The sequence below is a fragment of the Chamaea fasciata genome, unplaced genomic scaffold (assembly GCF_029207755.1).
Source record: "Chamaea fasciata isolate MVZ Bird 193981 ecotype frontalis unplaced genomic scaffold, bChaFas1.0.hap1 SCAF_4, whole genome shotgun sequence".
Taxonomy (NCBI): Eukaryota; Metazoa; Chordata; class Aves; order Passeriformes; family Sylviidae; genus Chamaea; species Chamaea fasciata.
In genome coordinates, this window is record NW_027094089.1 from 2,349,950 (window position 1) to 2,494,128 (window position 144,179).

General features: G+C 40.1%; 3 protein-coding genes across 5 annotated transcripts; 2 read left to right on the forward strand and 1 right to left on the reverse strand.

Annotated features, from left to right (window-relative positions):
* The first annotated feature begins 779 nt into the window (after positions 1-779).
* Positions 780-22,092, forward strand: LOC136288020 (zinc-regulated GTPase metalloprotein activator 1A-like). 3 transcript variants are annotated; one of them, XM_066180715.1, is made up of 15 exons: positions 780-933; positions 1,962-2,048; positions 2,907-3,003; positions 4,184-4,275; positions 5,352-5,411; positions 6,482-6,519; positions 9,838-9,884; positions 10,613-10,699; positions 11,492-11,536; positions 14,035-14,091; positions 16,768-16,819; positions 18,740-18,808; positions 18,910-18,975; positions 20,814-20,943; positions 21,568-22,092. In XM_066180715.1, the coding sequence occupies exons 1-15, from the start codon at positions 831-833 to the stop codon at positions 21,639-21,641; spliced, it is 1,104 nt and encodes a 367-aa protein (XP_066036812.1). In that variant the 5' UTR covers positions 780-830; the 3' UTR covers positions 21,642-22,092. The 3 variants fall into 3 exon arrangements, with proteins under 3 accessions (XP_066036812.1, XP_066036813.1, XP_066036814.1); XM_066180716.1 differs by lacking the exon at positions 21,568-22,092 and having other exon boundaries at positions 20,833-20,935; XM_066180717.1 differs by lacking the exon at positions 21,568-22,092 and having other exon boundaries at positions 20,798-20,899.
* A 12,723-nt stretch (positions 22,093-34,815) lies between these two features.
* PGM5 (phosphoglucomutase 5) lies at positions 34,816-102,248 on the forward strand. The gene is made up of 11 exons (XM_066180718.1): positions 34,816-35,117; positions 41,532-41,694; positions 44,267-44,413; positions 48,572-48,697; positions 50,833-51,023; positions 51,914-52,068; positions 76,843-76,958; positions 84,770-84,905; positions 85,873-86,056; positions 89,418-89,552; positions 100,777-102,248. Exons 1-11 carry the CDS (start codon positions 34,857-34,859, stop codon positions 100,864-100,866), a joined length of 1,704 nt encoding a protein of 567 aa, XP_066036815.1. The 5' UTR covers positions 34,816-34,856; the 3' UTR covers positions 100,867-102,248.
* A 6,165-nt stretch (positions 102,249-108,413) lies between these two features.
* TMEM252 (transmembrane protein 252) lies at positions 108,414-111,390 on the reverse strand. The gene is made up of 2 exons (XM_066182262.1): positions 111,035-111,390; positions 108,414-109,217 (listed from the first exon to the last, which is right to left on the reverse strand). The coding sequence occupies exons 1-2, from the start codon at positions 111,316-111,318 to the stop codon at positions 108,887-108,889; spliced, it is 615 nt and encodes a 204-aa protein (XP_066038359.1). The 5' UTR covers positions 111,319-111,390; the 3' UTR covers positions 108,414-108,886.
* Positions 111,391-144,179: the final 32,789 nt, after the last annotated feature.

Here is a 144,179-nt window from a genome sequence, read left to right on the forward strand (position 1 = left end):
TTAGGAGGAGCAGTGCCAGCAGATGATGGAAGGTGATCTGTCCCGACACTCAGCCCTGATGAGGCCACATCTGGAGTGCTTGTCCACTTCCGTGCTCCTCAGCACAAGAGACACATGGAGCTCCTGGAGAAGGCCAACAGAGAGCAAGAGGTGGTTAAAGGTGAGCATTTCTCTTACAAGGAAAGGCTGAGGGAGCTGGGCCTGTTCAGACTGACGAAACAACCCCTGGAGAAGAGGGGACCACATCGGTGCCCACCGGTGTCTGAAAGAGCGTCAAGAGGTAGAGCCAGGCTCTCTCAGCAGTGCCAGGCAACAGTACAAGAGGCAACAGGCAGAAACTGCCGAAGTTCCACCTGAACATGAGGAGCAACTTTTATTGAGTGGGTGTCTGTGCACTGGAACAGACTGACCCGAGAGGGTGTGGAGTCCCCCTCACTGCGGATACTCAAGAACCGTCTGACCCACTCCTGCGCCACGCCATCAGCGATGTCGCTGCTGGAGCAAGGACACAGGCGCAGACAATCACTGATATTCCTGCTAGAGCAAGGACACAGGCACAGACAACAATCACAGATACCCCTGCTGGAGCAAGAAGCCTGCCGCACACACATCCCCTCACATACCGCAACCCCTTCTAGCACTCAGCCCGCCAAACTCTCCTTTATTCCGATCGCCCCGCCTCCCCGGCCGCGCCTGCGCAGAACAGCACGCAGGGGGAGGAGCCCTTGGGGCCGACGTGCGGCTGTGCGTGACGTCATCTGTGACGTCACAGCGGTCACACCACCCCCGAGTGACGTCAACAGCGTGGCCGCGGGGGCCGGTCCGGGCTGATGGAGGACGAAGACTGCCCCGATCTGGTGCCCATCGGCGCGGAGCAGAGCGATGGCGGCCCCGGCAGGAAGATCCCCGTGACCATCATCACGGGGTACCTGGGTGAGGAACGGGAGCGGCGCCAGAGGGGGAAGGCCCGGGCCGGCGGGGGCCGGGGCTGCGGGGCGGGCGCCGCCTCCACACGGGCCCGGGGAGCAGCGCCGGCCGCTCCAGGGGATATACAGGCCGCTCCGAGCAGCAGTGTAAGCACCCCGTGCTGGTTTTTCCACCCTGCTTTCAGCCTTCAGGTCACGATTGACAAACGATAGCTCTTTGCCGCTTAACGTCGGGAGGGCGCAGCGTGTTCGGCTCGGTTGAATGCAGGCTGCATTGCCGTCTGGAAAACTTGAGGTTCCAGGTTTTTTCCCCTCGGCCAGTAGAGTTAGCGTGTGCTACTCGCAGTTACGGACAGTAAGGGTCTGGTTAAATTTAGGATCGCCGTCGCTGTTCTGAAAGTTGTAACTTTGTTCTGCATTGCACTGCTGCAGAAAAAAACCTCTTAAGGATAAGTAATGAAGGTTCCTTCGTTGTAGTGGTCACCTGGTTTGAGGTAGGTGATCCTGCCCACCCTTAACAATTCTGTTATCATGTGCATGGGATGAAAGTGCTCCTGAGGTAGTGTCGCCGAGGGTGTGAACACGTTTTTTAATAATGGCCCTTTTAAAGTCATTTAGCAGTATATCCGTGGTTGCTGCTGGCAGAACTGGTCAGAAAAGGCAGTAAGAGGGAGAAGATTGAGTGTGCCTTTTGTTAAGAGAACCATAAAAGTTAGTTTTGTAGGAAAAGGCTTCCCAGCCACTAGGGTACTTGTAAGATCGTGAAGTGCTGACACTTAATGAGTGGAGAAACTGTGAGTCATTTAAGACTGAGATTTAATATCCTGATAGTTCTGTGGGGTTAAATATGTCTACGAGTCAGTTTCTACATCATTAAAATAGAATGTGGGATACTAGAATGAAAACTCTAGTTTAGAAGAGATTTGTTTGAAGTGTGCATATGCATGCATAGTAGTATTTAGTTTTTATTTAAACTTTTATGTGTTTGTTTTGGTTTTTTTTTACATTTTAATAGAAATATGGTCTGTGTTCTAGGAGCTGGAAAAACAACTCTTCTAAATTACATACTGACAGAGCAACACAATAAAAGAATAGCAGTTATTCTGAATGAATTCGGAGAAGGTATGTAAAATGCAGAAACCTTTCTTTTTTCCACAAAATGACAAGTACCTAAAACTGCTGGGAACCAAGACCGTTATAATTTTAAACCCATTAATCAAATTATTAACATACCTTATATTCTTCTGAAGGGCAGAAAGTCTTTTTGCTGGTTTTCATAAAATAGTGACATGGATTAATCTGTTTTGGACATAAATGTAGGCCCTCAGAGTAAAGTAAATAATAATCCTGTTGGAAGTGCTATACTTCCATTTGTCCCACTCAGTTTCAAGTAAATGGAAATGAAAATAGTACGTTGGTAGATAATATTGTCTTTTATTTCCTTTCCCCTCAGCCCTTTGCAGATCACAAATTATCCTTGACCAAGAAAATGGGGAGATGGGTGCTTGTTGACTATGGTTCTTTGAACTCTTTGCTTTCAGGATTTCTAATTGCTCTAGCTATAATTTCATATCTGTACCATTGTCAGAAGCTTAAATTGTGTTGGTGGGGAGCTTTTTGTTTGTTTGTTTTCACAGACGAAAGATCATCTGTGTTCACTTTTCTGGTCACAGAGCCTAAAATAAAATGTACAGACAGAGCCTTTATTTGTTGTGGAGACACAGGCTGGGGTCCCTTTCTTTTAGCAAAGTTTGTGGCGCATGTGATGTGCTATCATCCCGTAGGGTTTGATCTTTGTGGAATCAGCTTTGTCTTGGCTTTTAAAGTTCTGATAAAATGGAAAATAAAAATTTCTTGAGAACATGTCAGAAGCACGGTTTCAGGAGAAAAGAGTGTAATCCACATATCTCTCTCTTACAGGCATTGATTGTCATGCAAGATTGTAGATTAAAAACATTAAAAATATACTTGTATTTTCAGGGAGTGCCTTGGAGAAATCTCTGGCAATCAGTCAAGGGGGAGAACTCTATGAGGAATGGCTGGAGCTCAGAAATGGCTGCTTGTGCTGTTCAGTAAAGTAAGTAAGGGCTATCGTTCATGTTCTTACAGCGGATATTGTGGGGAATTGAGGAAGGGAGAAGACATCCAGGATTTGATTCCTGAAACTGATGGTAGAATTGATTGAGACTTCTTCTGTCAGATGAAACAACAGTTGGAATTTGGGAGGTAGGAATTTATTTTCTGTTGCTGCCTTACTGGATATGGACTTGGTGTCTTTCAGAAAGTAATCTAAATACCAACTTAAACATCACTGTGGTGTTGTCAAGCAGGGATGTGTCCGTCTAGTGTCAGTATTATATGCTTTCATGCAGAGAGCTGAAGATTCAGGTGGGCTGGAACTAGGACTTGGGTTTCCCAACTTCCTCACAAAATACTCGTTTTGCTTCTTTTTTTGTACCTTGGTTACTGCCTCAATATTGTATTCATCAAAAAGGGTGGAAAGCCTTTTGTGACCAAACAAAACACAATATCCAAATCTGATGGTCTTGTTAAAAAGCAAGAGAATATTTTTTTCTTTGATAGGTTTTTTACCCTGTTTGTTTCAATGCTGAATTGTTTGTGCTAAGTTTGTAAATAAGGGTCCATGGCCTGTTTGTTCTGAAAATTTGGGAGAACTGGTCTTATGCCTTATATAGTAATAGGTAGTAAGTAGAAAACAGCTGTTAATAAACACCTGTTGAGTAAGATCTTACTGGATTGTATTGTTCTGCTGTGTTTTATACACATTGGTTACTTATATAAGTGCTATACATTTCTGCTTCAGGCTGCCTTCATCAGCTCTAATTTAAGTAAATGGCACATGTTAATCTTGCTGTGGGTTAGGTAGAAAGGCAGGGCAGCATGCTTCACTTCTCACCTCTCGTTTCTGTAATATCAGCTGCCAAACCAAATAGTTACATATCTACAAAGCCCTGCTGTCCTTTATAGGTTTAGTGCTTGAAAACAAACCTTTAAGTCACCTGGTGGGATTAGGCAAATACTATTTTCAAACTAAAATGAAACAGAAAACTAAAATTTGCCTAATACTATACCTGCAGATAACTAAATTTTCATTGTAGACTGTAAGTCTGCAAATGTCCTGACTTAGAACTTTTGCTTTGATGATCCTGACACTGTGTTCTGCATCAGAAAATCCATTTAAATACGTGCTTTAGCTTGTTTTCTCTGTTCTCAGGTTTAATTGTTTCTTCTTACAGGGACAATGGTGTGAAAGCAATTGAGAACCTGATGCAAAGGAGAGGAAAATTTGACTATATATTGTTAGAAACAACTGGTTTGGCAGATCCAGGTAGTTCACCTTACAGTTTTCATAACCATGATAATTATTCTGTTTTTATGAAGTGCTTATTTGCTCACTGGTTAGTTCACTTCAACAGTTGTTATATAAAGTGGTGAGTTGTCAGGCACCCACGCTTTGATGGTTGTATTGACTCCAGTGAATTGGTTAAGGTGCAAATATGAGGTTGTGTGTTTGGTTGGGTTCTGTTTGTTGAACTTGTTCTAAATTTAATCAAAAGTTTAGTAGAAATCCAGCCAAAATGTATTTCCATTTAGAGGAGACACTGGGCCTAGCAAAGAGAATCATACTCTGAAACTAGTAGTTTTCAGTAAACTTTTGATGTTCTACATTCCTTCTTTTAAAGTCTAAATAGTTAGCATCTGTCGTATTGTTACACTGGTTGTGATAGGCCTTATATTTTGTGAAGTTGTAAAATATATTGTGAAACAGACTAGTACATTCTTCTTAAAGGGCAATAAGAGATTTTACAAAATCCTTCTATGCTCTTCAGTAATATTTATTATAAAAAGGTGTTCAAATTTGAGCTCATGTTAGGCATAGCTATCCAAAACAGTTTTCTCTAAACCATCCACATTAAAAATCTGTTTAGATGGAGAGGGAAGGAAATTCTTATCAGAAATTCAGTTGTTTCCCCTTTAGGAGACTGGTGCTTTCCAGCTCAAAGCTAAATAGTTGTCATTATAAAGTAATTTTCTTCAGAAGACAGGACATTGATTTGGCCTCTGTTACACACAAATTCTGTTTGAGTCAAATTGGAAAACTATTAAGCTTTTTGGAAAAAAAAAATCAATAGATACCCGAAAACAATTTCAAGTTGTGGTCCCTGCTGTATCTTGCATGAGTAAGCACTGGAACAACTGACGGGTATTTGGGTTTGATACAGAGTGGTGTTTGAAGGACTGCATCTTACCACTTCAGGTGGACAGTTTTAGGTGTTGTCATGACTTTAGTTACTGATCTTATTGTTAGCACTGCAAATACAGTTTTTCCGTGAAATACCTCAATGTATATAGTTTACTGAAAATATCTCAGTTTTGCAACTGAATATATACTGCACTTCTTAGGAGCTGTGGCCTCCATGTTCTGGGTTGATTCTGAGCTGGGAAGTGACATCTATCTTGATGGTAAGAAGTGCAAGCTTATTTTCCTGTGTATTGACATTTCATATCTGAAATACATTAGAGTAATGTCTTCTTGGTGTTTTAAGGCAAGGTTTCAGAAAATGTTAGGTATGTATGAACTTGGTTTTCACACTGTGAGATTTGGTCAGAGAGGTATCCCTGCTTATTTTCATGCTTGTTTAAGTACTTGGTGAGATGTTTCATCTTGCTAAATCCAACAGAAATTGTGTAATGCTTTTCTAAGGGATCAGATATGGAGGGCTCTTGATTGTGATTTAAGGGTGGGGGGGAATTTCATTAGGTAGATGTTATAAAACCTCATTTAGGACTAATATTACAGCATGCTTTTTTTCTCTTTCTTCCTTCCCCCATTTCTCCTGCAATGCTGTGTTTCCTAAAGGGTTTCCTATTCTTCTGAATTTGTAACTTGTCAACACATGGATGTTTCTGCCTTTTGTTTTCTGCTTGCTTCACCTATGGTACTTGTTGGCTCTAATATTTGCTGTGTTCCTATAAAAACCTGAGATTACTGAAAGATAAATCATCACTATATGTAGTTAAAGAGCTATTTTTTAAATGTAGGAAAGAAACTACTTTTTGGCTTAAAAAAATGCTCTATTAACATTTTGGCCAGTCTGTGAAATACCCATCTAGCCAAGGAAGGAAACATTGAGTTCAGTCAGAAAGAACTTCCTGGATTTCTGCCAGAGACTTGCAAATTCCTGATCATTTACCATTAGAATGGCTGCATATGTCAGTCAGGCCCTTAATTTGTTTCAATATTTTGTAAAAGCCTACCTCAGCCAATTTTCTGTCATGGAAGATGAGGCATCTACTTTGTGAGAATTTATCTCACCTGGTTCTGTTGACATTTTACTACCACAGATATGACAAGGAATAAAAAAAAATATTTAGGTAACAAGTTTAATCTTCGGATACTTTCATTGCTTCCAGTTTATTATAACCAGTTGTAAATGTGCTGATATTGTTACCTTTGTTCAGCAGGTTTGCAAGTTGTTAAACTGTCAGCTGATTTCAGCACATTTCTTTTCCATTTTAATCTTTTCTTTTAGGTATTGTGTCTGTTGTTGATGCAAAGCATGGATTGCAGGTAAGTTACTAGATTTGTTACGTGATTTAAAATGGCAGCATTAGAACAGCTGTTGTAGTAATGTTCATGTTGATTAATTAATTTTTACAATAACTGTAATTCTTACGTTGAATGTGGATGTATTTATTTCATTATTACTGATTTTTGAATGGGCACAGGGAAGTACTGATATTCCCAGGAGTTCAGAATCTTACAGACACCGCAACATTCTGTCAAGAGTTGCCAGGTTGCCTCTATAAAATTACATTGCTGCACTATAGAACTCTTCCCCATTTTACCTAATACAGTTTCCTACTTACCTAAGGCATACTCTTTTTTTCAATTATAGGAACATAAGTATATAATTTCTTTACTTAATGTCTGTGTACCTCTACTATCACTTCAATCCACGTCTCTCCCAAGGTTGCAAATCAAACCCTTCAGTATCTCTGGAAGTTTCTTTCTGTCTCCTGCAGCCAAGTACTTGGTTCCTTCTAGTTCTGTCTCTTCACTCAGGAATCTTGCTTTTAATCCAAGTAGGCCTTTGGATTACTGTAAAAACAATGGAGAAATTGGTCACTGGTCTGTGTTACTTGAAAGGAGAGTATAAGAACAGGTATCTTATACCAATTGTGGTAACAATTGAGTTAGGGCAGGGTACTAATGTAATGGCGGCCGTGGTGTGGAAAAATGACAGCACAGGTGTCCTGGTACTGCTTCATATTAAAATTCTATATGGAAGCAGACAAAAAGAGCAAGTATTAGAGTAATCTGTATATAAAGTATAGTGTAAGAACAACCATATATAGCAGTGAGCTTAAGAGGTCAGCAACTCTTGTGATTAAATCAAATAGTTCAGCTTTTTTTTTTTTTTTTTTGTAATAGGTGGGTGTAAATATAACTATTTGCAACTTAATAGCTTAGGAGGTTACTGCTTTGGTTGAGTACTGATTTTTGCAGGATTCAAAAAAAAAGTGACCATAAGAAAAAATTCCTTGATCATATAAAAATTCCATGCTGTGGAAGTGTTTTTAATACTTCTGCATTTATAATGGCTGCAGATGGTTCAGAGAACTGAAGAATAATGGTTTAAAAATAAGAGAGTGATTCTTTCTGTTGAAGATTTTTTTTGTTTGGATTACTTGGGTTTCTCCTTTCATTTGTGCTTATCCAATAGCTGATTTGGCAAGTTACATTCATTGTGTTCTGCAAGAACTTTTGTGGAGAAGTTGGTAGAAGAGTAGGGGGGAGGGGGTAATTTGCCCTTCCGAGCAGGAACCGTCTTCTAAATCAGCTCAGCTATCCCTAGAATTCATATCATGTTTTAGGTCAGCCCCTTGTCAGCTGGGTTCTCTCATACTAATTCAGATGTGTTTTACTGCTTGCAGAAACGGTGTTCTGTTTATCTTTTTCTTTGTGCAGTTCTGAATTGTCCTAGATCAAATATAATTGTGTTGCACACAGCAGCACTAAATTACTACTATTAAAAAATTATTTTTTTAAATATTAGACTTTCAAGTAATACAACAGAAACAACACCAAAATGTTTGGAAACACTCAAATTTTCCATTTACTATTACCTTTGGCAACTCAGTGAAAACATACATTATCTAATCAGTAAACTTGAAGAACACTGACATCTACTCAGAGTAGTAGGAACTTCAGACTTTCTCAGTTGTGTACTAAGTAAACAACTTTCGCTTTATGTAAGAGGATTTGCTAACTTGTTTAGTTTCTCTGATTGCAAAGCCTGACCTCTACAGCTGCTTATTATTTAAAGAACTCTGAAAGCCATACAACTAATGACATTGAGATAATGGGCAGCAATTTAAGTCTGTCACGCTTCAAAGAACCAACCCTTCACAAGAAAAGCTGACAAACATCCCTGTGACCAGTGAACCAAATTGAAACTGAAGTGGTAATTGATACCACAGGTTATCACTCTAATGGGTTTGTCACACAGCAATCTGAAATACTAAATTCTTTAATCAGAAAGATTAAACTGAGGGCAAACAGTGGAACAGTTGGAAGTTACAGTTGTCAACTTCCAGGACCTGACATCTGGACTACTGACATTTGTTCTTTCCAGGGCAACAAACCTAAAGATTAATTGAGTAAAGTCAATACACAGAGGATTACAGAGAAAAGGTCAGGAGAGGTTCCTGAGAGTTCCTGAGAGTCATCTTGTTGATATGCCCTGCTTAGGTTGAGCACAATCAGGAAACAGTATTGTTTCCTTTTAGGTGATAGACTCACGGTATGCAATAACCTGTTTTTGTTTTCCAAGTAAAATACTGTTAGATGCCTGATAATTCCAATAAAGAAAAGAAAATTTGCTAGGTTTTTAAAAACGTATATATTTCCCATGACAATCGATTTCACTTCTAATTTGGTATTTCTGTAACTTGAAATCGAGATTTTAAAGTAATATTCCTGATACATTTAGAGCTGATGAAGGAATGCACAGAACTGTAACCTTCCCAGAGATGCAAGCAAGTTCTTACTAATATTACAGCATCAGTCTGAAGTTTTACTTCCTCCAGATGTCTGTGACGTTTCTCTCCTAGAGATTGCTGCCTCCATGGCAGAGTGGGCAGAAAATAACTTGTAGCTAGACCTTTGCTGCTTCAGTGTTGGTGTGCCTCAGTTAAGTAAGGCTTTATGTTCCGAAATGTTATGCTGCTGCTTGAGATGCAGGTATTTTTTTCCCTTTCACCAGTTCTTCTGTGAAGACACCAGACAAGTGGAAATGATACTGAAACTCCTGTAGCTTCTGATCTTGGACAAACTTGCCAAAGAGTAGTGGTTTATTCATGCAAACCTGGAAAAAGTCACCAGTTTTTACTATCAAAGTACAGTTTGTCTTGTATAGTCTTCCAGAGAAAAGAGTGTGAAGTTACGTATATGAAATGCTGTATTGCAAGTCTAGTCTGTGTTTTGTTAGTTAGTTGAATTCACACTCACTTGTAAAATTACTGAGCCTTCATTTTCTTCCAGATATATTTTTTAATTGTTATTGTATGTCATGGTGACTTTTCTATTTCACTGTAAAGCTGAAAAATAATTAAAATAATTATTATAAAGTTTTCCAGTTGTTTAGCATTATAAATAATAAAATTATTCCAAAGAGTTTCCTTCAAGGCAATTATAAATCTCTGTAATAGTGAATGTATAAAGGTACTTTTTTACCATCATTTAACAGAAAGATTCTAGATGCCATCTTCCTCAATACCTGTTCAAAACAGACCTCAACTGAATTTGGTTTGGCTTTCTTTAATTGCAAATGAATTTAAATGTAATTTGAATATGATTAATCCAATTCTTTTCATTTTTGTTTAGCACTTGACAGAGGAGAAACCAGAAGGCCTTATCAATGAAGCATCTCGGTATGGATGTAGAATCAAGTTAGGAATTGCACTGTATTAAAGTTCATGGGAAATGGGTTCTTTTATAGGGCTTTTTTCTCCTGCTTTTCTTATCTGAGGTAGATTGATGTAGTGAGGTAAAATATGGAAAGGTAACTTCATGTTTCGTTTGATCTTTCTGCCAAGAACTGACTCTTCTATTTTAATAGTGATGGGATTTTTTAAATTGAATGAGAAGCAGCTGTATTGGGGGATTTAAAAGTTTCCTGTTAGGGTCTATCATGCTTGAAGCAGAACTGGAGATAAAGGAATACTATGAAATAAATGTGGAGCCACAATAATTCAGGGTAATTGTAACAATTGAAGTCTTCCTAAAGCAAAGGAACGTCAAGTATCACATTAAAGGACCACAGGCAAGGCAAACTGGGATTTGTAAAGTTGTTAAATCACTAAGCATTTTGGATTAGGTTACATAAAAATGCCAACAAAGAAACAAACAAAACAACTTGAAAAAAAAGAATCTAACAAGCCTTGATGTGATATGTTAGGGCAAAGAACATATTGAGGAAAAGTCAGTAGCACTTCAATCATTCTCCATGATGTTCTAGTTTGATTAAGGGTTGCCCTTCTGTACTAACAATGTTCATATTATCTTTTGGGGCCGTGGTAGAGATAATGTTTCTGCCTTACAGATAAAATATTTGTTTGTTAGTGATGTTTTTTTCTCTCTTTTTTTTCTTAATACACAGGCAGGTTGCATTAGCTGATCTTGTAATCATCAATAAAACAGATTTGGTTTCAGAGGAGGAATTGAATAAAGTCAGAACATCTGTGAGGTATGAAACTTTTGGCGTAACTGTAACACTGTACTGCCTCAAAAATTAATTTAATCATAGGTACTTCTTTACTGCTGTTAAAATAGAAATTAGATCTCATTATTAGATTGACACAAATTGATAAACTTAAAGGGAAAAGAGGCTGGCTCTTGCTAAAGGTATTCCAGTACTTCTGTGTGCTTACACAATCTTAGCATTTTGCCTGTCTAAGTAATACGTGGTGTTGTTTACTAGGGACAGGCCTTTGTCTTAAGTATTTATGGTTTTATGTTTCTGAGCAGTTGTTGCTATTTTTGAGAATTAGCAGAAGTGGAAAAAAAAATCTCCTGGTAAATATGAGCTCACTAGCAAATGCAAAGATATGTGGAGGAAGTTCCACACAATTAACATGGGAGCAGAAGAGCCAGTGGTCTGAATCAAATTAGTGATTGAAGACATTGCCTTTGTCTATCAATGCCATGATAAGCCAAATAAAACATTAAAATTTTTAAATACTTTATAACTGTGTTTTGTTTGAAATATGAAAATAAAAATGCTTAGACTGAGCAGAGTGTTTCCTGAATAGCTTTGGATTAGGCAAATGCTGTTCTCACTGGTGGTATCTTGTCAGAACTTGTGAAGTTCCTTGGCTGTTAGTGGAAACCAAATATCTCAATCTGATATCTGGTAGTTAAGAAGCTGATAACAGAGCTGGGGTGCTATTTCATGTGATGTTGTCCATGGTTAACATATTCAAACAATATATCACATCTGTATTTTCATCTAACTTATGATTTTTCTGTTTTATTTTAGGTCAATAAATGGACTTGTTAAAATTCTAGAGACGCAAAGATCAAGGTACTAAATGGCCACTATTACTAGGTACTAGATCCTGCTTCTTTTGTGACAGTTTAAAGTGTTCTATTAAATCAGCTTTATTCAATGTGAACATTATTGAATTAGAAACATTTAATGCAATATTTATTTTCTGAATAAGCATTGAGAAAAAATATTTTGGGGAAGTAAAAATGTATTTTTAATTTGTATTTTTCTCTGCTGGTATTCATGTCACAGAATTGCAGAATGAGTGAGGTTGGAAGAGAGCACAGTAGGTCATCTTGTCCAACCCTCTTGCCAAGCAGGGTCATCCCAGAGCACATGGCACAGCATTGTATCCAGATGATTCTGGAATATCCCCCATGAGGGAGACTCCACAGTCCCTCTGGGCAATCTGTTCCAGTGCTTGGTCACCCACACTGTAAAGCAGTTCTTGCTCATGTTCCGGTGGAGCTTCCTTTGTGTTAGTTTCTGCCTGTCCCTCTTATCCTGTTGCCTGGCAGCACTGGGAGCCTGGTCCATCCTCTGACATTCTCCCCTCAGGTACTTCTGCACACTGAGGAGGTCCCCTCTCAGTCATCTTCTTGAGTCTGAACCGCTCCCTCAACCTTTCCTCATTAGTGAGGTGCTCCAGTCATTTAAACATCTTTGTTGCCCTCCCCTGGACTTCCTCCAGGAGCTCCATGTCTCCCCTGTGCTGAGGAGCCCAGAACTGGGCACAGCACTGCAGGCACAGCTTCTCTAGAGCTGACAGGATGGGCAGGATCATGAGCTGCTAGGGTCACAGGGTCTCTCCCATGAACTGCTAGCAGTGCTCTTCCTAATGCACCTCAGGACACCCTTGGCATTCTTGGCCACAAAGATACACTGCTAACCAACCTTGTGGCTGAAAAGCAGCTTGCAAGGTCACCTTGGTATTGAGCTAATAATTGGTCATGTGCACTACAGTGTTTTCCATCTGTTGTGTCACCTTAAATATTATTCTCATTGCTGCTGCAAATAAGTTGTTCCTACAAAATGACGTTGAAAACAGTGGGAGGAGCTTACAAGAACAAGAAAAATGATTGCAGTGTTTTTGCTATTTTTAATTGAAATTCTGACTCAGATTTCTTCTTTAATAAGGACTTAAATGGATATTGTACTTGTATTAGGAGAGGAGTGTATCATCCAGACTGCTGATTTGTGCACTTTTACATCAATTATTGGATTTTTGTGGTCAATGTTCATAAAATGCAGGTTTTCAATTTAAGCAAATTTAAAGGGAAGATAATAGTCATAACCTTAATAAAAGATACTTGGGTTTTTAAAGTTATTGGCAAATGTAGTCGGAAATCATAGAGAAAAATACTTGCTGTTGTTGGGTGATCAGATAGGACCAAATTTGAAGAAGAAACTAAACTACATGATTTGTGTTTTAAATGTCCATTGGGAGACCCAACATGTGATCTCTTTGCATATTGCATGGTGTCTGATGCCAGCTAGTACTATGTTATGGATATGAGATAAAGTGGGCCTCAGATTCAGTCCTCAGTGACAGCTCTTTTTTACTTGCAAATGTTCTTCCATAATCAACACATAGGGTCTCTTCCATTATTAAACATTCCAAATGTGAAATAAGCACAAAAGTAATTTATTGGCGTGTTATTTTATGACATACCCTTTTTAAGGAGGGGTTGTTCCTCAAAAGCCTGTATTTAAAATGAGGGTTACCATGTGGTTTCTTTGAACACTGCTGAGAAAAACTGACACTGAGCTGGTCGTGAATTTTACACAGGAATTGTTTGTAAACTCCATTATAAATCTTTCATCTTAGAAACTGCTTGGTGCAGCTACTGTCGAATGTAAAAGTTTAATGGTTCTGGTCATATTCCAGAGATGAGGTTTTTCTACCTCTCCTGTTCTTTTTATTTAGCCACATGTCATTAACTGCATCTGAAATGCTATCAGTTGCTATTAGCAGTGAAATACATTGCTTTGTGAAGGAAAGTTTCTTCTGCAAGTTTATAGATAGCCATTCTTGTAAGCAGATATGATGAGTACTGCTTATTCTGTATTACATTTTTCATTTGTCTTTTTCAAATTGTAGAGTTGAAGTTCCTAGTACTAGCGCTTGCCTCATAAAGTTGTTTCAGTTTTGTTTGCTAACAGTGTGTCAGTATAAGCTACATATATTCCAGGGGTTTGTGTCTGCCTTGAGACGCTCAAGGTTCCATTTCCCATTTAGGGAAAACAATTTATTATTCAGGCATCCAGTATAAGGGATTTTATAATATTTTTTGAAATACCTTGTATTTTACTGTATTTTTAAAAATTTTGTTTCTGTGCTTACATGTTATTGCGTAAAAAAATACAGCATTTCCTTGTAGCAGTACCAACCACTGATATGCATAAATAAGGCTAAGTATTAATGGCATTAGTCTGAGAGACAAGAAAGAAACATAAGCTTCAGTGATCACCTTTAAAACCTGACATTTAAATACATCAAAAATACAAAGCTTTCTTTTTTCCCCTCTCTTTAGAGTTGATCTCTCTAATGTCTTGGACCTACATGCTTTTGACAGTTTGTCTGGAGTAAGGTATGGTGATAATTTTGTTGTCTTCTATTAGAAAAAATATCTGTGTATGAAACAATCACACTGAGATCCTGGCTTAAATTTGCATATGAGTTTCTGTAGAAATTCTAGTTTGGTCTGTCCTGTCTAAACCATGACAGTCAACATTTTAAAAATTACTGCTTTATAAGTGGTAATATCAGATGGAGTTCTTTTCTTCTTCAAATGCCTGCAAAAACCTTTTTGACCTTATAAAGTTAAATGAGCCAGAGTGTGTGTGGTTGGTTGGCTTTTTTCCCTAAAATGCAAGTTTTGGTTTAATATCAGAGTAGATTTCTACACTTCTCTGGTTCTTTTAAAGCATTTCAAAAATTTTCTCCTTCGTATCATGATGAAATGGAGGCCTTCTCAGATTTCACAGAAAACAATGAGGGACCAAGGTTCCACAGCAAAGGCTCTACAAATTCTCATCACTGTGTTTCTGATTCCTGGGGTTTTTTAGTGCCAAATGCATGCTTCAGCATCCTGGATGGGTGCAGAAGTAAAATAGGAAGGAAGGGGAAAAGGTCTTTCTGTTCGTTGTGTGCGCTGAAGCACAGCAAAGAGAGTGAGGAGTACTGGAGCAACATAAAGGAGAGGGAAAAGGAGGGCAGTATCAGCTTCAGTTTTCTTCCTGGATAAACACTTCAGATAATGAAATGGAGCAAATTCCTTATTCACAGAAGGGAGAAATTGCAGGACATGCAAATTAGTAGCCTCTCTTAGATAATATGTGCTTGTGAGATTTCCCTCTGAACTGGTATGATACTATCAAAATGATAGGTTTGGTATTTTTTTTGCTGGCACTGTTTTTTGTCTGATCAGTGAAATATTGTAGTGTTTATTTCAAGATTTCTACCAGTGGCAGCATCAGGGAAATACCAAACTAGGCATTCAAAACAAAGGGATGGAGGGAGACTGAAATATCCTTTAGAGTTAATAGATAACTATTAGTTTGTAAGCCAGGTCATAAACTCACGTTCCAAGTTCTTATAATGGATCAGCTAACTTAATTGACTCATGCTGGAGCCACACAAAAGAGATAAAAGAGTAAAAAGATGTGAACCAGAAAAGGATTGTTCTTGATAACAGCAGATCAGTTAGATCTGATTATTTGTAATATTAGGTGGTGTTCTGCAAAGTTTACTGGTTTGCTGCACTCCACAGATCTGAGAAAGTTCTTAAGGAACTGACAAAAAAAATCTATTGCTTTCCTCAGTCTTCTCTCTTATCTCACTCAGAGGGAAGTTACTTCAGAGCTTCTCAATATTTGGTATTAAAAAGAGGAAACACTCTAAAATGTCAGCATTTGAAAACAAATTCTAAAAGCACCAAGAAGATTGTAGACTACTTAAGCAAAGTCTGGTTTATTTTGTTTATGTTTGAACTCGGCACAGCAAAATTGCTTCCCCTCTTCTTAGTTCCTAAATACAGAATTGCGTACATAAAATAGTAGTGGTGGTTTCAGTGCCATCACCTGAGCAGAAAAACTCTTTGCATCCAGCACTGCTTGAACACAAATACACAATAGTACATTAATAAACTTGTTCTTTTAACAGCATACTGCAGGACGGATTTCTGTCAGCAGACAGATTACAGCATGTTTGGCGTGACTGTGTGGTGGAACCTTGTAGTCTGTATATACCCTGAAGTCACAGGAAGCATGATGAATTCTGGATTCTGTGAAGGGCACTATGAGAATAAGACAGCAAAGCAAAGGAAATAGGAGAAGTAGGAATGTGAAATGTTACTTCTGTAGCAGACACTGTGTTTTCTTCCCCACCATAAAGGCTTCTTAAAATTTTAGTCATCAAATTAGGAGGAGGGATTTTTATGGACAGTCTTCTCTGAAGCGGCAGAGAGCATCACAGTAACTAGTGCTACAGTTTTTCTTCTCTGCATGTTATTCACAATACAGAGAGAAAACAGAAACAGTACAGAAGACAGTATTTGAAGAAATTTTGTGCTATCTTGATTAATCAAGACAGATGTGGGTGTGAAATCTAAAGCTGCAGTACAATTTTGTGCTGTCACACAAACAGATGCAGTAAGACCATAAATATTAGTTTACAAAAGAAGTCCCCACATTCCTTTATTGAGTAGAGAGTATCTGTTTTAAGTTAATAGGCACCCTGCATAGTAGAAGTGAGCTGTGCAGCTGAGAAGTGGAAGCTTGTATATCGTATTTCAGTTTGTATTACAGATTTCATTCTCTCAAGCAACAACTTTGTACATTTTTTTCTTCTTGATTTTCAAATAATTTAAAAAATTTTTTAGAAAAACAAGAGCTATTAACTTGTTAAATTCTAGTTATTTTTTCATGCTTGCTTTAATGATGTAGTTTGCCTTTTTTTTACAAAGGACTATCAAGGCTGTTCATTGAAGTATAAATGCTGAAGATACTGCAAATCAGGACTATAATTCTCTTTATATTTTAAAAGCCCTTATTTTCTAACACAAACAATTAACTATATCAACCAAATATAATTAAACATTTGTATTTTGAGATTAAAACTGAATTAACTGTTGAAGCTTATTCTGAATATATAGTCTCTCCTTGATATTTGTTTTGCTCTGCAATGCTGGAATTTTTTAAATTTTGAAATAATGATATTTTGCCCACCCTACTCAAATGTGACATTTAACCTGGCTTATTTTCAGTTTGCAGAAAAAGCTTGAGCATGTAAAGACAACACATGAGCATTTAGATAAGGTAATTACAACAAATACTGCTTTGATGTTTGTGCAGCACCAGGGCTGTTCAATGTTGCATACTAATTTTGTTGCCATTTCAGAAGGTTTCAGTTAGGGAGTAATATGTTCTAAGGTATTTACAAGATTACCTAGATTGCACAAAAGTAAAAAAGGAATGTGCTTTGTTGTAGATTGATTCTAAATGGGTATATTAAGTCTCACTTTCAAAAACAACTTACAAGCTTCCAGTGCTCCAGTCTTATAATTTGTTGATTCAAACGGAGACTATTTGTGAACCAAATAGAACTACTTTTTTTTTTTTTTTTTTTAGGTATTTGCAGAAACAGATCCTAAATTTGTAGCCAGTCTGTCCTGTATGTTTTCTGTCCAAAACAAAATCTCTCTGTTTGTATCGTGGGTCACAGTCCTTCCTGGGGTGTCCCTACATGGGTGGGGTTCACCCACAGGCCACAAGCCCTCTCAGTGGCTTCAAAAAAGTAAAAGCTTCTATTTTTTTAAGGTATCTTAGAAACTAAGCTTTCTTCAGGAAGTTTCTATGATTAAATTTAATTTTCAGGTTAAAACATGATGCATATAGCGCCTGTGTTTTTCTTTTTGAATTGCATATTTTAACTGTGAAGTTGCTAGACTTGAAAACAGGAAAAGGCAATTATAATTTAATTTTGGAACTAATGATTAAATATAAAATCAGTTCATGCTTGATTATAATTACAATGACAATGGTTAATGTTTTAATTTAATCAAAAATTTAAATATGCTCAGTTGTAGAATCTAACAATGTAGATCCCTAAAGTAGGTAGAAATGTTAAGTAGAAACCCTCCTGAATGTTGTGAGTTATAGTATCCTTGTATTATTAAGGAGATTATTGTTAGTTTTGTAGCGTGGAGCCATTCGACAGAATTCATTGTTAGTATCTCTGTTTAGTTTAACACCCAGATATTTAAGATGATTATTGAAACATCTGAGACATAAATGAGGGCAGAACACTTCTCACAGTAGGCTGCAGGTCCTTGTTGTATGACAGAGTGTGCTTTTTATCTTCCTGTTGAAGGTCAACAGAAACAAACTGCACTGTGCCTGGAGCACAGTGAACTTCGGTCTGCTGTGTTTAGAAGCTGCTCAGAGTGTTAGCTCTTGGTTGTTTATATACGTTTATTTGGTCTTTAGACAAACATTTGCTGCTTGTTGCTTTAATTTTTTTTCCTTAAGGTAGGCTAGTCATCTGAAGGTAGTTGTTTGAAATCTTCATAGGAAATAATTCTCTCTCTGTTCTTTGTAACCATTGAGCAGTTATAGTGACAAAAATAAGACTGATTATTTCTTCTTTAAATAAATTGTTAATTTTAAACTACATGCTTCATTTTCATATTTTCTTTTGATAATTGATCTTGAGCAGTTAGCTGGTGGTTGCTTTGGCACAAAACTTACCTTCAGACATCTTTATTTTCTGAATCTGTTCCCTCATAGTTTGTTTATAAACAGCTTTCTTACGAGGCAAGTACAGGTTGCCTTTTATGAAAACTATATTGAGTATTTTTTGTCTGATAGAATTGTCATGAAGATTGGTATGCCAAAAAATAGCATTCTTAACCATATTTGAAAGCTTGATCATAATAGTCTCTACAGCAAAGAATTACAGGGTAGTAGCTAATGGCATTAAACTCTTCAAAGCATTGTATATGCTCTCTAAGTGCACACCCAAACAGAAACAAAGTGTAGAGCTTAATTTAGCAAATTAGAGCAGAACAGAAATAGAGAAATTTTTTTTAAGTTTGATGTTGTCATATACTTGCCTTTTTATGAGGCTGAGTTATAAAGATCACTTTTTGAAATAAGTTATAAAGATCACTTTTTGAAATAACTGTATCGAGATGTTTATTCAGTGTGCTAATAATAAGTGTACCTTCCTGTTTCCAGGCTATAATTACAGTAACATTTGAAGTTCCAGGAAATATAAAAGAAGAAAACTTAAATCTCTTTATTCAGGTAAGTAATTCATCACTATCAACTCAAAAAATCATTGTGGCTTTTTATAGAAACTCGTCCCATGCCACTTTGTTGACAGAAGCAACTTTTTCTTTTCATAGAATCTTCTATGGGAGAAGAGTGTGAAAGATAAGACTGGGTGCACCATGGATGTCATAAGACTGAAGGTTAGCCAGAAATTACCACCTTCTTTGTTTTGTGTTTTTTGTCTTTGCACCTAAAAACTTGCAGTGTGCAGTCAGTTACAGACCTGTCAAAGGTGCTGCTGGTTCACTGTAGCAGAGCAGATGAAATGGAGAGTAGCAAGTTGTTGTTCCATGAATGACTCAGAAAGAGACAGCTGGCAGAGGAGAAGACATTGATCCATTGATGCTTGTCTTGAATGGAGAGGGCAGATGTACAGTCCCCAAACATCAGTGGCAGGGTTAAAAATCAAGGGATAGTTAAATCACTTTCCATTTTTCACCTCCATTGCTTTGAAAGATACGATCCATCTCACATATCTAGGGTTTGGATGCTATAGATTGGATCCTACAGATTGATAGATGTACTAAAAATTGTTGCCATAGTATGCAGAAATTCAATTTGGCATAACATAGGAATGCCATCGTGGTTGTGGTCCACAATTAACAACTTTTTACAGTATTGTCAGGCTGTAGTTTTAAAGATACAGCTTATAGGTATTCATCTTCATGGGCACTTCCTGTGTTTCTCTATTGCCTGGTTTTGAGAGTAGAGGCGACAATTCTATTTTCATTTACCTTATACCAAGCAGCCAAGTAAATAATGAAAAAATGAGAATCCAGTCAGTCATTTGGCAGGCTATAAGAAATATAAGAAGGTAAAGCTCTGGTTTGTTTTCTGAGAACAGTTGACCATCATACGTAGCAACATGATTATTCTAGTTTTATTGGAAGGAAAGTTGTTTTCTTGCTTTTTCAGCATCAAAATTAGAGTATCTTCATCTTCCGCTTCCTGACAAATAGAAGAGAGCAGCCACAGATGTATCTGAAGCTGCCTGAAAAGCAGTAATGGCATGCACAAACACATTTTTGGTGTATTGAGCCTTGGAATCAAACTAATCCTTCATGAGATGCGAGGCCTGTGATAGGATGTGTGCTGTCCCTCAGTCACAGACAAATACACCAAAGCAAATGAACCCCAGGCAGCTAATGACGGAACAGGTTCCAAAGTTTGTTGCTTTTATATTTATGTTTTATCTGCAGTCATATTAACCCTTTCAGCAGTAATAGTCATAGAATTCCAACTAATAGGTCAAATGGAAACCTATTTAATGAAATACTTTTAACTGTTTCTTTCATTGGGGAGAAAGGTGTCCTGGTTTAGGGCAAATTCTGGGAGGAACTTCCAGGAAGTATAAGACATGTTTTACAGAATGTGTTCCACTAAGATATTTTAGAACACTGTAGTATGAAGGGATGAAAACTGCTTTAATAGAGCTTTTGATATGTGGGTTAATGGACTCACACTGGCTGTAATCCTTTCGAAGTGTGTTGCTAGTTGTTTTATTTCACAAATGTTTATTCTTTTTCCAATATTCAGAGTTTCTGTTTCCAAAAATGTAAATATACTGAGCATAAGAGCTTAATTGCACTAATCTGAAATCATACTTTTTTGTTCATTTTACATCAGTTTGTTGGCAGGCTTTCATGGACTCCATGTCAAACACCATATATGTATTCAAAGAAGCATAGTAGATGATGATATTTAATTTTTGCTTGAGCAGGCTAGGTACTGACAAATGAGGAACAGAAGGCAGAGTATGGTAAAGTCTAATTCTTAGCCCTTAACAAAATCAAGAGATGTGAAAATGGATGGGAGTAGATGTGTTGATTGATAATGTATGTTTATTTTGACTAACAAGTGCATAGTTTCCAGAAATACTATTCCCTGCTTGAACTAGATTGAAAGTTTTGTTTCCCCTCTTACATATTTTATTTTTAAAGTTTTGTTTATATACCCTAACAGTTATTTTTCTGATAAGGGACTGGTATCTATTCAAGGCAAATCTCATCAAGTGATAGTCCAAGGTGTCCATGAGCTCTATGACCTGGAAGAGACTTCAGTGGCCTGGAAAGAAGATGAAAAGAGAACAAACAGGCTGGTTCTAATTGGTAAGAGGGAATTTACACATTGAGTTTAAGAAGCTGTTTATTTCACACAGTCCTCTGATTTGGCCAGTGAAAAGCAATCAGGCTAAACTGGCCAGAGTAAGTGCAGAGAGTATGTTCAGCATAACCCTTTCTCAAAGTTTATCCATCAAAACCTCCTGAGGGTCAGATTAGCGGCTGAGAGGAGTCTACGCTATTCCTGTTAGTGTCACCAAAATCAAGCCAAATCAAATCAATACTAAGGTTTCATAAATTTTGTTGGAATATTTAATGTTATTTTTAAAATCTGCAGTTATAAATTGGGTGATGGGAATAGTTTGAATGTTTCAACAAATACTTAGTAATGTTTAAAGTCAGTTTTGTTTCTGAAAAGCTTGCAGTGCTGAGATTCTATGTTTCTATTTTGTTTATTTCTGTTTCCTATGCAAAGTGTTTTATTACCAAAAATAATCTACTTCTTCCCCTTTTCCCTTATTTGTGCAGCTTGAAGTCTGTTGTTGCCTTAATTTTAATACTGCTGTTTTCATTGACTGATAAAATAAACATTTTCTTAGGTTAGGTGAAGCTGCTTGTATGTGGTTTTTTGTAATGCATTGTAAAACACAGATATTTTATTTCTCTTTGCAGGCAGGAACTTGGACAAGGACACCATCAAAGAAGTATTCATAGCCACTGTGAGAGAAGAACAAGGAAACAGTTGACATAAAACTATAAAAAAGATTAAATGTCTGTTTTAATCCTGCAAGAATTTTGTGACAGAAAAGACTGAGTGGCATGGACTATGTTAGTTTTCTCTATCCTCTTGCAGTTTATGCAACAGTTAAACCGTGAAGTCTTCCTAAGAATTCCAGATGACCTACTGCTTAAAGATTATCTCTTATGGTCTAGAATCAAACACAATTCTCCTATTTTGGATTTGGCTGAAGCTGTGTCAGGAACATCATGAAACTGTGCAGAAATTCAGATAGGCAAAAGGCTGTTATGTCCCCCATGAAGCATTACTGTAGGGATGTGGGAAACATGTTTGAAGCCTAGTGCTCTCTCTTGCTAACCCTTCTCTTCCACTGGGAATAAAGCAATAGTGATTATTGCCAGTGATGTAATCACAGTACATAATGTTTAGTGTTTACTATTAAACTGTCTTCCATCTCTTTTCACTTGCCTTGTGGTTTTTGAATGTATGCACCCCTCCCAAATACTGCTAAGCCTGTTGTATAGTGAAAGTGAAAATACACAGTAGCAGAGGCCCAAGATCACATGGATAAATGCTGTCTACACAGCAGCTGTGAATGCAGTGTTTGGTCACAGTCAGCAGTTTGAAAGATGTACCTGAACTCTGATCTTCTAGGCCACGACCCTGCCAGTTCAGAGTTTGGGGAACTGGGGACTGCACATTTCCACTGTGTTCAGGCTGCTCTGCATGATTTGTTATGGGGCTCTATGACACTACTTTGAAAACCTACTCTGAAGCTTTTATCTCTACTCATTACCATTTAGAGTTTAACTTCCTGCCCTGTGCATTCTCTAGTACTCTTTGGTCACCTCTTAGCTTTAGAGGGATATTTTGACTACAGCTATGTGAAAGCAAAATGAGTCAATGCAAGAAGATAATGTATAATTAAAACTGTTTACAAACAAAATTCTAGAACATGCAATTCTGAAGGATGGACTTTTAGCTACAGTGGGATTCTTGGTGATGTGTCTGAACAAGCAGAAACTTGTTTTCAGTATTAGGAGTGTGTTACTTGTCTCACACCTAACATTAAAAAGAAAGAGGGCCATTCCCTTGTTCTTCCCTTCAACCAGTATCAGCAGTCTTAAATTTTTTCACTTTGCATCTACTGGAAATAGGAGTTTGGAATTTGTTTTCAAAAGAGCAAAGGATGGAGACATTTATTAATCCTTCACTGCCCGGAGCTGATGTCTCAAATTGAACAAAATATTTAAGTTATGTATCTTAGCTAAAAGAGCTCTTTAGTCTCCCAGTAGATACGTCAGCAGGCATTACTTCAAACCTCACATTAGAAGTAGTTTTAGATAGCTTGAAGCAGTTTTCAGGACTTAATTTTTTTACTAAAGCAAGGTATAAGGAGAGAACTATCTGCTTGGTGGTTCTTTATGTTTAGCAGACCTTGGTGGCATTTGAGCTAACTGGTATTGTTGAGTGATACTGTGACTGTTTCCTTTAGCAATTAGAACTCTTCATTTTTAAAACTAGTATTAATGTTCTCACACTGTTTTGGACTGTATAAATGACACACAGTGCTGCATGGAAATTTGTCAAGTGCCATCACTGTTATTCATTGAGTCATAAGATCATGTAGATTTAAAGTTGTGGATAATACATTTCCAATATTTTGCTGCTTTTCCTTCTATTTGTCGCAGGAAAAGTGACCAAAATGCCTCTTACCTTAAAAAAATGCCTCATATAAGGAAGAACTCTGTTCTCTTTAGAGTGATTAATCTCTGAAGTGGTGTTAACTTTCAATTTGAAAAAAAGTTCAGAGACCTAGTGTGAGGAGCTTCAACACGAGTCATAACGGAAAAAAACCATGGATGCCTTACATAGTCATACTTTAGATACTTATTTTTAATATTTGCTCACCCACCACACACTCCACCACACTAAAATTTCCATGATGACTGTCAATATACTGGGGGCTTTTGTTGCAGTAGAAGGGCATCTCTGCAGCTGGAAGTGTATGCTCTGCACTTTGTACAGCGCATTTTTATACTTCGCACCCTTTCTTGCTAGGACGTCCCTTGCACTGCTTGCAATGCTAATGCTAGAGAATCCAGTCAGTATGCACATCTTAGTCTCTGCTTGTCTTCTGTGAATTGCCTGCATATTTCACTGCCTCCCCTGGGATGGAGAGCAAGCAGCTCCTGAGCAGGGTGGGAGTTTGTACTCCTCTTGCTGCTGGCTGTCACGATGCCCTAGTGCTTTGTCCTCTGTTCTCTTCACACATACTGGCAGTGGAAACATGCCAAGGACCTAATCTTTATCCTGGTCTCCCAAGAAGACCACTGGTTACATTTCTTGGGTATTTATTTAACCAACTTTTTCTGGTCTGTTCTTACATGCCTAACCTGGGGTGCTGTGTCTTGTCTTTGTATCATGCCAGAACAAAAAGAGGAGGAAAAATAATGGCAGCTCTGTAAAGGCTGTGAAATTACTGTAATATTTGTGTTACTGGGAGCTATAAGGATGGCCTTCTCCAAAGAACTAGAATTGGTTTCAAGTGAGGTCGTGGAGGAGGGTGAAAGGGACAGGCAGACAACACTCAGTCCTGTCCTGAGGTTGTGGTGTGGATAGTGGGGCAGACAGGGATGCTCAGGTTGGTGTGAGGAGGAATCTGGTGCACACAAGCATTAGCAGTTCTTCCTGTGTAGGTCCCAACAGGGGCACAGCCACATCTTCTCTGAAGAAATGATGACCATCTAGATCTGGGCTTATTTCCCAGCCAGACACCTCCCACTACTGGTGCTTCAATCCAAGAGACACAATGCTCTAGGTAGGAAGTGGTCTTGTCAACAAACCCCACACACTTTGTTCCCTAGCAGAGGAAGAGGAGTTTCTGTCCTAGAGGCAAATTGCAATCACTCCAGTGATGGAATGATTTGATCACTCCAGTGCCTTCATGAATATCAAGCATCAACAGAAACAGACTTTACAAAGCAGCATTTTCCCCCACAGTATTCTATTTTCCACATGTTTTTATGTGCTTCGTTGAACTTGAAACTAACAAAAATTGTATCCTCGCACTCTTATGCCATTTGTTTGTATCACCTGTTGGGTTTAATCTTCAGGACTTACCCAGGAAGATGAACGGATGATCATGGTTTAATTTTTTATGCCCTTTAAAATGTAGGCAGTTCTGAATTCAATAGTATTTTACTAGATTGTCACTTTTTAATCCTTACTGTATAAACTCCCACCTGCTGGAGCAGGTTGTTGTCCATGTTCCAACCCAACTCCTGTAGGCAGGGTACGACCAGAGGGGAGAGGATGGACAGGGTTGGGGTCCCAGCCACCTGCTGTCCTCACGAGCAACCCTGTTTCTCTGCTGCTGTGCAGAGCTCACAGCAACACCGTCTGCCTCTCCTTGTGGGGCATTTCCTCTGCTACCAGGAACATTGGCCCCAACAGTGTCCATTGTTTCTTATTCCTCCCTCAGTCCACATGAGCTTTTCTTGTGTTTGCAGCTATGCTTTGCTCATCCTGCACTGCTCTACAGTTTCACATTGCACCCGAATTTGTTATAGAAATTATTTATACATTATATACACTACGTACAGGTCCAGGTCTGCATGGTTTTAACTGACTGTAGGTGAATTCTTTACAGCAGGGGGATTCCAGTGCTAGGCCTGTGTTGCCTTTCTTATCACCCCTTGTGCCTGTACTCCTCTACAACACATCCTTGTCTCCACTTCTCAAGGCCACTGATACTGTATCAGTCATGTTTCCCTATGCTGCATCATTACATTAAAGCCATAAATACCTCATCCTACACAGAATGGCAGCTTGTTACTACTAGCTGTAATGAAAATATGGCTGTAACATCCAAGGATAAAAAAAGTAAAACAAATTAACAATTTACACCTGGCCAGTTAGGGAAACTGCTGTCACAAATAAATTGAAGAAATCAGAGCTTCGGGCAGGGCAGGAAAAGATTGGCCAGACCGGGTGTGGCAAAACTCAGCCCTGAGGTGCTGCACACTCAGTGCAAAGCTTGTGGCCTGCTCGTGGCAGTGGCAGCGTCATCCTGCAGGGCGACAAGGCTATGTTCCCATCCCAGTGCCCCACGCACTGTCCTTTGCTCTTCCAGCAGTGTACATGCAGGCAAAGGGAACAAAGAGGAAATCCAAGTCTGGCTGTGGCCAGCAGCTTCACACAGACACCTGCTCAAGGCATCCTTGGCCTCAGTCCCACACACACCAACATCCACAGAGGTTTTCAGAAAAGGATGCAGCTGTAACAGATCAAGCATCAAGCAGTCTAGGATGTGTATTGCCCATTAATAAATGAGTAAAAACATTTGTAACTTGCATTTACTTTAAAATATTGGTTAAACATTTATTTATTAATTGGTGCTTCCAATCTTTGAGTATAATGGAGAAGTCTCAGTGTATTGTCCTCACTCAGTTAGTTTGAAATACCTTCTAACTTCACATTGCTCTCTTAATAGGATTCAAATCTGTTGCATGTCTTTCAGTTAGATAATTTCAATCTACAAGCACAGCTAATTTGCTATTTTGTTTCTTTATTGGCTTCTCTGTAGTGTTCTTGAAATGTTCAAGCTTCTTTTTAATTGGAATGAGCAGTTAGTAATGATCTTATACTGTTAAAATTGGTACTTTTTATAATTTCACTTAAATGCAACACACAAAGCTACATTTCTCTGTCTTCACCAGTGCAGAATTTTGTTATAATTCATAAGAGGTCGTTCAGAATCACAGCATTGAAACACATCTTATGGAGAACTTCTATTAAAAACCTCTACATATATATGACAATTGTCAGCTCACAATATACAAGACCATAAAGGCATTCTAATGTTATAACAAGATGAAAGGGCCTGGTTGTTGTAAACTGATATGGCTGCTATCAATGTACTGGGGACTACCTCAGCAAAGGCTTGACATTCCTATGACATTTAAACTGTACTTTCCAGGAGGTTTCAATCATAACCATAGAATCACAGAATCATAAAATAGTTTGATTCGGCTGGGACCTTTAAAGGTCATCTAGTCCAACCCCTGCACTGTGCAGGGACATCTTCAACTAGATCAGTTTGCTTGTAAATCACAGCCTGAATAAAGAAAACTTCTTAAACCATAATGGTTTTACTTGCTTCTTTGCAAGTGTTCTGCTGCTTGTTTCTGAAACCATGCCTGTGGGATCAGCATCTGCCCTAGAGGAACTGGAAGAAGGTGAATAAAAACGAAAACTGACACGGCTGCTGGAGTTCTGGTTTGCAAACGGGAATATCAGAAAGTCATATCTCAGAGGACAACTCAAAGACTGTAAAGCAGCATAATACTTGAGCTGCTTTAAATATAAAATGTTATAAATATAAAAATATTTATAAATATAAAAGTATTTACTGTCCAATAAGTAAGAAAATTTTACTCGGTGTAGAACTCTGCTGTTGTTTCCAGCGGAAACCGGATTTGTTCTAGAAGAGGACTTATCCCAGCTGCTCCATTTCTTCGTTTTTGCCTTCTAGCAGCCGATCTACTCCCAAGCAGGAAAATGTCACATTAGATGAGTATTTGGTGTCACCTAGCGGTAACATTTGTTTCAGCAACTTTGTCAGCTGTTCAACGACGCAGACGTAGTCTTCTAGGAAATTCTTTCTGATTTTTGTCGTACGCTTTTTTCTAGGTAATAAAGGAGCGAGTTTATGGAAAACAAAAATCTGTATCTCTTTAGACTTATGGTTCAGTCTAAAATCAGAGTGAGATTTTTTTTGCTCCCGTCTGCAAATTCTTTCCTCTTTCTGCGAAAAGTAGAAGAATACTGACATCGTGGTTTTCACGGAGGACCTTCCTGACATAGTTGCAAGACTGAATTACGATATGAAAAGTGCCTGAGAAGGTAAGTTTTAGCTTTTCTGCCCCATCACCATAGGAAGAGGGATAACTTTAATCATATTCCTCAAAAGGAGTGGTCAGAGTGCAAAGTGTTGTCTTTGTGACATACTTTTAGTTTGGTAGGGATTTTTTTTTTTTTTTTTTTTTTTTTTTTACCTCCCTCACCCCCCAGGCATCCCTGATGCCACAGGATGGACAGTGTTGCTGATTAATTATATAGCCATGAAAGTGACTGGATGGGAATTGGCATCTTTGACACAATCTGAGCCAAAGTAAAACCTGACAGGCAAAAGTCAACAAGAGCAAGTCAAACCAGCAGCCTTGGCTAAACAGGTAGGTAGAAATAGCCCTTCACTTCGGTGCAGGAGGAGCATCCTGGGAAAAAGAGCTGGTAATTCTGGAGTAACTAAGTCACCATATCACTTTTCTAAAAGCATTGTGGTCTAAATAAGACAGATCTGTTCAAGCGAGTTCAATGAAAGAATCATTTCTGCAGTGGTAGGCTGCAGAACCAGATGAAAGGTTGGGAAAAAACTAAGAATGGAAGACACACCAAAACAGAAAGGCTAGTTTGTCTGACCAAAATTTTCCAAAGGTGTACATACTAATGGATACTCCCAACTAGGCACCCTTCCTGGCTTGCTGGTCGTGCGAAGTGAGAGCAAACTCTTCAGAGATGAGCCAGAAGGTTTGGTAGGTTGCAAAAGAGGAAAATAAATGAGACTTTGGCCGCGGAGAGAGCTCCGCAGAGGCTGACGGAGCAGATACACCCACAGAAGGAGGCGCTGCTCCACCACGTTCCACACCTCACGGCGGCACTGCAGTCACCCAGGGTCATCAACTGCTAGCCAGGACCTGGAACCAAATCTCTTGAGGTATCCTGAAATTACACCTTTTTCTACTAATTTTCTATGAATTTCCCCTAGACCTTAGTTAAAGATTTCTTTTGGACTATTTTTATAGTTTTAAAGAATTGTTCTAATGTCTGTCTAATCTTCTGGAAGAATCAATCAGAGTCACTCGAACATGGAAAGGTTGATTGGCAGACAAGGTATGTTGCAGTGAGAAATTTTCTTCCTTTCATCAGCTCTTGTCAGAAGACAAAACAAGTTCCCAGGCAAAATCAATTTCTCAGGTAGAATTTAGACTATGTATTCTGAAAAATTACTTGACCCTTTGATACGAGAGAAAGAAGAATTCTTAAAAAGAGAAAAATATCAAGTGCTTTGTCCAATAGTATTCCCTTAAATGGCAATGAGACACAGCTAGCATGGTGGAGTTAACTACTTTTCAGTGGGTGCAAAAAAACCCCAAAGCAAACCATTAAGCAACTACGCAAAGTGATCAATACCATAATGTTCACACTAATTAAAGAATCACTGGAATTCTGTCTGGGACTCTTCCTTAAAATGAGGAGTTTTAATCCTTAGGTCTCAAAGTGTTTTCTAAAAGGCCAATCAATTTATTTGTTGAACTGAGACTTAAACATATTCTGTCTTTCCCAAAACCTCAGAAATAAAGCTGCTAATAAAATCCTCTTCCATTTGAAGGAGCTGTTCTTCTACGCTGCTTTATTCTTCCTTTTTTGTTTGTTTGTGTTTCTGTGTTTGTGTTCCTGAGTAGTTTTAGCTTTGAGTTCTTGTCAGAGATGCTGCAACTGAGAGCAGAGATGGCGTTTTGCTTTTATTACCTTGTTTTGTTGTTGCTGAAGGCCAACATATATAAGGCAAGGAATCCCTGTATCAATCATTATGTTGACTATATATCTTCCTTCAAATATGTTGGTGAACAGGTTTTGTGGGAACATTTCTTCCTCTGTGTTTTTAAACTTTTCATATGCTTTGACTTCATGTTAAAAATCACGGGCTTTTAAAATGGATGAAAAATAGATCTCTACTATAAATTCAGTCTCTCTTTCATGTACTAATCTGTTAGTACAGCAAGAAAAACAGCAGTATTTCTGCAACCTTTACTACCCAGCAACTCCAGGCTAGGAGATAGATAGGCAGGATAAATTTGAGAATGCATTTCTGTGTTATTACTGCCCAGCTCCCAGCATCAAACCACTGTGCCTCAGCTTGAGGTTTTCCTTTTGCTCAGTAATTTCCACCACTGAGAAGGATGGAGATACACAGAGAACACGCTTGCTTGTAAGGAGGGGACTTCAGACCCTGAAGTAATTTTTTTTTGCCAGGAACCCAGAGTGCACACAAGTAGGTGATGATGTGAAAGAGGCCATTCGGTTGGCAGTATCTGTAGGATGTGGAACATTGTAGAACATGATGTCATCTGAGCATTACAGCCTGGAGGGCCTTGTTGTATGTCACTCTCACTGGATGAAGTTGCAGTAGCTATTTCTTGCACCTCTGGAAATCAAACTGGGAATCTGCAGGTCTGCAGCAGTAGGAACAGTTTGGAAGTTGTGTTTTATTCTTTGCATATCATGTGCTGGAATGACAATCATATGGATAAATTTTCCACTCTTAACTGGTGACATAATTGGTAAATAACCATAAATGGAAGGGTAAGGCTTCCAAAGTGTGTATGAAATAAGTTCCTGCTAAATCAGGCCTTGACAACATGGTGCTTACTTGGCAGTACAAACAGCTTGTTAAACAGAACATATCTGCCTCCGTCACACAGCCTAGCGAGATTGTGGTGACTGCACACTTAATTTCATACAAAGTAAGATTAAATAACCTATTTTCAGCTGGAAATAGAGTATCACTCACTTGAGAGTGGGCAAAACTATTTGAATAAGCTTTCTGGATCCTTTGGACATTTTGGAGGATGCTCCTTTTATAAGAGTTGCTTTCTCTGTTAGGTTAATGATTTATGATTGTCCTCGTTGCTTTCTTCAATCCTTTTCTTCCTTCCTGTTTCTCCTGATTAGATGGATAGTAACAGGCAACTTTATAAGTCAGACCTGACTTACACATCATGAGTTGCTGGCATAGCACTAAATCAGTTATCAATCATGAGAAGTATGATTTCAGGGAATTTTTCCTGCTTGGGCTTTGTAGATCAACTTGCATGTAAGTTTGTGTGAAAATGTTCCTTAAAACAATCACCCTGTTTGACAGTAATTGCAGACTTGCAGTTGTAGTGAAATATAGCCTTCCTGGAGATTAAGTAAAATTTCCAGAAAAAGAATTTGATGGGTATCCATGAGATCATAAATACTACCTCACAATAAAACCCTGCAACAAGGGAACTGACTTTCCTGTAAGAATATAAAATACATTTTCTCTGCCTTTTCTAACATAATAGTACTGCTTCCATAGAAAAACTTTAATTTGTGAACTGAAAGACAAGACAGATAAAATCAGCCCAAATATCAAGAAATTTTTCAATTTTATTTTCAATTGAACTCCTAAGTAATTTACATTTTGAAACAAAAACAATGCAAGTTTAAGGGAAAAAAAAAAAAAAGTAGAAAATGCCTCATTTGGAAGCACTGGGGTTTAAAAGTGATTTTGTTCTTATTAGCAAAACAATATAATAATTTAATTGCAATTTTTGGAGTGGTTTAAATAAATTCACATTTTCTTTTTAGAACTTTTTTGTTTCAATAGCTCAGGTTAACAACTTACAGTAAGTGCATGCCATTCTTCATATCATAATTGCACTATAAGAGGAACTGGAGTATCCAGCTCAATTGTCAGGATGAGAATTTAAACTTCAAAACATGGCACCATGGGGAATGGCTGAATTAATTTTGAGTACTCACATTTCTATCTGGAACACATACTGCATGGAACAACTGCAAGAATATGTTTCCACCTAAAACTCAGGTGATGAATCCTGAGCTTAAAGGCAAAATCTGCTTAGTTAAAGGCACTGGTTCAATTCCCCTGTAACATTTGCAGTCTGATACAAAGTATTTGTCCTTAACAGAAAGGAAGTGTCATGTCCATGGTAATTTCCTGTGTGTTGGCATCAAATAAGAGCTGGGCTGGGCTTCCATAATTTACCTTCAGGAAAATCCATTAGTATTTTCTGCCATCTTGCAGAGGGGACACTTCAGATCACCAGGTCTACTGAATTAGAAGAAACTGTGTGGCTGTAAAGGGCTTCTGTTGGAATGGGACAGACTTCTTCCATTCAAGTCCACACAGGCAACAACGCAATTCCCAGCTCAGTGCATGAAAAAACTGGACCTAAAGGGACAAAGGCACCAGTGCAATGCTGGTAAACCCCCCCCCCCCCCCCCCCCCAAAACCCCTCAAAAACCAACCAACCAACCAAAAAAAACCCCAAACCAAAAAACTCAAAAGATAGGCAAACACAAAAATATGGCTCTTAAAGTAATTAACACTGCCATGTTGACACAAGACAAATGAGTTATGGTAAACATTTTAGGGCTCAGGAATTAAAAAGCTTTAAGAATCAAATAAGAACCCAAGTAGGGGGTGAACATGTTCCTGAACTAGACTGAATATGTCAAACCAAGTTTCTAAAATTGGCATTCGGAAAGCTAATTGTTTTAGTTGGAAACAGAACAAATTTAACATGTATCCTGTCACTCCATTAAGATGGTTTTTATTTTAACAACCTTTAAAAAACTCATAACACAGTTTGGTAATGCTAAGAATATATTTAGCTGTTGTTTCCCAAGAAGACATTCCAGACTTTTAAAATCATCCCAAACTGATAATTATTCATTTGTTGAAAATTTCCAGCAGTAATCAGTTAATGCACTGCAGTATTGGCCATTTACAGACACCTCCACTCCTCAATGATATCTGCTGAGAACAGGACTGCTTATGGGACTTGTGTTGCTACAAAACAGAAATTGAAGCACTTACCCATGGATAAGTGTATCAACATAATGCTAATCTGGGTGCTGAAAAACTGCAGAACTGAACTAAGAAAAATAAAAAATGGATCCTTTTCTTCAGCTTTTGTACCAAAATGTTCAGGCTCTCTACATTAACTTCCTCATCCTCTGCACTGCTGCTGTGAAGGCAGGTATTTTATTTTTTTTAAACAAAACCTGAGGTCCCCCTGAAATAGCATGACTTTATGACAAAGTTTTTCAAAGTATTACAAGCACCATAATGAAAGAGGGGTTACATAAACTTTTGGATGGACATGCCAGAAGCAGAGCTTAATTTGAACTAAAAAATTACAGTGCTCAGTATAACCCATTACACTTCTGGTAGTGCCTTGGTCAAGGCAATGCTTGAAAACACTGTAAAACACACTTATGCAATACTGTGCATAAATTACAAGCAGTCCTGGAAAATTGTCATTGGTTGTCCCTCTCAAAATATACATTCCAAGAATGTCAGCATTTGCAGAGTTTTCAAAACTGATTCAAACTGATATATTCTCTTCCAAATGCTCAACACATTTCCTTTATCCATACGAAAAATGCTGTGAATTCTTTATTTCAAAGGCTATAATTTTTTTTTCTACTTTGGTCATGTGTTTTCCTTTACTTGGATCTTATTTGTTCTTTCAACACTTTCCATCTTTGTTGCTATTTCCTTGTGGGGTACTTGGTCTGATTTTATTTCAGCTCTCACTAATGCACATTAATGCAATGTCATGGTTTCGATGCTGGCAGTACCCAAATTATTTAAGATACAGCTACCTCATTTAAATTGTGCTTTGTTTATACTAGGGATATGAGAACTGGTGTTTCCAACAGTGCAGATTTTTCCCTTTTGTGGTTTAAAATGCATTCTGATTCAGTTTAGGAATTCAGTTTAGGAAGCCACAATCATGACACTAATGACTAATGACATTAGGCTAGGAGGTCTAACAAAAGAAATTACTGTTTTCCTGTATGTGCTCTGGCCCTCTGCTGCAGTATATGGCCCAACATAAAGGTATCCTGCCAACAGAAGAGCTGTAATTCTTGTATCTGCTTAAGTGGATTACTTTGTTTAAACTAAACTCCTGGGCCTCGACTCGCATGTAGAGTGTTTTACTGTGATGGCAGCCATCCCTGCCAAAGAAATGTATGTGCAGAAAATTTTATCTTAAACTGTCACTCTCGATCTGCTATAAACCACTAAAAAGGCTTCAGAAACAGGGCTCAAAATCATGACTGAGCTCCTCTGGTTACCATTCAGCAGGTGACTCTCACTGATTCTTAATGAACTACTGAATGAACTCTTAGCCTCTGTAGAAGACAAAAACATTTTACCCCATGTTTGCCTTGCCACCTCCTATCACTGCAGTCAACATGTTGCTTTGTTGAACCGTAACATTCCACTGGGCTTCTGAGTGGTGTGTGAGCAGACTCCTTAGCAGAAACGAGAAAAACTCCCTATAAAACTATTTTTGCCTGTTCAGATGCAGGTCTGCACCAGGGATTTCCTAAGCACAAAAATGACATCGAGGTTACATAACTATTTTTCCCCACTCTCCTACCAAGAGAGCTGTCCTGGGAAAAAAAAAAAAAAAAAGCTGTGTGGGCCCAGTGTGAAAAGAGCATTTGGATGGAAAATTTCAGCTGATGTTTGACAGTCACAGGCATCTATAAACACAGCCTTTATGCTGGGAAATGTTAGGCATCTTCACAGTCGCTAGTGCCAACACCTCTGCATTTCTAAGCAGAATGAACCCATGTCAATGAAATAAGCTTTACCATACATCTGTATGAAATGCCTTAGTTTATCACGGGGAAAGACACCTTCACGGTCGGCTTTACAGAGAGCGAGCCTGGAAACAAACCAGCACGGTGAGTAAGTAAGCCCCTCTTTAAGTTTACTTACCCCACCAAAACCTTGCTTTTGAGCAATACAGTAAGGAAAAAAAAAACAAAAAAAAACAAAAAAAAAAACACCAAATGGATTCTCTTTTTTCGTTCTTTAATTGCCAGCTCCCCCGACTCCTCGCGGCTGCCCGGCCTCACCGCAGCCGGGATTCTCCGCTCCGTGCGGGCGCTCCCCGGGGCCGGAGGGCGCTGCCCGGGGTCCCCGGGGGTCGGCGGGGGCCCGGCGCTGACAGACCGTGATCTCCCCGCGCAAGTGTGCGGCGCTGGCTCGCCCGCTCCTCGCTGCCGCCAGTTACACCCCTGGCAGGAGCCCGCGACTCTCGGCTTCGCTTTCCAGGGTTATTTTTGGCCGCGGCCGCCGCACGCTGACGGCAGCGAGGCGGCAAGGCGCCGGCGGGGCCCCCGGCGGGGCGGGCGGGGAAGGGGCGGCACGCACCCCGAGCCCGCCCCGGCTCCCCCGCGACGGCCGGGGGCCGAGCAGCGCCGCCCCGCCCGGGGAACGCCTCTGGGCTCCCCACCGCCGGCAGGGCAGTCTGCGCCGGGGCCGCCGCTGCCCAGCGGAGCCGGAGGCGGGCGGGCGGCAGCCGCCATGGAGCGGAGCCCCATCCCCGTGCTCACCGTGCAGACGGCGCCCTACGAGGACCAGCGCCCGACGGGCGGCGGGGGCCTGCGGCGGCCCACGGCGCTCTTCGAGAGCCAGCGCAACTACCTGCCCAACTTCGTGCAGAGCCTCCTCTCCTCCGTCGACCTGCGCGACCGGCAGGGCTGCACCATGGTGGTGGGCAGCGACGGCAGGTACTTCAGCAAGACGGCCATCGAGATCGTCGTGCAGATGGCCGCGGCCAACGGGGTAAGCTGCTCCGCTCACGCTTCCACCCATGCTGTGCCCCCGCCGGGGCTCACCGGGAAAGAACCTTCCAGTGTCATCCCCCGGGACGGCTCTCGGGACACAGGTGAAGAAGCCCGGAGCGGCCCGCTGCTGTATTCCAGCGCTGTCCGCCTCAGGTGCCCCGGGCTGTGCCGCTGCGCCGTGGCGAGCTGGTGGCTCCGTCGAGGTGTGTGTGACACGGGATGGTGGCAGCCCCTGGGGTTCGCCTGCGCTGTGCCGTGCTGTTTCACACCTTATTTTAGAAGGAGGGAGGCATGGGAGCTGAAACGTCGGAGGAAAATGTAGCAGAGTTAAAAATAAGTACGCGGGAAGCAAAGGTGTCAGACAAGCATCTCCCGCTCAGGATATTTTAGAAATAGTTCAAGGTAATGTTGAAGGAAGAGGAAATCAGCATTTTACCCACACCTTAGGGAGAATAATAGTTATTTTCTATCGGTCACTTGCTAACAAATCATAAAATGCAGGAAGACAGCGGTGGCAGAAACCTCTGGTCAGACGGGATACAAGGTTTTCTCGTGCAGTTTTGAAAGTAGGAAAAAACTCGGGAAGAAAACTTAGGTCTTCTGCTAGACACGAGTGGATGTGCATGTACAGAAAGCTGGAAACACAAGATAATGCAGGTTTGAAGTTCCTACTTCAAAGCAGAGTTAAAACTACCATCTCTTGTTATGATGCCTAGACTGATCCTCTAGACTTGGAAAAAGGAGTGATAGAATTTTATAGGGAGTTTTTTCGTGGGTTTTTTTGTTGTTGTTGTTGTTTTTTGGTTGGTTGGTTGGTTTTTTTGTTTGTTTGTAGGGAATTGTTTTCAAAAGCTCAGTTCTTTAAAGGCAGTCCTTTCAAAAGATCATTCACTTTTGAAATTAATTTCTATCTGTGTTTGAATTTTCCATGCTGGTTTGTTGTCACATACAAGGCCAACCAGTCTTGTATGAGTAATGAGTATTTTAAATTTACTCCTAAAGCACGTTCTCAGCGTGCTGATAATATCAAGCAGATGCTGAGTGATGCCTCACATTTCAGAGGCTGTGTTACATACTGTCTACCTAGTGCAAAAATCACTGTTCCTACAGGGACTTGGTAGAGGCCAGAGTTTATGTGGCCCAGGGTGTAGGAGGACTCTGTGGGGGACCCTGGTGAATGTGGGGACAGTGGCAGGACTGTGACAGTGATCCCACCTGCAGTGGTAGGGAAAGGGAGCAGCAGGCAGTGAGTGCCGGGCAGAGGAATTGGACTGGTGTGTGGGGAGTTGCAAGGAAGGTGGGACAGGACACAGAATGCTGCTCTCTATCCCCATTGCCCTTGTAGCTCAGTGGAGATAGTCTCCCTGGTGAAATTGTGCCTGTTGAGCAGGTGGGATAAAGTGCAGCAACAGCTAAAGCAAGAGTGCAACAGCAAGAACTGCCCTGCAGAGGCTGAGGTCCTTGTGTGCTGGTAGGAGCCACAAGAATGGGTTATGGTGCAGAGTGACCACGAAAACGGAGGTGCTGAAGAAATTTAGGGTTTAGAGGAGCAGGGGCTTCTCAGCCAAGTTAGGCTGACTAATTTTTCCTGTCAGCCTGCCTGCTTCCTACTGATTCTGTCACATTCCCTGTCTTGCTGGAATATCTTTCTGATCTCAGGAGGTTTCCAGTTTGAGATGATTCTGACACCTTGCTGTAATAATGCTTTCTCCTTTCTTAAGTTGCTGCAAGTTTCCTAGAAACACATTTTCTCCCTAGTGCTTTCTGAAGCCAAAATCCAAACTTTTCTGCTTGTAGTTCTCACAAATATCTGAATTCATGTATAATTGTCTTGCTAATGACACAGTCCTCAGAAATTCAGCAGTCCAGCTGGTAGGGGTTCCTGTTTCCATGTTGTAATGCTCTGCTCCCTCTCTAACATCTTCACCCTGCACACCGTGACTTCTGTTTCTCTCAAGCACAACAAGTTTCATATTTACTTAGTTAACACTCTTTGTATGTTTTATTTTTTGGCTGTTAAAGTACATGTGCTGGGAAAATCTCTGAATCTCCTTGATAGCACTGATTAGTGCTCTGCTATATAAATAGAAGGAGAGGAAGAGAAGACCCATGAGAACAAATATCTGTCCCTTTGGATGAGGAAGAAAGCTGGTAGCTGGTATCATAGGGAAAGAAGTGAGCTGGTGTAGTCTGGAGCAGAAGAAACGTGGGGAAGGCTTGGAAGGTGCATTAAAAATGTTCAGCTGCCCTGACTGCCAGCAGTGCTGATAAACTGAACTTTAATCTCCTTCCTGGAAGACACATACCGAGAGCCACGGCTAGTTGTGCTGGCTGAGTACAGAAATAAAAGTGATTTTCTATTATCATCTGTAAATGGATTGCCCTTTAGAGTTGCTAGGTTCCTCTTGTTCTAACTTGGTGACTCATCCCACATTCCCCCTGTGCTAACAGCCTAGCAGGGTTGGCATGGGCTCCAGTACAAGGAATGGGATGAGGTCCCCTGCTCAGTCAGCTGCCCATGCTTGGCCTGGCGTCTACTCATCCTCGGTGCTGCTGGCACAGGGATGCAGGTACATGCACCACAGCTGCAGCCTGCACAGCTCTGCAGCTGCAAGCAGCATGTGCTCCACCAACTCCTGCTCAGAGCCCAGGGTGGCCAGCCAGGGTTGCCCTGCAGTGGGGCACACAGCTGGGATGGTGGCAAACACGTTTGGGTGAGGGACTGCATGTCGTGGGAGGGTGGAAGGCCAGACAGAGGTCCTGTACCACCCTGGGTTGCAACGAGCAGTTTGATGAAGTGGAGTGGTAGGAGGAGAGTATTTGAGTGTCTGTTTCCCTTTTCATCTGTGTGGTGCCAGTAGTAGTGTTGTCTGTCAGCCTTAATGTCTGGAAGAACTGAGGTAGAAGGCTCCAGCAGTTGCAGTACAATTCCTCTGTGGATTAGATGGAAATACTCCATTAGACCCACCAGCTGGATGGGGTGTCTCGTTTTTGATGGAAAGTTTAGGATATGTTTAGATGAGAAGCTGTTATTTGTGAGTCTCAGTGGCAGATCAGAAGGCAGTGGTCTTACACTGAGTATGGAAGGTCATGACAGCATCCTAGAGAGACTGCAGAGTATTGCTAGTAATGCTGTAGAAGTTTGGGATGGCAGAGAGTTGAGTTTTCTGGTCATCTCCTGTGTAATACCATATTGGTTGAATTTTTCATGACGTTTTATGCAAATCTTCCCTCCCTCCCTGGGTCTGTGTGATATTTTTTTGCTTCTACACAGAGTGTGGTGTATAGTTCTCTTTACGATACTGTAGTAAAACACGTGAAGGCACAGCCCCAAGTTATTCAGGATGTAATCTGCTTGCTCCATGTTCTTTCAACTGTAATTGGCTGAGGCATATGAGAGATTGCTGGGAAAAATAATTTAAAGAAGCATTAAGTGACTCCATGGTAATCAGCTGAATCAGGCACAGCTGCAAGCAGTAATATTGCATAAAAGTGTTCTTGTAAAGTATTTGTTAGGGTGCTTTATTCTTTCAGCTGTAACTGTTGAGGATCTTTGTTTCTGCTGTTGTTTCTACAAATGCAGTGATAAAATAGAATGTGGGCTAGGGACACAGTCTTAGAAGAGACGTTACATGCCTCTGATCTTGTAGCCATGCAAGTTTTTGAATTCCAGAGATAATCTTTCCATGCTACAAAATTGTCCAAGATTTTCAGAGGGATATTACTGGAACTTTTAATTGTGAGTCAGTATGTGGGTACAGTTCGTTTAGTGTTTAAGCTCAGATTGTGAGAAGCCTGTAAAAACCAGATATAAATTAAACTAATTAAGGAAATAATTAAATGCTAATTTAGCATTTTATTCAAAATGAAGAGATTCTGAGCCAAGAGAAGATGACCTTGTGCATTCTTGCCACCAAAATGGTAAAAACAAAGGAAGATGGATAGCACATTTATACCTCTAAGGTCTGCACTGTCCTCAGGGAGTTTTGTAGAAGCACTGATGACCTTAATATAAGGTGAAACTTTATAGTAATCCCTGCAATTAAAATTCCAATGTATCAATTATGTAATTTGATTTGTAGGATCCTTAATTTAGAATACTAAATATTGCAATGTTTCTGTAGTACAGAAATTAGCATAATGAATAGTATTTCAAAGTAGTGTAGAAATAGCAGCCTCATGACCAGTGCTTTAAGGGAAATCCAATTACTCATGTTTATATTAATATTTGATGTCCAGAAAAATGGGAAAACTGGTTTGTGCAGCATCTGCTGAATGGGAAGAAATGAAATATGGTGAAGAGATAGTCCTAGGAATTTGCGCATTCTGAATAATTTCTTTTACTAACTTTCAAAAGTACAGTGTTCTGGATGAAGACAAAAACTTAAAACTCGGTACTTTAGATTTAGAAATACTGAAAACATGCTTGTGATAAGCCTGCATGGAAGTGTAAATACATTTATACTTGAGTACCTCTGGAAAGATTCAGAGTTGTTGTTTTCAAGTGTTTTGTAAAATGTTATCGCTGTCACATTAATTTTGTTTACGCATACACAATACTGTTTGAAGAGCTGGCAGCCATTTCTGACAGCTGTATTTGGAAGATTGAGTCATTGTTCTAGCTTTCTACATGCTTCATAGTTTAAAAAAGGGAGTGACAATATTCAAAACAAACAATTTCAAGGGGTTTTTTAATCCTATTTTTCTTTCCATGATAATTTTTTGTTTATTTCTTAACTTATTAGCTCTCCTGTTTTCTAGTGACTTCCATAGACTTCAGAATTATCTGTAAAAGCTCTGAAAAGAGAAGCAGGTAGACAAGCATTCTTTCATCAGAGCTAGATAGAAGAGTGCATTTTCTGCACATTTTTTAAAATTCAAAAGCAGATCCTGTGATTCTTAGTGAAAGAGAAATGGCTGGACATAGTTTGGTGAGAATTGGTGAGAATTATCAAAAATTCTGGTAGAAATTGATATTTACTTTGTAATCTTAATTTTTAAAATTAAAATAGTTCACAAACCCAGGTTAAGTATCTCCTAATCCTTCGCTCTTCTGAAATCATTTGGACCCACACTTTTAAGTAACCATTAAGGTCCTCTTGTCAGAGCCCAGAGGAAAGTCATCTATATATGAAGGAACAGCTCTTTGTGGACAGGAGGCAGGTAGTGACACCTCCTGTGCTGTTGCTTTGCCACACAGACTGTGGAGCCATCAAATCCCCTTCAAACTAGAGGATGAAACCCCAGGTTCAGTTCCTGGTCTGTTTTCAGGTGGGGAGTGGGAGGGATTCAGTGTTCTGCCTTTCCCTCTGCCTCCCCTAACTGCCCTGCCCCTTCCCAAACTACTGCTCAGTAGCGGTGGTGGTGATGAGGGTTTGATTTTTTTTTTTCAATATTGATGTTATTAAGAAATCCCAGACTTTGACAATATCCTTTTAAGCTCTGTATGCAGCTGCCTTAATTCTAACTTGTTAACACTTAACTTCCCCTTCTCTCCGTTTTTTTTTGCATTTTCCTTTTGTGCTCCCCAGAAATTGGAGAGCTCCTGTATTTCTTTGTAAATACATTTCTTGTTGGCTCCTAGATTATTTATGCTAAGCTGTAACTGTAGTATCTGCGTAGGGGATGAAGGCATGGTTTTGAAATTGGAACCTTGCAGTGGAGCTGCACGTAATACCAAGCACACTGAGTCAGTGTTTAATAACACCGCCTGAAAGGTTGGGTTTTTTTTTTTTTAAAAGAATGGTGGGAACTTCCCCTGCTCAGCTGTGCCCTGGGAAATACACCCTGCTCGTTTGGAATAGCCAAGGAGTCACTGATAGCTGAAGAAGGAGCAGTGCTTTCTATGGGGCAGGACATCCAAGGCAGTCTTGGCGCTAGAGCTGTGACTTCAAGAGACTGCAGGTCCTAATGTGGAGTGATACTTGTGGTTACACTGAAAGGCTGCTCTATGAAAGGCAATTCCCTTTCTGTTCTCTCTCTGTTAAAGCCCCAGCCCTGCAAATGCATCCATGGAGTCAACCCTAAACTCTACTAATGTCTGAGAGGATTTGCTGATTGGTGGTGCTACCTGGCAAGTTTTGGTAGTAGCAGGATGGTAACCTAGTGTTATACTTGGGGGCTTTGCAAATCCTCATCATTGCTGTGCTTTTGCTTTACTGTCGTATCCAGGCCACTGGGGTTAAATGTGCCAGGTTACAGTGGTTTTTGTAAGTGCTCCAGGTTAGCATCCAACCAACTCATGTATGTGTATTTCTCTGCAAGACAGTATGTTCTTTAGACTTTACCATTTCTATCCTTTGCCATTTCTATCCGTATATCTACCATATGTGCCTGTTGTGTCTGTGTTTGTATACTAGTTATCAGAAATTTAGTGCTATTTAGAGTACTCTGGCTTGTTTTTACCATGTAGATTGGCAGATTGGTTATTGGACAGAACGGGATCCTATCCACACCTGCTGTTTCGTGTATCATCCGAAAGATCAAAGCTGCTGGTGGAATTATTCTAACAGCTAGCCACAGTCCTGGGGGACCTGGAGGAGAATTTGGAGTCAAGTTTGAAGTTGCCAATGGAGGTATGTTTTTTTTTTTTTTTTTTTTTTTAAAGACACTACAACACTGCGTCTCAGTATGCTGGAAATGGCTTATGAGGATAACTAGCTATCTGTGTTTTTGCTTTGGTCTGTTGAAATTGTTAAGAACATAGGCATCTCTTTTCCTTGAAATAATGTAAGTGTATTTGTGTACATGGATCTGAAAAATAAGCATTAAATGTTCATTGAAGCCCTTGGGGTAGCTGTAAAATTTCTATAAACAACAGTCCTTTATGTAGCCATCCAGATCACTGTAACAATTCTGATCCTTTTATAAAGATACTTATGAGGGAGCTCTGTTTTCTTCGTATTTCTTTGTTACTTGTCTTGGCATTTCCTTTAAAGCATGTAATTCCAGGAGTACTGTAAGCAGTATAACTCATTATCTTGTGTGGAAGAAAGCACTTCATATGTTTACCCAGGAAGTAACTGGTCTTACCCAGGTAGAGAGTTGTACCATTTTACCACTGCGATTCCATCACTGAATAAGGGAATTTTTTGTATATAGCTGAAGTCTTGTTTTCCAAAAATTGACAGCTAATACATGTAGTTATGTTGATTGATCTGTGTTATAGGTTCTGTATGTTTTACATTATAGATGAGTGTGCACTCATGTAATGTTATGTGGTAGTTTCTGACATCTTGTATACTTCACACGTGTAGAGTGCTTTCCATCTGAAAAAAAATGGAGTGAAGGTGCTTATAAAATGTTTCCTTCCCCATTTTGAAGGTGGAAGAACTCGAGATGGGGGTGCTTTCTCCCTTCTCTCTTGTGTAATTGAAAAATGTGCATGGTTAAATGAGTGTGGTTTTATAAACAGAATAGGCTTGAATCCCAGAGGGATTAAAGGGACTGTGGCAGGTCAGCCAGTAAGAAAACCAGGGTCACAGCACACATATACCAGAGCCAAACCATTAGATGCATTAGCACTCTATAAACTTTAAAATACCATGTGCATCTAAAATCGGCTTGTTAAATGGGTAACAGTTGGTGGTGCAGTCTTTCTAGTGTGCTTTGCCTTTCTAAGGGGAATTCAAAAAGGCTATTAAACTTTATGTATGAAACACTTCTTAAACACAGGTCACAGAGTTTAATTATTTATGTTAATCAGCATCCATAATGAAAAGTAGCTGGTTTCAGTTCTAGCTGAGAACACGTGGGTTAAGTGCTAGGCAGGGTGTTTGAACTAAGAGTGTTTAGGCACAGCAACAAGCTCCTAGGGAAGGTTATTGTTGCTATGTATTGTTGCTCAGTCTATTTTGCAGGTCCAGGTCAAGCAGAAGGGGCTTGTTTCTGTAGCTGTAGAAGGGAATGTACAGTGACTCTGGAGTCTCTGAAGCTGGAAATATCAGTAGACAATACATCCATCTATCAAGGAAGATCTGTAGCTAATGGCGTCTTCACCCTTTGGATGGGTTTGGATTAGATGAGTAAGACATCACTTTGTAAGCTAAAGGAGGAGTTAAGTGGGTGGTTTATATTGTGTTGGTTTGGACCACCTGGTACACTTCATCTGAGATGGAAGGCACTAATTTATGTGGCAAATGCACTGCTTATAGCAGCATTGCTAGAGGAATGATGGAAAAAGCACTGAAAAAGCCTTCAAAGGCATTTTGGATGAGGATGGAGAACACAACAAAGGGAATAAAAGAAGTGATTTTTAGAGTGGAAGTGTAGCTTTAATATAAGCTGTGCAGTCAGACAAGCCAGAAAGCACTTGCTGCAATTCACACTCAGTTACAACTCGGACTCAACCTTTGCACTGCTTATGGCATAGTTTATCTAGCAATTTTTGCACCAAGACTGCAACTTGAATTTAGCTGGCAGTAAATCCTTGAAAATAATGCCATTTTTTAGGCTTTAGCAATGAAAGTAACTCACAAGTGAGATGTGTTTTCTGTTTCTGAATGATGTAACCAATCCAGGTAATAATTGCTAATTGTTGAGCAATTAAGGTACTTTGAATTCCAACAAAGATGAATTTCATTCATGCTGTGGACGGAAACTGCAATACAGCACCACTGTCAAACTGATATGATTTCTAAAAGTTTCAGTATTTCTAATTTCATTAGTTTCATTATTTCTAATGAAATAATGTGTGAAACACCAAGCTATCTGGTCTTCACAGGCATGCATTTGCAGGAAGTCCTATGGAGCACTAGAACCTGCTGCTGAAGAGCAGGCTTTCCTTTAATAGCTATGCTGAGATTCCATACAGAGTGAAAAAAGGAAGTCCTTGACCAATAACCCCAAACATATATGACTGTGGTTGCCTCATCTTTCCTGCCCCTGGATAATATTTGATTTAAATGCTTTATGTGAATCAAAATGTTGTGAGTAATGCAGTGCATTTCCATGTTTTATTTTTTTAAAGAATGTTTTAAAACTCTGTTGTAGTGAAAGAACAGACCTTATTTACCACAGTACTTTGTCTTTATTTATTCCATAGTAAGCCAAATATATTCAGAAAAATGTTTGCTATAGCACTCGTTTTTAAAATAGGAAATCTTTATTTAGAAGAAATGATCCACCTGTCATTATTTTCTGTTATAGGACCTGCTCCAGACATGGTTTCAGAAAAAATCTATCAAATCAGCAAAACCTTGGAGGAATATGCAATTTGTCCTGATCTCAGAGTTGATTTATCACGCCTAGGAAGACAAGAATTTGATCTGGAGAACAAATTCAAACCTTTCCGAGGTATCAGTGTGTATTTTTACTCATGCTAAATCCATTGAGTATAAATATTAGTATCACAGCAGAATTGTAATGGGTAATCATACAAGCAGAACTTCAGTTCTTCTTCGTGCCTTTCTAAAAGTTATCAAAATACAAGGCAGTATAGAATCACAGAATGGTTTGTGGTGGAAAGTACCTTCAGGATCATCTTGTTCCCACCCTGCTGTTGTGGACAGGGAGACTTTCATTAGACCACAGTTGCTCAGAGTTCCATCCATCCTGGCTTTGAACACTTCTGGGGATGGGGCATCCACAGCTTCTCTGGGCAACCTGTTCCAGTACCTCACCATCCTCACAGTGAGGAATTTTTTCCTAAAATCTAATCTAAATCTCTTCTCCTTCAGTTTAAAACCCTTCCCCCTTGGCATAACACTCTTTGCCTATTTTAGAATTCTTTGCATAAGCTCCCTGTTAGGTACTGGCAGGCAGCTATAAGGTGTCTTCTCCATGCTGAACAATCCCAGATCTCTCAGCCTGTCCTCATAGCAGAGATTTTTCATCCCTCTGATCATCTTTGTGGCACTACCTTGGGCCTGCTCCAAAGGTCCATCTCTTTCTGGTACTGAGAATCCCAGAGCTGATGCAGCACTGCAGGTGGGGTCTCACCAGAGTGGAGCAGAGGAGCAGAATCCCCTCCCTTACCCTGCTGCCCACACTGCTCTGGATGCAGCCCAGGACACAACTAGTTTTCCAGTCTGTGGATCACGTCCAGCCTTCCATTCCCAAGAACCCCCAAGTCCTTCTCTGCAGGGCTGCCCTCAGTGAGTTCTTCTCCCAGTTTGTACCTGTGTCTGGAACTGCCCCAACCCAGGGGCAGCACTTTGTGCTTGGACTTGTTGAACCTCATGAGATTCTCACAGATCCACTTTCTCAAGCTTGTCCAGGTCCCTCTAGGTGGCATCCCTTCCTTCTGTTGTTTCAGTTGCACTGCTCAGCTTTGTGTCATCTGCAAACCTGCTGAGGGAGCACTCAGTGTCACTGTTGGTGTCATTGGTGAAGATATTAAAGGGCACTGACTGGTCCCAAGACAGAGCCCTGAGGGAACTCACTCCTTACTGGACTCTGCCTGGACGCAGAGCCATTGACCACAACTCTCTGGCTGTGTCCATCCAGCAAACTCCTTTTTCATTGAATAGTCCATCCGCCTGATCCACGTCTCTCCAATTTGGAGATAAGATGCCATGTGCTACAGTGTCAAAGACCTTAAAGAAGGCTAGGTAGATGACACTGGTCTGTTGTATGTCGTCTGAAAGATGAAAGCAGCTGCTGGAATTGTTGTAACTGCTAGCCACAGTCCCAGGAAACCTGGAGGAGAGATTGCAGTGAAGTTTAAGGTTGTCAGTGGAGGTAGGGCTTGGGGTTTTTTGTAATAAAAGGTCTCACCAAGAGACTTCCCATGTCAAGTGTCCTGTGTTAGACCCCCAGCTACAGAGTCCTGTGTTGATCTCCTCCTTGATTTTCACCCACACGGTCTCAGTCTGATCATTTCTGTTTATCAGAGGCAGCTCTTCACAATCTGAACTTTCCTTAACACTGAGCACAACACCTCCACCCCTCCTGTGTGTCTGAAAAGACCCAGCCTGTCTCTTCTGAAAATCTTGTAGCCCTCAACTGCAGTGCTCCGGTCATGTAACTCATGTCCCATCTTCCTGTGGTAGCAATTAGGTCATAGTTTTCTAATTCCACCATGGTTTCCAACTCCTTTTTCTTGTGTCCAATGCTGTGTGCATTTATAGGTGAGTGTTATGTTTGTTTTGCGCGTTAAGAATCTGGATTACAGACTTTTAAGTGCATCAGGCCTCATGTTTCAGCCAAGTATCTTTGCCAAATTTATGCTTGCTATGAGGTAAACACCAAATACAAACCTTTTTGGTCTAGGAATGGTTTGCTTATTGAGGTCTAATTGACAAAAGAGTAAGCAAGACTCTCAGTTTATTCATTCTTGCTCACAAAAAGTTGTGGGATTTGCACATCCAGAGACTCCAAATGTAAAGTGATTGCTTAAGCACATTTTTAGTTTTAGGTATAGTCAATATTTTTATGCTTACAATTGATTTAAAATTATCTAACAAGCTGTTTTCTTGAAGGAGTCAGAATCAAATTAGGGGTCCTGACATGTATTTCAAACTTCATGTATATTTCATATATTTCAAATACTCCAAAACTGTGTGGCCTCAAGAAGTTTTCTGCATTTCTAATGCCCTAGAATTAAAACCATTTTGTTTCCCCTAACTTCGCATTTCGAGACAATTTACATTTTAAGAAATAAAATTTTTCATTTAAAAAGGTCCTTAAATTTTGATTTTGCTGGGGTATTTAATTTTATTGCAAAGAACATGTCTGGCTTTTTTAGGCAAACTAAAAGCAAAGAGAATTCAATTCCAGCACCACTCTGGAATCATAGAATTGCTAGAGTATGAAATTTTGGTCTTTAAACTGTTTAATCCCTCCAAATAGTACTTTTTAAATGAAAATGAGATACTCCTCCCCCCAAATATGTATAAAAAGTACAACAAATAGTTGCAGTTTTTCTGTGTGTGTATGTTTTTTTTTTTTTTAAATCATTTTCCAATCATGTCTTCCAAGAATACCTCAACCTCCACAGTAGAGCTATCAGGGAACCCTACTGAAGCAATGTTATTGAGTATAAGTGCACGAATAAATACAATTCACACAGATTTGAATGCAGATTGAAGATGCAGATTTAGATTTTTAGATTTAGATTATTATGAAAATAATCTAAAATAATTTAGAATACTATCTGATACATTTGAAACTTCTGCTTTCTCTTCAGTTGTATGAGCTCACTTCTGTGGATCAAGGCTACAGTGGTGTTGGAGCAACTGAGGTTGGGTTTAGCAGGAGTTAAAATAATTTTTCGACTTTAATCCTTCATATGCTTTATCTTCACACGTGTGAGCAGCTCCACCAGAGTTGCCACATTTATTCATATGTGTAAAGCTTAGGGCCTAGTAAAATGCTGTTAGGAGCAGGGCATAGAAGAGATGAAATAAAATAATCTTAGTGAGTGTTTAAAACTTTCAGCATATATAATAGAATTCACTCTTTTTCAAGTAGGTTTTGTGGATCATTTTTCACCCTTGAGAACCTTTTTTTTGTTTCTTCAAGCATATTGTCACAATCTATTCTAAGTGGTTTTCTCAGGCTCAAAAAATGTCTGTGTCATTTTCAAGTTACTCTAAAGAAGAGCATTACTGTGAGGTCAGTGTTTCTGAGCAAAATTGGATGAGATTCTAAGTAATAATTTAACCTACAAGTAAGATATTCCAAGATACTCATTTAACCAGATGAAGAGACATTTGTATAACATCTGCTTTCTAATTTAATCAGGAAAAGTAATTCATTCCAAGATGGCTGAGAAGCATGGCTTTTGACAGTTGTTTGGTTACTGCATTCATTATGACAGACTTATTTTCATTAACTTGTTTTTGTTTAATGTTTTACATCCAAGAGAACTAGAAAAATTGTATGAATTTTATGAATTTTAATTTCAAGTTATCAAGACCTTAGCAAAAAAACAGATGTTGTGTCTGAGCCTTACTCTACTAAATCAATGAGATCTACAATGCAGAAGTATAGTTTGTTGTCCGTCTATAGCAAACTGAGCACAGCTATTCCTGGTGCCAGAATTCAGCAGAATAGGTTGCATGTCTCTCTTGAAGGAATGATGCAGATAGATACTGCTGTCAGATAGAATAGAACCTCTGGTGTCAACTTGTCGTGAACATTTTTTTCCTCTGAGAACAAACCTATTTAGCTTGCAGAATTTTTTAGTGGTTTAGTGAACGATCTGTAAAGAGTTTACTTTGATGTGACTTAGACTCATTAATGTCTTCAGTGAAATAGGAGCTGTCACCTTACATTATCTCTGCAGTCTTTTGGCAGGCAAAACTGTTGATCTTTTCAAGGCTTAAAGCTTGGTAGTAGCCACACTGAATGCAGTGGGAGCCTGAAACTTTTCCTCTGTGGACTTCAACGCAAAGCTGTGTCATATAGGGGGTTGTGTGCTCTGACTTATTTCAGTTGGGTGGAAGAGGGCTGGAAGAAATAAGTTCACTTGGGTGAATGTAGTCACTTCTTTTTGTGTGATTTTTCTAGTGGAAATTGTGGATTCTGTGGAAATCTACCTCAATCTCCTTCGAAGTATTTTTGACTTCAGTGCCATCAGAAATTTGCTGACTGGACCCAATCAGATTAAGATAAGGATTGATGCCATGAATGGAGGTATGAACTTAAGTGCCCTTGGGACAGAATTGTATGTACACTGAAATAACTTCCCAATAAAAGTAGTACACTGCAATGGTTTCCCAATAACAATACATCATACAAATGTTGGGCTTTTATGTAATAGAAGTTAAGGGTAATAAGAAAGGATTTGAACCTTATACTACCAGCATAGGCAATCTTAGCAACGGGTTAGATTTCTTACTAGGCAAAGACGTTTATCTTGTTTGATAAATAAGTAAAGACATATGTGTCCAATAAAAGTTTTCTTTCTGCACTTGGAAGCAAGCAGGATGAGGTAATCTTGCCACGAGGGTGATGAAATGTATTGCCATGTCCAGTGATCAAGGAGGTTACAAGGCAGTCACTGCTAAGAGGAAATTATAAATGATGAGAAAATCTTGTTAAGTCTGAATAAATAAATAAATTAAAGAGTTATCTGAGACCTCTGTCTCGCTAATGTTAAAAGCGAACAAATTTCAGAGTACTGTAGGCAAATTAAAAGTGTCACAGAAGACAGCAAAGGGATCCATGATGTGCTGATACTAAAAAAAATTCAAGCTGTATCACTTGGGGAAACACAGACCAGGATAAGGTCAATTTTAGGCTACATAATTAATATAAAAAAAGGATTTCTGCAGATAATGAGTTGAAGGATAGGAGTGTAAGTAAGACTGTTCAACTTTATCTTATGGAAAACAGATTACATCAAGCAAACCGGGTTTCATTCTTTAATGGGATTATGAAAACAGACCCATAAAAGGAGCTAGATAGACTTAGAAAATATCTGTAAAGTATTTTACCCAGTACAGCATGATAATTGCTGTTTGAAATACCATAGTGAGTTCACAGTCAGTATGAGCACGCAGTTCACTGTGGCCAAGGATTATAGTCTCCATCCAGGCTGTGTCAAAAGGGCAGGTGGTGTCCTTGAGCAACGCAGAGGGAGCAGTGAGGAAGGCACTGCCTCTTGTCATGTACTGGAGATAATGTTACTAAAATACCTAGGAGCTTTCATGTTCAGGTCTCTTACGGACTGTTAAGAATTTTTACCTGTTGTCGAGAAGATGCACAGTCTGTCTTAGGGTTAGAAAAACTAATGCATCACAAAGATTTTAAAGGACTTTGTTTACTTTATTTGCAAGGTGACATAGAATTGGCTTTATGACCATGCATTTTGGTGGAGAGTTGGATATCTATAATTTAAAGTACATGTAAATAAAGTGTATACAAGTGGAATATATTCTTATGCTTGTACACACTGGTAGTTCAACACTGGCAGAAAAAAAGAGTAGTTTGACAGGAGTCCACTTCAGGTAAGGACCTGAATCAGGGTATATTTTACAGAATTAACATTTACATTTTCATGAAAAGAAGTTTTTCTCACAGTTTTACCTCAGGTAGCAGCTGCTCCAGTTAGCAAGATTTGGGAGTTGGGTGGGAGAAAGAGAGGGCAGTCACTCATGCATTTTTTTACCTCTGAGTGACCTGTTCACACTTGCATCAGGGATGCACAGTGGCCAGGTAGTGACCTTTTAGTCACCAAATGCATGTAATAATTATGGTATGTAACAGCATGGGGTTTTAGTTGGTCAAACCTTTAACAAAATAAAGAAGTATTTTGGAGTTAGTTTTGAGAAAATTTTAATTTATTCTCTGCATGGTAGCAACTAAAATGTAGTAAAATTGTCTGGTGAACAAATCCATTGCAATTTTCACATGAATCTGAATCTTAAGACAGGTGTATTTTCCTCATGTATTCATCTTCTGTTTACTTTCCTTGCTACTATGTGTTATTTAGACACATAGAGTAGTGGTTTTTTTATTATTATTATTGTGAGAAAAACTCCTTTATGTGTATGATAATTTCTTTACTTAATAATGGGTTAAAAACCCTCTGCATCTTTCACCATTGTGATTTTCATGTTGAATTGATTATTTTTATACTGAATAATTATTTACTTTTGAGGACAATCACATACTCATCTGTGAAATAATAGTTTAGGGGTTGTTGCAAGGGCAGATGTATAGAAGTGCTGAAAGTATGTTTTGTATGCAGTGTCCACAGTGCGGTGAAAAATTTGAATGTCAAGCATATGCTTTTGTGATTGCATGGCAGATTTCTGTTTTCACAGTTATGGGACCCTATGTGAGAAGAATCTTGTGTGATGAACTGGGAGCTCCTGCAAATTCTGCCATCAACTGTATTCCTCTGGAGGATTTTGGTGGACAGCCTCCTGATCCAAATTTAACATATGCAACTGCCTTGCTGGAGGCTATGAAAGGTGGCGAGTATGGATTTGGAGCTGCTTTTGATGCTGATGGAGTAAGTATTTAGGTCTCTCCTGATGTTCCACCGTAGTTGTTGTTTTGTCTGGGGTCAGATATGGGACGTGTAAGTATAATTTATCTGCCTTTCAGTAACCCATTGAAGCTGAAAGTGGTATTATTTTTCAGGTACAGATGGTAACATTTGCAACCCATAAATCAGACACATATGTTGTAATTTTTCTCTGCAGATGACTGCAAATCAAGCACAATTTGAAGGCAGGATGAGATTTATTTAAATATCAGGCTGGTTTTGTCTTGTGCTGGTGCAGCACTTCTTTCCCTGGTTAGGAACAGACAGCATATATGTAATACAGACTTGCCACAGTTACCAGCAACAACATTAAATCCTTTTTGGTTAACATCATGAATTAAGGGCTTTTTAGCTAAATAAAGCACTGAATCAGAATTTCTGTTTATTTTATTTTTTTAATGTCATATTAGCATAACAAAAAGCAATGTGTTACAAAAGAACTTTCTGTCCTGACAAGGTTGGAGAAATACTAAAAGGTTCTGAAGAACAAAAGCTGTTTTCTATTCTCAGTAAACACAAAACACGCTCCTGACCCCAAAATGATGTGTGTCATTGACAAAAGGGTTCTCCTACACAAGCATTCTCTTGGCAGAAACAGAGCTACTGAAGTGACATGTAGGAGGCAGGAGCTGGAAACTGATCTGGAGGTTCAAAGGCAAGAGGGAGTGGTGGTGTGATAGTGAGATTTTAAACCTGACAGTTCAATGCCAGCAAATTTTTCTGCCCACAGAGGGATGTGAGTAACCCAAAGCCTGTCCTTTTTCTCTCTACCTCCAGTGGATCTAGGAAAAGAAATTAGGTGTCCTCAATGCATAGAATTTAGGATGCTATTTTAAATTTCTTTTCTTCCCCAGGACCGCTACATGATCCTTGGCCAAAATGGTTTTTTTGTTAATGCATCAGATTCACTGGCTATAATTGCTGCCAACCTGTCTTGCATTCCATACTTCTGTCAGATGGGTGTCCGAGGATTTGGCAGAAGCATGCCTACCAGCACAGCTCTAGACAAGTAAGATGGAATATTTATTTGGTCATAACATGAGTTATCTCTACCTTTTATTACATGGCAATTCCAAAATTGTGAATTCATTTGATAAGGGCTTCTAATTTTCCCAATCTTTATGGCTCTATTTTTTAAACTGGTTTTGATTGAGATACTGGTTTTGACTAGACTAGTTTTTCCCCGTCTTTACTTGCATTAAAAGGGTTTAATTCTGTCTGGAGAAGAAGTAAATTGGTAAATCTCATGTGCAGATATTTGACTGTATTTTTTCAAAAAAACTTTATTCTTTTTATTAGTAAATAATGGTTTACAGCCTAATCTGGCAGCCTTTTTTATGAAACTCATGGACATTTAAGAAAGATAAAATAATAATTCAGTGCTAAACAAGTATTAAAAAATCAAAACCCTCTTCAAACTGATGAAGTATGAGCATCTTGTGTTAGCAGCTGAATTTTGAACAAGTTTCATCCAGGCCTAAATTTTCTGTAAATATCAAGAGAAGACAATTACATGTTATTGCATTAATATATTCTCTTTGGAAAAGCATTGACTAAATCAATTATGTCTCAATGTTCATCTGGCTGCATAGCTTTAGTATGACAAGACTGATCTGCTGCTCCCCTTAAATGTGTCTTAATCAGGAAATAGTAATTTTAAAGTGAAATGTAGGTTGCCTGGAAAGGTTGATCTACAGTTTGCCTATTCAGGAAGTTCTGAAATGTTATGAAATTCAAAGCTTACAGTTCCCTCTAATGATTGACACGGTGTTTGGGAATATATTCCTTACTTGTGGGAAGGTAGTCTAGTTTAAGGAAATACTGTTAGGTCAGTGTTTGATGTGTTTTGTTTATTCTGTTCAGCAGCCCAAAAATCTCATTATTGTTATACTGAAATAAGATTTAAAATAAGAGTTCATTTTGTATATAAACATATCTACATTTCTGTAAGAACTGAAGAAACAGTGACATTTAAGTATGTTTGTCTGTCTTCATAAAGTTTGATAAGTATGTCAGAAAGCATGAACTCAAGTCCCCTTCAATAACACTGTGACTGTTTGAATTATATTCTTTGAGATGTTTACTTGACTCTCTGGCACAAAGATCGTCTCATGGTGATTACTGCCTTATTTAGTTTTGTGGACCTAAGCCTGATTATTAAATGAAACTGAGCAACTGATAATGATGGAAGGATGTAAGTATTTTCCCTTCCTTTCTTACAAATATTTATTGTTACAAAGTTTTCAGTCTGTATCCAGGACACTTGATTTATTTATTTTTTCTTTGTGGTTCTCCTTGTTTTCTTGAAGACTCAGGAGTTAGATGTTGTCACGTAGTTCAGTGCAGATCGTGCAGTTTTCACATAGATCCTGTGGTTCCAAACCCCCTGCCATGGGCAGGGATACTACTTCCACTAGTTGTGCAGCTCAGGTAGTGTGGCTGGTAGGGACTGAGGCAGAACTGCCACTGAGTTCCTCAGCCTTCTTCATGTCCTCAGTAACCAGGTCTCCTCGTCCTGGAGAGAGTCCACATTTTTCCTGGTCTTCCTTTTATCACCAGTGTACCTGTAGAAACTGTTCTTGTTGCTTTTGACATTCCTGGCCAGATTTAATACTGTTAGGGCTTTAGCTTTCCTAGCCTTATTTCCAGCTACTTGGACAATTCATCTTATTCCTCACAGGCTACCTGTCCCTGGTTCTACCCTCTCTGGGCTTCCTTCTTGTGCCTAAATACGTCCAGGAACAACTCGTTCATTCACTCTGGCTTCCTGGTGTTTTTGCAGTACTTCCTCCTTGTTGGGATGCATCTCTGTGGAGCTTGTAGAAGGTGATCCTTGAATGTTACCCAGCTTTCTTGAACTCTTCTTTCCTCCTGGGCTTTGTCCCATGGCGCTCTATCAAGCAGATCCTTAAAGGGACCAAAGGCTGCTCTCCTGAAGTCCAGGGTAGTGAGCTTGCTGTGTGCTCTCCTCTCAGCCCTGAGGATCTTGCATTCCACCATTTCATGGTCACTGCACCTCACATCCCACACCAACCCCTCGTTGTGGTGAGATCAAGGTTCAGCTTAGGATGTCTCCTTGTTAGCTCCTCTGTCACTTGGAGGAACAAAAATTCATCCTTGCACTCCAGGAACTTCCTGGGTTGCAAGTGCCCTGCTGTGTTGTTCCCTTCAACAGATACCAGGGTGATTGAAAGTCCTCATGAGCACCAGGCTCGTGAATGTGAGGCTGCTCCTATCTGTTTGCAGAGGGGTTTATCCATTTGGCCTTCCTGGTTGGGTGGCCTCACTGTAATGTCTCCTGTCACTGCTCTCCCTTTAATCCTGACCCGAAAGCTTTCTGTAGCTCCTTATCTGTCCCTGGGTGGGTGTGTGTGGGCCAACTACATGGATTAGAACACTGTCGGAAGTATCATAGTCACTTTCCTTGGAGGTTCACTGAGCTTTGGCCTGCTTCTGAACGTTGGTAATGAGAGTGGCTCTCCTGTGGGGGAGCTGGATCAGTTCCTGTCCACTTGGCTACTGTCTTCTGGGGTCATGGAGGTCATTCCTGAATGAAAACCACCTCTTTTTATGGTGTTTCCATATTGTGTGGCCACAGCTTAGCCTAATTAATTAAACTGGAGCTTTTCCTTAGCTCTATTAAAACAAAATATGCAGAATAACTTAAGGATTTAGAAAATATGTTCCTTTTCCACTTGTGTGCATGTGATGTGTTGCTTAAGACTTTTTCAAAGGGCATTATTAAACTTAAGAAGAAGGAAGCAATAATCCGAAGGACTCTAAATGTTGCTTAGGAATATGGCATTAACAAATGCAGCAGTGAATTACCAAGAGAATTCACTCAAAATACTTAACCAGTGTTGCATGTGTTTGCTTGAAGTGACTGCTGAAATATACAAGTATATACTGTAGGGAGAGGATAACACATTACAGGAAACATCTGCTTAGATATGCTCCAACATCAACAGGACTGTGGCAGTATGTCTCCAGACTTCAATTCCCTGGCAATATGTACCCTTAGGCTGGTGTTCTTTTTGTTTTGGGGAACGTGAACCTGTGTTCCCTGTTCAAAAAACTATTCTTGTTTCATATCCTTGTATTCTGATTTATCTGATGCCTGCATAACAGGAAAGGAAATGAAATACTGAGATGTTAGCTAACAGTGTACAAAATGAGAATCACAAGGGTGAATAAAAATTGTTTCTGTAGGAAATATGAAGTCGGGTGTGTGTATAAAATAGGCGGTCAAGATGGTACTGGAGAAAAGGCTTTCTGAGAGAATACTCCTGTGGCTGGCAAGGTTATTTCAATAGATGTAGGTGCTTTCATTACACTCAGCCTGGGCAAAGCTAAGCACTTTGCTATGCTGTACCCTGCCATTTTACAGCTGGGAGCCTATCTCTTAATGCAACTTTGACACATTAGTGTTCTGTCTCCTGATTTTCTGTTTATTGTCTGGTCATCTAGAGGCAGCTTTTAAGGGGGGCTGCAGTGTCAGTGAGTGTTCAGGCTGTTTAAAGAAATGTCCTGTTTTAGTGAAGGGCAGAGATGCTATGAGCTGTAACCAATGTGCCTTGGATGCAGGAAGGAGGCTGCCCCTGGCAGCAAGAAGCATTGTGGTTTAGGGTGTGATCCATTTTGTCTGAAGCACACCAGGAAGCTTTGCTTATGTTTCAGAAACGTTTAGGTTGGAAAAGACCAATAAAGTCATGAACTCCCCTCCCCATCCTCTTTCCCCTTCTCCTCCCACTTTTTCTTACACCTTTGGTTTCTTCTCTTCATTTCCTGAACACTTCCTTTTATTTTTATCTTTGTTCTCTTTCTTACCTTCCACATTCCCATGTTCTTACCCTGTTCCTCTTATCCCACTTCCTTCCCATTCAGTGTCTCCTCTTTTTCATCGAATATATACCTCAGGCCATGGAGAACAACACACCACATTACGCTTGTGCCTTTGTCATTATTTACTTGAATTCTTAGGATGCAAATCCCACATTTTTTTGTCTGTCTTTTCTTGTGCAGTTCTTCTGTTGTTGGTCATCTGGAGAGGTTTGTGCCAGAAGCAGAATAGGCACTGTCTGTTTCTTTATCTCTACATAGATGCCCTCTACTACTGAGTTACAGGATTTTTTTCAACATAAAGGCTTCTCCAAGCCATAAATACGTCTTTCTATGTAGCTCATACTGCATTCACTTTGTGACTGTGCTCTGTTCAAGTTATACCAGCCATGACCTTACTCTTGTTATCTTTCTTCAGCAGGATAATTCAGTCTCACTCCCTCTTATCTGAAATAGGCTCACTGTGAATTTTTTAAGACACCTCTGTCAAACTGAGTCCCTGTCCCATATAAGCAGTTTTTAAATTAGAAAGAGCAGAAGGAAAATCTGTGTTCTGGAATTCTGCAGAAGGACAACTGCATATAACCTTCATGAATGTAATTTAACATGTTTGAAACGTAATATAAAGTTGGGGAGCACTGTGATGGGAAAGGTGTTTAGGATTTGTAACTTCTAAAGTAGCATTGCAATATTAAAAGTGTCCATATAAATCCTCTGTATACTTGTATCTAGTAAAAAAATGTTTTTTTTTTTTTCTCTATCAGCATGTTCTACAGCTAAATATTATATTTACACAGATATGGCATGTTTAAGAAGACTTGTGGAGGAAAAACCAAGAATCATTACAAGGCATTAATGTTCTTTCTTTAGCTGTGCCTCACTTTTATTTCTACAATGTGCTGGCAATGTAGCTGATGTCCTTTCTGAATGTTTTTTAAGCATTGGAGGTGATTTATCATTGCAAGCATTTTCAAAGATATCCTTAGGGAGTTGTCTTGGTCTTTATGTTTTCTTTGATGCTGGATTTGTTACGCTTTGCTATAGTGTGGCATATTTGACTGTTGCAAACCCACCATATGCTTGACTATCCAGTGTTTCTTTACCCTAGCCTGCACTGGTGAAAACATGCTATAGTCACGACAGGCTACATTTTAAATGTAAATGGTGTAAATGTTTATTCTCAACACTTTACAGGACAACAGTAGTTGGCTACTCAAATGCTTTTTCAGTGAAAGGTAAGAGTGAGCATACATCAGTCTATTGCATACTGTTGTCATTTTCAGGAGAGAATTAATCTTGTGCTCATGAAGAAAAAGACAGAAAACATGTTGGTGCCCTGTCCTGTGAAATATCAGTAGAACATTGATATTTCCATCATATCTGAGTATCTGTGTTGTTCCTAATGGATTAATGGCAAGAGAGGCTAAGCAATCCCATGGCTTTCCTTCTTCTACTTGGCACACAACTTAGCTTCAGGGTCTCACAGGGATTCCCTGGCCAGCTCTGGGCCTGAAGGCAGCTGCTCCTTGTTGAGAATGGCAGGCTGCGGAGCAGCCTTACACAACACACAGCTCTTACTCTTACACAAAGGTAGTTGGATTCTGGCCTGTGCATGGAGTGGACTGCTGTAGCTGCTTAGCTTAAAATGAACAGGTTTATTGGTTGTGCAATGTGAGGCTTGCAGGAATGAGTACATAAAGCTGTATTGAAAGCTTTCTTCATGTAAGAAGAAAAGATGAGTTGAAAACTGTGCAGTGCTCTGTTTCCAGCTTAATCTTTGGCTGAGAATAAGGTCAGGTTGTCAACCAGAGTTGGAGAGATGAAGATTTGGTGCTTGCTGTGAAATAGATATGTTTTGTAACCTTGATAGACTCCTGTTTAGAAGTATGTGTATATGCAGTTCTCACAAACAAACAGACTTTTGTCTAGGTTTAATGTGCCGTATCTGAAAAACTACCTGAGAAAAAGAAACATTTTTCAAAATGCCTGGAGCAGGCTTTGCAGTGTGCAACAGATTGGTGGGTAACAGAAAGTCACAGATTTCTTAGTGCAGTAGTCTTATATCTCAAAAAATATACTGCTACAAAAAAAAACAGCAGTAATTCCTACAGATGTGCTAGTGAAAAGCCCAAAAATGTTTTAATTAAAACAGTCTGAGGAATTTTGCATCAAGTCAGTTACAGAAGACTTTGTCACTACTTAAAGGTTAAAGGCCTCTTTTCTTTCAAGGTCTTGTGCAGTCTTATTATCTGCTTCAACTTAGAAAGGCTCCCTGGTATATCAACATGTCTGAACATGTTTTGCTCAGGCTGGAAAGCACAGCTGGTAGCAACCTCTCCCATCAAAGGATTTTTGTCAATGGGTGACCTTTGTGGAGAATGCTTCCTGCTGATTTAAAAGAAAACTTTTCTGGCACAGAATTTCAAAACTGCGTGTTTAAAATTCTACTTCTATGGTGTATTGAAGTATTATCTTAGGTTGTTTAGAAATTAAGGGGATGGTAAATTGTTCTTTACATTCAGTGTGTTTTGAAGAAGATCACTATAAGACTGGCAGAGCCAGGGTACTTAAAATTATTTGAAGACATTTGAGAGTCCTGTTAGACTAGACTTACTTTAAGTAATAATCACTTGAATTGTTATATTAATTTTGAAGTTGAAGAAACATCGTCTCATGTTTCCTTTTGTAGGGAAAAGAAAGAGGCCTAAAATCCTTCCAACATCAACAATTATTTCTTTGATTCTGCAGTGTTATTAATGACTTGTTTCTCAAATGTAATAACAGTCTATACCTATGGCATATTGTAATTTCTTCTTCTTTCTGTATTTTTTCTATGAACACTGTCATATATATACACTTGTGAAACTGCTTTCTTCCATTGGCTTCCCAGACAAGTCCTGCAACCAAAAAGAGCAATTATTAATTTTAAGGCTCTAAAATCTACAGAACAGTTTTCAAGAGAGAGAAAGGAAAACTAGTGTAAGCCAGGCAATCCAAATCTAAATGGCATTGTTAGGGAGCTACTAGAATAAACCAACCTCATTGCGTGGCTGATAAAGTGATGGAATCTCTTGATGCGGTTAAGATAGTAGATGTAATTTACTGCCATTTTAGCAAGGCTTTTGAAACTGTCCTACGTTATTCTTGTAGCCAACCCACGACTTTATAGTTTGAACAGGTAGAGAGCTAGGTAGGTAAAAGTCTGGTTTGATGCTCAGTCTCACAGGGAATTGGTTAATGAACTGGTAAAAAGTGGGGACTGCAGGGGTCTGTTCAGTGACCTGTCCTGTTTAACATCTTTGTGAGTGGTCTGAAGGGGAGGATGGAGGGCACTCAAACCCTGTTTGTAGATGACACTAAATTGTGTGTGTGTGTGTTGATGTGCTGGAGAGCAGAGCCAGCAGTCATAGAATAGTCAAGGTTGGAAGAGACCTACAAGATCATCCAGTCCAACCACTTACCTGGCACTGCTACTGTCAACCCTAAACCACATCAGGCACCTATTGAACATATCCAGGGAGAGTGACTCCACCACATCCATGGGCAACCTATTTCAGTGCCTGACCACTGTAACAGTGAAAAAATATTTTTTCTAGTATCTAATCTGAATATCCCCTATGTTAGCTTAAGGCCATTTCCTTTTTCCTCTCACTGTAAGCACAGCAGGAGAGACCACCCCCTACCAAGTAATAACCTCCTTGCAGAGAAATTGTAGAGAGTGATTAGGTCTCCCTTGAGCCTTCTCTTTTATAGACTAAACAAACCCAGATGCCTCAGACATTCCTTATTTGACATGTTTACTAGATCCTTGATGAGCCTTGTTGCCCTTCTCTGGACATGTTCCAGAACCTCAAAGTCCATTTTGAAGTGAGTGGCCCAAAAATTGACCTGGTACTCGAGGTGCAGCCTCACCAATGAGGAATGCAGGAGGAGGATCTCTGCCCTGGTCTTGCTGGCCACACTGCTCTTGATACAGTCAGGGGAGGCTGGGCAACTGGCAGGAATGGATGGCAAAGACCTAATGAAATTCAGCAACAGCAGACAATTAATCCTTCCCTCAGAAAGGCAGAGCCCTACAGTGATGCAGACCACAGCAGAGGAGCTGAGGAGCAGCTCTGCAGAGACAGGCCAGCATCCTGGGGGGCAGTTGTGGGAGAAGCTGTGTGCTCTGGAATCAGAAGAGGCAAGTGACACCCTGGGCTGTATGAATAACCTCAGAGAGTCATGCAGAGAGTGGAGGAAGTGATTATTTTCTGCTTATCTTGTGTGAAACCACTCCCAGACACTTGCGTTTTGTTTGGGATCCCCACTACAGGAAAAACATCAGTAAACTGGAGTGAGTTCAGCACAAGATTACCAACACAGATGGGGGCCCTAAGAGGACAGGCTGAGGAGCTGGGTTTGTTGAGCCTGGAGAAGGATGGCTTCTCTGGTGGGACCTGACAGCAGCTGCCCATACCTAAGGAGTGGCTGTTGAGAACTGGAGCCAGGCACTTCCCAGCTGTGCATGTAAGTGGAAGGACAAGAGGCAAGGAAATTTGAAAGAAGCAAGTTCTGTGACCTGGATGTTGGACTAGAGACTTTCCATGGTCACTTCCAATCTAAATTACAGTACTGTTCCTTTGAAGAGACCTTTGCTGGAAAGCCCTTACACTACCAAGATTGTTGAGCCTGCCTGCACTTTTGCACTCTTACAGTTACTATGTAGCAGCAAGGCATTTCATAGAAAAAAAAAAGTTGCCTTATGTTATCTATTTCTTTATTTTCTTCAAGACCAAGGAATTGCCCATCTGGAGAAACTGCATTGTTTCTATCCTGATAATTTTCTGAGCTATCCTGCTGACTCTGCGTGAGGGGGTGAAAGTATTATAGTACTCAGGAGGTGAAGAAGCAGCTAGGGAGGCAATCAGTAACTGTGGACATGTACCTAAAACCATTCTTTCTCTGTTATTCAGATAATTCAGAGTACTGGTAACCCAATTTGAATCGGAGTCAATACAGAGTTTTGTAACACGTGTGGTGGATATATTCACATCTGGTTTGCATTTTTGTCAATGAGCATAGGCACCGTGAGGCTGACTTCACTGTATTAAGCCAGAAAAGGCTAATAAATACGAGATGTGTACTCCTGAGTTAATGGAGGGTATTTTCCCTGTGCTTAGTTCATGGGATTATTGCATTTCCTGAAAGAGACCATGGGTCTTGCCAGTCTTTAGCTATGACATTATTGAGGTTTACTCCACTAAATATCTGCAGAAAAACATAAGGAGAATACCTCTTTATTACACTTTATCATTCATCATGCCATTTTTCTTCCTGAGAGTTTCTGTAGAATTAGAAAACTTACAAAGCATTTTCTCCTCACCATAACAGACCTTTGTATTTCTGAAAAACCCATGGGTTCTGTATGCAGCAGTGACTGCGCAGGACTTGAGACTAGAACAGGAAGGATCCCTGTTTAAGGGTGGGGAGGTGAGAAGTCTTTAAGTGTTGTTCTTCCTCGTTCATGCTGCGGGATTTTTTTGTTTTTCTCTTGTTTGCATTCATTACAGACCTTTGATACTTTATTGTTGCACTGAATGTGAAGTTTTTTTCCTTAATGAGATGAGGTCCACTACTAAATTAGTAGTGGACAAGGTCCACTGCTAAAATTCATTTCTGTCATTTTATGCTCAGGCGTGTCTTATATTCTTGGGTAAGTTTAATTTTCCAGGGACCAGCTTGCTTTAATCAGCCTTTTTGTTTGTTTCTCTTATTTCTGTACATTAAGAAGATTGGTCTCATGTCTTTCTCAGGAAACCATCAACAAGTCAGGCTATTAACACAGCATACTACAGCATAGCAATGACAGCTGTTTTTCTGTATGTATATTTGAAAATCCCCACTTTTGCTCGCAGAATTTAATTTATCACAGACCATGCTGTTGGGAATGGGGCAGAGACAGGCTGTCTAATACTAAGTCAGTTGTTGTCATAAAAGAAGTGGACAGTGTCTTTTCTAGAACAAGGCATAATCTTCCTGCTGCTGAGCCATGGCAGAATTTGGAAGCTAAAATAAATTTGGCATTTTTAAAGGAATTACATTTGTGTAAAAGTTCCCAGAATGCTAGAAGTCATCTGATCACTGTGCATTCTCTTCATCCTACTGATGAGGAGTTAACTTACTCTATAGGCGCATGAATGCTGAAATAATAATGAGAAGTGGTTCTTGTATCTCAGCCAGGAAGGGCATGAATAACCCTAGGGATTACTGCAGTACATCTGGAGAGCGTGGCCACATTCCTTCCAGCTGGTTGGACTTTTCCTCATTACTACTGTGAACTCTGCAATCAAACCTCATTCTCTGTGGATATGCAGTACATGTGTGTGCAATTTGTCACTGGAACAGGCTTTCCAGGGAAGTGGTTGCAGCACCAAGTCTGTCAGAGTTCAAGGAGCATCTGCACAATGATCTCAATCATATGGTTAATTGCTAGGTCATGGTGTGAGGAGCAGGGAGTTGGACTTGGTGATTCTTGTGAGTCCTTTCCAACTTGAGATGTTTTATGATTCTAATTTCACCTCACAGGGACTCAGAGCACTATGCCAGCTGGTTTTATTATGCGAAAGACAAAACTCTGTGGGGGTGTGTTGCTGCCAAAACACAACTCTCATTATACTCACAGAAATGGGTGTGTTTGCTAGTTGCCTGTAGCAAAGCAGCTTTTGTCTCTTGTTTTATCCTTACTTCTAGCCCAGCCATAGCTGAATACTGTATATGTTACCAGCTGTTTCTAATCATTCTATTAGAGCTTGTGTGAAAAGGACAGTGAGGTTTTCATGAGGCATGGAGTCACAGGCATGGTGTCGTGAAGGTTATGCTTCCTTTGGGAGTTGACTCTTGAAACATTTGCAAAAGAGGGTGCAAAGTTATGCATTTGGATCTGAATCTCAAACTGATGACTAAAGCAACACGAGACAGCATTTGGTGTGGAGCATCATGATGAGTACACCTGTTAACATCCCACACACTGAGGAAAACAAACCCCTAATAAGAGTTACACACACTGCATCTTGTCCAAAGCTTTCCAGTGCATTTGTAACCAAGAGAAACAGTTGGAAACAATATTAGTTGCTGCAATACATTTTGGTGGCAGTTATCAGAGTTGTAAGTCTGGGTTTGTGGAAAAGTACATTTCAAAGGCAATTATGGCATTTTCACAAACTTGCATGTTATACATGGAAGTGTTACTCATGTTAAAGAGAAGATATGTTGCCCATATATATTGTGTGTGACTATAATGCATAAATAGTTCTTTTTCCTAACTGGTTTGACTGGGAAACCAGTGAGAATTTTTGTGTTTTCATCACTTACCAATTATACAATTCTTTTGAGTTTATGAGAAGAAGCATGGGCTTTGTTGTTGATGAAAATTACTATAGCTTTGCTGTCCAAGTAGCATTTATTACCACTAAAGCAACATCATGAGGTTGCCAGAATATTACAGAGTGAGCTAAGCCATAGTCTGTAAATTTCGTTAAAATATTGCTCTTTTTTGTTTATTTCATTTGGTAGTATGGATCTCAGGTGTGGTATGTGTAGTTGTAGGTGGTTTGACTGGCTTGGAGAACCTTTCTGTGATTCCAGAGAGAAGTAATATAGATACAACAAATGTCTCCTTATACTTACTGCTGAGTTGTATTAGGAAATTAGCTTAGTCATAGCTGTATTTGTAAATTGCAGAATTTAGTTCTTTAGGATCTGCTCCTGGCTGGCTGATCACTCTGTGCTGGAGTAGTCTGCTGGGTTGTTTTGTGTCTGCAATCATCCAGTGTCGTATTTTTCTCAGTATCTTTCCTCTCAAGGGCAGATTTATTTCTTAGAGAAGATGGAACATGATGGGACCGTTAGGATAGCTGCTTTGTGGGCCAGTCAGCATTGGTTGTCAGCCCCTGGGCAGTGGTCCACACCAGCTCTGAAGTCTTGAGGCTTCCAGAATCCAGAGCTATTTCTACACCCCTCCTAGTTAACAGGATATCGAGAAGGTTGTGTTTCAGAAACACAAGAAATTGCTGTCTAAAATTAAGTTAACGTGGTCTCAGGAACACTGCTGTTAGCTTATAGATCTCTAAGAGTACTTTCTTCTGTTCAAATGAATCAACTCCCTGTCAGGTACAACTAAAGGTCTATTTGCTTTCTTTTGTCAAATCTTTGCACATGTAAGGTTTGTTTTTCTCCTCCATCATTTAAAAATGCTTGAGATGATTGATTCATTCTTGCTTTTGCCAATTAGAGGATTTTACTGACATTGTTACCAGGCTGTGAGCTGTAGGCTTCTTGTCCAATTTCAATCTGACTTTGCTCCTTTGCAAAAATTGTCTTTGTGGTGGGTATCACTCAACCAGCATAATCAGAGAGCTAATTAAAGTTTTTGTAACTCACTGAAATGATGTATTAGTAGACTGAGTTTACTGTAATGGTACTGAACTGCAGCCTGATCTAACCTATCAGATCCTTCCATTTCTATCCTTACAGCCACCATTAAAAGTAGGATGTATCAAGGCACACATGTTATATTTTTCAGAGAGCTTTCCTATTTTTATCAGATCAGTCAATTCTTTTGTTTCATTGGGAAGAGTTGTGAAAAGCCTGGCAGTAACTTTTCTATTTGAAATTATTGAAATGAATCATTCAGAACATTAATATTTGTTACTAATGAGTGGATGAGAGTCTTGGCAATGCTTTAGCATGTCTAAGAGTATTTCCATACCTGAGGCAGAATGGGCAAGCAGTCTACTGTGTATCTCCTGTGCCTGTTACTCATGCCCCAGAGCCGTTTTACATGATCCTTATTTAATTACTTGTCTTTAAATCTTTTTAATGTTACCCTGTGGTTTGGGAAAGTCCTGGAAGGTCACCCCAAATCAGTGGAATCTATATGGTCAGAGTCTCAGTGAAGGAAGTTAATTTCTTAACATTCAGTAACTGTTTGTTCTAGAAGATTTTCTTTCCTCATGTGGATCTGACAAATTGTTCTTCCTGTAAGCTTTGAAGTCCATCTCAGCTACAATTAGCTTAGCAGTGATGACTGATACTTGGTCAAGGTAATTGGTTTGATGGATTTAAGTGCTATATTAGAATTTTTCCTCTAGAAAATGGAATTTTTCCTATTGGTACTTCTGTTTAAAGACAAAGGAGAGTCTGCAGGGGGTAGGCAGGAGGAGCCCATGCAATCTGTAGTCTCAGCACAGATGCACCTCTCAGCTAGATGTAGTTATACTATAGAATACAGTATAGTGGCTTTACACACTGCTGACAGCATCCTGTTTTTCTGTATAGATTAAAAACGATCATGAGAAATCAGAAGCAAAGGATGAACACATCCATTTTGTACTTGGAAATTGCTTCTTTCCTCCTTTTTTAAACAATAAACCTTCCAACTTATTTTTATTTACTCAGACCTATTCACCTTGGCATAATTTTTTCCCCCTCTTCACAGGGAGTGGTATTTCTGTCAGTCAGGTACTGAATTTGTTAGCAGATTTCTTGGAAACAGCTCTTACAGTCCACTTAACTAATCTTGCTTTATAATGGGTGTTTAATACTCGGTAAAGCAAAATAGTTGACATTCTCCTCTTGGTACCAGTTCAGCAATGTAATTAAACACATTTCACTTTTGGGCTCATGGGAGCTCCTAGAGATTTGAAGGGAAATAAGAAAGCCTTTTGTAAACATTTATTAAAAAATAAATGGATAGACAATGTTTTTTTAAAAAAATCTGCATGGAAGTACTGGTTCTTCTGTTATTTCTTTTTTTAAAAAATTTTCATCCATTTTATTATGTACTCGTTTCTTTCTGGCACTGAACCCTTGTATAAAACACTTGTTGTCCTGTAAGGGAGAAACTGAAGCTGAGCTATGGCTGAGTCAGCATCCCCCAGCACAAACCTCCTAGGTTGTGTCTCTTCATAAATCTCAGTGTGGGTGGCATGCTGAAGCTGGGCCAGAAGGATGTAAGACATGGAATGGGGAGAGTGCTGAAGAGTGAAGAGCACAACTCAGAAGATGGGGTTACATGTCCGCAGACAGTAGTGTAGTGTGAAATCATGTGAAGCTTGATTTTAGCTATGAATCTCAGGCCTGCCCCTGAGAAATGCTGCATGCTTTTTCCTAGTCTCCTTTCTTGTTTATTCTCATCTAGTCATATCTGTGTTTTCCTGTACACACAGCAGAAACTAACACTTTTGTAAATACTGTACTTAAAACCTTGCTCTTAGCAAATTCAGTCCAGATACAGGCATTCAGGTTGACATTCTGGGTTAGTTTTAAACACAGTGGACTCATTCTGAATTTTATGATACAACAGAAGAGAAAGAAGAGGTAAGTGTTGGTAGTGTGATAAGTTCAAAAGGGTAAACTTATTAATAGTTTTGAAAAAGAATTTTACAATCAACTTATTCCTAGTAAAAGGTAACTAAGAGTAATTTCTAGCAGTTAAAAGTGAATTCACTTGAGATCTGATTTCTTTGTTTGTAATGACAGCACAAATATTTCAACTAAAATTAAGGTTTTGCACTATGATTAAATCAACTTTTCTTTAAAAAAAAGGTAGGAATATGGGATTTTTGCCTGACCTAACAATGTGTTTAATACAGTTGAACAAGACAGTGGTCCTTAGTAACTCTACTCATAGCAAACACCACCTGAGTCAGTATTTATTCAATTAAATTTTATTATTATTTTACCAAAGGCTATTGTCTAGGAGTTGCATCCATTTCTGATTCTCATTGGAAGATCTGCTCCATGCTAAAATCTGTGCTCTGATTTTTTTTTTTTTTTTTTTTAAAGCTGACAGAGAAATTTAGGTTGTGATGTTTTTTATTTTCTGGAGACTGCAAGGAATTGTGTGTTTTATAGTCTGACCTACCATGCAGTATCCATACCATAATAGTCTGACTGAGCAGAAGCAGATGCTGCAGACTTCTTGGCCAGTTTTGTGTCTGAAGTAATGGGCTTCTCATAAAATTCATGGTGGGATTTTTTTTTTAAGGCTGAATTTCCTCAAAAGGAGGGATGGCTGTCAGGTTCTTTACATACAAACTTCAATTAAATTGAATTAAACATCTGGCTGTTCAGAGAACTGTTTTCTCCTGTAGCATCTCATTGCTAGAACTCTGTGTTATCATCCAGATTTCAGTAGGGAACTTATAAGCCAAATTTGTACTTAAGGCCTTAAAGCCTAGTTCCGTGTATGAGGACTTCACCAGTGTAACTTCCTAAAAGTGATTTAAATTTCTGGAAAGCAGATTCTTTCATGGCTCACAGTGCTCCCAAATTTGGGATGGTAACAATCTCACTATAACATGTATGTAACTTCCATGCACTTGATAGTTTCAACACTGGCAGTAATTTCATACCTTGATCGCTACAACAATAACATATTTGCAGCACCTGCAAATGTGATGTGATAAATCCCAGCTTTGCATGCCATCTACTTAGTGTATGTTTTAAAGGTGCATTTACCATCCCTGTTCACCAGTGTGTTCTGCATCAATGGCAGTTCACTCTATCACAGATAAGTGAGACTAGGCTAGAATACAGTGTCCATAAAAAGTATCCTTGCACCTCCTGCCCACAGTGGACAAGATCCTCACATTAGTTTTGACTGCAAAGGCAGACTCAGCAAGGAGCTGGGCTGGCTGTTGTTACTTTGACCACTTAAGTCCCTGAGGAGTAAGGAAGAGGCAGTGGCTTTCTGCAGTCCTTTCTCAGAGATTCGAAGTAGATCTGTGCTGCAGCTGTTGGCCTGCTTACAAATGCATTTCACTTCTGCCGTGCTCCCCTGGCTCTGTATCTGGATATTTGAATTTACTTTTGCCCTCTGGGATAGAATCGGAAAGTTACCGGTGGGGACTGGGACACAAATTAGTTTTCCATTATTTTGTAAAGTGTCTCCAGTGCTTCTAAGAGTGCTGTCTTTTTTGTATGTTACATAATGTGGTTGTAACACTCGAGCAAGGTGCTGCAGGGCCTGTGTGGGAGGAATTGATGGTATGAAATGCAGAGCTTTGTGTTCACACCATGACCTACAGGTGGCAACAAGGAATATGACTGACTGCAAATCTTCACTGTGGGTATTGGGGGAGCCTGAGTTCTCTGATGAGTGTTCTAATCATCCTTGTGATGGTGCAAGTCCGCTCTTAAGGAAGATAGATGAAGTCCAGTGAACTTCAAGGGGCCAAAGGGAGATATCCAGTTTTAAATTTGTTTGGTTTAGAAGTTTAAAGCCAAGTGTCAGACTTTCCGCACAGTATTCCTTGGGTATGGTGGTGATTGCGCTGAACACGTAGCTGTTTTGTATACATCTGTGGTATTAGAAGACAAAAGCCAGGTAGATTGTATTCATAGATTCATTAGCTAAACTGAGCAAAGGAGAAGCATTACTGGGCCTGGACTAGTGTGGATGAGCTCGTTAGAGAGGTTAAGATTGGAGACTGACTGGAATGTAGTGACCATGCCTGGATTAAGTCCATGATCCCAAGGAACACGGGCCTGGCAAAGGAAAATAGTCTGGATGCTGAGTTTTACAAAAGCAAACTTCCAGTTGTTTAAAGAATCATCCCTGGAAGTGTCCAAGGCTGGTTTGTATGGGGCTATGAGCAATGTGGTCTAGTGTGTGGCATCCTTACCCATGGCATCTAGCTGCATCCTTACTGTGGAACTAGACGATCTTCAAGGTCACTTGCAATCCAGCTCGTCCTATGATTCTGTGACTCTGTGATTCTGTGACTTTGCCTTACTACTAGGGCAATTTTTAGTTTTTGCTGTTGAAAGATTTCAAAATCAAAGAAAGGCCAATGTGAGACTGAGAGGCAGGAGAAGGTGTTGGAAAAGTTTATTGGCACAAGTTATGTTAATGAATCGGAGGAGGCTCCACTGATAGAAAGTTAATTCACATAGTCCTGATCAGAATTTATTGATGATTTCTGCAATTATTAGCAATCCATTACTCAGGACTATTGCCAGCCTAAAAAAATCCACCTGAAGTTGTCAGTTTTCAAGACAGAAACTACCCCTGAACACCAGAGCACACCTTTATGCCACCTGTGTAAGTATTTTAGTTTAAACATTGCAGGGGTTGGGAGGAAGGAAAAAAAAAATCCTAACTTTTTTAGATGTTTCATAGTTAGAGTGTCTCCAGATGCTTTTTCTTTGTTGATTTATTTTACTATGATTTTTCTCTGTGAGATGTAGCATACTAGAACACAAAAAGTAAGGGAACTTGTCTATTTTTTTCTCTCTCTTACGGTCCTGACAGCCTCTCTGCCGTCTTATGTCTTATCTTAGTGATGTGTCCTGGTTATCTGTGTTGTGTGCAAGGGCTTAGCATTCCACTGCTTTTTGCTTAATAAATTAAAACTGGGAAGGAGTAACACTGTAATACTTGACCATATAAGGGAGGTGACTGTTTTAGTTCTGCTCCTTGCACAATATGCAGTTGAAGCCTTTTAAGGGAAAGTGGTGCAGACGGAGTGAAAACATCCAGAAGCAGAACATCTATTTCATATTATAGTTGGTGCCAGTGCTCCTGCAGTCATTGCTACTACTGTGAATTTCTCACAGTCTATTGCAGTTGCATAGATAAAAAATGAAGACTTAGAAACGGGACTGAAAAAAAGTTACAACCATTTGGTTCATGACTCTTGCGTCTTAAGAAATAGTAAGAATGAAGAGAGAACTGACCAAAGGTGAGACTAATTAGGCTTCAGAAGCTGAAAAATGAAGTAGCAAAGAGCTCTCCAACATCAGAAAGAAGAGACCAAAGAGAGAACAAATGGAACTACCATGCAGTGAGAATGTGATAGAGACTCAGTGACACATCAGACAATGAATATAGTGTCAAGAAAGTTAAAAAATAGTTTGGTGTGTTTTGCAGAATAAATTTGAATGTTGAAGAGAGTGCTCTGTTAGAAGAAAACCATTGAATTTTGGGTCTGGTTGCAAGTACATTTAAGACAAATTCTGTAGTATATGGTTAAAAAACAGCCAACCCAGTATATTTGATGAAGGGATAGCAAAATTGACGTAAGCAAATATAAATGACTTGTGTTGACCTCAGAAGTGTCCAGAGTGTTAGAAAAAAAAAATCCAAGCAACTCAGGCAGTAAAATATCAAATACAAGGATTTGTATGCTAAAGTTAGACTGTGTGAAGACTTATTTTCAGCTAGAGAAATTATCTTCTCGATAAATCAGATGTAGGTCCCTCATTGAGATATTTTTGATTCTTTGCATGAAGCAAAACTACAGAAGTGGAAAGAAAAACAGTTTCTGTTAGTTTCAGTCAAATATTAGTCTTGTCTTTGAAATGAAATATGCTTTGGACCTAAAATCAAATGAGGCTTTTATCAGCTGGTGATTAGATAACACAGACTACTTCAGTGGCTAAGTAGAGATTGGGAAGACCTAGTGAGAAACATTTTCCTTCTATAGCCATAGTAACTCTGAAAGAATCCCTTACAGAGGTTGGTTCCCTTTAGGAGTGCTGCTACAACACACTGTCCTTCAGTGGCCTGTGTCTGTCCCACTCACTCCTTCAATTCCTGATTGCTTGTGCCTGTCAGTGCTTACCCTTCTGCAGAGTAAGACTTGCTGTTCTCTGAATTACAGCACCTTGTTCACCTCAGTCCTGGCACCACAGAGAGGATCAGGATTGAAAATAAGTGTATCCATAGAACGCCAGCCAGTGTTTTGAAACCTGTTCACCCAGGTGCCTATAAGCATCTTCCACATGTCAGCTGAGACCTCCAGGTGGTGGAAGATGAGAAGCAAGGACATGCTATAGTTGCTTCTCTAGTGTTTCTCTCATTATTACCTATTTCTTCCTCCAAGTTAAGGCTCCAAAATGAAAGTGGTGCTGCAGTTTATCCTAGACAGCATTTAATCTACGAAACAGAACTCCAGCCAGTGACTTACAACTTCACAAGTTCATGAGACCTGTCAAAGAAAACCCTTCCCTCAGAGTTGTGACCTTTGTTTTTGTGGTGAACAGGCATCACAGCTTTGGCAGGATGATTCTGGCTGATTGACTGATATATTCTTGGAAGTTACAAGAGTTTCACTAGCAAAAGAAAGTCAGCTTACTGCAGGCTGTTGTATTTGAATGATTTGTATTTATCAGGATGTTTTTGTGGCATTGTAGAGATTAGTTTGGAGAAAACTTGCCTCTGACTCTTGTTAATGTAAGTCAGGGTGTCTGCTGGTGTCATAGGTATTTTGCTAGTGCAAAACCACTGTGTCTGGGACGTACCATCAAGGACCACGTTGTTTTATTAGCCTATCTGTGAAAAACAGTCTGTTGTGTCTACTGAAAACTGAAAGTTACCACAAGGATCTTTAACACTTTAAAATAAAAGAACATGTTTTTAAAAGGGAAAGTTATCTTCTTACACAGTTTAGCAGGCTAATATTTTTAGAATTCCAAGGAAAATAATCTGGGGCATCAAGAGTCCTGTACCCTCGGTTTTCCTAGCTAGGTGACATGTAGATGGTTATGAAGTATAAGGAAGAAGACCTGGGATGTTCAGATGTGAAGCTGTGCAATTAGTAGTCCAGTTGCCTGGTAAAGTTTTCCACATTAGTCTGTTAGGTCTTTCAGGGAGTAATACTAGAACTAGCTGTTACTCTTTTTTTCTTGTCAGGAATTTTTAAAAATTTCAAATCTTTATTAGAAGGCCATAATCATTCCTTTTATTAGTAATAGTAAAGGTAACTATAACCTTTATTATGAGCTGGCCAGCTCATGCTTAAGTGAGACTTACTGTAAAGTTCAAGAATTGGCTTCACATTTCTGTGTTGGTACTAAACTCTCCAAAAATTCTGTTTTCTAGAGATTAAATAACTCAAACTGCTTGTCAGGGTTGCATTGTATACATGCTCCTTATGTTTGTATAAAGAGTGTGCAGTCAGTATAGGTAGTGAGGGACTAGCTCTTCAAAATAAAAATGACAATGAAACTGTGAAACAGTAGGAGAGTAAATTTAGCTATGGAACTGTACAAGAATCTGTATTCCTGTTTTCATTCATTTTGTTATCTCCACATTTAAAAGCATCTGCCCCTGCTTTTTCTAAATTCATGAGCTATAGTTTTAAATAACGTGTCATTGCAAAAAGTACAGTCCACTCTTCTTTGATTTAACTTTTTCTCCTTAATTAGTATTTCAGCATTCTGGGAACATAAATGCTGTTAGTTCTGATATGGGCAGAATAACTAAGGTTTTAACTAAGGTTACCTTTCAGTTTGGTTCCAAATGTAAATACTCTGTTTCCTTGTCTCTCAAGGGGTAATTACTGCTACACACAGACAGAAGGAACTTTACTGTATAATCTCATTGATGCGCTGAGCACTTACACTAAAAGAAGGCAAGCAAGAGTAGTGTTTGAAGTCAGTCCCTTTAAATGTCCAAGATGACAAGAACCAGAATGTCCATGGTTTGTTGTCTTCTTTCAACATAGTTCATACTCATGGAACATATAATCACGGGTATATCAACTGTAAGGTTAGACATAAATAGTATGCCTTTACTTCAAATAGACCAGGGAAATGAAACTATTTATAGGGCATATTTTTTCCCAGTTTTTATTTTGAATTGCTCTCAAAGTATATTCCATCCATTAAGTCAGGCCTTTTAACAGGCAATACCTACAGCAGAAAAGCTCAGAGCCTGAGGGATTGCCCTTACAGGTGCACTGCTGCATCAGTGTCTTGTTGATGATGCATTATACATATCTAAGGGTATATAAAATCTACTGTGTTATCTGAGACCTCTGCAAGATATAAGCCACTTTTAGTACCAGTTTCAAGACTCACTTCCTTAGAGAAGTAGTATCCTCTCTCACCAAGAGGTCTCATGCAGACAGTATATACAGACTCTTTATATTTATCTGACTTCACATGTCTAGCTTCCCAAATTTGTGGATTCTAGTGTAAGTATACAGAAAGAAGAGGAGCCTGAAAAGATATACATACACAGTCTTGGTTGAACTGTCCTGTAAAGGTATATTTCTAAAAAGACTGTAAAATGTAATTAATGGACCTGTGATTTGTTAGAGATAAAAATCCTTACTGTGACTCATCAGCAGTTCTTGCAGAGTTGCAAGTTCCTGAAACACTTATCCTAAGCATTTATTTGCCTAGCATCTATCAAGCCTGTCAGGAAGCCATATGCTCCATTAAATAGTGCTGGAAATGTTCAGTTCAGTGGTACACAGAAACGAATTTCCAAATTTTGGTCCACAGGGATTCTACCAGTCTCAACTGGAACTTCTTAAAAAAAAAATCCGGCTTCTTGTTGTAGCAGTGATTGAAAGCTCTGATTTAGTCATTTTGCTTATAAAAAAGATTGGTAAATATAAAGTAAAAAAAAAAGTTTTGGTAAAATGAGAGCATTAAAAATCCCTCCCATTTCCTGCACCTAATCTCTATTTTCCCTGGCTTTGAAGATCTAGTAATTTCACCATCACATATTAGTTTCCTTCCTTTGAGGGTGTTTTCCTGTAGTTTGCATAATTACATGTTTGATCTAATATTATTTCTCAGAATCTGCAGCTTTGAGAATTTTTACAGTTTCCCATGGGAACCCCCCTCATGTTTTCTGGGGTGATTTTTCACTGTGAATGTCTGTAGGCTGCATAAAGACACATTCTGCATTTATTGAGACTTCCAGTGATGATTCTTTGTTTCAGAAAAATGTCAGTAAAAAAGGAGTATTCTTAATTTTCAGTGTACTTCTACTTACTTACTCTGTTGAAGTATTAAGAGCCACAAACAACAACAACAAAAAGAAGTTGCATGGAACAATCTGTCATATTCCTACTATAAACTATTCATTCTGTAAGCTCTGTACAAAGTGAGCCCACATGCCAACAGAAAAAAAAATTGTATTTTCATTGCTAGCTTAGTGCATACAACTCTTTGAAAACAGCTACAGCCTCTGGAAGCTTTTAGTGCTGGTCAGGGCAAGTCAGTCCTAGGCTATTTGTTCCTCAGCTAGAGGAATATAGGAGAGTAAATGGGAAAGGATTTCCTTCTCCAAAAACTGTACCAGGATATGGGAACATTTCTGCATGCAAACATATTCCAGCTGTATTGTTAGTCTGCCTTAAGAGAATTGGTTTTGCTCTTCCAGCGTGTTAGGTATTGCTTTCTGGTTTATTGTTTTCACTTTGGCAGTACAGTCCTGTTTTCAGCCTGAAGTTATTGCCACACAGAGATTAAATTCTTTAATGTTCTTGATTTTTTGAAGAGCCAGAGAGAAACCTGTTCAGCTGTGCCCTGTGAAACCTCCTTTATGAAACAGCATTTCTAAGGGTCAATAATATATGTAGTGCTGTATAAACACAAGAAGGTATGTACCCACCCCTACCTCTAAACTAGAGGTATGAAATCTGAGTTTAGGATTAAAAAAATTGCTAATATCTTGTTCTTCATGTACATTTTGGGCTCTTTTCAAATGAATATCAGCAATTCTTATTCTATCTCATTTAAAAATCTCTCATTTTAGATGTAATGTATAAATAAAAAAATGAACACCTAAGCTGAATAGGAGGGAACTTAGAGAATAGATATTCTTGCATAAAAGAAAGGTTGATTTGGAGACTACATTACAGTGCAGGCTAACAGTGTAAAAATTTCAGAGAGGGATACTTAAGGGCTGAACTGTCATGCCACCACTTATGGTGGTGAATGGAACTAAGTCCAGTTGGTGGCTGGTCACTTGGAGTGCTCCCCAGGACTTAGTCCTGGTGCTGATCCTGTTTAACATCTTTATCAATCATTTGGATGAGGGGATAGGATTCAGGTCAGTAGGTTCACAGACAACACTAAGTCAGGCAGGACTGTTAATCTTCTGGAGGGCAGGAAGGCTCTGCAGAGGGATCTGCACAGGCTGGATCATGGGCTGGGGCCAATGGTGGGAGGTTCAACAAGGCCCAGGGCTGGGTCCTGCCCTTGGCTCACAACAACCCCAGGCAGGGCCACAGGCTGGGGCAGAGTGGCTGGAAAGCTGCCCACAGGAAAAGGGCCTGGGGGTGCTGGTGACAGTGACTGAACAGGAGCCAGCAGTGCCCAGGTGGCCAAGAAGGCCAATGGCATCCTGGGCTGTAGCAGCAATGGTGTGGCCAGCAGGAGCAGGGCAGGGATTGTCCCCCTGTACTTGGGGAATGATGCTGAGGTTCTGGAGCATGTTGAGAGAAGGGCAGGAAGCTGGTGAATCTGGAGCACAAGTCCTGTGAGGAACAGGTGAGGGAGCTGAGATTGTTTAGCCTGGAGAAAAGGAGGCTCGGGGGAGGCCTTATCACTCTGTGCAGCTGCCTGAAGGGAGGTTGTAACCAGGTGGGAGTCAATCTCTTCTGCCACGTATCAAGGGAAAGGACAAGAGGAAGTGGCCTTATAAGTTGTGCAAGGGGAGGTTCAGATTCAATATTAGATTTTTTTTTCGCTGGAAGAGTGGCTAGACATTGGAATAAATTGCCCATGGAGATGGTGGAATTGCTTTCTCAAAGTATTCAGGAGGTGTCTGGATGTGCCACTTGGGATGAATATGGTGGTACTAGGTTGATGTTTAGACTAGATGATCTTGAAGGTCTCTTAGAAACCTCGACGAATCTGTGATTCTGTCATTTAGATATATTTATGTACCAGGTTTTGAAGGAGTCAGTGTTGGCATATTTTGACAGTTTATCCCATCTAGTTTATGCCCTGAATTTAAGACAGAGAGATGTGCCATCGGAAAACAGGTGTTTTGTTGATCAGAAGGGTGACTTGCTTTTACTTTGATACTTTTAGACAGATCGTGTTGAATGTGTTGAATCCACCTTTGATTGATCTGCTTTGCTTTGGCTCGACCGGAGTTAAAATTAAGTAAACTCTCTCACTTCAAGAAATGTTCTTAGGTATGATAGTTAAAGCAATTGTTAGATCCTTGATAGTTGGTCAGATTGGTTCACTGTATCTCACTTCTTACTTTGCATACTATAAAACAGTTGATTCTGAAAACCCTAGGCACACAATGTAAACAGCAAATATAAGTAGAAAGATTGGTAATACCCATTCTGCGTAAATCCCATATTGGGACTTAGAGTTCTTCAGAGTTGTTGGGTGGGTTTTCTTTATTTCTAGTTTTTTTAGTCCAAGAAAGGATTTTTTTCATTATAGTTTATAGCAGGAATATTTACCAGTTAACAAGCTGGGGGAAAGAATGCACATCCAGCTTATAAGGTGGTTAATTACAGTTCTTGAAAACATTGACACATCACCCAGATAGTGAGAGGGTTTCTTCTATTACATAACAGGAGACAGGGAAAATAAGTTGAGATTCAGGTTGAGACTGGGAAAGGTTTTTAAAGAGCATACTGCTTAATGGAAGCATTCATGTATTGTCTTGTCTTTGAACACATTACAAGACGTAGAAGTATCTTTCACGTAGAAGTATCTTTCACGCATTTTTATATTTAACTACCTGTATTTTGTAAAAGAAGGTACTTCAACACGATACTTTAACTTCCATTAAAATATTACTATAACAAAACTGTCCATCCTTAGATCAGCTGTTTCTTGGTCAGTAAGAAGAGAAGGATACTGCTAAAGCCTATTGAACAGAGGTCCAACATTTTCCAAAATAATACAGTTAATTATGAACATACTTAGGTTCTGGTTGAAGTTAGGTGCCAAGACAAGGATCAGTTTTGAATGGTGGAGTTGACCCATTCTTGGTTTTGGTTTTGTTTTGTGGTTTTGGTTTTTTTTGGTGTTTTTTTTTTTTTTTTTTTTTTTTTTTTTTTTTTTAAACTTCTAGCTCATTTGTCAGGAGGTGTAATGAGATGTAGAATATTCCTCAACTGACGTGAGATCATATATAAAAAAACCACTGTCTTAATCATGTGATATTTTATTGTGTGTTTTCCAGAGTGGCAAAAGTAATGAAGGTTCCTGTGTATGAGACACCAGCAGGATGGAGATATTTTTCCAACCTCATGGACTCTGGACGTTGTTCCCTTTGTGGTGAAGAGAGTTTTGGCACTGGTAAGTAATACATAATCAAAAATTACCACAGAGTTTTAGTTTTTCCTGGATGCCTCAAGTCAAACTCAAAATAATCAGAAAATTAGCTCTGTCTTGTGCTGAAACAGAACTTTCTGTTGTTCACGTGTTGAGGTTCTTCTTTTAAGTGTGGTGTCCAGCACCTTGAGGCATGAAAAATGTGGAAAATGAATATTCAGCAGAGGCAAGCAATCTTAGTACTGTCCAGACAGCTTCTGGAGGTGCCTGGCACTCTCTTCTGTCTTGCACATAATGCAAAAAAAGCCTCACTGGTTCCACTGCCAGTCTTTTCACAGGCTGCAACAGTGTTTGGAGGGATTTTGCCTATACGGAAGCCACGTGTTTTTTCCTAATGTGATTAGGCATACAAAGTATGAGGATTGGTATATCTGATGGTACATCTAAACAAAACTGTAGCAGGGTTTCCTTTTTGGAACATCACAATTGCTCAACGGTCAGATAAAATTATCATTAGAAGAAATTCTAATGATAATTTTACATGTCAGCATTTGTGTTTTCCCTAGGTATTTCTCTCTTATCAGTCCCAAGAACCAATCAAACAACAGAATGCAGAATGAATGACAAATCTGAGCCATCAGAAATATAGTATTGACAGTAAGCAGTAGAGCAAATAACTGGATTATGTAGTCTGTAAATCTACACAAATGTGGTTTTAGTTTATGAGAATAATGGAATAAATTTCAGAGTGTTTCTTTTTTTCTTTCCTGGATTCTGGCACAGAAATTCTTTCTTTTTGTTTATTAGTAGGGCTATATTACAAGTTTTTTTTGAAAAAACACAGACCTGAATAACTTAATAATTTGCCTGGCTATTAGTTTTTTTCCTATTTTGATGTGAGTTACATGGAGTTCTCCATTTCAAATGTGTAATACCTTGGCTGGAGCTCTTTGTAGAAAATTACTTACCATGCAGTGAAACTTGATGACAAATTTAATTTTGCTTTAATTGACTTATGTCACATATTAAGTTTGTTGTTCGGGGTCAATTGGAGCAGAATGCTGCTTTTTTGAAAATAATGATACCTTTAAGCAGCCACAGACATGGCAGTTAATGTAACACCTTTTTGTTTGCTGTTTGGATCTGAATGGGCTATGGTGCAAGAATCAAAAATGTGTTATATTTCTTCAGGTCTTAGATGTATAAAGGAAAAGAAGTTAAATTTATAATGGATGTTAATTTTCTTTTTGTTGTCAGTGGAAACCAATGTCCCATGATTAGCAAACTATGCCTTCACTGTTTGCTCTGAGTGGCACAGGTTTGTATTGCCTTGACTACATCTTTTGATTAGAAACTTCCTCTGCAGCATGTTCTGTGAGATTGAGAGAGATGTAATTTGGGGAGAGAAGGGCAGGAAGATCTTGTACCTTTCAGAATGTACTGCTATTGGTTGTGATGTGTTGTTGAACTGCAGCTCCATAAACCCATGAGAGGTGTGAACTGGAGGGTTTTCAACTCTCACTGCTTTTTAATACTTTTTCAGTGGGGCAATTCTGTTCCTCTTTCCTCTAAATACGGATGTTCCTCTTGCTCATGCAAAACCAGATACTTTCATGAAATTTGGCTGAGTCTAAAGACATCAGTACAACCTCAGCCGCACACAAATTATTTGGAAAAAGACTCCTGGCTTCATCATCATACTGAAGAAAATTAAGTGTGGATTTTAACTGGAAAGAGCTTGCTGAGTTCCCATATGTTGAAGTATATCTAGTTTCCTTAGCCCACGGAGTGCAGCACCTCCTGCCATATACAAGCTTAATTGTAGAGGTATGTAAAACAAACAGGAGTGGCCTCTCTGTGCCATATGCCATGGCAAACCACTGCCACAGATCTGTCTCTGCTTGGGGAGTTATTATCCTAGACCATCTTCTTCTGGTGGTGCTGAGCGGGACTCTTTCAGATACTTTCTGTCTGAGGGAGAAGAGAGGAATCATTGTGCTTAGTAGAAGCCATGTCTTTGAGGAAACTTGCCATTTAAATTTTATGGTGCAGTATAGAAAACATCAAATTTCCCTGTCACGTTGCAAAAGCATGTTCAGGTCCTGCTAAGCAGGCTGTCCCAAGTACTGGTGGACTTTAGCCCTAGTGATCAGTCATATAGAAATAAAAAAGTGTTTTGATCTGCTGTAACAATGAGGACATTGTGTTCTCTGTAGGTCTAATTTTATTGTCCTGAGTATCTGATAGTGGTTGAATTTGGGAAGAGAAACACTCATGGAGGTCAGGGAAGTGCCTCTAGGATTTGACTGTTCTAGATAGGCAAGAAAATTACCCTGACTTCTCTCTTCACTTGCCATTGACTTTTGTCTTTCCTTGTATCTTTTTGTGAGGCCATAAAACAATTGCCTTCTGTACTATAGCCTCTCTTCCAAATTTGCAGAACCTGACCTCAGACTAGGCTCTACATTCCTTACCACTCTGTGTTCCTTATATTAATCTGGTTCTTCTATCCTATCATCAATTCTTCAGATTCCTGATAAATCCTGACTCTTGTAAATGAGTGCTTGAACAAAATATTGCTGGCCAGCATGGAGAGCTGGTCTGCAGAAATATCTTGGCATCCTGGTATGTTCTGATCAGATTAACTTTGTGGTACCTGCAGCACTTCAGTGCAGAAAACCTCTTGACCTCCAGTTTTATCCAATTCCATCTAAAGGCAAATCTGGACACTCAAGATTTGATCCCATGGGCATCCAGAGAACTTGAGCACGGGGTTTGAATTCCGCAGTCCATGTGTAGTCGCTGTGTAAGAAAGTATGTGACAGAAGGAGATTTCCTAAAGATCTTGTGGAATCTCCCTCACTGGAGACACTCAAGAAACATCTGGAAACAATCCTGCCATGTGCTCTGGGATAAGCCTTCTTGAGCAGGGAGATTGAACCAGATGCCCTGTTGTGGTCCCTTCCAACCCAACCCATTCTGGGATCCTGTGATACTTTCGGGGCAAATTATGTAATGACTGTGATGTTTGTTTTTCTCACTGCCTAAATTTCCTTATCATCCTTCAGTTCAGTGCAGCTGTCTGAAAAGTGTCCTCATATGCCAGGAGGTTTATTTGTAAAACATGTTCTGGTTTGTAGATGACCAGTACTTTAGCAATGTGGGCTGTTTTTAGCAGTAAATATTTACCTTATTGCAAATCTTACAGTAATGTCCTAAGCTGTGTGACCCTCACATGTTTCTACCAATATTGGGCATTTGAATCAATTTTACATCTTTTGCCCAATCGTATCTATTTTAGCAACTGAAATTTGGCACTTTCTTTACCTTTCAAGATGGAATATTTATGTAAGTGTACGGTATAGTGATCACGGTGGGAAATTTACTGCTCTGTGTAAGAGAAATGAGTTTTTAAAATCCACCCTCTGTCATCAAACTGCACTGGAAATCAATTGCTTGTGTGCCCAGGTAATCAAGCCCAGCTGAAATTTCCAAGTAATAGAGAGCCCTGGTTTTATAACATAAGGGACTTTGGTTCTGGCAAGTACATAAAAGGAAATTTTCTGCTATAAAAGGAGAAAAGATGTTGAAAACATCCCATACAGCTGTATTTCCCACACTTGTTTTCTGGCAGCTGATCTTGGAGCTAAACCAATACTTTAAAAACTTCTTCCATTTTTGTAACAATGTGGGGAGCTTGTCAGATGAGGTTAGTAGATTTCTGGTTCTATGACTAATGCCCAGCACACAGTTCAAAGGAGGACCTCAGCAGCAGCAATTAGTTTTTAAATTTCATCAGCAAGCTATTAATCAGGATTAGGAGAACTGTGTGGCTGATTTATCTCTCTGCAGTTTAAGCCACTTCAGTAATTGCTACAACTTTCTTAAATTTGCTTGCTTCGTCTCCAAATTCCCAGATTCTATTAACATCAACCCCCTTCTCCTGAAAGATTATGTGGAAGAAGAACTAATGGAGAATATAAAAATGTGCTGTTGCTGAAATGAACGAAGTCACAAAGGAGCTGTTGGGTGGTGTCTGTTGCAGTAATACGAATCTAAAATAATCTTATTAACTTGAAAAATGATCAGATCAGAATGTCCCTAAATTTCAATTTGCCTAAAATATTGCTAAGTTTCAGACTGCTGGGTAAATTTGTAAGACTCAAGTATGTGCAAACAAAATGATTTCTTGTGAATTTGTGAACTCCTGTGATTTTCTCGTTTTAAAATCACATTTACACAATGGAGCGTGATAGACTGGGATTACTAAACTAGGGAAAAGCAGTTACCTTTTTTTTCATGCATATGACCCACAAGGCTTGCTTTCCCTATCAGAACCGGATATTTCAGATACAGACAAAGTTAAGCAGCTTTCAAATAATAGAAAAATCATTAAATGAACATATTTGCATGATTTTACTTTGTTTCTCTGGCTGCTGCCTCTGAAGATTTTTCTTCAGTTTAAGACTGTGTAAGCTGAGTACTTCTCTGTGAATGAGAACATGCTCTGAGAGTTTTGCCCAGGTTATTTACTCTGAGCCTGGACATAACAATTTACTGTAGTAAAAAAATAAGTTTTGCTACTGTTATATGGAGAAATAAAAAATTAGCTTAAAAATAAGTTGTTGAAACACTTGCAGTTACTCTAATTTCCCTTACCAATGGCAAATTAAATATAAAGAGTTAATTAAAAAAAAATATTTGTAGACTCCTCTGTTCTGTTGTCTATTTCTGCTTCAGCTCATTGAACAGAATCAGATATTCATTAATTCCAGGATGTTTCAATTAAAAGTAGCACTGAGAATCATCCTGAGATTACTCAGAGCCCCAGGAAAGCTGGGGGAGGTGCTAGTATTGCAGCTTTAGGAATACAGAGATGCAAGGCACCTTTTCCTTCTTCCCTTTGCACAGGACAGGTCTGCCTCTGCAAATTCCTTGGATCTATGGAGCAAAGAATGGTGTTGTCTGAACTGAGGCAGCAGAGTAAACTTCCTCCCTAGAATTTCTACAGTGTTGAGCTGGGCAGTAGGTCTAAGTTAGGACAGGGCAAGCAAAGACACCTACAGATGACTGCTTGGAGGTGAAAATCAGAGTAACAAAATTGCAGAAATAGATTTTAATCTGCTGAGAGAGGGAAGGGCAGCAAATACAACAGCATATGTGTATGCAGTATCCAAGCTGACGGATGTGCTCAGTTTCACTGCCATTAAGACTAACAAACTGGATCACCTCCTGGGCACTCAGGATTATTGTCCTTGTACTTGTATCAGGCTAGTATTTTTAATTGATGATATTTGATTCTGAAACAATTGAGTTGCTGCTAGATATCCAGACTTTTGTCTCTGGATTACCTTCTCCCATTGCTTTCTCCTTCCAGAGTAGGAACAATTTATGACCTCTGAAGGACATGCAAGGACAGAGAACATGCTAAATCTGCTAAATGTGTATCAATATACATCCAGCCCTCCTCATATGGATTTATGCACTTAAGCCATACCAGAACGAAGTTCAGAATGCAGCAAAGAGCTCTTCAGAAATGCTTCTGTCTATGTTTCACTAGAACATTTTGGTTCAATGAAATGTATTTAAAGTATTTGCTAAGTCAGAGTGGATCTCTTTAATCTTCAGGTTAGCCTGTTGCTCCATTGTCATGATGTAGACCATTTTGCTGAACAACTGCAGTGCTCTTCCCTGTATGATTTGCTGGCCTGCAGTCTGCAGGGCGTTACATAGCAGGAGAATAAATGGTCATTCATATTGGAACAAATTGCTGAGGGGTTAAATTCAGTTCCATGTCTCCACTTCTTGCCGGTGTCTGTTGAGACGCTTAAGCCATTTAAGTGGCTGCTGATAATCAGCAACAGAGATGACATTTTGGGCCAAACGGGATTTTTTCTGTGCTAGGGATGAATGGCTGAAAGGGGAGGCATGCAGAGGCAGGCAGGTTAAGAAGGAAAGGAGCAGCCGTGGTGGGGTGAGCCTGCTGTTAGCAGAGCCCTGCCTGGCCCACTGGGGCTCCCCCACTCTGCCCAGGAGCAGCACCAGGGCTGTCAGCAGGGCCGGTGTCCAGCTCCCCACGGCCCTGCCATGCCTAGCTGGGGGTCCTCCAAGGCCAGGCCTGCCCATGCTCCCACATCCTGGCATTGCCCTATCCCCATTCCCAGGAGGTGCCTGGTACCCAGAGCTAGGCCTGCCCAGATGCCCCGACTGCCCTGCTGTTCCCTGTCCCCTGAGTGTCCCCAGCCCCAGTGGTGATATGATGGCCTTCCCTGCTGTTACCAGAGGAAAAATATATGCTCAGGGGGAAGTGAAAGCTCTATTCTAGAGTTCTCTTTTGGAGCAGAAGCCTGCGCCATTATCTGGGAGCAGACTCTTGGCTTTAGTGGCAATGACTGTGGCTCTGCTCTCTGCTTTGCCTACAAGTAAGCTGACTTTATTATCCATAGGACATATTGCTGGTGTTCCTGTGGAAGATACCATTAAGCTGATCTAGCATATTACTGCAACGAGGGAGTAGAAAAGGTGAGAGATGGCCTTTAAGGTCCCTTCGAGCCTAAACAATTCCGTGGTTCTGTGCCTGAGTGTCCGAAGGACAGACTTTCTGTAGAGGGACGTTTTTTTTTTCCTTTCTTATCTGAAGCTATTTGCAAAGCTTTGAGAGTTCATAAATAACTCTGCCCTTTTTCTTCTCACTGTTTGGCACTCCATGCTTTCACAGTACTGGAGCAGGGAACAGAGTGAGTCCTCTTGCAGCAGCTCCTCAAGCACCAGCCCTAAACAGGACACTGCTGCTGTTGCAGAGAGCTCTAAGATTACAGATCAAGGCAGACAACTTCTGAATTACTGCACTTGCATTGTATTCATGGTTTCAATAGTGTGTGACTAGACAGAAAACCATAAGGCTGCAGCCAACAAACTTTATCCAAAATTAAAGGGTTCTTATGCCTGAGCAATGGCTACGTGTTTGATATCTCTTCAAGTTTCTTGAGTCTGTTAGCTTATATAATTGCCATCAGCATCTACTGAGTGCCAGGGGTCTTGGATCTTACTTAGATCTGAGGCTGTGTTAAACCATGTGGGCTGTTCTGAAACTGTTCCTAGTCTTCATTGTTGGAGCAAATTCTCTCTTCATAAATACAAACCTATGAAGGGATCTAGATTGGAGCATCCAAATGTCTTTACCACTGAAAGGTATGAAGAAATATAAAAAGGCACACTTCCACTCTTTGGTTTGCATGTTTGTTTGTGGTTTTTTTGTTTGGTTAGTTTTTTCTTTGTTTTTGTCTTCTTTTTTTTTTTTTTTTTTTTCCTCTAGAAAAGTCTTTTCAAACTCTTGGTTGTTGTCCTGACTGGAGGTCATGAACATTCTGGAAATTCACAATTTTTATGGAATGGGGAAGTTCTTTCTCTGCAGCTTGATATCTGTAGATGAACATATGCAGAGATCAGGAGAGGCTGTTGAACTTGACTCTGATAAAGGAGAACATTGTGACTCATGGCTGGGGTTTGCATATCTAGCCCAGTTCTGGGAAACAGCAGCAGAGGTGTGAAAACACTGTATTTCAGTGAGCAGGAATAATGACTACAAATGTTTTCATATTGCTGCCAATTCTATTCAAGTACTAGTACATATTTTTGTTTAACTTTACAAGTATGGGCTTTTTTGTGCATAAAAAGACGGCATTTTAAACATCAGTTCTGGTTTTCTGTCTGGGCCATATCAGAGGTGCTAGGGCTAATACTATTGATTACTGTTACAAGACATTCGCCCAGCTTCCTTACTTTTTCTGGTTTGCAGTGATACCAAATAATGTGCTCAATGTCTGTCTCTTCAGGGTCTGACCACCTTCGAGAGAAAGATGGACTGTGGGCTGTGCTGGTTTGGCTTTCAATCCTAGCAGCTCGAAAGCAGAGTGTGGAGGAGATTGTCAGGGATCACTGGGCAAAATTTGGCCGGCACTACTACTGCAGGTGAGAAAAATGAGGAAAAGGGACTTATGCAGCTGATGGGAGAATTCTGCTACAATTACTGCTTGTTTAGATGTACTCAGCTGCATTTAGGTGTGCATTCACTGTGCCTACAGAATGAAAATCTGCCACAGATTGTCACTGTTTTGTAGATAGGTTTTTCCAGAGGAGTAAGTGTCAGAGAAAGGACCCACCTGTATATGTCATTGCTAGCATGTGAGTAATTGAATTCTAAAATATTGAATGGCAGAAAGATTTGAATTATTTACTTGTGGAATATATAGGTGTAGCTTGTTACATGATGTTGAAAAGGAAGCATAATCCCAGCAAGATTTGCTCCTGCATTTTTTTTCTGTAAGTGCCTCCTTGTGACAATGTTTTAGTGAGAACTGAAACCTTTGCCTACTTCCAATTCAGGATAATTCCTCCAAAGATACAAACATTTACTTATTTTTATTAAGGTCTCGATATGGTGAGTTCTAGCTGTCTTTTTCATCTTCGCTTCCGCCTCTCTCTTAATCCAGGCTTAATCCAGAGGAGTTTGCAATTTGTAAGATCTTTTGCACACAGCTATTCCTCAAAACTTGAAGCAAAGTTTTCTCTATTTCACTTGGCTGTTGAGCACTGCACTGATTGTGTCATTAAATTTTAAAAGCTAGCTGTGTATTTTGGTGGTATTTTCTATGCTACTTTAGAAGTTACATTTTCTAGATGATTGCTGTCGATTTAGAGTCAGGTGGCCAGTGTGGAACTGTGGTTGCACATGTGTAATGGTTAGATGGCGCAGGACATGCATGTGTGTGTTTGTTTCATTTGCAATCAGTATTTCAGTGGTACACTTCTGATTTTTGAAGTAAGCAGTAAATTGCTAATTGTGAGTATACAGAGTTCTCTGAAAGCAGAACTGTCTCCTCAGCTGTGAGGACTTACTTTCTGGTTCTACTTTTTTTTTTTTTGATGTATGTGCAAGGTTTGATTACGAAGCACTGGAACCCAGAACAGCGTATTTCATAATGAGAGACCTGGAAGCCTTGATCACTGACAAATCATTCAGCCATCAGCAGTTTGCTGTGGGTAGCAATATCTACAGTGTGGAAAGAACAGACAGCTTTGAGTACATAGATCCTGTGGATGGCACTGTGACCAAAAGACAGGTATGGCTGTAGTGATGGATTAGCAAAGTTTTGCAGCTGTCATATTGTCTCCAACAGCATTGTTTCTAAAGTTCAGCTGGCAAGACTGTCCATTTATTTATGGGATGGTGTTTCCTTTGCTGTGACAGATACTGCATTTCCTGTTTAAGATTAGCTTAGTCTGGATAAGATAATCCGCCTTTAGTTTTCGTTGCACTTGCTGTACATAACTGGAGACAATCATGTCGCAGTGAACATAGGATGGGATGAAGTCCCTGTTGAGACCAATGCATGTTTAGGGAGGATTCCTTTTCCAGAGCAGTGGAAAATATCACATAGAAAGAAGATACATCCTTTTTCTATTTTCTATCTGAAATCTCCACTGGCTATACATTACAAAAAAAAACCAAACCAAACCAAAAAACAACCAACCCCTCTGTTGTTCTTTGTCACCCACAGGATTTACATAACTGAGATGCAGTATCTACTCTAGCCAGTAGCATGCAGAAGACTTTAGAAGGTTGTAGCCTATGCAGTCATAATTGACTTCCCTAGCCAAATAACCAGTTCCTTCTGGACTCCGTCTATACTGAAATTCCTTGGTTATCAAGAACTGCAGTTCAAACTGAGCCTTCAGTGTTTGGAAATTCATGGTGTGCTCAAAAGTAACCATATACTTTTACCAGGTGTAAATTCATATTCAAGTAGCTTGAATATGAGCTGTGACTCCCATTAAAGTTTGTCCTGATTTTGTGCTGTTTATGTTTTTATGGTCCTAGTTGCTCTGGTTTTTAAATTACTTGACCTAAACAGACCTTAGGAAATTCTATTACAAGCCATTAAAAACTATTGTCATGCCTTTCTGCTCAGAGTCTTTGTAGTTTCCATTCATCATTGCATCCATAAAATACAAGCAGCCTATCTGCCACTAAACTACTTTCTTTTTGTGTTATTACTACTGAAACAAGATGTATGTTGTCATATCCAAGTCTAGTGGAAAATTACAGGCATGGCAGACTCATGACCTCTGTAGTTTTAGAAAGCAGCTTGTGAATTTTCATTGTACTTTTCTTCCCCTTAATTTTTTTCATCTAAAGCACTTACTCTGTATGGGAATGTAATTGCTAATCTTATCACCGTGTAACAAAAACAGAGAAACATGACTTGGCTTGTTTTCAGACAGACTCTGAAAAAAACAGAAAGCATGTCTTTTCATAGGAAGAAGCTCCTATTCGTTCTGAGTACAGTTCAACCAGTTTGTCCTTTGGCAAGGACACATTTCCAGCTTTGTAGATCTGCAGACTCAGTGGGATTCTCCAAGCACACTAAATTGGAGAGGATATTGATCTATGCAAATGAAACAACAGTTTACTGCTGCCATTTTCCTCTAATGAGTAGTTGCTCATTCTCTAAATGCTGGTATCTCTTTCAGACTGTCATAGGCTTCGTGAGGATTTTTCAGATATGTAATCAGGAGGGTGTTCCAAGTTTTGTTCCCCAGTATGCAGGGGAGAGAGATTTATATTCAGTGTAACTGCAGTGTCTCATGACTGAGAAGCTGGCTACGTGGTAATTATTCAGTGTTAATAAACAACATATTCAGAAAACAAACACAGCAACAAGGAAATGGGCAGCGAACAATACTCACAGATTGCTACTTCTGGTTAATTCTGTTTCTTGAAACCTTTGAATACTGTTCATCACGCTGCAATACTAAGACTTAAAATCAAATAAAACATTCTGTTGTTCTTGAAAACCGTTCTAATTTTTAAAGCTGTACTGTGTTTTTGCACACATCAATTCATGACAATGCTGCTCCTGAGGGTCCAGCAAGCCAGCAATGGGACCAGTGGCATTTTTGTGTAAAATTTGGATTATAAGGATGAGAGGTATAAGTTGTTCCTTATACTAAGAGACAAAAGGCTCCAGGGAGACTTCATTGTGACCTTTCAGTACTTCAAGGGGGCTTGTGAGAAAGATGAGGATAATTCTTTTAGCAGAGCCTGTTGCTTGGTAATGGCTTTAAACTAAAAGAGAAAGTTTAGACTAGATGTAAGGAAGACTTTTTTTTTACAATGGGAGTGGTGAGACTGGGAGAGGTTTTCCAGAGAGATGGTGGATGCCGCATCCTTGGGATCACTGAAAGTCAAGTTGGATGGGGCTCTGAGCAATCAGATCTGATTGAAGATGTCCCTGCCCACTGCAGTGAACATGATGACTTGATGACATCAGGACTGGATGACCTTTAGAAGTCCTTTCCAACACAAACCATTCTATGATTCTCTGATTATCAATCTCAATGCTTTATATGGTGCTAAAGATGTTTTGGCATATATCTGGGGAAACAAAGGTTTTACTTAGGTTTTACATGTACTTTGAAATATTGACACACTGCTTTTATAACATCAGTGTAATGTCAAGTTGCTGATAAAACTGGAAAAATAAAATGCATTTCTTTTAATTCTCTTCTTTCATTTTTTAATGGTTTACTGCCCTTTAAACAGAAGTAGTGAGGATGTCAGTTCATTCACTAGATCTTTGAAGGACAAAGGGGAAGAAAAGTTCAGTGTTTTATCAGAGGTTGCACTTAGTCTAAGGGTACCATTTACATAAAGGAAACTAGAATAAAGAATAATACACATAAAGAATGTCTATTACTGCACAGCTGGTAGAATTTTGCAACACTACAGCTATTTATCTGTACAATTTAGTTCTCTGGCCTTAATGGCCTTCCTGTACAGGAACTGTGGATCTAAGAACATGGTCTATAAAAAAACATGCAGTACAAAAGGGGAGAGGAGAAAAAAAACAGTGAAGATGGCAGCAAAGTGCAAGCTTTAGTTAATTAATGAATTAATCAATCCTCTTTATTATGCACACAGTTAATCTGCATTAAGTAATGTACGTGAAACTAATTAACATCATAAGTTTTCCAGATTGTACTGCAGGCTTACTGAAGTTCTTGCAGTCATGTACTGATGCATGGTATTTGAGGGGTAGCAACTGATCCTGTCTTTTGTATTCACTACTGACAACTGTTTTTTGGTGCAGGGATTCTGTAACTGTTTCTCAGGCCACTTACCTTTAGTGATCTTACGCCTATTTCTCAGGCCATTGATTTTGTGCTCTGCCATGCAGAACAAGAAAAAATCAAGTAAAAGAGATAAAAACATCAGTAAGAGTATTTGCTCTGTGGGAGTGGGAGGAAATGCACAACATCATTTCTAGTCTTCAGAGGAGAAAAAAGAGTAATGAGTGAGTTGTCCAAAGTGGGGAAAGAAGAATGGCATCCAAATGACTCTTCCTTTCACTTTTATTTTGGAGCAGTGATTTGTAAAGGTACTGTCACCTTACAAAAATGCTGTTCCTTCTGCTTTCCTAGGGGCTGCGGATTATTTTCTCAGATGCTTCCAGACTCATCTTCAGAATGAGTGCTTCTAGTCATGTGAGAGCTACTCTGAGGATCTATGCAGAGAGTTATGAAAAGGATCCTAGCCAGCACAATAAGGAACCACAGGTAATGCAACAGCACTGTAGTAAGTCAGTTAAGTAAATCACTCAGTAATAGCAGTGGCTACAGGTTTTCATCTTCAATCAGGAACAACACTCAATGCTTTGACCCATGTACTGTGTTTGTAGGTGATTTCCCTAGTCTTGTAAATGTACACCTTTGGAGGAAAGGCCAGCAGTTTTAACATATATTGGTGTAATATCTAGCACAACAGGATTGTCAAGGGCTGAGATGCCTCATAGTTAAATGCTGGGCAATGACTTCAAGTCTATTAAGAGAAGTCATTCTAGTTTGAAGTTTTTTCAGAATTTTTAGAGTTGTGATTTGATTTATGGAACAGTATTTTAAAAATAAGATAACCATTTTTCAAGCAGATTATCTGAGAGCCACTTAGTTAGGGCATCTCAAGGATTCCTCACAACTAGAGTACAGTTAGGAAATACGGATACCAGAGTCTAAACAATGTAGGGATTCCTTGTAAAGGAAAGTCTGAGAATTATCTTACATCATAATCAGACTTTTTCCTAAGAAGAGTGAAGGTTTAGAGTGAGTTGCTGGATTGTCCAGCAGATGCCTTATACAATTAATAAAGTAAATCACGCTTCACATTCTCAGGTTCTTCTCAGTAAATGTTCTTTATGTTGTAATATACAAGAGAGGACTAAGGATATTTCGTGGAAAAGAAGTTAAGCATTTGGCTTGTAGTAAATCAAACCCCAGTAGTTTTAAGTCCAATGTAGTTGTGTGGTCATCACTGGAATGCAAATGCAAATCTACCAAAACATACATGCTGTCAAATTTGAACCCTAGGTAAGTGGTGTTTCACCAGATTCTGACCATGAACTTAGTGAGTTTCTTCTTATGCTATTAAACAGTCGTGTATCAGTCAGGAAGAGTGGTTGAGGTGTCACAGAAATGTTGCAGATCCATGCCTGCAGATATAATCTGTTAAATTTATTTGCTTTTTTAAAAAATGTAGCAGTTTGCACCTGCAGTAACTTCTTGGATAGAATATTTATGATGTTAAAACTCCGAAAGGGTAAAGGATCATATTTTAGCAATTTTAATGTTTTTTTCTATATCTAGGCTTGTCCAGCTAGCAGGATCATTAAAATATTTCGCTTGGGAAGGAGCACTGCTACAACCCTATTTGCACTTGCTGCTGTACTAGGTTTACATACTAAACTTCTGTTATCTGGGGAGCTGCAGGTGTGGCTTCTGTGAGAAGTTGCTAGGGACTGCTTCTACGTTAAAGAGAGGCAGTTTCAGCTGGCATCACAGGCTAAAGCATTAGTCCTCTGTGATACTATCCATAAGCAGAGTAATAAACCCACTGTGCAACAACAACAGGGAAGGGAAGAAGGGGATATTTGTGAGAAGCAACTCTGGAGGCACCATGGGCAGTGCAGAATGGAGATGGGGTAATAGGGTGGCCTGGTGGGCACCTGACAACCAGCCAAGGTCAATGCACCACAGTTACATCAAATTTTGTTGCAGCACAAATTGTTAATCAGTTGTGATTGCACTGACTATTATAAATATGATTCTTCATGCTATGCGGGCAAGGCACAGATGAAATGAAAATAAATCACAGTAAGAGACAGACTATGAGTTGATTTTAGAGGTTTTGAAGTGGACTTACAGTAACCTTGTGATATGTAACCAAAATATGTAATCTGAATGTGTTTCTTGTTTGACAAATCCCAGCAAAAAATACTAGAAAACAATGGAGGATATACTGGCAGACTTATCTGGCTAAATGTTTGAGTATTTCACTGCAAATGAGCATGAGCATTTTAAAGTGAAATTGTTACTACATTAACAGATGGTTTTATTTTCTATGAGACAAGTAGTAGTACTCTGGCAAAATTTAGGCTTATGTGCCTCCTAAGGTAACCTACAGTGAATGTTCAGTATTTAGCATTCATTCTTTTTAATTAGTGGAAAACAGCAAATGTTCTCAGGGAATTTTCTACTTGTGAAGAGACTAGATTGAGGGAGCAGTGATTGTCCTCAGAAATATGAGGAATGTGCTGCCTCGCTGTTACATTTCTGTGTTCTGCTTGCATTTGCTTGAGAGAGGTGCATAAAGTCTTGCCAGCAATCCAGACCATGTCCAGGGAATGGGTCTGCTGCAGAAGGCAGGAGGAGACAGGCATCCAGACCTGCTGCACCCCAGGCAGTGCCCTCCTTGTCCAGGGGACAAGTCCTACAGCAGGAAAGAGAGAAGGACAGGGCAGCTCTCTGGTAACAAGCTCCCTCAACAAGTGATGGATCAGATTCAGGGTTCCGCTGGGGCAGCAGGAGATGGTACCAGAGACAAAGCTGGAGACAAGGTAACAGTGTGGAAGCTGGGTCAAAGTCAAAGTCAAAACTGGGGATAAGATACAGCATGTATCCGAGCAGTCTTTCAGGAAAGAAGCTGCCTATAGGGTGGGCCTGAGGTCCATGCAGTCAGCAGAGCAGAGGTAAGGCTGGAGACAAGCACTCCTCCAGCTTAGCTCAGGGAGGGACCAACACCCCCGGGACAGGCTGTAATGGGCCTTGGGCAGGGGCAGGGGGCACAGGAAGGTCCTCAGGGGATCCTAAGCAGGCCAGTAGGGTTTATGACTGCCCTCGAGGATTTCAGAGTTTGGTCTTTTATTCAGCACACCAAAAGGGTCTGTTATTCCCAAGGACAAAAAAAAGGCTGGAAGGGATTTTTTTTCTGTGCTGGTAATGGAGCCTGTCAGATTGCAGCACTTCTGGCTGTTTAATCAGGATATTCACTAGTGAGCAGATAATCCCAGGGGTAGAAATGTCATTGCCTTGAAACTTTCTACAGGGACTTTCCTGCATTTATACAGTGCAGACAGGCATTTTAATATCCAGACTGCCTCAGGAAATAAATGGTACTGTAAGCACCCTCCACATCTCCTGCCATGTGCACAAAATCTGGGATAAGTAGAAGTTTCATCTCAATTAATACAATAAATTCTTTATTTGGTTTCTCATTGCAAAGTATTGCACAGTTCCCACTGCGTCCCTTTCCTTGCCCTGGCTGCGTGCTTTGCCAACAACATGAGTGCCTTAGAAACAACAAGGTCAGAGATTGTATCCGACAGGCAGATGGTGGACTTCAAGGCAGTGCATAAATTTTAGGAGATCCTCGTGTAAAAACAACTAAATATTTCTCAGGAGAACATATGATAGTCTTCAGTGAAGTATGTAAAAGAGACTGAATAAAAAACTCCTTTTTCAGAAAACAGCGTTGTTAGGAAGGGGTGCTATCGTTTTCCTGATAATGTAATTCCTTTATTTTTTGGTTTGCTTTAAAGTTCATACTGACATGCACACATCAAAAAGACCCGTGACAGATTTGAAGTTTCAAGAACTTTGTTGTCTATTTGTTGTCAGTAATAGGAACACAGCATATGCATAAGTGGTTTGTTATGGAAAAAACACTGACATAAAGAAGTATGTTGAGTGTATATTTTACATGTTACCTTGTGGTATTTAGGAAAATTGTTACATTTTGGGTGATAAATGCATATTTTTCTGTAACTGATCTTTGTAATTGAGGAGACAACTATATGTGGTTTCTGTATGATTGCACTCTTTCTGGAACAGCTGGGAAAAAGCTCCCTTCCATACCTTTTATATCACAAACCAAGGCAAGATTATTTGATGGTTGCCTGCTTAAGTAAATATTTAGTTGCTTCTGTTTGCTGCACCACCTCTTTCCAGCATCCTGTTTTAGATAATGCACTGCTCTGTGTTTTGCCTTTGTCAAAACCCGAGAGGCAAAAATACCTTGAAATATCTTTCACTTTTTGTTACAAAAAATAAATGTGTCTGTCTTAACAGACAAGTCAGTCATGTTGGAGGTTCATTTGTGTGGAATCGTTATGGTAATTAGCTTGACTTTGCCTCATACTAGCATCCTTTTCCCTCCCCATCCCTTTCCTTTCAGACAAAGCCTTTTCCAAAATTAGTCATCCAACTTTACCGTAGTGTTCGAGTTCATTAGTTTGTCTCTGTAGTCTTTGATGGTGTAAGTTCTGATGTTGAATCTTTCACAGATAAGCAAACATCTGAACTACCTTTTCCAATGTGCATGTTCAGATGTACATATTATTCTGGAACACTAATTGTGGCACTTTATGAGTTGAAGTGAACCTTCTTGACCTTTTGTTCCAATTTATATGTAAGCCAGTATGTGTTGCAAACCGTATGTGTTAATGAATGTAAGAGTCACTCAAATAATATTTTAGTACCATCTTTCATAGAATTATTTGGCAATACTTTCTATCTAGAATAAAGCATAGACAACTTCCTGATCTACAACAAAAGAGTTCAGGGGAAAGTGGTAAAATATGTCAATAATTACATGTTTGAGGTCATGGATAAATATGAGTAGTCATGACTTCTGGCTGTTGAATGATCCACATAAAGAAATCTGCAGGAGCAGCTTCATGGACACCTTGGGAGAGAAGAGATTGCCACTTTATTCTGTTCAGGTCTTCCTGTAAGCCAGTATCAACAGTGAAAACCAGGAGCAATTAAAAAAAAATTACCATTATTTTCTCTCCAAAGTATATCAAAAACAATTCAATATTTTCAATTCAAGCAAATAAAATTCAATTCAATGGGTTATGTATTTGAATACTGTGTAACTTAGAGTGGTGATGCAATCTAGATCTAAAACAAGGTCTTGGAATCAATGCCCAACACTTTTCTAAAATTGAAATTTTCTTCTCTAGAATTAAAGGCCACTCCATTGATGTGGCTTGTCACAGGTGATGCCCCTCATCACTGGACATTCCTGAGAACAGTGCTTTTCCAGATAGATTTTACAAGGAAGATTTATATTTTAAAATTATACTATTCAGATAAGCATCCAGCTAGCATTTCAGAAAGCTCAGTTCTTAATAACAAACAACAGGTTTCTCTCTGAAATCTTATATGCATTGGACTTTTATGCATTGCCGTGTATCTTTTTCTAAGGGAACAGAGTTATGAGTTTTCCTAAATTTAATACAGTTGTAAAAAGTAGAGATGTGTTCAATGGGCATGAAGTTCTAAAATAAGACCTTGTTGACCTTTAGTCTCATTTATAGCCTGACTTTATTAGGTCACCTCAATATTTGATATTTGTGCATCCCCACACGTCTTGTCCTTTGTTTAGCCGCATAGATGTATTACTGAACTTGGCTAAGATTCAAACAGGAATATACAAAGACAAAGAAAGAAATGGTCCACTATGGTTGTACTTGTAAATCCAGTGTGTTCTTCAACAGCATGTGCTGCTGTTTAAGGATAAGTGTTCTGGAAAGAGTGTCATTGGTCAGTTGTCCCCGTTATTCTGATAATGACTTAATTAGCTCTGCTTACAGTATGTTACAATTTATTATGTGAATTCTGTCAGCAATAAATAGGTGTTGTCATAGAATCAGAATCATAGAATGGTTTGGGTTGGAAGGGAACTTAAAGATCGCCTAGTTCAAATCCCCCTGCCATGGGCAGGAGCATCTTTCACTAAATCAGATTACTCAGAGCTCCGTCCATACCTGATTTTGAAGATGGAGGATGGGACATCTACAACTTCTCGTGACAACCTGTTCCAGTGCTTCACCAGCCTCACAGTAAAGAATTTCTTCCTAGTATCTAATCCAAACTACTCTCTTTCAGTTTGAATTCATTCCCACTTGCCCTGTCACTACATACCACTGTAAAAGGTTCCTCTCTTTCTTACAGATTTCCTTTAGGTGCTGGAAGGCTGCAGTTAGGTCACCTCCAGGCCTTCTGTTTGCCACGCTGAACAAATTTAGTGCTATCAGCCATTCCTCATAGGGCAGGTGCTCCATCCTTCTGTTCAGATTGGTGTCCCTCCTTTGGACTTGCTTTGCAGTTCCGTGTCCTTCCTGTGCTGGGACTCAGAGTTGGATGCAGCACTGCAGGTGGGGTCTCAGCAGAGCAGAGCAGAGGGGCAGAATTCCCTCCCTGCCCTGCTGCCCACACTGCTCTGGATGCAGTCCAGGACATGTTTGGCTCTCTGGGCTGTTGGTGCCCATGGCTGGGTCATGTCCAGCCTCTCATCCCCCAGCACCCCCAGGTCCTTCTGGGCAGGGCTGCTCTGATCTGTCCTTCCCCCAGCCTGTGCTGATACTGGAGATTGCTCCAACCCAGGTGCAGCACCTTGCATTTGGTCTTAAAAACACCATGAGATTCCCATGGGCCCACTTCTCGAGCTTGTCCAGGTCCCTCTGGGTGGCATCCCATCCTTCAGGTGTGTCCTGTGCACCACTCAGGTCGGTGTCATCTGAAAATCTAATAAGGGTGCATTTGATCTCTTTGTCCATGTCATTAATGAAGTGTCAATAACACTGGTCCCATTATGGACCCCTGAGGACACCTTTGTCACTGAAGTCCTTTGGGACTCTGAGCCGTTGACCACAACCCTGTGGATATGACTGTCAAACCAATTGCTCATTGAATCCGACCCACTGAATCCATCTCTCTCCAATCAAGAGAGAAGGATGTTGTGGGGGACTGTGCCAAAGGTTTTACAGTAAAATGACAGATAAATGACATCTATTACCTTTCCCTTGCCCACTGCTGCAGTCACCCCATCGTAGAAAGCCACTGGTGCAGTTGTGTTGTTTGTCTGAATCACCTCCCTGTCCTACATGTGCACAGCTTTAGGGGCATCCCTTCCATGATCTTCCCAGGCAGAGGTAAGGTTGATGGGTCAGTATTTCTCAGGGTCCTCCTTTCTATCCTTCTTAAAGGTGGGTACAATGTTTTTCTCTTTTTCCAGTCACCTGGTTGACTGCCATGACTTTAGATATCATGAAGAGTGTGCAACTACATCAACCAATTCCCTCAGTTGTGTGCAGTCTATATTGGGTACTCTTTAAATAGGATGCATTGAATCACAAATGCTGCAATTACTTTTGCTGAAGACTAGTCTACAATGTGCTAGTTAGCCAGAGAATCATAAGATTAGCAGCAGCCAAGCAGAGATTTTTGGGGCAGGAGTTGCTTCTTTGTGTTTTTATTGGAAAGGGCAAGCCAATTACTAAGGAAAGAAAAAAAAAAGAAAAAAAAGGTTAAAAATACATCTTGATCATCAAACACTGAATTTCTGAAACAAGTTTTGAACAGTGAGCAGCAGAGGGAAAAAACCCAATTTTCAGGTGAATCTTGTTTGGTATATGAAAGAATTTTGTTGTATGTGATTGTATGTATGAGTGATTATAAAAAATGATTGTTTATGGTGCAAGATGGTCCAAGAGCAGGCAACTGAAATCAACAACGCAGAAGTCCTGGGTTCTGTATCACTTAATTGGGACAAAATGAAAGGAATCTATATGGTTCTGTCAAGAGACTGAAACAACACTTAGCATTGTGCAGTTTGCTGGACATTTATTGCCTCTGTTTACTTTTCAGGCATTGGGGTTCTTAGCATGCCTCTGGTTAGCTATCAGAACATGCTGCACAGTCCATAAAAATTATATAAAATCATTCTGGTTTCATCTGGCTAGAAGTAGTTGTCTTCTTAGTAGGTGGTACAGTGCTGTTTTGGATTTGGTATGAGAATAATGTTGATAACACACTGATGTTGTAGCTGTTGCTAAGTAGACATTAACCCATGTCAGGGACTTTTCAGTCTCCCGTGCTCTCTCAGTGAGGAGGTCCATAAGAATCTGAGAGAGATCCTAGATGTGATAGGTGACCTGAACTATCCAAAGGGATATTCCATATCACAGAACATCATGTTTGGTGTATTAACTGTAGGGGAGTTAGCTGTGAGGGGCTGATGGCTGCTCACGTCAGGCTGATCATCAGTCAGTGGGTGGTGGGCTGCTGTATTATGTATGCATCACTCGTGGAAGTTTAGCTGGATTTTATTCCTCAGTCTTTTTCCTTTTAATATTAATTTTGCTATTGTATCTTAGCTTATTTCTGTTATTAAGCTGTGCTTAGCCCACAGGTTTTACCTTTTTCCAGTTCTCTACCAATCTGCCAGGGGCAGGGGAGTGAGCAAGCAGCTGTGGGAGTTGAACCATAATAAAGGTTTTGCTTTTACTGTTAAAATTCTTAAGATTTTCTTAGAGGACACATGGAATGTGGAGACTTATATCTGTTTGAATACTCTCTTAGATAATGCAGCATGTTCGTGCTATTTAGGTAATTCAGTTTCAGATTCTTCCCAAAGTCACTCTGCACAGTGAAGAAATTTTAAATCAGTGGGGACTGCAAAGGAAATAAATCATGGGGCACTAATTATAAAATATTCCACAAATGAAGGAAAGTAGTTAATCAAACCTGATCTTCCCTCAAAGCTCTTTGGATATACTAGGAAAAAAAACCTAATTTTTTTTTCAAACACAGATGTCTTTATGCTTCACTTGGTTTCCATTTTCCTTTTGTTTATTTCACCTTTCATGCCTGCCCTCTTCTATTGCCAGAGGCAGAACAACTGGCTTCTTGACCTTTATTGTAATTTTGATTGAGTTAACAGGCAGACCATGCACAAGAATAGAGAGGTCAGTTTACTTTTTTTCTGTGGAAGGTGTTCTTCTTCTCAACTGAATCAACTGAGCACCACCAGTGATGTGGATATTACAGAGTTAGTTCAGTTTAGATCTTTCAGGGCAGGTGGCTGTAGCATAAACCTTTCCAAAGACGTCTGGGTTTGTTTGGAATGGAGGGCCAAAGCAGGCACACTGCGCTGAGCTGTGTGTTGAGCCCTTACTGCAGAAGATCTGCAGGATGTACAGGCACATGCTGAGCTTTTAACATGCTAGCAGGTACATTTCAGCCCTCCCTAACTTTTTGATAAAGCAGGTGCATCATGGGGCAAATCTTATCTGAGACCTTGATTGGAAGAGAGGAAATTGTATGGGATGTTTTTGCAAGATCACAGAGAGAAAAATTGCTAATGAGCCAAGCAGGAATGATATGTGTCTGACAGCTCTGGTGCAGATTATTCCCAAACAAAAGGCTTTTAATCTGTATTTGCCTGATGTTAGATATCTACTTGCTTGATTTATTTCCTCTCAATCATTCCTCCCAGTTATTTTTTTAGAGATAACTTCCATCTATGATTACTAAAGTAAGGTTTTAATTAAGTCAATTCTGTTAATTTTCAGTTCTTGAATTTTATCTAAGGGTTAACATGCCATATGTCCTAAACAGTTGCCGAGAGATAGATGGGCTATTTAACATAGAGAATAATTTCAGTTGTCATTTAGAGCTGAAATGTCAATAGTAAAGTTTTACAATTTCTCAAGTAGACAGAACCAAAGAAGAATACTTTAAAAAAAGATCTCCATGAGATATAGAAGTCTTTCTAGAGGAATATTAGTGATAAACGATTGTTGGCTGAGATTTATCTCTAGCAACTGAAATGTAAACTATTCATGGCAGAGGTAAAGGAATTTTTAAAAAGCATATATAGTCCTAGTTTCTTGTTATTCTGTCCTGTTCTTGCCATTCCAAATATGATCCACTTTTGCCTTTTTTACGTATTTCAGATGAAGAAAGTGTAAAAATTAAATTGAAGTGTGGAAAGACAATTTAAAAAGGGCTTTCTCTGTTGAGAAGCATGATTACAGCAAGCAGAATACTTAATAGTAATTGGAATCATTTGGCAAGCTAAATTGTTTTTGTAAATGGATGTCACATAAACTCATTTGATTCTGTGTTTTGTTCCAGAATTGTGTAAAATGTTGCGTGTGGGGTTTTCTTTTTGTTTGGTGGTTGTGGGGGTTTTTTTTGTTTGGTTTGTTTTTTTTTTTTTTTTTTTTTTTTTTTTTTTTTTTTTTAAAAATTCAGAGTTCATTTGTTGCCTAAAAAGCAGGGTCCAGTAAAGCAGGTCAGGAGAATTGCTTTTTAATTTTTCTTGTACTTTTAGATTAAGTAAGGAAGAGGTTTCTTAGGGTACTGGAGAACTTTAAATACTTTAGTCTCATCCAGACCTTATAATTTGGCACATTTTAATATTTACTTTTGTAGCATTTGCTCACAGATGTGAATTTGTGCTCTACATATTAATCTTCTCTAAGTATGTTTGACTTTAATAGACTTGTGTTCTGCTTCAGTGATTATTCAGTAGATAGATATCTACAAATATGGAGCGTTCTTAACAATAACATGTCAGACTGCTCACACTTGTGCATAACTGAGCTTAATCATAAACTCACTTGACACCAGTGGCATTCATGGTGTTATTCCATGACTCTGCTTGCACAGTTAGTTTCTTCACTCTTTTGATTTAACTGTCTGACTGTTCGCATAAATAAAGCAAACATCTCATCCTGTCAGAACTGTCAGAAACTGTTAGGTGGCTGAAACAGATTCAAAGTATTGATTATACGGGATTATTAAAAAAGTTTTCTGTAAATTTAAGCTGTCCAGAATTACTGTTCTGTTTCATTTGATTCTCAAACCTAGTGTATGTGAAGCTGGAATTAGTTTATTTGAAAGGGGCAGCTATGAGAAATCTCTAGGGGTCAAAGAATTAGTTTAATCTTCACACAAAACTCAGTTCTGCCATTTTATCTTTGTGAATCATTTAACTAACTGGAAGAAGATCCAATTACCATTTTAAAAATTGTGTTTTACCTGATTTTCATGTGGTAATATCATAGTTGTCATCTGTTCTCACCCGTCCAGGCCTATAAATGGCTATTTAATAAGGTCCACACCCTGAAACTTGAAAGTTCATGCTGTTCTGTTGGAATTTATCCTATCAATACAATTGCATGTGGTATTAGTCAAAACACACTTCTGTGAAATCTGTTAAGGTAGTTAGTTGTTACAGTCAGTACCTTCTACGCTTTACGTATTAAGTGTATTTAGGAAGAAAATATCATTTATGTGGCTTCACCTCATCAGAGTAGAAACAAGTCTACCTCTGTCTTTTCTGGGTTGTTTTGTACTGCAGATTTCAAAGAGCTTCACATTTCCTATTGCACAGAGAGGTGATCAGTACAGTGTACTGTTTTTTTCTTTTTTGCATAGCGTAGGTGTACGCAACTTAACACTTCACAAAATATATGCTAAGCATGATACTTTGTTGTGTCAAGTATAACAGGAATAGACACCATAGCTCTGTCAGTTTTTGATATTATTATTTACTATTATTATTGTATAATTGTACAGTTAAAAGAAGGATTTATAAATGCAAGATGTTTTTTGATGTTTCTGCTTTATGTAACTCAATGTATTTCTTCATCTTTAGGCTGTGCTGAGTCCTCTTATAGCAATTGCACTGAAAATATCTCAGATTCATGAGAGGACAGGACGAAAGGGACCCACTGTCATCACTTGAAGCCACAGAAGATTGTTAAACCAGGGCCAAACGATGAACAGCAAGGAAGAGGCAGAACCTTGTTAAAATTTGTTAGCCATTTGTGCCTTGTATGATTTTAAAAGTTGGGTGGGAAGAAAAATTCAATATAACATTAAGCGTAATCATTTGCATTGATCTCCAAATGCAGTAGTGTATTGACTTGTTTTACCTGCAGTATAATAATTTCTGATAACAGTGTAACCAAAGAAAGAGGCCTTAACGTTCAAATGTTGTCAGTAATGTAGCTGAAAATGACAACTGCTTGGTTTTGAATGCTATGACAAAAGTTGGAGAAATTTCAGTTAGGGGGAGAGAGGGAGGAGCTGCAAAGACATGCTTGGTGAGTATTTTTTGGGATTCTTGTCACCTTCTGGTGGGTTTCTGAAAAGGTTTGCAGAGCATGTCTGAGTCACAGGGCCTTGTCCTCAGCTCTGCACAGGGTGTTTTTCCTCCCCTGGCTCCATGCCTCCTCTCAGGCCTCTCCTGTTGCTCACAGATGCACGCTGACAGCAGGGTTGTATACACACTTACACTTGCTCCCAAAGATGGGGTTATTCCATACTTTTTTACCCCTGCTTTTGAAACATATCAATGTGACTTGTGCCTTTAGATTTTCCTTATTTTTTTTGACTCATTGGTTGTTTTCCTCCGAAAGGAGGCCTTTGTGCTATAGAGCTGATTTTGTCCTTCCAGCAATATGTCGGGTGTGAAATCTGACTGTCTTCCACAATGCTCCTCATGTCAGGAGATGATACTGGTGCTTACTGTGTTTGAAAGATAATCTCTGCAAGTTCAGCAATTCTTTAAGAAGTTGTTACAGAAGATTTTTTAAGTCCTTGGAATGCACATGCTCCACTGACCATGAAGTAAATGAGTGAGAGGGAATTAAACAAACCCTAATCAAGTGAATAGAATTACTAGTCTGATTCACCCTCTGGACATGGTTTCTGTTAGATTCTTGGTAACAGTGGATCATGCAATAGAAATTTGGGGAGTGCAAGAGACATTCCCGGCATAGATCTGAGAAGGCTGTTGGGGATATGGACATCAGCATTTTTCTGCTTGTGAAATGATACAGCAGTTCTAGCTACAATGCTGTGCTCTGAAAAAGAACACAACACTTTATGCATGTGATTTGCTTGAAAGCTTTGCTTCCTTGGAAACGGTGTGGTCACTTGTATCATTTGTCAAGGTGGCTTCGTGCAGCTTGCCTCTTTGCAGTGTATTTCAATTCATTGTGGTTGTCAAATTTTAGTACAATTTATGTAATATTGCAGCAGAGGAAATTGTTTAAATTTCTTTCAATACTTCTGTCAAGAAATGGCTATGGCACTTAGCATACAATAAAGAGTAATGCTGTATATCTGTCTTAATACGTAATTGTGGACAACACACCCTGCACTTTCAAGCATCCTAATAAAATTGCCTTTATTACAATTACATTATTACTTAATTGACTCTAAAAAAATGAGGTATGAATGTTCTCACTTGGTGTCCTACCTTACCATTAAATGTTTCCATAAGCCAAAACAGATTTTAAGACTTTAGTTCTTTTTATAAAGATTTTTCTTTCACACGACCGTAACATTCTGACACTTTTTGGACATCTACCTGATATGATGTAAGAGCACTCAACTCCACAGAAACCTTTTTTATATAATGTTTTATATTTATTAGGGATTAAATTTATCTGGGTGCAGGACAATAAGCTCCTAACTAGTGGATCACACATGGTCAAGCACAGACACATTTGGGATTATGACAGTTCAAATTACTGGGTTGTGTGAAAGAACATTCTGAAAGCCAGTCCACTAAAATTTCTGAAATCTCTTATGCACTCTCTGACAATGAAATGATTTTTGATCACATAGTGAACTATCTGTTTATACTATGGAAAATTCCATTTGCTAGGCTTTTCTGGAAGGGGGAGAATGCAGTTTAAAAAGTAAGATGTACTGAAGCCAGGTGTCTGTCAGGGTGCAGTGGGAAGACTCAAGAACAGATGAAGACTGAAGAAACATACATGTACTTTTATCAGAAAGCTGTCACTAGAGCTGCAGTAGATGGCAGTCTGCTTTCATGAAGGCAATCATCATAAACAAAGGTCATGTTTTAAAATCTCTGTATTGACTTTATCCTGGGCTGGAGAAACATTAGTTGTGCTTGTATACTGAAATGGAGAAAAGGGCTGTTTGTCTTGGTTTTGAATAGCTATCAAACAGCAGGCTTGCAGAAGTAGCCTAACCACAAATCCACTTGCCCTCCTTTTTTTTTCATTATGGTGGGTGACACTGCTAAAATGTAACTGATATTTTCCACCAGTTAATTGCTCTTCTCTGAAAAAAGATGAATAAAACTTTGTAAGGCTCAAGTACAGCTCTTTATATATTATGTGTGTGGAGAGGACTGTAGCCACAGTCTCATGGAGTGTGCTACATTTCCTGAGGTCTTTTAATTATTAATGTGGGAGATGAATGCATGGAAAAAAGCAAGGTATGTGAACTTACGAAAAGATGCAAAGCGTCTAGAACTGGATCATGCATTTAGCAGAGGGAAAACTCTTATTAATACTGTTCATCTTATCACAGTGTCTAGGCACTGTGACAGACACCCACACCCTTTTGTGCTGTTGTTTAATTAGCAGCTTCCTCAAGTTTGGAAATGGCAAGATTCCTGTATTATTCAGCTGTGATTGCACTAACATCTACTTGGATAATTCTGTTTCCTAAACCTTCATATGTTCTCTGTGTTCAGAGACAATTTGGAAGGCAATATACTACTCACCTGAGCCACAGGATCACAGAATCCTTGAGGTTGGAAGGGGCCATCCAGTTCATCAGGACTAAAATCACCTAGCCTGTGTCCCATCTCACAGCAGTCAGGTAGGGGAGGCTCCCCAAGATCAGGTGTAGTTGGTTTGGGTTATCTCCAAGGGCTGAGATGCCAGAACTTCTATGGGCAAACTGTGATTGACTGCTCTCACAGTGAAAAAAAACAACCCAAAAACCCAGCAGAAAAACCTTCTGGAGTGTTCAGATGGAATTTCAGGTGGTTCAGTTTGTGCCCATTGCCTCCTGTCCTGTCACTGAGAAGAGCCTAGGTCCATACACTAATTTTTTTCAAGTATTTCTAGAAATCAGTAAGATCCTTCGAGAGCCTTCTCTTCTCCAGACTCAACACTCCCAACTCTCTCAGTGTGTCATCATCTGACAATTTTTCCAATCCCTTTTTTGTTGTGGGCCTTTGCTGGAGGTACTCTGGAATGTCCATGTCTGTTTTGTGCTTGGGAAGCTCAGATCTGGATCCGGCACTCCAGATGAATCTTAACTCTACCAGTGCTGAGAAAGGGGGAAAGGATCACCTTCCTCCAGCTGCTGCTGCTGTTTTTCCTGTTGCATCCCAGGATGTCAACTGCTGTCTTTGCTGTGCAGGTGAGTTGCTGGTGAGTTGACAACTTTTTGTTAAGCATGTGACTCCCAGATCTTTCTTTCTGTGGCTGCTTTCCTGCCGATCCTGATCACCTTCTTGTCCTTGGCTTTGGCAAGCATTTCCATGATTGGCTATTCCATCACCTCCCCAGGACCTAAAGTGAGGCTGACCAGCCTGTACCTCCCCAGACCCTCCTCCTTTTGAGGGCAGGAGTGGTACTTGCTCTCTTACCTCAGGCACCACTCCTGGTCACCCACAGTCTTTCAAAGGCAACAGAGGGTAGCTTGCAATAGCTTGACTCATCTTCTTCAGCTCTGTGCATGCTGTCCTAAGTCATTACATGGATGTATGTATGTCTTGTTTTTTCAAGACCATATCCAAGGTAAGTCTTCCTCGCTCCATGTTTTTCCTTTAGTCTCAAAGGCCTCCGATTCCTGAGGACTGCTTTTACCAGTAAAGATGAGGGCAAAGAAAGCATTGAGCACATCAAGGCTTTTCTATGTTCTTTTTCAACTCATGGAGCTGTAGAAACTTTCCGCGTTACGCTTCACATTTCTCATCTGTCCTAGTTTCAGCCAGTACAGTGTTATTTTTGCATTTGCTGGGATGGGGGTATGGGAGGGGCAAGGAGGCTGGAGCTGTATGGATGTGTACAGGTGATTTATTCTATACCAGTCATGTCATCCCTGTAGGGCACAGCTTTGGGCAGAAGAAAAGGCAGAGTGGAAATGATGCCTTGGGAAAGCTGACCTGAAACAGAGACTGGACAGAACTAGAGAATAAAGTAGGTATTTATTGAAAGGCCTTTAAGGGTACACCTTGGGCAGGACAGGCACCCAAGGTGGACTAAAAATGGTCACAAAATGGACGACTGGTCATAGGGTCTTACACTTTTACATGTTGTGGTCCATTTGCATATTGGAGTTTAATTGTCCAATTACATCTTCTGGTTGTGAGGTCTCATCTTTCTTGTTCCTCCCTTCAGCCCACCCATGTTCATGCTTTTTGGGCTGAAAGTTGTCCTTGGTCTTCAGCAGGAAAAGGATTTGTTTTGTCTGCCTACTCTGTGAAGAGAGCTTACCAGCACTTAGTATGAGGCTCCAAACTGCACCCCTAGGCAGCACAGAATCTGAAAAACAGGAAAGCTAAAACTTAAGACATCAGAAGAACAGCCATTTTTGTTCCCTCTTTTCCTGTTGGAAGCAAAGTGCTGAACAGAGTGGTGCAGCCGGTGTGTTCTGGGCAGAGCAGTGAAGACTGGCTTGGGGTGGTTGTCCATCCTTGTTTTTCATTGTGGATGTGGTGATGTCCACCCTTTTCTCCTTTGTGTCTGGAAAAGCCACGTGGCCCCCAGGGGTGTGGTAACACCCTCTGTTTTTCTCCTTTGTCTCAGGAAAAAGCTGTATGTCCCTGGCGATAGTAACAACTGGATGGTTGGACTTCCAAAAGCATTTTTGGCTTGTATTCACCCTCTTTTATACATTGTTATTATTAGTATTGTTTCTGTTACTGTTTGTTTTCCTCATCTTTTTACTATTTTTCCAGTAAATTGTTGTCTCAACCCATGATCTCTGCCTTTTTGTCCCTTTCTCACTGGAGGGAGTGGGGGGAAAGGAAGTGGCTGTTTGGAGCTTAACTTCCAGCTGGTCTTCAACCACAACATCACCTTATTTAACTCCAGGTGGGCTTTGGCTTTCCTCAGCTCATTCCTGCATGATTGTACAGTGCTCTGCATTCCTCCTAATTCAGCTGTCCCTGCTTCCACTTACCATACATTTCCTGTTTATATCCGAGTTTCGTCAGGAGCCATCCATGTAGACCTTTTGCTGCCTTTGTTTGAACTCTGCATATCAGGTTGAATGATTCCTGAGCTTAAAGGAGGTGGTCTTTGAAACTTAAACAGCTGTCCCGGACTCATCTTTTCTCCAGGGCCAGAACCCATGCGACTCTTCCAAGCAACTCTAGAGATGTTAAAGTCTGCTCTGCAAACTTCGGTTCCACTCTTTGCTATTCTCCCTCCTCTCAAATTTCTGAATTCACCATCTCATGATACCTGCAGCAAAAACCTTCTCAGCCCTACGCATTTCTTTTGGTGTTGTGAGTGCCAAGATTGGCTTCTCGGTCACCAGTGTCAGGAAGTGGTTTGTCAATGCACTGAATCTGTTCTGAGGCTTTAGTTTGACTGGTTCATATCCTTCAGCCCAAAGAAATATTTTTTAATGTAAAACTTCCAGCTGCTACTCTTGGCAAAGATAAATTCATGCTATTAAGTATGGTCAAGAGCAAAGTGTTTAAAACCTTTTGCTGCCTTAAGTTCTTTGACATTTTTGAGCTTGTTTCCCATGCCGTTTTGCATTAAGTTCATAATGAAATAGTTCATTAGCTGAAAAGAGAAATGTAAAACCGGATTGTATCAAAACATTAGGTATTACCTTCAATGTTCTCAGTAACTTTTTTGCATCAAGTACTTCATTGCATACTGCAGATTGAAGATGCATTTAAGTCCAGTTTCACATTTCTGGATCCATTATGACCTCACAACATCTGCAAATGGCTGGTGCTAAAAAGGGGCACTGCAGGACTCTTGTGGAATTGGGAGAAAGGAAGAAACTTCCTGGTTGGTCATAAGTAAGTGTGGAAATGCTCTGAATGCATTTCCTATAGCAAAGTACTCCAAAAGCAAACTTCAGGTGTTCCTGCAATAATTGCTCTTAGTATGACCCAGAGCTGTAGTCCCAGCCATTTCCCACTCTTTTGGTCTTGCTTTAATACCACCTATTGGAAAAGTTGGATTTCCACAGGGAAAAAAAAAAAAAAAGAAGCTAAACGTGCACAGGACAAGCATTTTGCTGTGGGATATCTCTTGGTTAATCAGTCTTATCTGCTGTGATTGATACCTGCACTAATACTTGTGCAATGCCAGCTGCCTTCAGAATCTGGGACTCTGGAGTAAAGAAGCAAGAGATTTTGGGGGATGGATGTGGTAGTGCCCGAGGTAAGGCCATAAAAAGGTCACTCAAGCAGATCCTCTCTTCAACTGTTTTGGAAATAATGTGTTTTATTCCTCTGATTTTTATTGCTCTCTGTGCTGTGCTGATTCTCAGTCACTTTGAAAAATATATCTTCTGTTTCTTTCAGGGACTCTTTTTTCTCCCTCTGGGTACTTCACTACATTTCTCATCCTCAACTTGTCTTGAAAGGGTTTTTCTTCCTCTGTAGCTTGTCTACCCCATTTTATTCTTCTTTCCTTTCTACTTACAGCAACTAAAGAACTGTATGTTCGTCCCATTAAGGATGAAATTATTTGGAAGACAAAAATGATGGAACTATCAGTTCCCTGGCCTTAGCCATGGCTACCCCCATAGCTTGCACGTACAGTTGTAATTCTTAACTTGTAGTCTTACAGTGTGTGAACATCTGGAAAGTGTGCTAGCTTTTCTGACTCACTGGTCTGTAGCAAAACCAGGAACAGGTTGCCCAGAGAAGTGATGCATGCCCCATTCCTGGAAAAATTCAAGGTCAGGTTGGACAGTGCTCTGTACCTGCTTGTTGCAAGGGCTTGGACTAAATGATCTTTTCCAATCCAAACCTTCCAACCCAAAAATTCCATCTAAAGTAAATGTTACAAGTCCAAATCTGAGTGAACCCTCATGAAATTTTTCTTGTCATCTGGAATTATAGATGAAAGTGGCCTGGATGCAAATTTGCCTCAGTGATTTTGTGGGAGATAGGATACATGTAGCAGAAGAAGGATGAGTCCAAGTCTGTCCTTTCTCTGGAATTTGTTGCTTCATTATGAAGCCACTTGTGTTAGAAACAGGGTACAGAGGCCCTTTTTCAGTTCCCACAGTCTTGAGTAAGCTGTGACAAAAGCAACTGCTCTTAGAATTGGCTCAGAAGAGTTAGAGATGATTTTTCATCCTGTAGTTGATAATTTCCTCTGAGGAGATGTAAGCATAACCAGAGCTCTCTGTTTGGCAGCTAGGTGGTGTATTTTATTGTGCCCTTATCCTGAATCATGGGCACCTCGTATCATATAAGCAAATACAAGGCATTTGTTTTAAATATAAAATTTATTCATATAGTAAAATAGCAGTTATTTTTACCCCCACACAAAACCACTTGAAAGGTATACAGTACAAAAATAATCAGTTGCAACAAATAATCTGCAGATTTTGAACAAAAGCTGAGTTAATAGGTTTCCCAAGTGAGTTAACGTCTCAAAACAAAAAATGACAGCTTTCTTCTGAAACTCCTTATGAAGCACAAGCCTAGACTGATAACACCATGATACTTTATTTGTCTTGCAGCTTCAGAAACTCCAATTACCAGAGATGGAGATTTCTACTAGACACAGCCTGAGCATTTCTATCTCTATGGAGATTTATTCTAATTTGAAATACTGAGCACTTTTACATATCCCCTCCAACTCCACTCCAAGTCACAAACGATCAGTGTTTTTCCTGTGCAATTTCACCCTAAGTAGTGTTTCTGTTAGGGATCACTGACACAAGTCTTCTTCCAGTTTTCCTTGCTTCACAGATGCAGGATTTTACTGGCTGCCTGCCTCTCATGTTTTGACAGGTGTTGCTCTTCCTGAGGTCCTCTGGAAGCCTGTATCCTGTTGGCAACTGATTTCTGGCATGGATATATGAGAATTTAACCCCCCTCTGGGGTTTGGGTCTTGGTCAGCTGTTTGCTGCTGCTCCACAGATAATGTGTATGGTGGTGGCTGTTCCTGCTCATCTGTTTCACTGACAAACTCTGCACTGATTTCACTATATGGAGGAGGAGGAATATTGATGAATTCTTGCTCTTTTAGTGTGGAGGCAACTGGCAGTGGGGAGACCAGTTTTTCAGGATCTATGCTGTCTTCATAAGAGGGAGGATAGAAGTCAGGCCTAAAATAAGCAAACCAAAAAGAAACACACCGTGGTGAATATGATTTATCTCACACTGCTTGGTTAGATGCTTTGTCTGTTATGTTTCCAAAATTTAGATGAGGCTTTAACTGCAAACTGGCACCTCAGTGTGCTTAAAGCAATGAAATATATTAGTATAAAAAAAGTAGGCATAACTGGTATAATTTGCCTTGTCTTTGTACAAAATGTTTTATTAAAACCCTGCATTCTAAAAAGACAAGCCCTCCCCATGAAAATTCCCAGCCATGGCATATAAACACTCATGCTTATGACTATTTTAACAAATGCCTGAGAGAAGTTTAATTTGGAAGAAGAATGAGATCAGTGTTTAAAGTTATTTATTATTACAATAACCATTGTTTTCCACAGTTTTAAAATAAATTTGGTATGTCTCTCCTTATCTAACCAAAATTTGCTGAATGTTGCTTTTGTAGTGCCTTTAGCACACCCATTGTCAGTGTTTCTAGTATGGTTTCCACAACAGTGCAGGAAAAGTAATTTGTATCCAGTGACCACGTTAAAGAGTTTTGCCAGGCCCTGTGCCAATCAGTTTAAGAAACTCTCTCTCTGAAAGCATCAGACTTTGTTAAGAACAAAATCATAGGGTCACAGAACGTTTTGGGAAGGGACCTTAATGATCATTCAGTTCCTGCCATGGGCAGGGCCACCTTCCACTAGATCAGGTTGTGCATCCAACCTCGCCTTGAACACTTCCAGGGATGGGGCAGCCACAGCTTCTCTGGACAATCTCGTCTAGTGCCTCACCACCCTCACAGTAAAGAATTTTTTTTCCCAGTACCTAAGCTAAACATATCCTTTCTCCATTTGAAACCATTCCCCCTTGTCCTGTCACTACATGTTCTTTTTTGGAGTCCCTCTCCATCTTCATGTCCATAGGCTGCTTCTCACTGAAACCTTCTCCAAGCTGAATAACTCCAGCTCTCTCAGCCTGTCATCACAGTAGAGGAGTTCATCTCCATGGCCCTCTTCCAGACCCATTCTAGAGCATGTCCACGCCCTTACTGTGCCAAGGATGCCAGATCTGGATGCAGTGCTCCAGCTGGGGACTCATAAAGACACAGCTGAGGAGCAGAATCCCCTCCCTCAGCCTGTTGGTCACACTTCTCTTGGTGCAGCCCAGGACACATTTGGCTTTCTGGGCTGCAAGTGCACATTGGTGGGTCACACTGACCTACTCATCAACAACCCCCCTCCCACTAATTTCTTCTCTCCAGAGCTGCTCTCACTCTATTCTTTGCCCAGCCTGTGTTTGTGCTTCAGTTTGCACCAACCCAGGTGCAGGACCTTGTGCTTGGTCTGGTGGAATTTTGTGAGGTTTTTAAATTGGGGGCACAATTAGACAAAAAATTTAAGCATTAGCCATATAATGATTGAACTGAGGGCCCCTGCGTACCTCAACTTTGATAACCTACATGAGCACCTACCACACAGCAGCATCTTAAATTGTGTGATGAGATGGAACTCAGGGTGCTCTTGCATGAAATTGGAATAGCTGCACCTGCTGCCTCCATGCATGACTTTGGAAGCTTTGGAAAATCTGAAACTTCCTCTCTTTAGTTTAGTATATCTTACCTAAGGTACTGTTTGCATGAATGTCTGTTTGCACATTGCTGCTTGCTCTAACAAATAAAATTTCAGACCACAGTTCCCTCCACAGAAAAATAATAAAGTGGCTACACAATTTGCATTTTGGAAAAGCCTTGCATTGCTTCTTTCTTCTCACAGTATGTTTGGAAAACAGCATCCCTCCCTCCCAATTCATCTGCAGCACATACCTGTCTATGGTGCAGACATGTGGTTCTCTGTGGTCTCTGTGGCTGGGATTTCGAATGAAGATGGCAAGGGCCCTGTATTTCAGGACTTCATGGAAAGTGCTCCAGAAAATGCCAGTAACAAGGAGACAGAGCCCCAAAGCTAACAGGCAGTAAAACACAAGCTTGTTGTTCCCACATCTGCACACGGAGGAATCTGTGGACACGCACAGTACTGCCAGGCAAATAGTGGAGAAGCTGAGTAAGAGCGTAAAAAGACGGATGAAAGTAAAAAGACCTTTCGGCATCTTTCACAGAAAACACAGCACTTTGTTCCTGTCTGCTGTTTGTTTGCTGGCTCTCTCTGCTGTGCTTCTCATGTTCATGTATGGGCACTTTATATGTTACAGGACCAACTGGCCTTTAGGCAGTTAAGAGAAGCAGGCAGTTTTAACCTACTCATTAACTCTTTGAGAGACTTATAAACTCTTTTGAGATTAATTTGTAACTTTCTACCTACTTTAGGGAAGGAAGCAGGAACTTCCTGAACCATCCCTTTGCCACTGTAATCTCTGGAGTGTGAACTTGGACTGCTACCTTCATTGCATAATTTGCAGTAGTTTATACACTTCACTGCTTATGAAAGAGACCTGTATTTGTTAAATTTTACTTACTTGACTTTAAAAGAAAAACAACCAACAACCAACAGAGATACTGTTCATAAATCCCCATTAAAAGTTTGAAGGGAAATTACGCTTTGTATAATTGCAGACATTGACATGGGAGGGGAATGGGCATAGGTAAAAACTGCTGTTCTCTAAGGGGGGGATGTCAACTCACCTTTTCTCTCTGACTTGACAAGATAAGGTAGCACTAAAGAATATTAGTGTCTCACAGGTGTCAATCTAGGTTCAACAAAGGATTTACTTCTCCAAGCACTAGCTGTTGCCATCCAGTACCTTGGTCCTGAGAGCTGACACATGAAGCACTTGCATGACCCAAAAAGGAGCCCAGCGTCTCTGACCGGGGCACAGAGCAGCCTTGAAAGGTTTCTGTGAGTTCCCAGAAGAAGAAGCAGAAGGCAATACATCTCTTACTGAGCAGGTTTCCTAGATGTGAAGGCTCTGACTGGCACTCACAGCTTTCTCTCCAGCTGCCTAACTTGCATGGTTATTGTTGAATGGGTACTACAACAGCCAGCTCACACCTCCCTATACTGCTTTGTAAGGTCTGAGTTGCAAAAACTCCAAAAAATTCAACTGCAAAAGCAACTGGTGACACAACAAACAGATTACTTTCCTTAAAAGAGCTGCTCCAGTGGAAAAGATGTGGAGCGAATTCCCACTAACGTGAGTTGCCACTTAGCATGTGTCCAGGTGCATGTTTCTCAGGGATGGGGAGGGAGGGGTGGGTCAGGGAAAACTGTTATTTTAGGCACTGGCTTCACCAAATTCAGGGCCTTAAAAGAGGTGGCCCAGTTGTGGCGGGGGAAATCAGTAACCAGGAGGGTAAAGCCATGTATTGGGGGTAGGAATTCATGCAGGGAAGGTGTTAGTGGAGGCGGAGAACACCAGAGGCAGGTGGAGCACAGTGAAATGGTGGAGTCAGGGCTACTGGATGCCCAGTCAACAGCAACAGCTGCTCTTCCAGAAATGCAACTGCGAAGTGCACTGTGACAGAAACATATTAACATAAAATTTCAAAAGACAATCTGTCTTGCCTAATATGGAGTCCACCAGTTCATCTCCCTTCTGGTGCAGGACTGTTTTCCAGGACACCTTTGATTCATGCTCTGTTGTTTCAAATGTTAAAGAATGCTCTTCCTTCAATTTGTTTTCCCATAGGTTAACAGATCCAGCTGAATTTACAATATTATTTTTTTCTGTATAATTTCTACTTTCTGCATATCTGTTAAACATTCTTGTTACTTCTGGCTTTTTTGGTGTTTCAGATCTTAATTCGTAACTCAAACATACTGAGTTATGTTTGTATTTACATAACTCAGTAAATTCAAATACTGAGTTATGATTCATAACTCCTATCTCAAGTTCAGTTAATGAATGTAATTCACATCTTCTGTAATGCTACTCCTTCTGACACAAGACAGTATTTTGAAAAGAACAAAACATTATGAAAGAATAATGCTGATAAAAATAATTTTTGCTTCTTGCTTTCTATATAGATCTGTACTCACTGACCTGTTTGGTCATTGAAATTCATACCTGGAACATTATAGCATCTTATCTGTGGTGATAAAGGATTAGTTAAATGTTGTAGGAAAACCTGGACAGGAAATTGTATTCTCTCTCTTTGAAAAAAATCTATGAATTCAAATACACTCCCTTTCTATACTAGGAAAAGAGATAATAAAGGGATAGTCTGAAAAAATCCTTAATGAAGAAATTAAAAAGAATAAATAAATGTTACAACTTTCAGAAGAATCAAAAGCCAGTGACTAGGTTACACCTCACTTAGAGAGAAGAACTGGATTGCAGGATAATCTTCAGCCATGGAAAAAAATAATTTTCCATGCCAGCCAGTTCCCTGACAACCCTAAGAAAAGAAAGAGAAGCAAGTGAGGCCTGTCAGTGGCAGCTGCTGGCTCCAGAGGTTGGCAAAGGCAGAACCCACCTGTGGGGAGGCTGCAAGGTGCTCTGACCAGAGAACATCTGGCTCAGCACTGCCCAGGAGCTGAGGACAGGGGGCCACAGACAACGAGGGGTTAGTTCTTGCCGTGCTGTAGGAGGAGAAGACATATACAGGAGCTCCTTTTATGGGGAAGATATCCATCTGCCTCTCACTTTGCATTTTGGAGATTTGTAGAGTTTTTTGTAGGCTGCAGAAGTTTGGTGATTTCTCCAAGAGGTCAGGTTCATCTGTGGCAACAGACTATGGGTATATTAGCCTTGAAAACAGCATTTGATCTTAAATTACTGTATCTCACCTAGGAGGTACATAAAAGAAAAAGAAAAAAAAAAAAAGTGACAATAGCTCCATAATGCTGTTCAATTATCAGGGTTCCATTATTTTTCTTGTTTTCCATCACTTCAGATTTTCCGTAATGTTGTTCTTGGCCTTCTCCAATTTCCCTAACGTTTTGCAGCTTGATTGTTTTATTGGCAGTGAGTGTCTTGGACTGCATCAGAGACTGGATGAGCGGATTTCCTATTTCTCTTACAAAACAGGAAGAAAGTTGCTTCTAATGAGATCAGGTTGGAAAAGGGAATAGCTAACATGGTGTAAAGGTTACTGAGCAGAATTGGCTGCAGACCAAGGTCAAAAGGTAGCAGCCCAGATGCAGAAAAAGCAGATCTTAGGAAGTCTGACTGAAGATGAACTTAATGGATGTTCCACTGGATGATTTGATGATTGCGATTGTTTGGCAATTTGAATTTCACTTTGAAAGGTCACTGCTTATCCTGTGTCCTGTTGAAACATGTAAGGCTTCAACAAACCAGTTTCTAGAATTGTGCTACTCAAAAAGAAATTTGTGGCATCATACACGTTTTTATGAGAGTTGTGAAACACAAACTTATTTTTAAACTACTAATAAAATGGAAAACTTGATAATCAGAAAATAAAAAATAGAGCTTTTAATGCAAATATTTGGGGTGTGTTAGTACTATAATATGCCTGCATATCATATCACAGTACCTGCATGATACAAGATAATATCATATTAGAGGCCACATTTGCTACTAAAAAGTGATATTTTACCAGAAATTTGAAAATTATATGTTTTGTTCTAGTCTGAAATGAATTACTTTTAATAAGATTAAAACTCTGAATTTACACCAGTTTGGGATTTTTCTTCTGTAACTTTCTAGCCCCCTTAGCTGTCATGATTTATTGTAATAACTCCCTCGAAGTTTTTTTTATATTGTTGTCAGTAATTCAGAGCAGATTTGCCAATGGGTTTCTTCAGCAATTCCAGTATTCCTTAAAAATATGTAACTAAGGTAATGGGGAAAGGTTTTAAGCTCTGCAGATGTACTCTCTTCTCTTTATCATACCTGAATCAGTGACAGTTTTGAGAGCATAGAAAAGTTTAAGGATGACTGAGAGTTGATGCAATATGAACATTAAAATCATATTTCACAGACCAGTTTCCAAACTGAGAATGTGAAGATGCCTATGCAAAATAAGATGCAAGAACATAGCCAGGCCTACTCTTTGTGTTTGAAGGTATTGTGATTTTAGGCGTTGTGGCTCCTGTTTGAGAATGAATTATTGAATTTCATAAAGGAAACTGCATGTAATTAATTCTACAAATACTTGAAAAGAGCAGAAATGAACTAATTTGACTGAAAATAGTACACTGCAGGATTTTTATTGAGAAATTTCTCCAAACAGTTGAGGATAGTTTACTCCAGATACAGAAAAAAACTCAATAAATACTTAAAATAAGGAGAATTAACATACTAAATTTTAAAATCACTGCAAAAAATTTGAGGTTTAACAGATGATATTTTAACAAATATTTAAACTTTATTTTTGGTGAATCAGATATTCTTTTTTTCCCAGGTATTCTTTCCAGATTTTATTGTTTTAGTTATTTAATAAAAGAATGACATACAATAATTGTGCTAACAATTGTGATAACTAACAATAGTTCAAAGTTTAATAGTTCTAAGTTTTAACAGTTTAAATAGTGTAAAGTGGCAATGTGAAGCGGCTAGTCAGAAAAAATTACACATAAATGGACAGTTCCCTCATGAATGTGGACTTATCTTTGGTCTATCAGGCTATTTATTGATACATCTATCAGAACTGTGTATTTTTGTAAAACTTTGAAATGAACATGATGGATTAGCAGGATGTCTGAGGCCTTCCCTTTTTATTTATAAATGTCAAAACCAGAACGCTAGCTGTGTCAGGAAAAAATAATACAGTAGGCACTGCTCTTCTGCTTCTCTTAGCAAGAAGATAAAGTGGAAGGCTCTGGCAATGAAAATACAGACATTCTGTATTTGTCTCATGTTCAATCTTTAAAAATACCACATATGGATAACTTTGACCCCAAAGAATGAGGATCCTCTGTATATGAGATAAGTTTTGTTCATGTATCAGTACTGCAGATAATGTGCCAGCTGAAATGTTCATTTTACAGAAAGATTTGTGTTCCACCATGATACATGTGAGGATTTTGGCAGAATTCCAATAATAAATTAGGAAAAAAAATTACCAGTTAAATAATAGTGCTATCATAGGTTATTAGCTGATTATATTGTTTAATGACAGTGTAAAATGTCTGGGGAAAAATTTTCCTTAGGGAGAAAGAGGACAAGCATTACTTTCCATTCAAAATTTAAAGTGTCACTTCTTTTCAACTTTCACTCCTGCATACTTCTTTTCTCCAGAGGATGGTTGTCCTAAGGATTTTTAAATTCAGGTCTAGGAGTAAAATATGTTTTTGTATAAGGAGTCAAAGTAAGACACACACTTTTTCTGTGTAAATACTTCCAAGAGGGCTCAGATAAGCATGAGGGCATAGGATACTGCCCATAAGAGCAGTGCTGTCCTCCTCTAGGAAAGGTGAGGACTGCCCTAAACACTTCTTTAATCTGTCTTTGGGGTGTTTTTGGGGATTTTTTGGCTTTTTTTTTTTTTGGAGGGGGGGGGGGGCAGGGTGGTTAGGGTTGTTTTTTTCTTTGGGTTTTGTTTGTTTGTTTGTTTGTTTAGCACACTTTTGTTGACACTGATCCCTATTTCCCTTTAGCAGCAGAAGCAAGGTCATGTATTCTGTCTTGGATTGAAGATTTCAGCAGTATTATCAGAAGCAGATAAAAAGTGAACTTTGAAGGAGCTGCTGGTAGCTCCTTTTTCTAACAAAGCACAAAAAGCTTAGAGCTAGCTGTTTGACTGTGCTGGAAGGTTTAATATTAAAACAAAATTCCTGTTGGCTTTCAAATGCAGTTAAATATTGTAACACAATTAGATTGAACCTCCTGAGACTCCTCTTATTTGACGTCATTCCAGTAGTCTGGCTGAACACTACAATCAAATATTGTACACTAGTAGAGTTTAATAATCATAAGTTTAACTTCTAAGAATTTTAAGTGGAATAGAGGCAAAAGTCCTGCTCTAGGTTAGTGGAATATCCTGTGAGTTTTACACAAAATTGATAAATGGTCTCAGGAAGTGAGATCTTCAAATATTTTTCAAAATTATTTTCAGAGTGAATCTGGTGCCAGAAATTACAATTATCTATATTTGTTTCCATAACTGAAGTGCCTGATTTGCCTGAAGTGACTCTGTAATTTTACTTGCAGAGGTCTACTTACTTCTTATTTGAACCAAGTGAGTTAATCAATTCTCAAGTAAACCTAAACAATCTACCTTTCAAGCAGGCAGGTTTGTAAAGATGCAAGTTTTCATCACTTACAGCATACCTGATTTGCCAAAGAAAATGAATCAAGGATGGATATCACAAGAAAATACTAAATAATTAAAGAGAGTTAAGCATATTGGCCTAAGGGGCAGTTAATACAAATATGAATTGACTGGGAAAGCACATGGACAAGAACTACAGCCTGAGACATGTGTGAAGCTTGCATAGTGCAAAGCTTTCTGTGCAAATGAACAGGCCTGACTGATGGAAAACTGGTCAGCCAAACTCAAAAAACAAAAACAAAACCAAAACAAAACCAAAACAAAAAAAAACCCCCCAAAAAACCCAAAACACAAAACAAAGCAAAACAACAAAACAAACAAACAAACAACAACAAAAAAGAGGCCAGAGGAATAAGAAGAGTCTTAGGAGGTGGGTGTTTGATATGAAGGTCTGCATTTTGACAAGTGGACCCAGAAACATCAGCAGAACCCTAGGGCTCTTTAATTTTCAGTTCATAAACAAGACTGCTGATAGTGGCAGGGAATACCTACACAGCACTCCTCATTAATGCATGGAGCTAGTACACCTACTTTTAGGTTGCTGCTTTACAGGAAAATGGAGTGCAGGAGACTGATATCTCTCTGATGATTCCAGGAGAAATGTCTCCAGCCACTACAGGATGTGAAATGCATGACCCACAGGTGCATTCAGAGGCCAGCAGTCCCATTGCAAAAGCGGACTAATTCCATGCTTCTGAGAAGCATTTCTGTTCTCTTTGAAGGTTGCTGCAGAACCCTGTACTGGCATTGTTTCTCGCAGTTTGGAGATCTACTATACATGATACAGGAGTATCTTCAGCCCCTCATAACTCATGGGCCAACTCTGTCTCCTTTGTAGATCACCAGAATTCCTCACAGAGAAGACTAAAGGGCACTTCCCACCTCAGAGAAGACATCTGTTAGGGTGGTCACGAAGGTTCTGCAGGAAATAGGGGTCTCTGTTGAAGACCTTCCATGGGTGTGGAGTGACAGAGCAGACCCTATTTCTGGCCAAAGAGATGGTGCAGACTGATGTATGCATACTTAAAATACAGCCTGGTCTGCAACACCACGGAGGTCCAAATGAATCAATGGAGATGATGGCCTCCTCACAGTCTACAGCCCCCTCACAGGAAGAAGAAGAGGGGCAGACACTGATCTCTTCCTTCTGCTCACCAGGGACAGGACCCAAGACAATTGCGTGAAGTTGTGTCAGGGAAGGTTTAAGCTGGATGTTCGGGAAAGGTTCCTCACCCAGGGGGATTTGGGCACAGGAACAGGCTCCCCAGGGAAGAGGTCACAGCACCAAGCCTGACAGAGTTCAAGATGCATTTGGACAATACTTTCAGCAGCATGGTGTGATTCTTGGGGTGTCCTGTGCACGGCCAGGATTTGGACTTCAATGATACTTCTGTGTCCCTTCCACCACAAGATACTCTATTCTATGAACTGCAGTTGCTGTCAGTTTGATCTTAATGAGTCCACAGAGCCTTTGGTCCACTACCCTACTGGTTACCCCTTGATGGGTTCTATACTCACAGATGGAAAAAAGGTAGCAAACCCCTCCATTATTTGGGGTAGAAAATTCAGGGATGTTTTAAACAGCGTGGCTGATGGGGCTCGTACTAGAAACACCAAGTAGAACCACAGCTGGTGGTGATGCAGGAGTCATAATCAGTGTTAGGGATAACATAGGGTGGAAGTTAGAGTTTTGTTTTTGACAAATTACTAATGATCTGGTGGATTATATGATACAAAAGGAATCCAAGAAAGTCACTGCTTTTGATTGATGGATTTTCAATGATTTGATTATAGGACAAGGGATAATGATTTTAAACTAAAGGAGGGTTCAATTTAGATTAGATATAAGAAAGAAGTATTTTACAATGAGGATGGTGAAACATTGAGGCAGGTTACCCAGAGAAGTGGTAGATATCCCACACCAGGAAACTTTCAAGGTCAGTTTGGATGGGGACAGTATAGCAGGAGATGTCCCTGCACTCTGTAGGGGTCTGGGTCTGAACGGCCTTTGAAGTTCCTTTCCAGCCCAAATAATTTTATGATTCTGTGATTCTGTGATTGAAAACACAAGGAAGGAAAGGTACAGGAAAAAACCCCAGCACACTAACAGAAAACTGGAAAAAAAATGTAATTTTCCCTTTGGATCAGGGGTCAACCAAAAACATTGTCTGGACAAGTAAGACACTAACTCTGTCTTGAATTTAAGACTTAAGAGGAACTGATGAGTAAATCCAAGCAATATCAAATATATTCTTACTAAGGAGCAGAATAAACAGGGAATGTAGGTCATCCTGGACAGACTCAAGATCCTTAGAACCAACAGGACTACACATAGAAAGATAACACTTCACAGAGAACATTTCTGGCTTCACAAGAAGGGAGGCAAGAAACCTGCAGTGCTGCTGATGACAAGGTTCAGTGACACAACTGTACTAGGAGACAAATTTGACCACAGGAGGTCTCAAGAAAAATATTTTCTGCAGGGATGGAGAAGTGTTGTGCTGGTTTAATATTCATATTCAAAGGCATTGATTCCATACCTGACTTATGATACCCTGGTCAAGGCTCCTTTGAACCTGTAGCAGAGACACAGGAGTGCTATTAAGTAAAAGGTGAGTCAACAGCCCTTTCTACAGGAAACAACTGAAGGTGCTGGACATGCTGTACTGGGCAAAATGAAAGGTGAGAGGCAGTATGGTTATTGTCCACAAATACATCAGCAAGGGAACACCAAGACCAGAAAGAAAAGAGCTGTTGAAGTTAATAGCTATGGAAGCATAAGAAAATAGGATTCAAAATAGCCAGGAGAAACTTAGCCTGAAAATGAGTGGACTTAGAAGAGGGAAATTCCTGATTCTTTTCAAAATCAAAGTTGGAAAACATGTAACAGCTATGAAACTAGCTTAATAGAAAAGGACAAATACCAGCGAATGCATACTCACAGTGACAAGTTTCCCTCCCCTGTATTCCCAAGACACCTTTCATAAACAGACTTTGATAAAAGGAGGGTATAGATCCTGTGAGGGCTATGAAGTTCATTTCAGCAGATTAATCTGAACCACATTACTGTTTTGTGAACTCATACAACATCCTCAAATTAAAATAGCGTAGTCTTTCACTATCCATGTCAAACTTTCCTTCCCAGTATGTTGCCTCCAAAGCAAGAAGGCATAAAAGGCTTTTTGGAGGTATTTTAGCTGCGAAGTTTAAGGTGAACCTGGTCTCCAACTCATTGTATCAGCAATTTAACTGGCTTCTCTTCCTGATAGATTGTTTTCTGGTGAAAGAAAAAACATGAACCTTTAGCCACACACATGCAGGAACTTCATGCTAGCTTGATGGTTAATGCTTTATTTTACCAGGTAAGTCACTTGGAGTCACCTTCCCACCTTCCTCTTCCCAGATGACCATCTCTGATCAATGTTTCTGTCCCCGTGATCCATGCCAGGCCTCGTGAGTATGATGTCCCATGCTCCTGATATCTGTTGTCTTTACCGTCACATTTCAAACACTGAACCCACAGAAAGGATCTCTGAAGCATGCCAAAAGTTATTAGAAGTACAGCTTCAAAGATTTCTCCTTTAAAACGCAGCTGCTGAGCAGTGTCTGTTTTTTAATATGGCCAGAATAGATACTTCAGCCAGATTTTTGGGGTTGAGTATCTTTCAAAGTCTTCGATAATCTAACCTTGGAGGAGGATCAGAATTGCAGTCCTGTGTATTTACTTCTCAGCTCCTACTGAACGTGGTGCATATGTAATTTGACTTCCAGAATGATGCTGCAGCCCTTCAGCATAATCACTATCCAAGGGATTATGTGCCTATCTCCTAGCACACAATCACTGCCTTTTGTCCTTCACAGCTCCTCTTTTGCTCCCTTCCCATTTTATGCAGCACTTACATTCAAATGGCCACAGTCTGAATCAGAGAAAAGAACTTCTTTTTTCTCCTTTTTTCACTCATTCAGTTCAACTTGCAGCTGCTCGGCTCCTCCACCCAAGTGAAGGAGAAGCTGGGTCAGGAAAAAGGGCACGACTTCACCTTTTGCTAACTGTGTACTTGTTGATTATATTCCTCACAGGAGAAATGGTTTCTACCTATGTTCTGCGTAGGGTTCTTTATTTCTCAGGCTGAAGTTCTGCTCTCTGCTTCTCATTCTCTCTCTTCTTTCCAGCTCTTCATTTTCATCATTTTCTCCCAGTTTCTTCCTGCCCCTTACCCAATCCTTTTTGCAAAGCCAACTTCTTTTTTTAAAGATGCTGCATTCTTCTTTAAAACATGCAGCATTTCAAGTTGAGCAGCATGTAGATGTTCAATTTTAACTCCTGATTATAAAACAGATATCAATATAGTTTAATGACTCTTGGTAAGGATGACTCAAATATGAGAAATATGAGAAAAAGTTACATAGAGAGCTCCTGTTCAGACCAGTGAGAGGAGGAGGTGGGGAACTAAAGCAGCCTTCCATTGCCTGGAGTGAGATTACTGAGCGGAAAGAGAGTTTATTATATGACAACTCACTTTGGAAACCTTGCAGACTAACTCTCCTTTAGTGTGTTATTTGCTTAAAGAAGACAAATACATTTTAGAGACAAATAGTATCTAGTACTTGTTGGGTTTCAACATTTTTCACTGTTTTCATTTTTCTGACTCCATCCTGTTCACTGGTAATCCACTCTCCTGAACTCTACAGGTCCAGTTCATGGATACTGGAAAAGGAAATACTTCTTCTCTTTATCCCTAACCCTTGACTTTGCAACTACCAAAGTTGATGAAGTTCTACTTGCCCTCAGTACCTTGTTCATTTGCAATTTGCTTTGCTTTCAGCTTCATTTTATCTCAATGTCTGATTTACTTCTGGATCATTTCCACTGGAAATGCTGAGACCAACAAAGATGATCTACATGAAGTGTGACAGAGAACAAGCTCTCACAAGAAAGTACACCTGTAAATTTTATGAGGTTTGGCTATTGGAAACTTGCTCTTTTCTTTGAATTCCCAGGTACAAAACGCTTCATTATGTGTAGAGTTCTGATAAGCAGCATTTTAACTCTGCTGTTATTCTTCAGACTCATGATGCAAAGCAAATGAAACATCAGTGGTTTTTTAAGAGGAACAAGAGAGCTCTTTGAAATTTCTTGTTATCCTTAAGCATAGAATGTCTGCACATAAACTAGAAGACTTCTATATAGATCTTAGACAGGAGGAAAAGGGAGGGAAGGGCATGTGGATGTATTAAAATTTAGCCTTTTTAATAACATTTCAGTCCATACACAATTTTAATTCTGACATTGGTTCTGTTCCCTGCAGAAGACTGGATCTGCATCCATCTTTACTGTCTTAAGCATACCTACAGAAGATTGAAGATAAATAATTAAATTTTTCATTATTACTTTCTTGTAATGTAACTTCAATGATCTCTCCCCCAGCTGTGCAGTAACAAAGACAGCTCTGGACCATGCAACTTGTGATCTCACTGTGGGATATAACTTCCTTTGATATAACTCAAAACATCTTGGACTCCTAGTGACAAATTTAATGTTAAGGCTCTGTTGTGCTCTGTTTGCAAACTTACCTGAAGAAAGGGAGCTGTCTTGCAGTGGTAAAGGAGAACCACCATACCCACTGCAGTCTAATTGTTAATCTGTGTGCAAAATATGGCTTTGTAACACCACCCCCACTGCCAGACTTCTCACTGAATTAAGATTTTGCTCTTAACAAGATGGACATTAAAACTGATGCTCCAGGTAAAGGCAAAAGGAGACTGTGCCTTCAGCCCTGGCATTAGAAAAACTTAATCATGGGTGTATTTTATCTTCTGCACTGAGTAAAGTAAGTGGATAATTAAGTAGTTCCATCATTTTTATGGAAATACATGTCTATTTTAAGGTTCCATAGGACTTTCTTAGTCATCACCTTCTAAATAACAATCTGAAAAGATGGCAATATTATTCACAAAAGTAAAACTTATGGATAAATATCAATCTCTTTGTCTTCCTCACTGGCCTGAAATGCTCCTTTCTCAACCCATAGTTCCATACACTGCTGCCACCTTTTTATCTGACGCAGTTTCTCACCTGATAATTTGGCCGCATGTGAATTTTATGAGGCACTGCAAAAACATGAATTGAAAAAAACCCAACCCTTTGAGCAGAAGAGATGTTACTCTAAATACAGAATATAAGTGAGAGCAACATGATCACAAAATCTCTTCAGCTGAAGAGAGAAGGATGTTGTGAGGGACCGTGTCGAACCCTTATAGAAGTCCAGATAAAAGACATCTGTAGCCCTTCCCTTGTCCACCAAGGGATGCCATCACCCCAGCACAGAAGGCCATTAGATTGGTTAGGCAGGACTTGCCATGCTGGCTGTTTGAGAGGTGGCCCTGACAGCTGACATGGTTGCCAGAGAAATCCCCTGAGCCAGCTCCCATTCCCTGGTCCGTGCTGCGAGTGGCCACCCCCAGGTCAGGCTTTGACCTGAGTGGCTTTACAGAGCAGGGCTGTTGCTGCTCTCGATGGTACAGCTAGGATCAGGGTGAAGAACAGGGAAGGGCCTTCCGTGTGTTTCTCAAATGAGTTTATTCCCCGAGATGGCCAGGGACAAAAAAGCACTGAAAGGGATTGGGCACAGTTTTTTAAACGGGGGAGGTACAGGGGCAGGTTACAATTCTTCAATCAGGGATTTAACAGGGAGGAGATTAAGGAGGGGCTCACAATATGACAACCAATAGGAAAGACAGTGGGAGTAGAAAGGGTCACATGGACCAATGCGGCCTCCTGGAATAGAGGAATTCCTGGGAGGCGTTCAGGCAGGAGGGTGGGACAACAAGGACTGACAGGAGATTTCTAGAACAAGGGGCAGGGATTAGGGAGTGAATGACATTTATGTAGATGCGGTAAAAGGCAGGTCTAGGGAATGAATGACAACCAGGCAAGGGAGGAGAAAACTTTGGGTTAAACCATCCACCTGAGGGGAGAAATAGGAACAAATCATTCAAAAGCGTTTTCAAAAATATACGTAAAAGAAAGCACACCACCACAGACAGGTACCTCCATTCTGCTGTACAGCATTATTCCTTGTGGTGGCTGGTCAGCACCTGAGGAATATGGACACTCTCTTTTGGAGAAAAAACAACGCTTATGTTCCAAGTATATGGTGGGTCCCCTAAGGGAGAAACCTTGGGAGATGCCCTCTCCCTCAGGGCAAGCAAATATGCTCCTCCCATGAGGCTTTGTGGTTGATATGTTAATCAGTTTCACCTCATTGGTTCTTTCCCTACTTCCTTTTTCCCTACCTCATTGGTCCATTTTCGATCCTTCCCCTGATTGGTTCATTTCTCAATCCTTAACCCCATTGGCCAAGTTGTGTAACCCTGCCCCCTGGCTTTTCTATACAAGTCCCTGCTCTGACTGGTTCTCTGGTTCTTTGCCTGTGGACCCCTTTGAGGAAGAGTTGAATAAAGGCTCTGAGGAGCCTCCAGATGAAAACCCTGTCTCTCCTTTCGTGTCACCCTGAAGGCTCAGCTCACAGCTGAGCTGGAATCACTAGGCTGAGCTGAAATCACTCAGTAGACTAGGCTGGAATCACTAGGCTGAGCTGGAACCACTAGGCTGAGTTGGAATCACTAGGCTGGGCTGAAATCATCAGGCAGTTGCAGGTGTGCCTGTGTGACCAGGTGTGCCGTTTTCAGGATGCTCCTCTGGGGATGTCACATCACTGACGACCACTGCCTGCTGTGACAATTCCTCTGCAATGTTGTCTGTGTTGAACATGCCTGGGACACAGCTGACATCAAACCGAGTTGCCTATCCAACCCAAGCAGTGGTGTGTGAACTGTATTTTCATGTTTATGAGCAGATTAAAAAAGGGAAATGTTTCCTTTTTACCTAATTGACTACGGAGATACGCATCATACAAATTGCCAGATAACTGCATGGTGATGTATGACTTCAGATGGAACTGTTTAGTTTTACTCTTTGCAGATTTAAAAAGAGTGCAAAGAACCATAGAAACCCTAGAAGAGCTCAGCCAGGTGGTGAGACAGGGCTGTGCACAGCTTGGGGATTCAGACATTTGCTCCATGGCTCAGCTCAACACCTGCACACAGGTAGCCACTGTTTGGAGGTGCAGTCTTGAACATTGTGAAGGACCAGAGCTGCAGGGCTCAGAAACAACCTCAGACAGAAGTTATAAGGAACTTTTTTCTCTTTCTTAACACATGATTGGAGTAGTCTGCAAGACTAACATGGTTGGAGCTTTTTCTAATGGAACTTTTTTTCTCTAAAAAAAAAAAAAAAAAAAACAAAAAAAAAAATCACCAAACATCAAATTATTTCAATGGGACAATACAATAAAATAATTATGAATTTTCCCTTGAATTCAGTGTAGATGCTCTAGACATTATGATGGAGAATGGCAGCTGGAGAGATTTTCAGTAATCAGAACTATTTGTAAATCATTAGGCATGAAACTACTTCATTGACAGTAAATAGTGCAGATTAATGTAAGTCTGTGCAGGCTGTAGTGTTGGTTTCATTGCTCTTCCAGCTACATCCAAAGGATTTTTGAACAGTTGGAAGTTAAGTGGAGTTTTCAAAAGATACAGTAGTTAGCATAATGTAGTTCTACATCTGCTTACACTTGACATAAAATCTCATGAGCAGTCATTCTTGTTGGGAAACTTACCACATTTCAGATGTAAACATTATTTTTTCACAGTGGCATAATATTTATATCTGCACATATAAATACATTCATATATTATATTGATTTGGTCTTTAGAGCAAGAATTTATGTTTACCTTCATCACAACACAGGAGATTTTCTCAATATACTATTTTCTTCATTCAGGGAAAAATTTCCCATGTTTTTCCATAGGACCATCTTCTCATTTCTTTAAGAAACCTGCATGATTGAATATTGCACCTTATCCCCTCCTCCTGCAAGCTAGAAGTTTCACACTTCAGAAATTTTCATATGCATAATTATTCTTCTCAATTAACATGCTAACAGCATCACAATTGCAACAATCTTTATTTCATGGGTTTCTCTGGAAATATCCATCTCTGTTCTTTCCTAATTCTCAAATTCTCTACATTCTTTGTAAAAGTTAAATTTTTTTAAAAAAAAGTTAAATCAAGGAAAATAAGATCTCACAGAAGTGAGAGTTTCCACAGGATGGGTGACAATGCTTCCATGCCTTTTATTTGTTTTTCTTGTACTGGAGTGCTAAAACCTGTGAAGGGCCACAGTGCTGCAATCCCAGTCCCAGTCCCTGGCTGTCTGAAAGAGCTGCACCCAGTCCTCCCTTCCAGACATGTCTGTCAGAGGGAAAGCAGCTCAGCCTCATCCTGCAGCTGAATGTGCTGGACCAAGGAGTTTCCTCCTGCCCTGGCTTGTCTGGGACTGTGCCAGCCTCAGCAGCTGGTAGCTCATCTGAAGCCAAGGGTGGTGCCTTGGGAAGGCAGACCTGAAACAGAGACTGGACAGAGCTAGAGAATAAAGCAGGTATTTATTGAAATGCCTCCAGGATCCACCTTGGACAGGACAAGAGCCTTTCCAGGGCTACACACAAGGTTGATTTAGAGTTGTCACCAAATGGCTGACCAGTCACAAGGACTTACATTTTTATAAGTTTTGGTCCATTTGCATATTGGGGTTTAATTGTCCAGTTACAGCTTCAAGTTGTGAGATCCCATACTTCTTGCTCCTCCCTTCAGCCCATCCTTGTTTGTGCTTTTTGGGCTGAAAGCTGTCCTTGGTCTTCTGGAGGAAAAGGATTTGTTTGTTTCCCTACTCTGTGAAGAAAGCTCCTGGGTACTTAATAGGAGGCTCAGATCTGCACCCCTAGGCAGCACAGAATCTGAAAAACATGAAAATTAAAACTTAAGGCATCAAGGTCACTCTCAGCTGCATCATGAAATGACCAGAAAAGCCATGTAGCTGTCTTCCAGGTTGACCTGTAAGACAAGGGAGGGTGATTTTACACCAGAGTGTGTTCCTGCCAGAAATACTTGCTCACACAGCTGGGATGATACAGAGCAGTGATCTGCTGGGGAAGGACTATACACCTTTTTCTCTCTCACAGCAAAGTGTTTTACATCTGTAACTCCTGTGCAGGAGGTGTGTATGCCCAGATGGTGGCTCCTGCAAGGGGATGCCATATCCTGAAGGAGCCCTGCCTGAATGAAGATCACAAAGATGCAAATAGCACAGCATTTTGCACAGGCAGACCCCATGGAGAATGCAGCTGTTTAGCTGATCATATGAAGACAGCTACCAGGACCAGTCCCCTCTCTTTGCCTCAACAGTTCTCCTTAAGACCCATCTTGCCTTCACAACTGCAAGAACCAGATGTATGCCACGAGCCTGGGCTGGTGTGGGCACTGAGAAACAGACACGTCTAAGGTGCTTCTCTGTGGGAAAGCAGGTCTCAGAAACAGAAAGAGCAGAGGACTTATTAGACGCAGCAAGGAGGACATGAAACAATAGTTTGAGTTTCTAGGCTTGGCTAGAATAGACTTGAAGCTGCATAAAAATATGCTTAGCGACACAGTAGAAGGTTTTAAGCTTAATAATGAGTGTTGTGTATTGTTAATGGAAAGCTTGAAGCAGGTGTACGTGTGCTTTCAGTGATTGGCTAGAACAATTCTCTGTCAGTTTTATCAATATGCTATAGGCTGAAAAACTTTTAAAATGCCCTGTAACAAAGGGATCTTTGGCTGCTGCTGGCAAGACATGAGCTGTTGCCATCTTTCAATTGTCTAAAACCCTGTAATGAGTGTGATGCTGCAATAAAGCTCGTGGAAACTTCTCCCAGCAGTCCCATCCCATTTGTGCAAACCTCCAACACACTTCTCCTCTCCTTCACTCCTCCAGTAGCACTCAGAGTAGCAGCAACAGTTTGGGAAGCCTTAATTTGAAGGGCTGTAGGAGGCACTAAGTGGCAAATGGAATTGGTGTGGAAAAGTAGGAATGAGGCAGAGCTATCCAGGTTTGACAGAGAATGTGAGCCTAGACCTGCAAAGTCCAGGGAAATGAAGGGAAAACACACTAGGAATTTAGCACTAGGAAGGAGCTATGGGATGAGGAAATGGGAGGTGTCTGACCTGTGGAATTAAATGAAAATAGATGGATTTATGCTACAAAGGAAAGGATTAGATCAGTGTGGAAAGTAACTGCTCTGCTGAATTGCTAATCCTACCTCATTCCAGGAATGTTTTTTTTCTGATCTTGCCAGGAAATGTCTCTTGAAGTCTTTTTAAAACTGTGTATTTTCCCAGTGATGAGCCCACAGTCATGGAGTTAAGCTATGTTAAACTTCTATGTTTCAAGCCAACTCAGTGATTTTTTGCCTCATAAATGTCAGAAGTGCTGGTCTTTCACTGACACCTGTGGATATAAGGCAGAATTGCACACGGGCTTTTGTACTCTGAAAGTCAGGAGTTTTGGCTCCCAAACTTTCTGGAAAAGAGTATCTTCCCTGAGTCTTTTGCCTGGGGTATCAGTAAAAATGTTCATGATACTGCTGCAGTGATAAACGTGTTAACTTGTGAGATCCAGGTTTCTCTCTTTCCTGGGGGAGAATTATCCATGCAAAGTGATTTAGGGATTTTGCCTCCTTCTGCAGAAGCCAACCATGTGTTAGCTGCACATCTAACCATGTGTTTGAGAGGATCAAGGGCAGGGCAAAGCAGAATACCTTGTAGTTGAAACAGACAGGAATGAAGCATCTCTTTGGCCTGCTGATGGTTTTGCCTCTTGAGGAGAAGAGTGGGATGGGAAGAGGGGAGAGTACCTGTTTCACACTCTGCATTGCTAGTCCACTTAAAAGTGCTGCTGAAACAGCAATAACACTGCTAACACCCTATCCTAGACCTCCTTTGGTTCACACAGGCTCACATTTAGCACAGACTGAAGCACATTTTTAATCGTTTGCATGTAGGTTGAACATTTAATTGTTTGTTTGCTGGTAATTACAGGTGTGGAAATCCTTAGGCTGATATATACAGGATTTCTAAGAAAGTTGCTGGCTTGTTGAAAGCAAGCTGTTGTTTGTATGAAAGCTTATACATGAAGCTAGGATAAATTGACTTCAAACTGATGATGACGATGATTTCAATGGATGATTTCAATGTCTAAGATGCATATTTTGATAAGGCCCGTGCCATGCATTTGGAGAATATGATAGGAATTCATTTACAAGCAAAATAATAGAATCATTATAAAAGGGAGACGGGAAAGGCAAGGCAAGGCAAGGACCATCTCTCATCATCCTGACACTCCCACCAGTGAGGCCAATGCTCATGAATAAGTGAGTAGGGGCATTCATCACCAACACAATGTATCACCACTGGCAGTTTGCTGATATACAGCACATGCTCATTAGAAAGCATTTCTTATTTCCTCACCTTTGTCCTCTGTGATTGTCATGACTGTCTTGATGAAACAACAGCTCTGGCAAGATCATTTTTGTCCCTGACACAAAGCCTTCCACTAACATTAGCTCGGGGTGAAGCCAAACCTAGGAAGAGTGTGGCAATCATGTGACAATAATTTGTGTTCATATGAATTATTGCAAGGGCACCTTCCCCAGTTGCAGAAGTAACCTCTTCCCCAACCTTCTTGCTGAGATCTGTGTGCTTTGCAGGAGCTTTGATTTGCAAACCTTTTGTTGCAAATGGATTTTGAAAGAACTGTGGTATATAGTGAGGTTTCTGCTGCATACTGAAAAGCCCAACTTTTCAAAATCATTTTCTCTGTGATATTTGTGGTGTTTTGGAAATAAGCAGTATCTGATCTACAGCGCTACTGGGGGTAAGATAAAAAGAAAGCCACAGGGTTTATTTTTTTCATTGCTGTAGGATCTTCTTTAGACCAATACAGTTTAAACAAAAAGGTTTGGTCAATGCTGGGGCTTTGCTACCATACCAACAGAGAAATGTGCACTCTTACGGCTTTCAACAAATGAGGGTCTGTGAGCAGTCCTCTGGCAAGGAAAGCTTGGGAGAGAGAGAACCTCTTGGTGATAAAACACTCTGTTTGCAATAGACCTTGTCACATACTGTGGTAGTTTTTTTGGAATGTTTTAAACCTTTTCCAAGACCTGGAAACAGATATGGAACCTCTCTCTCAGGAACTCTTCCTATTTGGCAGAGTTGGCACCCTTCTCTGTGTGCTGTTCCAGTGTTATATCAGTAACTCCCACTGAATGGCAGTAGCAGGCTGCGCATGTAATTCTGGCATCACTAAAATGCCAGGTATTAAATTAAGTGTGCACAATAACACCAGTTAAATGTTGCACTGTTCTGAGCTAATCTGGACACCTCCCCAGTGCTTTATAAATACATGTATTATTTACAGTTCTGTGGTTAGATTGAAGCAACCTATTACCATGATGATAGTACACACCCTGTATATTCAATATGATAGAAAAGACAGATATATGCCATGAGCTTGGAGGAGGCACAGTTATATCAGAAAGTGACATCTTTCTCCTTTAGGAGATAATTTCTCCTTAATAAAGGCTATTACTTGTGGCATTACAAGTCTGTGCTATGGTGACCAGAATTAATTTCTTCATATCTGTGGGTTATATATAATATCTTTGTACAATTGTGGTGTGGTCCTAGTACACACTTCATACATTTCTCAGCAAAAAGTTCTCTTCCAGAATGAGGACAATCATCCATATTTAGAGAGGCACCAAATGCAGTGATAATATTCCTTGATTAAGGTTTCTAATAGATGTCAATAGAGATAGGGGTCTGTGGTTTACACCTTATCAAAAAGGCATTCCTCAGTCCTTTTTGTGATCTGTATGCACACAGAGTTGATGAAAGCAACACTTGACTTGTGCTTTTGTGGTCATTTGTGCTCAGTGCAGAAAAATATCTCGGTCTTTCCACCCCTTATTTATTGAAATCGGAATGAGGGGCCAGAGTTTACCACCCGTGGTTATCAAAGAAACGTAAAATGGCTTGGGTTAAAAGCAACCTTAAGGATGATCTGTTTCCAATATCCTACTATAGGTAGGGGCACCTTCCAATAAACCAGGTGGCAGAAAGCCCCATTTTTATCTAACTTGGTATGGTTATGCCAAAGAATTTCTTTGGAGTACCCCATTGTTATCACTAGTGCCCTCTTGGAGTGTTCAGATTTCTCATTTAGCTTAAATGATACCATGAGGTGGGGTAGCCTATCACTGAGACACCTCTGCTCAGATTGCTTTCAAAACACCATAAATCAGACACCACTTCATTGCACCAATTACTTGTTCCTCTTTAAGTCTCCATTGTTCTCTGTAAAACACATCGCTAGCTAAAGGACACCAGTGGCATCCTGGGCTGTAGCAGCAATGGTGTGGCCAGCAGGGGCAGGGCAGGGATTGTCCCCCTGTGCTGGGCACTGGTGAGGCCACACCTCAAATCCTGTGTTCAGTTCTGAACCCCTCACTCCAAGAAAGATATTGAGGTGCTGGAGGGAGACTACAAAAGGGTAGTGGAGCTGAAGAAAGGTCTGGAACACCAGTCCTCTGAGGAGCAGCTGAGGGAGCTGGGGTTGTTCAGCCTGGAGAAAAGGAGGCTCAGGGGAACCATACCACCCCTTACACCTGCCTGAAAGAGGCTGTATGATGAGGGGGGGTTGTCTTTTTCCAGGTAACAAGTGACAGGACGAGAAGAAATGGCCCTAATCTGTGCCAAGGAATGTTTAGATTGTATAGTAGGAAAAATTTCTACACAGAATGGGCTGTCAAGCATTGGAACAGGGTGCCTGGGAAGTGGCTGGATCACTTTGCCTAGAGTTATTTAAAAGACATGTAGATGTGGCACCTAGGGAAATGATTCAATGGTGGATATGACTGTGCTGGCTTAATGAATGGACTTGATGATCTTAAAGGTCTTTTCCAATATAAATGATTCTATGATTCTAGAGAGATACACTTCTTGTAACGGAACTGCCCCATTTAGCATCTCCAAACATTTTACTTGGACTTAAAGCAGTAAAACAATATGGAATTGATTTTGCATCTGACAAGTTCTGAAGAGGACAAAGGGAACCTTAAGCTTGGCTTGTATTGGATCACACTAAAACTGCAGTTCACCACTTCTGGAAGATTCCCAAAAAAGCAGTGCTGTCGTTTTACAAGTAGCTAACTTGCATGTTAGAGGTGGTTTTTGGTGAAGTGATGACTACCAGCAGCATGAAGGCCTATGGAAACTAATACTTCTTTTTGAAATATATCTAATAGTTGGACCTTTTCAGCCACTTTTGAGTGTCTCCTTGTCAGAATGGCTACATAAATGGCTACCTCGATTTCATTCTTGAATTGTAACTGTAAACTGAATAATTGCTAGTCACATATACTGCATAAAAGTATCACTGATGTGTGGTTGATACACATGAAGAAAATATGGAATTGCAGGGGTTTCTGCTGCTACTAAATTAAGTAACAAGACATGTTCTTGGAGCTATTAAAATTCTTTTGCAAAATGCAATGTTTTGGGTATATTTTTTTTTTTCTTTTTTGGTGCTCTTATCTAATGCATAGTTAAGGAATGCAATTTTAGTGCTGGTTGCTCAATAAAGTCTGCATGGAAAATGAACTGAATAGTTTAACGAAAGCTGGTTTGTCAGCATATCCAGGACTTGACTGACAATTAAGAAAACAAAGAAAAAAGCACCATAATATGCCCCAGTCACTTCTGCCCATATAGAGCTGTCATAATTAATTACTATGCATATTTCACACACCTAGACTGTAATTACTGTTTTCTGACCTAAGCATCTTTGTGTGTAGCTCACTGAAACATCTGCTCTACAGGTTCTAGCTCCGAAGGGGAAATGATAAAGGGATATTTTTCCTTTGAATATCACTGCTGAGAAGATCCTAGTTCCATCACAGGACTGAGTGGCACAGCTTCAGATCAAACACTATCTACACTTGGTTGGAACCCTGGCCACTGAGAATTTTAGACTCTCTGTGCTGACAGGCACTGACCCCCAAGAAAACACTGCATTTGACGTGAGGCCTTGGAAAAGGCTTCCAAAACTGAGTGATAGCACTGGGATTATGGGTGCATACTTTGAATAGAAGTGTGTGATATCACATGGTGGAAAACTTAAGAGTTTAAGGCTTTAGTATGTAGTAATATAGATAAAGCAAGATGGAGGATTTAGGGCATAAGCTAAGTCCTTCTTCATGGTTTAGGTGGTATTTTGTAATTGGGTAGAAAAGTCTGCATTGTGGGCCATGGGTGGTTGGTTATTGGATTAAAAGTGAAAAAAAAATTAGATATCATTTCATAATTGGACAATTTGTGCTTAAAAGGCCTTGTAGAGAAAGAGACAGGAGACATTTTTTAGTTAACTAGCTAGAAGTGCTGTAGAACTCACAGCTTGTGGGACTGTAATAGAGATAAGAATTAATAAACATCTGAGTCCCAACACAAAACACCATCTCGAGCATTTCATCCCGACTCTGGCAGAAAAGAAGATAAAAAAGCAACAGCATTTCTTATCATGGCAACTTCATAAAGGGAGTGGAGGCTGTGGAAATGAAGACCAACAGAAATAACCAGAGACAGTGGCATGTGGGCCTGAGAAGAAGAGCTCCTTGATTTCTGCAGAGGAAAAAACACAGCTTATAGCAGGATCTCTGGTGGTGGGGACTACAACTGGGTCATGAAGGAGAGGGTTATTAACGGGAGGTTGAAAGGGGAAAAGGCAGAGGTAGTTGAGCAGGAAAGGGGTATTATGGCAACCATAACAGTTTCAGTAATGTGCATGTGAGTCTCTGAAGCTGAATAACAGGGAAAGAAGGAGAAGCAAAGCCAGAGGCCATGAAGATAGAGGAGGTCTCTGCCCTCAACTCCAGGCAGAGCTCTGACCACAATGAAAGCAAGAAGCAAGCTTAGGTCCTGGGTTGTTACAGCTTGAAGGTGGTGTTTTTCTTCCTTGAAATCTAGTCTAATGCAGTCATCAAGACATGGTTATTTTTTAAAATAAAAGTTCCTCCCACACTTAAAAAAACCCCCGAACGCAAACAGTTCCTCTTGTTATCTTACCCCTGGCCACCATCTGTGTTGACCAAAAAGCTAGCAGCAAAGATACTGAGCCCTGCCACTTCCAGAAGCTGCTGATGTGCCTTTTCCACAGAGTTTGATGCTGATGGGACATCACACCAAAGCACAAGTGATGCTCATTTCAGTGCATGCCAGAGGAAGCTGCAGAAGATGCCCTGGGAATCAAGATGGAACTGGGGAAATTGGAAGGAGGTTTTGGGAGACACAACAGACTTTGGATTTGAGACCACCAAGAGTCTGTGGTCAAATCCCTGCTGAACACCGGCCATGGGTTTCTCCAGACATTTCCACGGATGGATATGGGTATTTCATAGTCTCATCAAGCAACTTGCCCCTGTGTTGACCAAAGTCAGAGGAAACACAGAAATTTCAGCTGCTACAGATACAGACCAATATCCAGTGCAAACTGAAGTCAAGTTCTAACTGGACCTGCGACTTCATGTGTTCTTGAGACCAGAATTTAGAATTTGGCCTAATTCTTGTTCTGACTTTTCTCAAGATCTCTGCATGGCTTAAGAAAAAATATTAACACAAAAGCATGTCTGTTTGTTACATAAGTGGGCACTTACACCACAAAACATGAGCAGATGGTGATGCTGGAAAACAAATATTTTTGAAAGGTTATAGGATCGTAGAATCCCAGGAAGAGGTCAGGTCACAACAGACCACAGTGGTCATCTGGTCCAACCTCCCTGCTCAAGAAGGGCCTCCCAGGGTGCATGACCTGGACATGATTGTGTCCAGACAGTTTTGGAGTATCTTCAGTGATGGAAACTTCACAGCCTCCCTGGGCAATCAGTTCCAGTGTTTGGTAACTTGCACAATGAAGTTCTTTCTCATGTTCAGGTGGAACTTCCTGTCCATCAGTTTCTGCCTGTTGCCTCTGGTCACCTCGGGCTCATCACCACTCAGAAGAGCCTGGATCCATCCTCTTGCCTCCCACACTTCAATACTTACTGACTTTGATGATGTCCCCTCTCACACATCTCTTTTTGAGGCTGAACAGGCCCAGTTCCCTCATCTTTTTCTCCTCAGACAGATGCTTCCATTCTTTAATCATCTTTGAGGTCCTTCACTGGACTTGCTCCATGTCTCTCTTGTCCCGAGGAGCCAAGAGCTGGACACAGCCCTCCAGATGTGGCCTCACCAGGGCTGAGGAGGGGGGCAGGATCACCTCCATCAACCTGCTGGCAATGCTCTTCCTGATGGCTCCCGGGACACCACTCCCTTCTTGGCCACAAGCACACACTGTGGTTACCTGCAATGCTGTCTGTGCTGCACTGTTGTGTGGTGGGCACCATTACCACTCATCTGTGCTTTAAAAAAAAAGCTCAAGAAAGAGCTACGGAGGATATGAGGTGAAATAATTCCCATTTTGAAAAGCCTGTCGTTACCTAATTTCCCTTGTCACATGCCGAATAAGGCATAGACGGATGTTATTGTCATACCAAGAGATTATTTCCTTTGTAAAGAACAATGTGACTAATCATTCAGTGGTGTGAGGATGGGAAGCCCCTGATGAAAGTGCCACAGGGGCATGTGGCCGTTCCTCATGCCTCCTAGGAGTGTTTCCTCAAGCCAGCCCAGCCCCATGCAAGCAGGACAGGGCTCCCTGCACCCAGTGATTCTCAGTGCACTCTCCCACTTGCATGGTCAGCGGATGGTACAGACAATGCAAACAGAAGGGCTTGGATCAGAGCTGTCCCAGAAGCAGTTTAGTCAGCTTTTTTATCTCCTTTTCAACAAGATTACCACTGGTAATGCTACCGGGTAATTTTTAAATGTTTTTATTATTTTAGGAAATTACAGTTGAGTATCTAAAAAAGCAGGAGAAATCTGATCACCCTGGCATTTATTAACACAGGCAGTAGTGTGAACAGCTGATGCAAAGATGCCTCATCTGTCCTAAGTTAAACAGGGAAAAGGCCCATGTTCATACCAGTGTTAAAATGAATAGGATTTCTTTTAAGAGGAGTGCTGGGCCATGGTTGGGTCAATGCAAGACAAGTCTGAGGATTTCTTATATGAGTAGTATTTTCTTATGTGCCTGGTAACACAGCTACCTGTTCATGCATCCCTTGTTTAGGATCTGGCAGCTTACTTGTTGTACTGGAAGTGCAAGAAAGGCAGTCCCTTCCCCAAAAGCTGATAAATCAGATGCCCAGATTTTTTTTTTTTTTTTTCTCAGTATCTTCCTAATGTGAGGCAAACAATAGGAGGACTAGATCAGTGCTGGTGTAGAAAAAGCACAAACTGTTCTGAAAACCCCACACCATGGAAGACTCCTGTTTTTCCATTTGCAAGCAGAGCTCCTTGGCCTGGCAGTCTCACAGGGTGGTCCTGTCCCTAGAGAAACTCTGTTTCCTGGGTTTGGCTGAGCTAGAAGCAGCAAAAATAACTCTGGTTTGTGCTCTGCTTGTTTTGCTGCTCCTGAAGTGGGACCAGAATAGGAATCTTGTTTTTTGAGGAAAATAGTTGATGCTTCAAACCAATCTTCCTGATAAGTCAGCTGTAATTAGGAGTTGGCTTGAAAATGATGGTTTTGGTAAATGAAAATGATAGTTTAGGTGAATGAAAATGCATTTCTTCTCACCTCAGTCAGCACTCTGCAAGAGGCCAGGAGTGGCATAACATGTCTGAATTTGGCTTTCCTGGGAAGTGAACTGAGTTCACCAGGGAGTAAAAAGCCTAAAAGGGCATCTTGTGGTGGGGATCTAGCTGCAGTTTCCAGGTAACCTAATGTGAGTTATAGAGGATATGGAGACAGAGCCTTTTCCAAGATTTAAGGATAAAAGGACACAATTTGCACCAAGGGAAATTCTGATCATGTACTAGGAAAGGGTTCCTCATTCTGACAGTCTTTACACTGAAACAGGCTCTTGAGGAATGCTTTGGAGTCTCTGTCCTTGGAGATATACAAAACCTTCTTGGGTGAGGCCATGAAGAATCTCATGCAATTTTGGTATCAAACCTGTTTCAAGCAGGGATTTGGATTAGAAACCTCCAGATTTTTCTTCCAATCTGTGAAACTAATGAATGTATTGATGAGGTAAGTGGATAATCATTGTATGAGAATTTTATACTCCCAGAGACTATCTTACTATTCAAGGTTAAAAAGAAATCAGCCAATTAATACAGAACATGGGAAAGCATGTTTGATTAGACTCCTCTCAGGCAAAGGCTTAACAGAGAAGCCTGTTTTGTTTCTTCCCTTATGCATTACTCTTATGTCAAACTCTTGTAAACAAAGCAGTATGTTTATTTGCAAGGTGATGACTGTGGATATGTTTAATGGAGCACATTGTAGCATGGTATATTATAATTATCTATCTTAAACAAATTTAAGTGGGCTCTGTAATAACAATTGGTGGTGAGTATACTATTTGATTATATCCATTTTTAGATAAAGTACACAACCTTGACAAGCTGAGCAAGAAGGAAATTGTGCATCTATTGCTGTCTTCTGTGAACAAACTCCTTGCTAGTGTGCTCCTGTGCCACCTCCAAAAACACCTGAGATGTTTGAGTGACATAATCCTTTTGCAGTGGGGCTTTCAGTGGTGCTGCCGTGTCTCATTGCAATGGGGAACTTCCAGGATCCTTTTCCATTTGGATTTCATTATTTGTACCCAGCAAAGCTGTCATCACAGGGTACATTTCTGTCTGTAATCATGGAATAAGAGAAGGGTTAGGGTTGGATCTGATCTTTAAAAATCATCTAGTCCAACTCCCTGCCGTGACCAGGGACACCTCTCTGGGCAACTTGTACCCATGTTTTACCTGCCTCATTGTAAAAAAATTCATACATTTTTTCTAAAATAAACTTCCTTCATTTTAAAATCCTCATCCTTTGTCCTCTCACAACAGACCGTGCTAAAAAGTCTGAGTTCATCTTTCTTACAGGTCCTCTTTAAGTGCTGAAATGCCACAAGGTCTCCCCATATTATAGGTATTGGAGTCTCTAAGAGTTGGGAATTGGTATTCCTTTTCCCTTTGGTCTGTGGTAAATCTGCAGGAATATGACCTTAGCCTGACAACTCTCTCCATCTGTAATGTTTCTTACCTGAGCAGGGTGAGCAGGACTTTGTTCTCAGGCTGTGGGACAGCTGTCCCAGCAATTCAAGGCACATAAGGAGGGAAAGGTATTTTCCTCCCCTGTCCCTTCCAGGGACACTTCATGTGGGCACTGTGTGACAAATATTGTCTCCCTGTGGAGAAGTGGTGAGGCTGGGAAAGCCAGGGCAGCTGCATGACAGATGGCTGTGCCTTGGTGGGCAGAGGCAGCAGCGCAAACAGGGGGTCAGGCTAAGTGCATTGACTTAAAATCTTAACTTCAACATTTAATTAACATTTCCAAAGTTTCCTTGATCCTTATGAGACTTTTCCCGTTCTGTTGAGAATCAGGCAGTATTGCTGTTGGGCAGGTGCCAGATTTCCTGGCTTTAAGTTTGTAAGTCTGAGCACTAGCAGTTTCCCAAGCTTTGTGTCTTGATCTCTGATAACATATTCACTTCTCAGATGGAAATAGCAAGTCTTTACAGAACTCCTCAGATTTTTTTCCATCCAAGTGTGTGCCTGTGCACATACCCTGCAGCCAATCTGCTTGAAACTCTCATCCAAGAATTGCACCAAGGCTTGAAATCACTGCTTGTAATAAATTAAAAAAAAAAAAAAAAGGGAGAGAGAGAGAAAATATAAATTATACATATCATAGGATATTAAATAATGTATCTATGGCTGCTTTCTGGGAAGGGTGACTTTCAGCTCCAGCAAGCATGACAAACATGAAAAAGGATATAGAGGTATGTAGAATAAAGGGATCCAAACCCAGCACAGAGCATGAGACTTTAGAAAGGCTTGGGGTGAATGCCATTAGAAATCCCTAATGAACACAACATCTGGGTCTTGTTAGAAAACCCTACAGGGTAGAAGGTCAAAAAGAGTGCTTGGAGAGGCTGCACCAACGGTTTAATTGTACATCTAACCTAAGCCAGTGTGATGCAGCCTTACACACCAGGGAGCTAAAATATTTGCTTAGAGGGCCTTGCTTAAAGAGCGCTCTTAAAGGAAAATTCATATATATTCTCTATTGCTATATTGGCATATTTTGTATGGTGAATATGACATAGTACATTTTAACATTTTTGTTGCCTCCTCCTGCTTTTTGGGGGAGATAATATTTGTTAGAAGCATGATTTGGAAAAGACAAATGTCTGAAGGAGCAAATGAGGAAACGAAGATGCTTTGTGAAGCCTTAATTGATAATATACATTTAATTTGTTATTAGTCTTCTCATTCTTGCTCTGCTTTTTTAGCTCAGGCACTGAAATCCTGCAAAAGGTGCAGCTTGTGCACATGGCAGTGCATGGCCTTGTCTGCTCCTGTTTGCTCGAGACACTTTTATTCTCATCTCAAGTGTAGAGTCACCAGAGGGAGGTGGACACGTGGGCCTGCTCTTCTCACGCTTATCCCAGGAGGAAAATTTGTAAGTAGTGACCAGAAAAAACTTTATGTAGACCTTTTCAGGTGATGTCTGTTGTGGGGTTACTTAAAAATATCATTAGAAAAGCTATACAAACAAAGCCAACCCTTACCTAGTTATGAACATGTCTTACTGAGGCAGAAACACCATCTCAGGAAAGTGTTTCACCTGCATCAACAGAGGGCACGATTCCCATAAAAATCACCCTCACTCTCTATTTAAATGAAGCCCAGGCAAAGCTTGGCTGCTAATGCTCTGAGCCTTTGAGTCTTAAAGAGAAACGCATCTGCTACTGCTGCTGCTTCCCCATGCGGGTGTCCATGTGGTTTTGGGTGGGCATTCTGCATTTCACAAGGGCATTGTGTGAGTATTAGCATAAGTGGCCATTATCCAGGCTAATTTTCCACAAGCTGTTGAGGTAATAGGTCTCCAGTCTTTTAAACTGGCTGTTGGAACATGACACCAAAAATCCTTTTAAATGTAGCCTATTGAATCTACACAGCCAAGTCTTGGTGTGGTTTTTTTTGTTGTTGTTTTTTTGGGTTTTTTTTTTGGTTGTTGTTTTTTTTTTCTCCCGGTAGTTGCTGTGTCAGTGTTCCTTGTGGAAGCATCAACAAAGCATTGCTTTTATAAATTTCAGCCCTAGTCAGTATGTCACTGGATTTCAGACAGATCCTTCTACTTCAGTAGTCATTTGATAATAGTCAGGGCTCATGGTTTGCTGTTATAATCCTTGTGGTTATCTCTCCCTGCAGCACATCTTACCATCTGCTTTAGCATTGCTGCCTGGGGCATTGAAGTTCCTTTTTGCTCTCTTTCTAAAAATTGTGTAATCTCCTTCATTTCTCTAGTCAAGGAGGAGAAATTGGCTGATTTCAGAAGCAGAATTTTTTTTAGCCTTAGCTTGCAGCAGAGCACCCTCAGCCTTGGTGGCACATGGAGGAAAGCCCTCAGACCAGTAAGCACCACAGTCCTCGGGGACTCAGCTCTGGGTTTGGGCTCTTTGGTTTAGTTCCATCTCCCACGGATGTGAAATAGCAGTTTTGCTGATGGCACACCAAGAAGCAGCTGAGTGTCCTGTGGCTGTTACTGGGCTGGAGGCAGGCAGGGACCCAGTACTGTGGTAGGAAAGAAGGGGAGGGCTTCTTTTCCTTCTTCCCATCCACTCAGGGTGGATGAGAGATGCAGGCACAGCTCAGTCCTTCTACCTGTGCTGTGGAGAAGCTAAAGAGAAACTCTGGGTGATGGAATTCCTTGTCTGGAATGATGGAATCATGAGAGTTGTTACAGCAAATGTAACATTGCCTGCACCAGCTCCTGACAAGGTGATTTATAAGGAAACCACAGCTTTATAAGCTTATGCTTTATAAGGAAACCACAGCAGCAGAGTCATTTTTCAATGCTTTTGAGCATAATTCAAAGGAATGAGGCTGTTCTGCGTGTGGGGAGTGGCAAAGAGTGACAGTCTGACAAACTCTGAAGAGCTGTTATCCAAAAAGACTCAGCTGGGTAGCACAGACAGGAGCCCTGCTGTGGCTTTCAGCAATTGCTGTTGACTTGGGTATCTGGCTATGGCCACTGGTAGTGCAAAACGGGGGCTGGTGGAAGCTGTGTGTCTGCCCAGTGTGGCATGGAGAAGGTCTGAGATGAGATTCTTTCTGAAACGTTGTGTCAAAACACAGTGGAACCATCTCATAAATGCTCTCCCCATGCTCTTGATTTTTATTTTGCTCTTTCTGGATAGATGAGAGTGGTTCTCTCATCTCTGAGTTCACTACCCAAAACTCTAAGGAAAAAATAATAACTAAAAAGGAAATGAACAAAAGCAGGGGTTGTGTGCACAGTGTTGCAGACTGCTCTGTGTATGGATGAGAAGTAACTGTGTCTCACTGTCTGCTCCCAGTTCTGACTTGGGTATTGCTGAAATAGAAATATTCTAAAAGATAATATTTAGACATTGAAACACTTAGTGTTTGCAACCTTCCCCATTCACCCTTTACACGAGAGCTCTCCTTGAACAGGCAGCTGTGATGGAGAAGTGACGGAGAATGTCACCCTGGAATCCATGTAATGTCCTCCTGAGAGCCTTTAGAAGGCAGATTCTCAGCTGATGTAGGTCAGCATGACTTGCAGGAGCTGACATTTTGAGATTCACTCTCCACTGAGATAGTGCATAGGAGTAAGTTCACATGTTTTGCTGCGTGGGCTGAGGTCTGTGCTGGTTTTTTTCATGAAAGAAATCTGTGGGGGAGAAGCTTATGGCTGGGAATAGCAGGCTGGTCTATCCAGGCACCCTCACAGCTTGTGTGGAAACTCTTTTGGCTTCTTCAGGGTTCTCAGAAATTAAACAGCATGATCAAAAGTCTTTCCTCTCTGCTCCCTTCAAGGTTGACTGAAGGCTCAGAGTTTTCTTAAACAACCTATAAGAGTAAACCATGCACCCTGCACAAATCCTCCCTGTTGTTGGTCCATCCTGCTTCACTAAGGTGGCCAGGTAAGGGGAAGGTTAAAACTCTCTCATCTCCTGGAAGCTGCCTGGAATCAGGAAGGGGCTAAAGTCGCCAGCTTGGGAATTTCACAAGGGAGCTGTCAGGTTGACCAAAACCAGGTTCAAATGAAGCCTGCCTTTTAAAAAGCTTTTAGAGAGTGAAATCTTGGGTTGGCAGGAACAAGGCATTGTAAAAACCAAGCACTAATAGAGTTATCTATTTTGAGCTTGTGCGTATAGGAAGAAAAAAAAAAAGGTACAGTAGCATTTGAGATATCGATGTGTTTGTAGCTGTATTTACTTTAACTGCTGCAACAGCTGGTGATAGATGATGCCATTCTAATGAAGAATATTCTTCCGCAGAAAAGTAGTGGTTTTCTTCAGCATTTATTGTCCTTTGGGTTTTGAGTTACTTGTGGTTCTAATCTGTGTTGTATATTATATTATTTTCCCATTTGATTGGCGTTTTGCTGAGTCACAGCTTGGTTTTCAATTTCCAAGGAGCGCAGGAGGTGGTGGCTGCTGTGTGGGAATAGGCTCTGCAGAGCTGGGCAGCAGTGTAGCTCAAAATACAAGGGATACCACAAGAAAAAAAAAAGGAAAAAAAGGCACACCAACAAAAAGAAAACCAGCTTGTGCTTGGCTGTAGTGGTTGGATTCAGCTACAACGATCTTCTTGTTCCTGGATTGTAGAGAAAAACAACAGAGGAGAAAAGTCCCCAGCACCAAGGGCCCTCCACCTCTTGTTTCAGAAGTGTATTTTATCTGTAAAATTCAATTTTCAATTAGGTGTAACAGACACCTCTGAGGAAAAGAATTTATTGGTATGCTGTGTGCTTTTGCCAGGAAAAGAACAGCTTTTCCAAAATGCCACTAAATCTAAAGCAGGAAAGGAAGGCCTAGATTTCTGCTTTAACTTTAAAGAAAGCAAATAAGGCAACTGCCACATCAGCTGTGGTCTTTGCTAAGCTGTTTGCTGATAAATTAGGGGAGATGTTTGAATACCATAATTAAATCTCTATCTCAAACATCACGCCATCCAGGACTTTCCTTTCAGTGAAGATGTCTGTAGAAACACAGTCATTGCAGACTTGCTGACTCAAACCCTCCATTTTCCAGGGTCAAAAGAGAGTTGCTAAATACAATTCTGACAGAGCTATTCAAAGACATCCCCTCCAGGGACATGTTCTTAAAATTCATTCTGTGAAAATGCATGACTGACTGTGATTGCTGTGGCAGTGAGAATCAGTGCTGGCCCATTGGAGGCAATCTCCTAAAGGATGGGAGGAAAGACCCTGTCATAATAAGATTTGCACTGGAAAACGTTCCTCTGTGTCTAAAATTCACAAATTAATGAACTATGTGTGGTAGCAACAAGCAGTGTCCTCTCTTGTGTTCTGCCCAGAGGATGTGTAGAGCAGTGTTTTCCCCTCTCAGCCTTCTGACAAGTGCACAGTTTTGCCTTCGGAAAGATCACAGTTAGAGGAAAAATTCTGGCAAGACTCAAGGAGTAAAGTTTGCAGAGGGTAAAATTTTAATGATTCTTCATGTGGGAGAAAAAACATAGGTGCCAGCTGAGCACCCCAAAGCCCACAGACCAGATCCACAACCGTAAAGTCTATTGAGCTCTCTTTCAGGTAAACACAGGGCAATATCTTTTAATCATTTCCACTTACTGGAAACCAGTCATTGCCCAGTGCAGTGTCTGTACAACCAGTGC

Coding starts and splice junctions, on each gene's coding strand:
- LOC136288020 (XM_066180715.1), top strand. CDS start 831: ATGGAGGACGAAGACTGCCCCGATCTGGTGCCCATCGGCGCGGAGCAG. Junction 18,809..18,909: donor ACTTAAATCTCTTTATTCAG/GTAAGTAATTCA, acceptor TTCTTTTCATAG/AATCTTCTATGGGAGAAGAG. Junction 20,944..21,567: donor AAACAGGCTGGTTCTAATTG/GTAAGAGGGAAT, acceptor TTCTCTTTGCAG/GCAGGAACTTGGACAAGGAC.
- PGM5 (XM_066180718.1), top strand. CDS start 34,857: ATGGAGCGGAGCCCCATCCCCGTGCTCACCGTGCAGACGGCGCCCTAC. Junction 41,695..44,266: donor GTTTGAAGTTGCCAATGGAG/GTATGTTTTTTT, acceptor TTTCTGTTATAG/GACCTGCTCCAGACATGGTT. Junction 86,057..89,417: donor GCACTGTGACCAAAAGACAG/GTATGGCTGTAG, acceptor CTGCTTTCCTAG/GGGCTGCGGATTATTTTCTC.
- TMEM252 (XM_066182262.1), bottom strand. CDS start 111,318: ATGCCGAAAGGTCTTTTTACTTTCATCCGTCTTTTTACGCTCTTACTC. Junction 109,218..111,034: donor CATGTCTGCACCATAGACAG/GTATGTGCTGCA, acceptor TGCTTATTTTAG/GCCTGACTTCTATCCTCCCT.